The sequence below is a fragment of the Podarcis tiliguerta genome, assembly GCF_965153285.1.
Source record: "Podarcis tiliguerta genome assembly, chromosome: 1".
In the NCBI taxonomy this organism is placed as follows: domain Eukaryota; kingdom Metazoa; phylum Chordata; class Lepidosauria; order Squamata; family Lacertidae; genus Podarcis; species Podarcis tiliguerta.
In genome coordinates, this window is record NC_139534.1 from 80191524 (window position 1) to 80335702 (window position 144179).

Here is a 144179-nt window from a genome sequence, read left to right on the forward strand (position 1 = left end):
GCTTCTGGTGAACCAGAGCAGCGCATGGAAATGCCATTTACCTTCCCGCCGGAGCGGTACCTATTTATCTACTTGCACTTTGACGTGCTTTCAAACTGCTAGGTTGGCAGGAGCTGGGACCGAGCAACAGGAGCTCACCCCATCGCTGGGATTCGAACCGCCAACCTTCTGATCGGCAAGCCCTAGGTTCAGTGGTTTAGACCACAGCGCCACCCGCGTCCCAATATATACCATATATCATAAATAAACCACAGTCTCTGCTGTGCCTCATTTCCAAAAGGAAACACTAACCCTGATCAAGTGCCAGGAACACCTGGAATCTCATATCACTCAGAGATTAGAGTGGCATACACCTGTATTAATCTTTCTCTTAATACCAGATACTGGGAACAAATCACTGGAGAATACTATACTGAGAAACATTCTCTGAGAAATATTCAGCTCATCACTGTTCATAGCTGTCAACTTTTCCCTTTTCTTGCGAGGAATCCTATTCAGAATAAGGGAATTTCCCTTAAAAAAAGGGAAACGTTGGCAGCTATGTCACTGTTAGAAATGGAATGCTGGACAGGATGGGAAGAACTTGCTTACTTAAGACCAAAAGTACAGTATTGGGCAGAGGTGTGTGATGAGCCTCAGAACACCAAACCAATTCCTCAACCCATGTATTTGCTCTTGCAAATTACCCATTTCACCAAAAATCCTTTAAATCACAGAATTGGCCTTTAAAATGTATTCAGATCTTGACTCACCTGCCTCTCATTTAATATATTGTTCTACATCCATTACCCAGGTCTCATCAAATGATGTTTCTTCAATTAACCCCCCCCCCCGTGCTGATTTTCACCTGCCCAGTCCAGCCCCAAAAGAAAGCAAATAGATCTCTGTCTATGCCTTTGCTTTCCTGCCCAGCTACTGCAGGCCAACCCAAAGAAACAGCACCCAAGGAAAGCAGGTGCCACCAATCAGTTTCTGACAGAGCAGGTGCCTTCCTGCAACCTGCAAAGGCAGTGCAGAATCCTGGAACCTTAAATGTGCTCAATTCCATTTCACTGGAGCCATCTCTGTTGGAACCTTGTTGATGTGAAACAAAGTTTAAAAAACAACACATACACACAGCTGGAAGCACATGTGTTTGTTGCTTTTAAGTTTGCTTTTGAGTTTTTGCCCTCTTCAAGAATGGCAAGCATCAGCAGCAAGCATGTAAAAGGATGAGCAGCTGCTGTTAAATTGAGGCAGACACTGCAAAAGAAAATGAGAAAATAACATCTTGGTCATTTAATCTGCTACTGATATGCTTCTCTGTGAATGGACAACACAAAGGAGGCAGAAATTTTAATTTGCTAGGGCAGAAAAAAAAAGCTTGGTTCATCTCTAAAGGTTGCAATTTGACTTGGGAGTAACAGCCTGAATGTGAGGATTCCACTGGAGTATGCCTTTTCTGTGGCGGCTCCCTGCTTGTGGAATGCTCTCCCCAGGGAGGTTTGCCTGGCACCTTCACTGCATATATTTAAGTACCAGGCAAAACCATTCCTCTTCTCCTGGCCTTTGGCTGATTGAACAATCCATGGCCTCTTAAACTGTGTGTGTGTGTGTGTGTGTGTGTGTGTTACTGTTATGTTGGTTATGCTATGTTTTTATATTGCAAACCGCCCTGTGATGAAGGGTGGTGTGGAAATTTAAGAAATAATAAGCAATAGTTGGAAATGATCTATAGTTGCACCATCGGGATGCACTAGAATACCTGACTCTTTACCTGAGACTGCATTCCTCAACACCTGTGGGAAGGAGCCTAAGCGTGGGCGGAACTCAAGGAACGCATTATTCCTTCCAGGTAAACACGCACATCTTTGCTCTGACAGTCTCACTGAAATCGGCAGCAGGAATAACGCTGCTGGTCCACTTGCATCCACTGACCTGGGAGTATAAGGCACCCCCATCAAATTCACGGGGGCTTACTTCTGAGTAGACCGCTGCATAGGCTAGCACTGCTAACCTCTCACGAGCACCAACCGGGTTATGGCTGCTTTAAAGCTTTGGAAACAAGGGGAATCGTTCCCGGCCGATGAGTTAAAGCAAACACAGCGAGCAAGAAAAAAACACAACCCTTGCCCTGGCAAGAAAAATGAGTGGGGGAGAAGGAAGTTTTTTCCTTCCCCCATCCAGCTATTACAGCTCCATTAGTCATTTCTTATTTCCCAGTTCGCCAAAAGTGGCGCTCGAGTTCCATTTAAAGGGGGGCGAGTGGGAAGTTCCGCTCTCTCCCGCCGCGGGTTCCGAAATGTAAAGGGGATGGGACAGAAACGGGATGGCAGCAACTTCCCCTGAAGTTGAAAGGGAGTTGGGAGGAGTTTTTTTTGGGGGGGGGCGTTGAGAGAGCTCGGAGCCAGCGCGTCTCCACAGCAACGGCTGCAGATTGATTCTCCATCAAGTTGTCAGCGCGCGTCTTGTTGGCGAGGAGATAATTGCAAGGTAGCCGCTTTCCACGCGCGCTCTTTCGGCTGGGGTACACTGATCGCGGGCAGCCGAGTTATTTGCCCCCAAAATAAAAGGAGAGGAGATCGATGTGTTCCGCAGTGCCTGATCTGGTAGGAGAGAGAGCGAGCGACTCCCTTCCCCCACCCATCCCTTTGTAGGTAGAAGCTTCTTGTGGCGGGAGGCGGGAGCGACGCGCACGTTGGCTTCGCCGTCAAAACAAAACGCAGGGGCAGCTTCTCCTTTGTGCGCTCCGAGCCAAGGCAGGTTTCCTCGGAAGGAAGAGGGAATTACTCTGGAGTAAATGTGCGCAAGATCCCGATCCCACTGTCCCTTACACGGAAGTAATGCCCTCTTTGCTGGGAAGGAATCCCGCCTCCTCCCTTTCGAAGTGGGTTTAAGATTCCAGCCTTAAACGCGGCAACGAGGAATTTGTAGGTGGGTTTATTTATTCAAAGCGTCTTCGAGAAGTGTCCGCCTTCGCCTCCGACAAGCACGCCTCCGGTTCTCAGTCTCTATTTTTCTTCTTCCCTAGGGAGCTACTGAATCCCGAAACCCCAGAGTGGGTGGGGACCGCGGAGAGATGATTTTCTCCCCCCCCCCTTTTTTTTTTTTTTTGCTAAATGACTTTAATTAGAGAGCATAACCGGCTGCGCCCAGACTGCAGACTTTTCAGTGAGTAAAGGCGCCTGGCGGGCTCCCTCTCGCCTTCACTTTTATTTATTAAAAAAGAAAGAAATTCTTTTCTCAATCGCCTGAGAATTCGCTGGGCTGGCTGGTGATTTGGTGAATGAAAAGTGGAACGTTTTATTGTTAACTAATGAATCGCCTAGAGGGGGATCTCACTGCTCGGGAGAGGCTGATAATTGGAGGGTTTTATCCCCTAGCAGAACCATATACATCTATATTTATTTATTTATTTAATTAAAAAAACAAAAAACAAAACTCTTCTCCTTTTGCAGTAAGTACGATCAATGATAGATCTTCTCCTGGTCCTTTTCATCTCTCCCTTTGCTTGTTGAGAACTCCCCACTGTTTGCAAGAGTTGCATCTTTGCTTGAGGCTGAAAGACATGAAAATCTTTTTTATGCAGATTCTGTGGCTGTTACAGTTTCAACAGGCTTAGAAGGGGAAGAGTATCACAACACAGAGTGGTTACCCACCGCGCCCCGGCGCAACTCTCTAAATGACTAAACTTGTGCTGAAGTTTCAGCTTCTCTCCCATGGCTTTTTGTTTGTTAGCAACAAGTGTGGGTCGTATTTATAGACAGCTCTGCTATTTTGTGGTGTGGAAGGTTTCAATTTTGTTCAGCCGGTAGCGAGTCACATTCCCCGGCACGGCACCTCTCTAGGGCTTACATTGTGTGTACATGAATAGCAACAGGTTATGTAATGGGGAAGGCAGTGCAGAGTTGAGCTGTAGCATTTTGGCATAAATCCAAGTAGAAACCCTTTGTGCTCTTTGCTATAGGTTTCTGTGCAAAACTGAGACACATCTTGGCCTTCTGGGAAGTGTTTGTGTGTGCTGTTTTTGGGAGTCACCTTCTGTGCACCTTGATTGAAGCCAACTGTGCGGCCTGCAAACCCAGATTTCTTTATCGGTTATCACTTATAGCCATGTCAGTTGGGAGAAGGGGACACATGGGTTCAAAACTCCTGATATGCTTTTGCAAGTTGAAACAGGTGGAATGACTGTCAAAGATGGGTACACCAAATTTGGTGCAAGTGAAGAACCCCAAAGTGGCTGGAGTTGTCAGATGGCATCATTAGACAATAGGACTGCCAACCAAGTGGTGTGTATGTGTGTGTGTAGAAGTAGCCTGATCTGTCTTTTAACAGCAGCTTGATGTGTAGGAATGAGAAAACAGAGGTTTTTGCAGCATGGAGTTGTTGGTTGTTGTTGTTGTTGTTGTTGTTACCGGTATTTATTGAATCTATATACCACCCTATACCTGGAGATCTCAGGGCAGTTCACAGAATAAAATCAAAATATAAAACCACAAAATACATAATCAAAATAAAAACAACAACCTAATAACCCCCACGCCCCCCAAAAACACATTTTAAAAGGGCATAGGATCCTCACAACATTTAAAGTAAGACAATTAACAAATGTGGACAGGAGCCACTTGCTGGAAAAACCATGATGTCAGAAATGTCTGTGGCAATATTTGTTGGCAACCGAATTGGCTGGTTGCCTTTCTGATATAAAGACATAAATAAGAGTGGGAGGGAGGAAAATTAGCTTTGGTTGCTGAGCAGAGTTGGGCGTAATTGCCTTCTAAGGTGTTGCATGTCAAAGGCACAACAGTGGCCAGCTGAAAACTTGACACACCTTTTGGTTCTCTGGTATAACTGTTGCACTGCATTGTGGGTGGAAGGTGTGTAAACCACCCACCTCCACACCCAGTGGTTGTTTGTTGGTGGGTGTGTATTGTGAGAATCTGATGTACAGTGGTACCTCAGGTTAAGTACTTAATTCGTTTCGGAGGTCTGTTCTTAACCTGAAACTGTTCTTAACCTGAAGCACCACTTTAGCTAATGGGGCCTCCTGCTGCTGCTGCACCGCCAGAGCACAATTTCTGTTCTCATCCTGAAGCAAAGTTCTTAACCCGAGGTACTATATCTGGGTTAGCGGAGTCTGTAACCTGAAGCGTATGTAACCCGAGGTACCACTGTATTGGGAAAGTGCATAATCAGGCTGAGAAGGCCTGTTTTGACCCACAAACCCATTTTCCCCAAGCCATTTTCCTGTGCCCTATACCTGATGTTGTATAAGATGTCAGATGTGAGGGCAGATAAAGATACCATCTCTGCTGTTAACTGATAATCAGCACCTGCAACGCTTTGCCTTTGTGGTTTGCTTTCATACCACACTGGCAAAGGGAAATGCTTCAACTGATGTCATGGTCAACATGTGGCCCACTGGGTGGATCCAGTTTCTTATCCTTGTTCCACATCCACCAGCAGTGTGGTGATGAAGGACCTTGGCAATATATTTTGGGATGTTCTTGGTAGATTGAGCCCTCTTACTAATGTGCCCTTGATGGGTGTCAGAATGAGGACTGAAGAAACAGATGAGATATCTGTAATTTGGACAAACTGCTGTTGCTTTGATAAAATAGGCTATCAAATCAAAAAAAGTCAACCCACCACATAACTGTTGAATGAAATTGTCCTATGAATCAAGTAAATCATTCACCCCATATTGAAGATTTTTTTAAAAAAATGATTGAGTGACTAAATCAATTGATTATTATGTTGCAAATCAGCATATCACCAAACCATTAACTTTTTCAGTAATAGTTGTGTAGAATGAAGCACCATATCTGATTGAACTGCACATGAGCCGACCCATTTCTCTATTTTGTTACTTAGCTAGCACTTTGCAACAAATCTTTCCAGCATGCTAGTTGCTTAACGTTTCAGGGGCAACGAAGCGAGATCTGTGTTGCCTACATTTTGGCAGCTTCTTCAACATTCTGATGTCACAGGCTGACCTAGTCCTGCTTGGGAATGTAAAAATGTTGTCAATCAACAACTTAACACACAGTTTCTTAGTAATCAGAGTTTTAATCACATTGTTTAAAGATTGCCATCTTAAAGTTAATTCTGAGGAATGGCAGTGGGCATATCTACTTTCTACTAGGGCTGCCATAGTAGGGCGATTATTACTATTTTTTAATGCTTTAAAAATCCCCCCCAAAAGCTCAACAACTTTGCCTGTTTTTTTGTTGTTGTTGTTGTTTAGTCGTTTAGTCGTGTCCGACTCTTCGTGACCCCATGGACCAGAGCACGCCAGGCACTCCTGTCTTCCACTGCCTCCTGCAGTTTGGTCAAACTCATGCTGGTAGCTTCGAGAACACTGTCCAACCATTTCGTCCTCTGTCGTCCCCTTCTCCTTGTGTCCTCCATGTTTCCCAACATCAGGGTCTTTTCCAGGGAGTCTTCCCTTCTCATGAGGTGGCCAAAGTATTGGATTTTTACTTTTGGGAATATGGAAACCCTATTTCTACTTCCCCCAATTGTGTCACCAAAATTTGTTGAGGTTCCAGAACATGCATTGTTACTTGGAAATGTAGTATTTAATTATCAAATGTATTGTTAATTTGTGAACATTTGACTGCATTTTAAAGACTTGCCGTCACCTTTAAAAACTAGTTTAAAGAGATGTGTAAACAATGTGATTTGATGGTTTCAAATACTGAAGTTAGGCTGACCTAGTCTTGCTTGGGAATGGAAAAATGTAGGGATTGTGGCAAACTTTATAAAAAGCTGGTGTGGAAGTAAACTAACCCTAGGTTGGAAAAGCTGAGCCAATTATGAGCCGATCCAATTTTGTATGTGACTGGGTCTGGCTGTTCCAGCACTGCCATTATTTGTTTCCATATTCCTTTCTACCCAGGTAAAATTAGGATAAGTGGCGGGGGGGGGGAGGCCTAGGTGAAGACAGGGTGGTAGAACTGTAGAGTGGAAAGCAGCCTCAAGAGTTACAGTATTTGGCCCAACCACATGCATTGTAGGAATCACAGCTAAGTAATATTTGACAGATGACCATTCAATCTCTGTTTAAAAACCTCCAACGAAGGTGTGTCAGAAAGTTCTTCCTTACATTTAGTCCGAATCTCCTTTCCTGTGATCTTATTCCGTTGATACCATTCATCCTGGAGCAGCAGGAAACACACTTTCTCCATCTGACAACCCTTCAGATATTTGAAGATGGTAGAGGTTGACAGAACACGCCTTTTCTAGCTTCTGTTGAACTTGCCAGATCCTTTTGAGGATTCTCCAAAGAGTTTGGAAAGGCTGAGCCTATTCTACATCAAGACCGGATAGGCATTTTGTCCAAGAAGAAGTTAAAAGTTACCTCAGAATGGTTCTGACAGTGACAGAATTGTGACTAACAAGCTGGTCAGCTGAGCCTAGGATGCCGCTGTAGTGCAAGATGTTTTGTGCATAATTTTCTCATTAGCTCTGTGCAGTCTGCTGTACATAGCTTCTGCCATTTCAAGACAGAGGAAATGTGACCTAATTAAATTTAGTATTATGGGGCTGGGGAAAGTATTTATCCACTTTCCTATGCTGACTAATACGAAGGAGGGCTCTAGGGGACTGTTACTGGCATCAGTAGCCTGATCTCATGCAGACTTAGCCACTGAAAACAATGATCTTGGGCATGCCTAACAGTGTAGTCATATGCATGTATACTTGTGAGTAAACCACAGTGAGCTCAGTTGGACTTATTTGCAGGTAGCTGTGTGTAATATTGCAGCCAGTTTACAAAACTTCCAACTGACCAGTAAACCAGTCAAACAATCTTAGGTTTCGGGATACAGTACACTGAATACAGTTCAGATGCAAGATATGTGCTCTTGCTACACTGCAGTGAGTCTTTGAGCTTGTGCAAACTTTTTCCTAGTACCAACAGCTGCGGCTAAAAGTTCTGCATTCCCCCTGCTGTCACCTGCTAGAAAAGTGTTGAATTTACTAGCAAAGGGAAGATGTGCTCCCAACTATTTTGAGATTGGTCCTGAAGCAGGGATCATTGGATCAATCTTCTTTTAGTCTGACAGCTTCCTCATGTCTTCACAAGTCTGTTCTGTCTAGTCTCTGTATTAATCTGCATTTTTAAAACATCAGCATGAACATTTGTATTTGAATATGCATCTTTCATAAAATAGGCATTTGGAAACGTTTCTGCTTAAGACCTGCGTCACAACATTTTGGGAATTACCAGCGACTCTCTCTCTCTCTAGGCCACGAGACTCTTAACTTTAGGGTTGTGGGTTTGAGTCCCACGTTGGTCAAAAGATTCCTGCATTACAGGGTGTTGGACTAGTCTCCCTGGTGCTACAATTCCTTGATTCTAAGTGCATTCAGAGTTGTACATTAGATCAGGTGGTGAGGATGTCAGTTGGTATTGGCATTTGTAAAGAATGAGTTTTTCAACCACTCCTGTTCTGAAGAGGTTGGGAAGCTTGATGCCATGCCTGTGATACACAGCCCTTGCACCTCAGGAGGCAGATATGTCTGTTTTCTAGAATTTAATTAGAAGTTCTTGCCGTTGTTCTTTCATCTTAACAGTGCTCCAGCATCTGAGAACACGTCTTCTAATCTGTTTCCTGTATTGCTTTGATGAACGCCACCATATCATTTCAGATCATAATGAAATCTTATTTACCAGGTTTTTCTTTTTTTTTCTTTTTAAAAAATCAAACCCCAAAATGGCTGTAACAGCAGGAGAAATATTGCTGCACCCAACGCCTATCAAGATCTGTTTTCTCTGAAAATTTCTAGGTGGTAAGTGTAGCACTTAGTGATGAGAAGAGGGCTGTGACCTGTACAGCCCAGTGCTTTGCTTGTTTACTTGATGAACCCCAGTTAATGGAACAGGAACGGTAAGCTAGCAGCCTAATGAGCTCGTGTGCCGAGACTTCTGTATTCCTCAGCTCCATGCCAGGTTTTCATCCTATTCTTGTTCCCCTGCCTTTTAAATGAGGGTTTTGATCTGCAGACATTAGGGTGTGTTTGTGTGTGTGCCACTAGATTCCATGCAGTGAAAAGCGCTATCTGCCGATTTTGACAGATGGAAGTTCTGTTAAAGGCACAAGAACAGATTACGCTGTCTCCACCCCTCACCCCCATGCCCCGTTCATCATTGGCAGATCCGATGACTGGCCTGCTTGAAAATTGACAAGATATGTGTTTTGTGAGCCATTTGAAATTGGATGGTCAAACTTACTGCTCTGACCATGATGCCATGTGCAGTCCATAAAGATACCTTAACACTTAAAAGCTTATCATAGTATCCCACTGTCCCTCCAAATGGGGTATATTTGTTTGGAATGGCTTTGTGTGATAATGGAGCTGAGAGGAATAAATTCCTTATTGCTGTTGGTAGTGATATCATAGAAGTCATATTGTAGAGTTGGAAGGGACCACGAGGATCATTTGGTTCAACCCCCTGCAATGCAGGAATATGCAATTTGTCCCACACAGGGATCGAACCTGCAACCTTGACATTATCAGCATCACACTCTAACCAACTGAGCTGTTAATTTCACTATTTGTTTAAAAAACCCCTCCTAAGTAGATGTTGTGCTATTCACAATGTTATATGTTCTAATAGGAAAAACAGATGAACTGTTAAAAAACAACCACCTTCTACCAGAGGTGGTTGTTTTTGCAATAAATGGCTTCTGTTACTAAACCTTTCCAGGTGGTGATGAGTTGAGGAGCCACCCCATATCTTCTTAAAACTTTTTACTAGATTTCCCCTAAGTGGCCAGAAATGTATTTATCCATCACAATCCATTTTCAGTATCAAATCAGCTCATTTCATAATTCAGCTGCAATCCTAGGCAGACTTACTTGGGAGTAAGTCCAATTGAATTTAGTGGGGCTTGCTTTTAAGTAGACATGGATCAGATATGTTAACATGTAAATTTATGAACATTTTGGTTTTTCTACATGCCTCCTGAAACTAGTTTCAGTGCTGAAAGAGTCAAAGTGAAACCAGGATGATAAAACAGAAATTCATGTTAGGTTTCTGTATTTTTAGCTGTGGGGACAATTTTGCTGCTACTTTCTTGGACTATAATTTCTCTTGTTGACCCTATAGTGTGTGTTTTTCTCTCTCCAAATAGAAAATATGTTTTCTTATTTGCATTTCTTTTAGACTAGGTTTAAACTCCGTATCTAATATTAAATAATTTTGAGTGGACATTTTAGTGATAAGGCTATATCAGAGTTTCCTAGCTGTCAAGGCTTTGTTAAAACCATTCTTTAATACAGGCTTCTAAGTGCTTGGAATATTGCATTTCCCCCTAAATTCTAATGGCTATCTCTAATACCAACCATCCATATTGCAGGGACATCTCCAGGGGGTAACATCCATCCAAAACATTTCTTGCTATCTTCTCCCCCCCCCCCTCTCTCTCTCTCTCTCTCTCTCTCTCTTGTTCCTACTTCATTTGACAAAGTCCCATGGCTCCAAGAATTGCAGCAAATGAGTGACCAGAGATTTGCAGTTTGTTAATCTCGGCACTTGATAAGAATCTGCAGGTGACTTTAAATAAAAATGTTTTGCTTTTCCTCTAGCTCAATGAAGTTCGTTACATATCTTTAGACACCAGTTAAAAACATCTCCTTGGCTAATTAAACAACCCATGGCCTTTTCAACTGTGGGGGCAGTATTGTTGTTGTTTGTTACTATATTATGTATTTTTGTGTTTTTATATTGTAAACTGCTCTGTGATCCTCAGATGAAGGGCAGTATAGAAATTTTAAAAATAACATAAAAATAAAAAGTAGATATCTGACAGGAATTTCCAGATTGAGGTCAGATCAGCCACCTTCAGCAAAGAGGTGATAGCATCAAAGAAACACCCAACATCTTAGACTTCTAGTCTCCAAGATGAAGTATTCTAGAATCAGCATGGCCAGGCGTTAGGGGCTTGCTTCCCACAGAATCCCATAAAAGAGCATTTCTACACATCAAACCCACACTGATTCTGATGCAGTGCTCATGAAGATCTGCTTTCCATGTGTGCAAGTTGATACTGGAGGCTGCTGTGTATAGATAGGCTAACTAACAGATGCAGATCTGCAGGGATATAGATGCAGAGGAGTTCATATCTACATCCAACTGTGACAGCAGAATCCTTCTACCAGATGGCTCACTCCTCTTCCAGTGTGCTGTGCTCCTATGCTTCCGACAAATGCTATCCGCATGAGTGGTTTTATGGCATATAGTGCTACCCTCTCCCAGTGCCTTTTGAAGTTACATTTACTAAGTGGGATGAGCCAGCTGAGAGAAAGAAGAAAAGATCAAGTCACAACAGCTTGTTTGGGCTGAATCGCCCTCCCTCCCCAACCCCGACAGGGCCAGCTACCACCAAGTGTCTTGTGGAAAGGACCCTAGGACAGCAAGAAGGGCAGGTGAGTGAATAATATGACTTCTTCTTAGAGTAGTGTTTCTCAAACTTGGATTGAGACTACAACTCTTGTGACTACAACTCCCATTACCCCTCACCCCTGGACCTACTAGCTATGGATTTGTCGTCCAACAACAGCTGGAGACCCAAGTTTGAGGAACACTGTCTTAGAGGGTTATCTACTGCCATCTGCCCTGTGGGAAGGATCCTGAGGACTTCTTGTGCTTGATACTGCTTATTGTGGTGGTGCATCTAGATGGGGGGGATGCGGGTGGCGCTGTGGGTTAAACCACAAAGCCTAGGGCTTGCTGATCACAAGGTTGGCGGTTCGAATCCCCGCGACGGGGTGAGCTCCTGTTGTTCAGTCCCTGCTCCTGCCAACCTAGCAGTTCGAAAGCACATCAAAGTGTAAGTAGATAAATAGGTACCGCTCCGGTGGGAAGGTAAACGGCGTTTCCGTGTGCTGCTCTGGTTCGCCAGAAGCAGCTTGGTCCTGCTGGCCACATGACCCGGAAGCTGTCTGAGGACAAACGCTGGCTCCCTTGGCCTATAGAGCGAGATGAGCGCGCAACCCCAGAGTCAGTCACGACTGGACCTAATGGTCAGGGGTCCCTTTATCTTTACCTTATCTAGATGTGATCTAAATAACCATTAGAAAGGTGTTTCTGTTGTTGTTTTAGCATTTATCTTTTAAATGAACAGTTTAAAACCACTTTTATTTTGGGTTTTAAAGGCTAAATTCTGTATTCAATAAGTCACTTCGAGACATTTATTAAAAAGTGTTGGATTAAAAGAATACTACTACTACTACTACTAATATTAATAATAAAATTACAGCAACATCTGAAGGCTGAAGAACACAGAAACATAGGAAACTGCCTTACACGGAGTCAGGCTCATTTAGCCCAGGATTGCCCATACTGGCTGGTAGTGGCTGTCCCAAAATTTTGGGCAAGGATTGAACCTGGGACTTGCTGCATGCAAAGCAGATTCTCTGCCACTGAGCTGTGGCTCTTCCCCATTTTGGTTCTATGCTTTAATATTTTGTGAGATGTTTTGTAAAAAGCAATGGATAAATGTTAATGATCAAATGGCAAAACAGCTGAAGGTGTTACTATTACAAATGTGGCTTGTGATCAAGAATCCCGAATTTCGTCTAGTGAGGATGGGGAAGGAAAGGGAAGGTGTCAGGAAGCTGCTGCCACAAGGCTCTAGTCTTGCATCATGACTAACTCACATCATGGTCCATTTGATGCCTGTTACAGTGAGGCATTGGCCAAGAGTTCCTGCCTCCCCCAGGAATTTTCTGTGTGTCTCCCTATGGACACCTGCCTCTCACTTCGATGAATATTGTCTTTAGGGAATGTTTAAAATACACGGAAGAGTATGAACCCTAAGCATGTTTACTTGGAAGGGGATTCCACAGCAATAAATGGGACTGACTTTCCAGTAAATGTGCTCAGGACTGAAATCAGACTATCTGAAGGTGGCAGAATCTTTCCCTCTGGTTTCATTTTGTATCAACTTCCTATTTGTATCTTGGTTTAGTTTGGGCCGAGCTACTTAAAGTAAAACTTGGTGGATGCCAATGAAATGTGATGGGCCCTTTGTATGCTAGTGCCCAATTATGTGTATGGCTGACAGTGTGTTTTGCTGAGTTTATCATTCCGTTGAGATCAGTGAGAATTAGTTCAGTCTGATGGAGAAGGCTTTAAGATGGATAAGGCAATAGATTTAGCTATTGCCACGGACTGATGTACGCTTGCTTGATTCAGTGCTGTTGTTTTGTGTCATGCTGGTCCTCTTCCGTATCAAACGAAGCATTGTTGCATCATGTTTTAATCATTGCCTTTTGTATAACTGCTGATGACGCAGAGGTGTGGCTCCTATTGGTTTTATGAGGCTATTCATTTGCACTTTTGTGCTGCTTTTCTGATCTAAATGAGCAGCCAAGATGACATCCGTATAATTAAATAATGAAACAACAAATAAAATACTGTAGCCCATACTGCTATTAATAAAACACACTTGCCCATAGCACAATAAAACAAACATAAACCACCTGCAGCAAAACAAACCACTATATTAGCAGCAGTAATAATGAATGAAGCTGTATCAGAAGCCCAAGATCTCAGATAATACTTGCTCCCCAGTATTGGTCAGAAAGAAAGAAAGAAAGAAAGAAAGAAAGAAAGAAAGAGTGTCAAGGATTTTCTACACAGTTCCTCCCAAGTTGGGACATGATAGAGCAGCAGTAGTGAGCTTTGCCTATGACTAGCATGTCTTGTTTTAGTAATAGAACTCACACATCTTTTAACAGGTACCCAAGAGGACATTCAACAGGTGAAGCCATTTGTAGCATGGGAATGCTTCACCTGTTGAATTTTTCCAACTGTTAAGAAATCCTGTTGTTGTTTTTCCAACAATGACACTTTGGTCTGCAACCTTTCCTGGCCCTTGTCGCTTCCAACCTGAGCCTTTTCACATTCTTATTGTTGGTTGTTTGACTGTGTCTCATCCAGGTCACAGAATGCAGAGCTTATCTTGGCTGGCTGTGCCAGCATTCTTCTTGTCTTGAAGTCCAGCCAGTCTTAACCTTCTTCTCCTCTTGGCAGCCAGCTGGCACTCTGCCTATAGTGACAAGTGAGGGGAGGAGCTGTGGACAGGGGGTGTCCTACTTCTGTCCTGTCTTGCTTGCAGTTCTTGTGTGCTGCCACAGTTCTTGTTCTGATTCCTTGAGAGGCAGAGGTTTTGCTCTTTGGTAGGACCCAAAGGTAAGGGACCAGCATTAGCAGGTTTTATCAGAGTGTGTTAGGAACAAAAGGTGTTTTGGTTTATGGGATTTTTGTGTGTGCTTTTAATCTGAATCTCTTTTGAATGGCTCAACCCTTTAGCTAATATGCAGCATTATCAGGAATGATAAATTACCAAGAACTTTCTTGCACCTGACTTTTCTTTTCTTTTTAAGAATAAAATAAAAATGAAGCAGTAGTTTAGGCTGCCGTCATAACCACATTCTCAGAAATAAGTCTCATTTAATTAAATGAGGCTTACTCCCAGGTAAGTGGGGTTAGCAATTCAGCTGTAACCATTGTAAATGTGTTACATTTTAAGAAAAGAATTCAGTTTTTGCACATGACTTTTGGTACTAAACCAGTCTTTTGAAGTTTATGGAAGAGTACACACTTTTCAAAGAGAACCAATGCAGCTTTAGAGAAGACAGTGATAGTGTTCTAATAATACCGCAGAGTTTTTAATTATCATCTCATAATAATCGTAAATTTAATATCCAATAACTATTTTGGCTGTCTTAAGTGTGCTTTCTAGAGAGCAAACTCCACTGAAAAAAGGGGATTTACTTAAGGGTATGTATGCTTTAACTCTGGACTGTTAATTCTTGTAGTTTGTACTACTGCTGCTCCACTCAGCTCACTTGAGCTAACAAGTTTTGGAAGAGATAGGAAAAATAAAATGTAAAATTATAAAAGCAAATTCAGAACAAGCAGATCAGGACATCTTGGCAGAAAATTAGAATTTCTCTAGACTTGCATAGGCAGTTGCTTCTCCAAATGTATTTTCCAGTCATGTTTTTAATAAGGCTCATGTTTACATACCATGCACCTTATGAGATTCCATCATATTTTCATTAGGAAATACGTTAATGTGTTCAGACAGAAGCAATGTTTAAATTCACTGGCTGATGCATTCTTACTAATCAAATGGCAAATGTTTATTTGAATATCGTAGCTGTGGTAATACAACAACACTAGAAAATAGGATTCAATCAGATTGCGTGTGAGAATAGAATAGCATTTCTTTTTCTCCCTACAACCAGATTTTAAACATATCTGAAATGCTTTTCAGCCTTACCAAGACATGTCTGGAATATAAACTAAGCAAAGGATGTAACAAGGCAGCTTAAAATTTAAAATAACTTTTAGATTTCCAGTGTCCTTGGTACATATAGATCACCCTTCCTATTTATAGCGTGCATATATGAAGTAGAAAGAGCTGTGTATAGTCCTTCAAAAGTTGCAATTTGTGGACATGTTTGTGGATTGCCTAGAGCTGCTGCATGTTTCTTATTTTACATGCCATTTCAAAATATCATGCAGCAACAGATGTTGACTTATTTTGGGCTATGGCAACATGCTAGAACATCTAGTGAAACTTAGTGACAGGTTTGGGACAAAGCAAAATAAATTTCTTCATGTAGCAATTTCCTTAGGAGATTCGGTGCCACAGTTTCTGGTGCTGGTTACTAGTTCAGGGCTACTTTTCATCATGAACCTCCTTGCGGCAAGCTGTCCTTTGTGTCCCAGTTTGCCACTCAGATTGACCCACGTAGCACCGTTTGTTTGCATCCCAGTGCAATCTCTAACCAGGAATGTTTTGTAACTGGTCTGGATGAGGATAAGCACAGTCAATTCAGAGAAAGGGGAGGTGCTATTAGCTGCTGATTCAGGTGGAAGTGGCCAACTTACTTTGGTTTTATGCCGCTTGAAGAGCCAATTGCATAGTTTGAAAACCATTGTCTGTCCAGGTGATGCCTACGGTTAGGAGTACCCTTTTCCAGCTTAATCCAGTGCACCAGCAACTGCAAGCTTGTCTTGAAAAGTAGATCTGCTCTTAGTGACTTGTGCACTGGTAATATCCAGGCTGGATAGCCAAAATTCTCTATGGGTTGTACTTTTAAAGATCGTTTAGCAACAGTTTCAAAATGCAGTCACCAGAATAATAATAATAATAATAATAATAATAATAATATTTATTATTTATACCCCGCCCATCTGGCTGAGTTTCCCCAGCCACTCTGGGCGGCTCCTAATCGAGTGTTAAAAACAATACAGCGTTAAATATTAAAAACTTCCCTAAACAGGGCTGCCTTCGGATGTCTATTAAAAATAAGATAGCTGCTTATATCCTTGACATCTGATGGGAGGGCATTCCACAGGACGGGCGCCACTACCAAGAATGCCCTCTGTCTGGTTCCCTGTAACCTCTCTTCTTGGAGAGAGGGAACCGCCAGAAGGCCCTCGGCGCTGGATCTCAGTGTCTGGGCTGAACGATGGGGGTGGAGAGACTCCTTCAGGTATACAGGACCGAGGCCATTTAGGGCTTTAAAGGTCATCACCAACACTTTGAATTGTGCTCGGAAACATACTGGGAGCCAATGCAGATCTCTCAGGACCTATGTTATGTGGGCCCGGTGCCGCTCCCAGTCATCAGTCTAGCTGCCGCATTCTGGATTTATTGCAGTTTCTGGGTCACCTTCAAAGGTAGTCCCACACAGAGCGCATTGCAGTAGTCCAAGCAGGAGATAACCAGAGCATGCACCACTCTGGCCAGACAGTCGACAAGATTAACCTGTGCCTCCATGGACAGCTGTGAGTCCAAAATGACTCCCAGGCTGTGCACCTGGTCTGACAGTCCACAGGATTAACCTGTGCCTCCATGGACAGCTGTGAGTCCAAAATGGCTCCCAGGCTGTGCACCTGGTCTGTCAGGGGCATAGTTACCCCATTCAGGACCAGGGAGTCTCCCACACCCACCCACACCCTGTCCCCCTAAAACAGTACTTCCGTCTTGTCAGGATTCAACCTCAATCTGTTTGCCGCCATCCATCCTCCAACTGCCTCCAGGCACTCACACAGGACATTCACCGCCTTCACTGGTTCTGATTTAAAGGAAAGGTAGAGCTGGGTATCATCTGCATACTGATGAACACCCAGCCCAAACCCCCTGATGATCTCTCCCAGAGGCTTCATATAGATATTAAAAAGTATGGGGGAGAGGACGGAACCCTGAGGCACCCCACATGTGAGAGCCCAGGGGTCTGAACACTCATCCCCCAACACCACTTTCTGGACATGGCCCAGGAGAAAGGAGCGGAACCACCATATAACAGTGCCCCCAGCTCCCAGCCCCTCTAGATGGTCCAGAAGGATGTTATGGTTGATGGTGTCAAAGGCCGCTGAGAGATCCAGCAGAACTAGGAAACAGCTCTCACCTTTGTCCCTAGCCTGTTGGAGATCATCGACCAGCGTGACCAAGGCAGTTTCAGTCCCATGGTGAGGCCTGAATCCCAATTGGAAGGGATCCAAATGGTCAGCATCCTCCGGGCGTGCTTGGAGTCGTTCAGCAACCACCTGCTCAATCACCTTGCCCCAGAATGGAAGATTTGAAACTGGGCGATAGTTGGCTATATTGGCTGGGTCTAAAGATGTGAGGTGTCCAAATACTTAGAGAAAGTCAACCAAACAGCTTCCAAAATAGGTAGTAGGTCTTCAGTGTCTGAAAATCAGTGAGCATATATGTGCTTTATAAATATACAAGTTCCAAGTATACTTGGGTGCACATAAATGCTTTTGTATAGAACATGCTGATAATGAAAATATTAAAGTTGCTTCTTTCTGCTGGATACAATAAAGTCAAAACACACACTCATATATTTAGGAAATGAACATGTTGTCTTGAGTCGGGACCTTATCAGTGGAACCCATATCAAGGATTTCACTAATCACAAACCTAGTTAAAGATTTACTTTATTTGAAAGGGCAGGAAGGAGTAGCAGCATAGATTCCATGCCGATTCTTTCTCTGTTGCCTGTTATAAATGGGTGGGAAGGAACTTTATGATATTTTTAAAACCCAGAGAGTTTGATTGATCTTTCTTGGACTGATACTTTTGAAAACCTCCTCCAAAATATCTAAAATATTTCAGGCACTTGCCTTTTTGTGTGGAATGGCAATCCACAAATAGAAATCTAAACACTTTAATTTATACCAGGTTTGTAAACGGGCACTTGCCCAGGGCAAGTAAGAATCACCTGCAGGTGGCTAGGAAGCAGAATCTATTTAATGTTAAAAATAACAAAATTAATGAAGTTTCAATACATATCCAGCTGACAAAGTCCAGAAGCCACTAAAGCTAGGTATGGAGGAAAAATGCTTCTGGAACTGTTCCTTGGCCAGCCATATTTGAACCATTATTTGTAAGGCTGTTATAGATTTACCATTCCTACAGCATTATTCATCATCTGCGTTTCAGGATGGTTTGCTTGCTTCAGTGTCAGCAGTTTCAGGAAACCTGTGTGTGTTAGAGCTGAACGAGAATTGGATGCTTTGGAAGCTCAGGTATTTTATATCCTTGGGCAGCCATTAGAAGTATAACCCAGAGCCCATCTATGAGAATGCCCAAAGGGCTTCTGCATTCCTGATGGGACTTTTGACCTCTTCCTTGCTCCCTGCTTTTAATAGCATTGCCTGTTCCTACGTTTCAACAAGTTTTTTGAAACTTTTCCAATTTCGGAAAATGGTTTGCCATTTGAGGCTACACTTCAAAACATACTGCATGGGTGAAGCCAGTGACTCTTTAGAGGTGGCTTTAGAGCTACATATGTTCTCGCAATTGGCTGCCTCTGGGCTTCCAAGCAAACACAAAAGTTCAAACACAGTCAGTTTCTTTGCTATGAATGCAGGTGATATTGAATATTAGTTAGCACCGTCTGCCTGCATGCTGAAGCATAGGAACCAAAAAGAGTACAGTAAATTGTTAACGAGAGGAGGGAGAAAGAGGTTCAACATCAAGATTAAAAGTAATTGTTCATGTGATACAGAAAAATGTGTAGCATTTCTTATTTTCCTGCTGCAGCAGCCTCGGGGAAATTCCTAGTCTCTGTGGCAAAATTCGTGAGGCTCTGTGAAATTTGATTTGGTACCTCAACGGATCTTAAAGGTCTTTTTCATCTTATTAGCACCCCTGTGCATTCCTGCCTTCGAGCTAGCTGTATTAAACCTGATAGGATTTTCTTCTAAGTTAACATATATAGGAATGGGCAATGTTTATGTTCGTTTATTTGGACCTTATCAAGGATGGCAAGAAGTCTTCTATCTTTATAGTAAGCCTCAGTCCCTGCCTATACTGCTTTCTGAATAAACTGTTGTTACTTGTCCTAACATGGCAAAGGGAATAAGAAAGGACAGCTAAAATATGAAAAAGTTATCACCTCTGCTTTTTGCTGGGGAAGAGAAGGGGAAGCATAATTTGGAAAGATAATGCTAAAACTTGCCTTTCCCCAAAGCTCCTTGTTTGAAATAGCGCAGATAAAATTTTCTATTTTGCTTTATTCATAAATGTAACCTAAACAGAAGACTGTTTACCACTATCTGGGAGAAATGGCTATAAGGAGCTTGTGTGTGTGTGTGCGTGCGCGCTTGGTAGCTTGTTGCATTTGCTCATGAGTAGGTATTGTTTCACATTGCTCCAATCTCTGAGTGGTGTGAGATTCCAGGTGCTTTGACCAAGGTTCATGTTTGCTTTTGGAATTGAGGCACAGTGGGAGACTGTGGTGTCTTTAAGATATATAGTTTATTTCCACATATACAGTATACAACCTGAGCCTACGATGGAGGGGTTCACAGCATCAACAACCCCCAAAAAGTCTTGTTTCCCCCATAGTCTCAGCCTTGGATTCAAAGAGACACTATTGATCTGTCTCCCTGTCTTCTCACAGCTTGCTGTTTTACATCTGGCCCATATCACAGTAACTGTCTCCCTCAACTCTAGCTTTGTCTATTGAGGGAGGGGAGGCACCCATTTGTCATGTCATGCCAAGCACCGTAATCCCCCATCACCTCACCAGGAAGCTATCTTGGCTATTCCAGGAATTAGAAAGCTTGGGTAGCTCTTAACACTTGCTGGATCCAGGGATTAGAGGGGTCTGGCATACAGCTTAACATCCCAAACTCATAATAGTATTATAGTTTGTCAGCTCCTTAGGGACAGAGACCTATCAACCCGTTATTCTTTGGCGATCACTCGTAGCCAAGTAAGATTGTCTTCCATGAACACAGTCTTAACAGTGACTCTGTAAGAGACTGTGGAGGCCAATTCTGGATCCACATGTCCTTCCACAGTAGGGACTTAGGTTTCTGGGTGTGAGTTGATCATGGTGAGGGTTTGCCAAACATGCCTTCCTCTTAGCACATCTTTCATCCTGAGTTCAAGTGTCTTCAAAGTCCATGACACCTTTGGTAAAGGCTGTTCTCCAATTGTTGGTGTTTATACTACATTTTTAAAGATTTGCCTTGAGAGAGTTTTTGAACCTCTTTTGTTGACACTTTCCATTTTTAAGTTTTGAATACAGTAGTTGCTTTGGAAGACGATAATCAGGCATTTGAACAACCAGACCAGTCCGATGAAGTTGATGTTGAAGAATCATTGCTTCGACACCGGTGATCATTACTTCTTCCAGTACACTGGCATTTGTTTGCCTGTCTTCTCATGTGATATGTAATTTTTTTCAGAGACACCGTTGATGGAATCTTTTGAGGAGTTGGCATTTATAAGTAGTCCATGTTTCACAAGTGTACAGTAAGGTTGGTAGTACAACAGCTTTGTAAGCAAGCATTTTGGTTTCCCTGTGAATGTCCCAGTCCTCAGACAGTCTGCACTTCAATCAGGAGAAAGCTGCACTCGCTGAGCTCAGGCAATACAGTGGTACCTCAGGTTAAGTACTTAAATCATTCCGGAGGTCCATACTTAACCTGAAACTGTTCTTAACATGAAGCACCACTTTAGCTAATGGGGCCTTCTGCTGCTGCCACGCCGCCAGAGCACGATTTCTGTTCTCATCCTGAAGCAAAGTTCCTAACCTGAAGCACTATTTCTGGGTTAGCGGAGTCTGTAACCTGAAGTGTATGTAACCTGAAGCTTATATAACCCAAGGTACCACTGTACTGGATTTTGGCATCAATGTCTGCCCTTGTGGAAAGATAACCAGAAATAAACCAGTAACGTATAATATATGATGATTCTTTATGCATAATAATGAAAAAGGTAGTCAAACCACCAACAGGACCTGAAATTTTGTGCATGTTTTTCAAAACACCCAACCCAGGAAGTGGAGCTATTTATAGCTTGGGTGGTAGTGAGGAAGAACTTTCACTCTCTCACCTAGTTCCTCAGGACTTAGATGAATTCTCAAGAAATGGCTTCCCTTGCAGTCAGGATCATCCTTGCATTGTACGGTTGCAACAGGTCTGGAGGCTTTCTTACAGGCTTCTGTACTGCAGCAGGATCCTAATTTGCTCACAGGCCAGCCCCTTTTATCAGACTGGAGTCAGCACAAAATCGGGTGCTGGTGAAAGGAGAAGAAGGAATTCAAACAAAGAAAGCTAGGCAACACCTACCACAGATATTTATTCCTGCACAATACTGGTACCTTTTAAAGTTGCATAAGGCATAAGCAGTCCTGTGAGAAGCATCTTCTCTTTCTCCCCTTCTGCTCTGGGTACTCATGCAAAAGGGGTTGCATGGGTTCACATCCCCTCCATGCACTGGCTGCACAACCCACTGAATCCTTGTGGGCAGTGCAAAAGCTTGTGCGGTTTGAATGTACTGAATTGTACAGAGAATACTGTGCAAACCCTCATCCCATTTTGAATCATCTCTGGTGTCTGGTTGGACAACATGAGTGAATGGATTGGAAAGCTGGTCTGTTACAATTTAATTATGTCTGGTTCTTTTGCTTTAGCTGTGTCCTCCTCCTTTTCCTCCTCTTGCTGTGATGGGCTAGCTAGCTGGTCAAGGTTGCTGCTGTGGCTGCCTCTGTGACTAACAGCCTTTAGGCTCCACTGCTTTCATTAGTGCCGTTGTGGTTGCAAGAAGCCGAATGAGGGAACATTTGAAAAGAGCAGTGATGGAAATCCTAAAATGTGTGTGTATTTTAAAGAATGCTGATTTATTTTTCTTTTGTCCCCTCCCCCTTTTTTTGCAGCAAACAGTTACATGCATACTGCTCTGTGTTTTGTTCATATACTGTAAATTTCTGATAGCTGGAATCCCCAGCAGATTCCCGAAAACCTTATTCAGGATTTCCAACCCCTAGTATAATAATATATTGCAGGGCATGTGGAAATGGCATGGCCAGCAAATGACTAAGAGCTGCCATGGTAGACAGAGCAGCATTCAGAAGGAAACCTGGGAACTCGGGATGAGAGAAACCCCATACTGTGAAGGGGAAATGCTGGTGTCGTTTGCGTGTGGGAAACACAGCTTTGTGGGACTTGGTGTGTGGTAGGTGCTTCAGAGTGGATCTGAAGTATTCTGCAAATGTATCCAAGCTAAACATAAGCTAAACCTAGTGGATTTCAGTGGCTGGTGTGTCATCTCTGTGGTCTGAAAAAGGGTTTTTCTTTTTCCTTTATTGCCATCATTATTGAACTTCGTGAGTGCCCATAAGCAAGCACCTGTCAGCTAGCTTCTATCTGGTGCAAGCTTCAATCCAGTGGCATTTTTACGCATGCACCCACAAATGGTACAAGGGTGTGCATCTTTAGTAACACTGGCTGGAGTGAAGAAGGCAGCATTATGTTCCTAAAATTAGGAACGTAGGAAATTGCTGTATACTGAGTCAGAGCAGTGGTCCATCTCTGACTGGCAGCCTCTCCAGGGTTTCAAAGGGCATTCCAAGTCCTGCCTGGAGATGTCACTGGGAATGAAACCTGGGACCTTCTGCATGCAAACAGAATTGGAAGAGCCCGCAAGAGTCATCTAGTCCAGCCCCATGCAATGCAGGAATCTTTTGCCCAACATGGGTCTCGAACCCATGATCTTAAGATTAAGAGTCTTGTTGTAAATGTAACTTAAATGTGAAATGATGACCCATCTTCTTTCACATGTTCAGCCTAGAGAAGCTGATCAGAAGCAGACAATTTTTAGCATGCCTGGGTTGGAGCCAAAGGTTGCTCGTGCGCGAGAGAGGCTGTTCTTGCAGCCAATCTCTCTCAATTCCTTCTTGACTTCTTTACTCTCCCAAAGGTTCTTTGGGGGATCGTGTGACCCTCAAAACAGCTTTGGTTACATTGCAGGGACTGCAGCATCAGGAGGAGAGAGTTCTCTCCAAACTGGGCAGACATCTCTTGTGAAACTGAAATATAATGGGAGTTGAGAGTGGATTTCATGCTCTTTATTCAGCCCATAGTGGTGAGGAGGAATGGAAGTCCCCTCAAAGTATCTGCTTTATATACATTATTTACACAATGGGCTGCACGTGATTGGCTAATTCCGGGATTCACCTGTAGGCCAATCAGGTTGCGGATTCACTTCCACCTGGAGCTGGATTGGGTGGCTCCTGTGGACCAATCAGACTGCTGCATCCTGGATCCTATTGTTCTAGGACCAATCAGACTGCTGCGTTCTGAATCCTGTTGTTCTAGGACCAATCATTTTGCATTTTGGATCCTATTCAACTCAGTACATAACAGATAACAATGTACGAGGAATCCTTTTTTCTTTTTTTAAAGATGAAAACTGCCTTATGCTGAATCAGACCATTGTCCATCTCCTTTAGTATTGTCTACATGGACTGGCAGCTGTTCTCCAGGGTTTCAAACAGGCGTCTCTCCTAGCCCTGTGTGGAGATGCCTGGGATTGAACCTGGGACCTTCTGAATGCAAAGTAGATGCTCTGCAGCTCACCTACAGCCTTTCTCCAGAGATTATATAGTTCTGTGTCTGGAATTTCTCATCCTCCATCCCTTTTCTATTTGTTTTCTTTATATAATATTTTTTTGATGGCACATTACAAACTTTAGTTTCTGAGGGGGTTTCTGTTTTTCAGAGTACTCTGAATCCTTCAGTATTAGTGTCTAAAACCAAAACCTCTCAATAAAACTGAAATTTCCCCGTGGAAGGGGCTTTTATTATTTCTTTTAGCATGACCCTTCATGAACTCTGCAGCTAGCACAGCAGTGCTGATACAGATTCTCTGGTCCCCCCGCCCCCGTTGTGCTACCAAAAGATGCTTTGGGGGTGAGTGTCATTCTGTAACATTCCACCCATTCCTTTTTTCTTTCTTGCTACAGGTTGAATTTTGCTTTTGAAAGGTGGGGGGAAAGGCATTATCTCTGGCATTTTCTATTGCCCCCCTCCCCCACAAGCCGCTTCCTGGATCCTTTCCACCTGAACTTATGACCAAGGATTCCACCATAGCCCCAGCTCTTGCTTTCCAGTTCCAGAAGATGGGCTCATTCCGGAGGCCCCGGCCACGTTTCATGAGCTCCCCGGTACTGACCGATTTGCCACGGTTCCTGGCAGCTCGGCAGTCTCTGCAGCTTAGCTCCAACTCTGCCTGGAACAGGTGAGCAGCACTCTTTGCACTCAGAAAAGCTGCCTTTGCATAACTTAATTGAATTTAATTGAGTAAATGTGTGTACAGTATGTGGGAGAGGCTCCATTATATTCCATCATGCATCGGCAACTTGCCTACACAGGCATTTCCCCCCCCACCGCCACCTCAATGTAGCAAGTGCATTAAAACTAGATGAATGAATTTGTGTAATGCCTCTATTTTTGTGTGTTTGATGGCATCTAGTTCTGTTTCCCCAATCAACATTTTAAGCAATGGTAAGCAGTAGAAGCTATCCATACTAGAGAGTCTTCACCGGTAGGTATGGTACATATTTTCAGAGTGTATAATTTTATATTTGTTTTTTACAGAAATTGTAAAAAGCATTCAGGACCATATGTAGCTATCCTGTCTCTTGGTGCATGTGTAATCAAAACCATGGCTTTGCAGGGCTAGTGCAAACCATAGCTTGCTGATTTAAGTGTTAAGACGGTGGTATGTTTTAAACTTAGTGATGTATGGAAGTGAGAGCTGGACCATAAAGAAGGCTGATCGCCGAAGAATTGACGCTTTTGAATTATGGTGCTGGAGGAGACTCTTGAGAGTCCCTTGGACTGCAAGAAGATCAAACGCATCCATTCTGAAGGAAATCAGCCCTGAGTGCTCACTGGAAGAACAGATCCTGCAGCTGAGGCTCCAGTACTTTGGCCACCTCATGAGAAGAGAAGACTCACTGGAAAAGACCCTGATGCTGGGAAAGATGGAGGGCACAAGGAGAAGGGGACGACAGAGGACGAGATGGTTAGACAGTGTTCTTGAAGCTACAAACATGAATCTGACCAAACTGCGGGTGGCAGTGGAAGACAGGAGTGCCTGGCGTGCTCTGGTCCATGGGGTCACGAAGAGTCGGACATGACTGAACGACTAAACAACAACATGTTTTAAACTGGAAGTTAGGAAAAGAATCTGAGCGCTAGCCCTAGGCTCGATTGTATAATGTCAGACAAGGTTTGATGTTGCAGCTTCTGATATTAGATCAGGAGCCAAAAGCCCATCCCTAATCTGATGCTTGCTGTTTTCTGTAGAATACACCAACTGCAGTGACTGACTCCAGTCACATTTTACTCTCAAAACTGTGCTGTGGAATTTCTTTGCTAACAGCATTGTTCCGCATGATAGAGGGGTAACTTTGTATAAGCAGATGCCCACACAGCTGAATTGAGTCTATTTCCAAATTCAGTGACGACTCTTGTTCCCTTGACTATGGTGGTCTGTTTCCCCCTACCTTTCCTGGGTAATACCCTTGATGGAATAGGGGTCTTTGGTTCCTTGCTGTGATGGACCATGTAGTAACACAGGTAGGAAATCTGCAGTCTGGATCATACGCAGTACTTGATCCCTTTCCCCCCTTGTTATAGCTATACAAGCCTGTGAAACACAGTCAATTTTCTTAAATGTCTAGCCATCCATTATATTTCTACTCCCATATTTCCAGGAGTAAATTGGAATACAAGATGGCAATTTTTTTTTAGTGTGTTTTTTCTTGCTGAACAAGATGATGCAGCGGTCATGAAAAATGGCACTGAAAATGACCTGTGCCACTGGCTACTTGCCATGAAGGCTATGCTCTACCTCCACTGTCAGTGGCAGGGAAACACAAGTGGAAAGAGTGTTTTTGCACTCTGGTCCTGCTTGTGGGCTTCCAAAAGGCATCTTTTTGGTCACCATGAGGATGCTGGACTAGAAGGTTCTTTGGCCAGCAGAGCTCTTGTTAGGTGGCAGTAGTTTAATAGCAGTAGCTTAGTGTGGGTCTATTAACTTCTGCTTGTTGGTGAGTGAGTGGGTATTAGTCCCTTGGTGTGTATAAACTGTGTTTTCTGCTCTGTTACTTATTGGCAGCCATTGGCAAACAACTCTGATGATTCCAGGGAGAGTGGGGAAAAAGCAGAAGCAATTTAAGGACAATTAATCTACTTCTCTGCTTACTGATATATTTACATGGCTCCTGACTGCTGTTTCATTGCTCCGTGTAAATCATACTGATGCAAGTTATTTATGGCTGCCCTAACTGTCTTGCTTCTATTTGGCAGTGTTCAAACAGCAGTGATCAATGTGTTCAAAGGGGGAGGCTTGCAAAACAATGAACTCTACATCCTCAATGAAAATGTAAGGTATGTTGCTCTAACTCTGTTGTATAGAATTGCCTGCCTGATGCAGAACAGGTGGCGCAACTGAGACCTGTGTGTATATGACCATGGCAGTTGGTTGGTTTACGAGATTCACAGCCTGCCTTTTTTTATTTTTATTGGCAGTGATGCAGTAACTTTTGCTTGAAGCTTTTCTTATATATCAACACAGAAATGCACTAAGCAATAGCGGGTGGAGTGGTGGTGCTCTCTCCTGACAGCTGAGTTACTGTTTACCAGGAACGAGAGGGGCGAGGCACTGGGGAGGTTGACATGGTGCAAACATAGTGTTGGGAGCACAGGATTGGCTGTCTCCCTCTTCTTATTGATGACCACCAGTGACTCAGCTGTTGGGGGTTAGGTGAGCACTGCCCACCCCAACACGCCATCTTCTACTGGCACTAAGCATAAAGCTCATCATGTACAAAATGATTCTACATGGGGAAACTGAGTGCTGGATCAGACCCATATGCCAATAGATGACACCAGGCTCTTAATAGGCTGCTTTGATTTCCACTGTACCCCAATCACACACTCACCAAATTATTGAACTCTCTGTGGAGCTAGGAAGCTGATAGTATCGCAAATGTTCTAGTTTACTAATAGCAACTACTCTGTACATGGTAAGAGATGCTGTTATGCATAGTTATATTTGCAGGATCCAGAGCAGAGATCCCCAAAATTAGGGAATTTCCACATACCTATTATTTTTTAAGGTATGGTTGTTATTGAGTTCTTTTCTCCTCCTCTTGCTGCTTCAGGAATGAGCGAATGCGTGTTCTTTGTGGTTTGATTAAATAAGCTTGAACCTCGGGTTGCTGCCCATTCTTCAGTCACGGTGATTCGTGGAGGTATATTTTGAAAGGTGAAATAAGATTTCTGCTTTGATGACTGGCTTCTAGCGGAACTGGATGCTTGCTCTTTGGGTTCTAACTTAGGTGAAATTAATGCTTTGGCATTGAATGTGTGTGTGTGTGTGTGTGTGTGTGTGTGTGTGTGTGTATGTTATGGGCATGGCACCTGGGCAACAGCTGAATGGGGGCTCCAACCTCCAACATCTTGATATATATTTAAATGTTCATTACCGAATTTCTGAGTATCTCAGTCCACTGGTGAAAGCTGGGATACTCACAGTGTGAAAGACAGACTACTTACTTGCATGCTAAGTTCATTTAAACAAAAGCCGTCATCAGACAATTATGCTAAAAGATTAATTTCCTAGAGTAAGACCTACAAAGTGAGCACTGGCTAGAGTTCGTTTCATTTCCCAGACTTGGGTTTTTCTCTTTGCAGTGCCAGCGATCATGGCTTTTAAAATACTACTCTTAACCTTGAGTAACCATAAAGAATGACCTCCTTGTCTTTTATCGTCCTTCAATGTCCTCTCCCCACCCGCCTCTATGAACTTAGTTTGAACGTCGTCAACACAGAGGAAGCCAAGCTGTTTTGACAAAAGGTTATCAGTGTTTTGAGCGCCACTGTTTTGGGGATGAAACTGCTGAGGTTACGCAAAGTTATGTATTAAGTTAGGAACAGTTTTAACATTCTCCATGGCAGTATAAAAGCCTTTTTGTACTCGTTTTCTTTTTTTCAGTATTCTACTTGAAAACAAATCTATAAGGCATGAAATTCGTCCCACAAGGTTTGATTTAAAAATGAAGGCTCCTTAAAATTCTGTTCACTGATTTTTATATCATCGGAGTAAGACGATTGCTTCTGCATGCTTTGACAAATTACTTTATAAGTTGCCTCTGGAATCTGATTCCTCCCTCCCCTGCCTCCCATCAAACTGTTTTCTTAATGCATTCTCCAAATTTAACCTTAGAAAGATAGGTTGTCCTTTAAATTGTGGAAAAAAAGTAGTACAATTGATCTTGCTTTATGGATTGACAGTATTACTGTTATCCTCATCTTCATCATTTATTAGAATTATATAGCCACCCCTCAATAAATGTTCTCTGGGTGGCTTACAAAAAAATAAAATCACAGTAATATACAGAAATGACAATAACCGTAAGGCAAGAAATGGCATTAAATAATTTATAGCCAGGATTTAAAATGCACTTGAAAAACCTTGGTGAATAAAGATACATTTGCCTGGCACTGAAAAGGCCATCAGGATGATGCTGAGACACCCTTTCTGGGTAGGCTATTCAATAGCAGAGACACTATTTTGAAAAGGCTCCCCAATGTCATGGACTGGTTGGACGCAGAGGAATAACAAAGTAAATTGGTAGATACTGCAATTTCCCTTGGACAATGTGTGGTTGCTTTCTGCTTTCCCTCTTCTCATAACTCTCTGTGACCTTTTTATTTATTTGTGGTCTGCAAACTGTAAATTATATTCATATTTTGGAAGTTAGGAATGGTGGTCATGCATTTTATTGAGCAGACTGGCTTGTAGCAAGAATACAAATAGTAAGTGTATTGGAGTGGTGGGGGTGGAGAGAAGGTTGGAAGATGTCAGTCAGTAGCATGATGGAGAGAATGGCCTTTTTTCATCTTCATCTCACATGCCCAGATAAGAATTCTGTTGGCAAATTATGTTTGCCCAGTGATTAGGATGATTTAAAAAAAAAAGCAAGGACCAGTGACCAGTGAGAAAATTTGCTAAGCACTATTGTAAGAGAATTTAGCACCAAAACATGTCCCTTGCATCAAAAGAAAACGCTGTGAACCATAAAGAGAAAAGTGATTTAGGACAGCAGGTCTTCCCTCCCTCCCTCTGTGTGTGGGTGTGCACAAATGCATGTGTACACATGTGATGTCACAGTAGTTGACACAGAAATGGGTTCATTAACTGGGAAGTCTTAGATAAGGGTTATCTTTGTTGAATATCTATTTACAGGTTAAGTTTAGTTCAGGTGGTGTATGAATTTGGCATCGTTTGTGATCCTGTAGTGGTTTAGCACTCCTTATCACCATTCTGAGCTTCATTTGGTACTAAGCAAAAGTGAGGATTGAGATGTACCTAATTCTGTTCAGAGTATTCCTAAAAGCTGATTAGGTAGGGTTGCTATATTTCAAGAGGTAAAAATCCGGACATAAAAAGTTGTTGAGCTTTGTTAGGGCAGTTGCCCAGTAGCCCCTCTGCCACTGCTGAGCCAGAGCCCAGGACACCTGTGCCAGAACCAGAACCACAAACGCACACAAGCACAACCCCCCAAATCCAGGACATTTGCTTTTAAATGTAAAATTTCCCCCCTGATGGGCATGTAAGAGCTCCCAAAGAGGGCATGTCCAGGAATTCTCAGGCATATGGCAACTCTAGCTGCAGGGACCGAAACAGAATGGCAGTCCATTTATGCTGGATCACTCCCAGAAGCTTCTCTGCCAAGCTGCTTGCTTTACAAGATGCAGACCAGAAGTTTGAAATTGCCCTCTTGGGTCTAGCACTAATAGACATTAAAAAGCAAGGCAGCAATAGCCATCCATGTTACACTGCTCAGCATATGGGGAAAAATATCGGGTCACATGCTGCCACCCTGTGCAGTCAAACCAAACACAATGCATTGGAACATGGGATTGGCCTAGGTCTGAAAAGAAACCCTGTCTCCCATGGCAATTGCCCATGCTACCTTGGAAAGCAGCTTGGCAGAGAAGAAGGCTGCCTGATCAAATTCTCTGCCTAAATTCAGCCTGGTCGCAAATAGATCTGTTTTTCTAATCCAGATCCCCATATGCTCCAATGAAATGAACTTTGCAGCAAGGAATAAAGCAGGTATGGGGACCTGTAGCCTGCCTTATGCTCTTGAACTACAGTTCCCATGATCACTATTAACCATGCTCTTGGGCTGATACAAGTTGAATCCACAACATCTGGAGAGCCACAGGTTCACCATCCTTGGTATAAAGCAAATGGTTCCATGTGACTCTCAAAAGTCAGTCGAGCCAAGTTAAGAAAATTGCTTTAGCTTTGAGGACAATGTGTTCCTGTAAGAACTGTTCTGGGTTTAGGCAACAAACCCCCAAACCTAGTGCTGTTTCTCTGGTCAGTGGCCATATCAGAAGCATCATGGGAAAGAGGAAAGAATTTAAAACAAAAAGAATCCTTCAAAATTGTTTGCAGTCCTTATTGGTACACCTGTGTTTTATAGAGTTGATTTTTATTGAATGGGCTCTGGGAAATCTGCCTGTAAAACATTTTTTATGACATGTGATCCATTCCTTTTCAGGCGATTGTTGAAGAGTGAACTTGGATCCTTCATCACAGACTATTTCCAGGTAACATCTGTTCCTTAAGTGGACAGTTAAAGCTTTCCAAAGTAGTTTTTGTCTTATCTTTTGGCTTGTTCTTATGATGCTTGCTTTGGCTTTTCCTGTCCTATAAAGAAAACGGAATGGATTCATTTTCATGAGTAGGTTTTGCATACTGTTGCCTCTTCCAAGCAAAATCTTGGACCTTGGACAAAGGGTTGCATAGTTTGTATGAACAACATTGCTTACATGGTAATAATCACTGAAATAAGGGTGGACAACTCTATTTCAGTTTGCCAGGAGATACACAATGGCAGAGTCACAGTTTTTATTTAATTAGCTAACAGGGAGGCCTCACGAGGGGCTGCTTGTAGTATTTTAATATCCGCAAGCAATTTTCCCTCTTTTCTTTATGTATTTCAGGGTGAAGTCCTGGCACTAAAAATCAGTGTCTGGAGTAAAACTTTGTTTAGATTGACTGATGACCCATCCCAGTTGCTGCTAATCCACACTGGGTGTAGTACACTTAGAAAGACTAGTTGCATCAAAGCGACAATGGTAGCTCAAAGGAAATGTCCCATTCCACAAAAAGAAATTACTTTGGGGTGCTCCTAATTCCCCATTCCTGGTGCTTCTTGTCAAGTGGCTCTAGGTGCTGCTCTAAAACTAGAGGTGCTCGTTGTGGGTCTGTGCTATGATGACAACACATACCCCTATGCAAGAGCTATGCAGTGGTGAGATGGGATGCTATTCAAGTAGAAATTGGTAGCAATTATGTGTGGGATGGAAATGAAATAAGTGGTCAACCCACACATTCCTGGTATTCCGTTGTGTGAGCATACATTTTGTGTCTTGCTTTGAAATGGTGAATTGAAATGTTAACAAGGCTTTCCAGAAATTCTGAAACTTGCCCGGGAGCAATCATTCACATACTGGAGGGGAAATGATGCATTAGTCAAAGCGAGATACTATAGCAGGTGGATCACCTTTAATCACAAATTGGGGGCTTTTACCTGCAGTTCACATTGGTTCAGTCCAGGGATTCAGGGATGAACAGCTCCTAGCCACAGGCTTATGGGTCCTTCTTGTGTGTAGGAGAGGAGGAGATTAGAAGCTTCTGCTTCTGGCTACCAGCAAATCATAGTTAACTGTTAATGTCTCGATGCAACAAATTTCCCAAACTATGGTTTGATTCTGGTGGGTCATCCTGGTTTGTGGATAAGGAAAGAAGCGAGTGCATAGACCTTAGTCTCCCTGGTGCCCATTCCTGATTTTCCAAACCATGGGTTTATCATGTGAGTAACAAACCTTATGATACAGTCTTAAACACACTAGGGAATAAGCCACACTGAACACAGTAAGCATGCAAATAATTTCACTGAGTTCTGTTGCCCTTTATGCAAGTGTAAAGTAATTGAATCCAAAGAGATGCTTGTTGCTCCTGGTTTCACAGTCTCACATTGTGCTGCACATTATTACAATTGTTGAAGGAAATAAGGTTTCACCAATGCCATCTTCAGTAAAAATGTGATGCATGGGAGCAATATATGCATTTTTTAAACAGCCGTGTACATGCATCAGGAAGATCTGGGCCAAGTGGATTTCTCACAATATGGATGTCTAAAGATGCTTGAGCATGCCTATTTTATGATGAAATGTTTGCTGCATAGTGGTAGCACACATGCTTCCTGCAGCCATCATAATGTCACCAGTAGCTCCGTTGAGACAGGGCTTCTCATAGCAACATGATTTCATTGTGCCGTATTTCTCTCCCGGTCAAAAAGAGAGGAAAGAAAAGCTATAAAAAAAATCTGAACTTGCCAAAACTGCCTGTATGTGTGCCAGCACTATAAAAATAACTGGATGTGATCGTTTCCTGTAGATATTTTATTGCATGCCATTTTGTAGTACAAATTTGCAATGGCAATCCTCAAGGCAAGCGAGCTTCATCATGGTAGATTAATCAATGAAAGCTTTAGTGGATTAATTGAAAAGGATTTGAGTTAAAAGCACTTCTGTTGACTGTTTGGTTCTGGCATGCATCTGTGTTAGAAATGAAAATGGGAATTAAGGGAAGATACGTAAGTTTTTCTTCCAACGGCGACTAGTAGCTTTTGTTAAGTGAATAGTGATTTCAAAACTTCCCTCAGCATCTCAAAAAACACCTAAAAGCATGGATTTTGTCTTGGCCTCTTTTGAAAAGCTCCCCCCCCCCGTCAGTTCAGGATTGGAGATGGGGCATTGATCCAATGTAAAATTATAATAATAATCTCTAACTGTGTGGGATTTCAACCCATTTAGCTCTTGGAACAACCAAAGTTTAAAGTTGGGAACTATTTTCAACACAACGGCCTAATTTATATTTTTAGCAGCATTTGGGGGCTGCGTGGCCATGGTAGGTAGGACCAGAGTTAAAAAATGATGCAGTAATAGATGTGACCCTTACCTTTGTACAGTAGGCTACATCCTAGCCATGTAAAAGTCAATAGGTTTTCAATGGGCCACTCCTCTCCACTGTCCATTTATGGAGAGCCAGATGGACTGAAACATCCCTCTAGGCAAACAAAAGGCATCACAGTTCAAGGTCTAGTTTCAGTCAGGCAAAAGCACCTGAGGCAGAGCAAGGTCAGTGGAAGGCTTGGTTAGGGCCATATAGGTCTGAAGGGCCACATCAGGCACCTGGACCCTGACATTCCCTTTTCTGCCATAGTTTATCTCTGAACCCCAGGCAATATCTGGTTTGTGGTTACAAGTATAAACCAACACAAACCTTGTGCATTCGTCACTCTCTTCCTTCCATACTCCTGGGGATCAGAATGCAAGCTTTCTGTTTCATTAGCGTCAAACCACAGTTGGCTCACAAGTCAGGTTACTATAGTTGAAGGATCCTGGCTTGTGCTCATAACAGCAAGCCATGGACTGCTATTGTGTCTGAACTGAGTTGGTCTGAAAGTCTACAGGATGCAATGTTTGATGGCAGGAGGAAGCATTTGAGGCATGAGCTATGGAGAGCCAGACGGGTTGAAACACTATTCCTGTCTGCATTGTGTGAGTGCTCTATCATCCCTGCTCTTAGAAGGAGGGAGTGCTTAATAAAAATTGTCTATTCTTCTTCTAGATGTATTCTTCTAGTGATGAATCAGTGTCCAGGAGAATAGATTATTGCATGCTGTAGGAGGCTGCATATATGCACTGAACTCTTATTCAGACCAGACTTCCAGAGGTAGTGGAGAAGCTGGAGAATGGATTTCTGCTCAAATAAGACATGTATATTTGGGGGAATCAAGTCAGGGGGAAGCTGAAATAGGACTACCATCATCCCTGGCTATTGACCATGCCTGCTAGGGCTGATGGGAGGGTTCCTCACACCTGACCAAGACTGACACAAAGCATAAACACTGTTCTACAGGAACACGTGATCTTCAACAGATGTAACTCTTAAAAATAACAACAGAAAGAGCTATTGTACTATGGGAAATGTGTGTGTGTGTTTTAAATGTCTAAGCATTTAGGAATGAGGATTGAGGAACATGGACAGCAGAAGAGGGTAGAAAAAATGTGTCATCTCTGGTACTTTTGAAAGTTCGGTTAATTGCTCAAGAATAAAATTCCTTTGTAGAAAAGCTCCAGGAAGATACTCTTGAATTCTTTTGCAATGTCGTTTCTTGAGAATTAACAAAAAGGAGACCAATCAACAAATTTAAAACTTGACACTGGCAAAAGTGAGTGAAGCAATGAATGTGAATTTTACCTTTTGTACAGCACACTGGTTTTTCCATATGCTCCTTTTTAACCTCCATCCACTCACATAAAAAGGGACGCAGGTGGCGCTGTGGGTAAAAGCCTCAGCGCCTAGGGCTTGCCGATCAAAAGGTCGGCGGTTCGAATCCCCGCAGCGGGGTGCGCTCCCGTCGTTCGGTCCCAGCGCCTGCCAACCTAGCAGTTCGAAAGCACTCCTGGGTGCAAGTAGATAAATAGGGACTGCTTACTGGCAGGAAGGTAAACGGCGTTTCCGTGTGCAGCTCTGGCGTGCCAGAGCAGCGATGTCACGCTGGCCACGTGACCCGGAAGTGTCTTCGGACAGCGCTGGCCCCCGGCCTCTTGAGTGAGATGGGCGCACAACCCTAGAGTCTGTCAAGACTGGCCCATACGGGCAGGGGTACCTTTACCTTTACTCACATAAAAGCCATTATCAAAGTTAAAGACAGTGCTTACCCCCAAGGGTACTCAAGGGTACACGGTACCGGCACCTTTTGTTTTCTAGAACAAAAGAACTGGTTAAAAATGTGATGCTTACTTTAAGAGCTTCATGGTGAATATCAGCCCCATTTTTCTAGAAGAAAGGGCACATTCCAGTCAGCAGGAAAAGCACTCAGATGGTGTGAGCTAGGCTGCTGAGGGGTGTGGCCTAGGAAGACTGGGGGTGGTTGGGGCAGAGTGCCAGGGATTAACTAGAGAGGTGTGGAGGGTCGCATTCTGCCTTGAGTCTGACATTCTTCAACCCCAATCTAATAGATCACAGCACAAGCATGCATATTATTTGCCATTCTTATCACCAGTTAGACTTTTATTAATCTATGTATACAGTTAATCGCAAAGACAATGTACAATGTAAATATAACATACATTGAATAGAAAATCATGTAAATCCACTTCAGTTAGCGCATCTTTAGAGTCATCATACCAACAGTAAATTGTTCTCCTCCTAACAAGCAGGATGTGAATTTCCAAATAAATAAACATCTCTCTCCTGACCTTGTATTTAACTGCAAGCATAAACTGTGTCCACATGTGCACAACACAGCCACAGCTGCTTCCTCATTCACTTCAGTGGTGAAACGAGGTGCATAGAGAAGATGTACATGCGGGACAAATGTGAGACTTTGCCATTCACTTTAATGCCGGAGGTTTGTTCCATATGCACACCTCATTCCACTATCAAAGTTAAAATGCTTTTGAGTCTGGGTCAGTTAAAATTACAAATGTAGATTACAAAACTGCTGCATTAGTGCATCAGATTGAATGGGAACCGTTTCATGTGGGAGATATGTTTGAGTGCACCCGCTTGCCACATGGAGCCTCAGATATTTTCTGTGCTTTCACAAATCTGCAGGAGGGAAGTTTGCACAGCTGTGGGGAAGATCAGAAATTTCAAGTGGTGATTATGGCTATGTACACATTTGCGCATTTGTGGTGAGAAAAGGTAGTTTTTTTTATCAAGACACAATTGTTCATGCTTTTCCTCAGTGTGCTGCTTTTGATCAAGGTTTGGTTCCAGATCCTGCTCTCCACAAGGATGAGTGTGGTTTGTTGATATGTTTGAAAACCCATTCCTTAATTAGATTAGCCAATTTTCACACCTTTTCCTCCCCATACCTGCCCCGGATGAAGGAAGTGGTAACCACAATCTTGGTATATGTCCATCTGCAATGTCATTGGTCAGGTGAGGATATGCCACATTGCTGGAGCTGCCTTCATCAGTTTTCAAATGGGTGCACTGTTCGGTGGGCTAGGGGGTAATATAAAATCAATCTGTATTGAGCTTTTATTTTTGGAATGCAAAAGCAATTTCCAGGAGCATAGAGCTTGCAGTTGTTGCAGTGTGTGGACTAGGTAGAAAAACAACACCGACAAGATTCAGTAGGTATTGACAGTAGCATATAATGTTGCTTGTATGCAGCATTACAGGAGTAGACTATTTCAGAAGCAGGATAGCCCAAAACTCATGGGCTATTGTAGCTGAGATGACAGAAGATCAACCCCCTCATCATTTTCCTCCTAATGCAAGGCAAATGAGCTAGTTGACCCTTGTCAGCTGTAGGAGGCATATCTGTTTTTCCTTCCATCCTTTCTTCTAGGTCAGCAGGCTGAAACGTGCCACTTCTACACATCTTTACTTAATTGTTGAGGACTCTTATTGGCTGCAGGATTGACAGATTGTGCAATATGCCTTTCCTGTGCCTTAATTGGACCTGTGTTACTGACCTTCTATAACTGCATATGCATGCAGGTTAGATGTTCCTATATTGAGTTAAATCTGTCCTGGATTTTCCTTGGAGATGTAGGTGGTAGAATGAAAGTATATTTTCCACCATTCTGAGTTCAGAGCAGGACATGTTATTCAGCTAGACCACTGACTGTTGTGTATATATGGCCACTGTGTATGGAGAAAGAAGTCCCGAGGAAATGGAAAGCATAATAACTTAGCATTCCTGATGTGACCTGAGTGGTGGGCAAGGTTCCCTCAGAAACTTGATTTCTAAAGAAAAGATTTGGAGAGAGTTTGCCTAATTTTGCCATCATCCACCTTGGCCTAGTTTAAAGTGTCAGTGGGTCTCTGCCAGCTGAGCCTTTTCCTGATGCTTCACCTCAGCCTTGCATTTTCATTCAAGAAACTTTCCATTACATTGAGTACCTGAGACCTTTTGGGGGTGCCAAATCATTTTTCCACGGGACATGTGAAATGGCATGAATAATGGGTATTTGTCTTCCTATTCTGGAAAACACAACAATATCTTCTTTCTTGCTGCCCTGGGCTTCTTTGAGGGGAACGGCAGGTCAAAAAACTGAATATTTTTTTTTTTAAAAAATAACAAAACTATTACAGCATTGTTTGTTGCTGGCAATTTCTTAACTAATTCTAAGCACCTAGTTCTAAGGAATGCCCTGTCATTAAAAGGAGACAGAAACCTCCATGTAGCAAGGAAAACAAACAGACCCTGATTTATTTTAAGTGTATAGTGTCTCTGGGAATGTCTTACTTTAATCCTAAATCCTTTAATTAGGGTGGCATAATCTTTCTAGTTCCACAAAATAAATATAGCACTTTTGAAAATAAGGCATTGCAAGCAAATTTATGATTTGTCAAAATGAGAATATCTGCTTCCCCACCAATGCTAAACATTCAGAATGTCTGTGTGATTTTTTTCACTTTCCTGGCTCCATTCCTCTCCTTTGGCTTTTTGTAAAAATACAGGGAAGTGGTTGTTTACGTAGTCAGATGTGACTGTTCCTCCTTGATTTTAAAAAAGTACAACCCAACAACTTTGGAATATTAACTGAGAAATCTGTTTTGTTCACTGCCCCTCCCCCAATATGTTGGCTTGCATATAAAGGTAAAGGGACCCCTGACCATTAGGTCCAGTCGTGACCGACTCTGGGGTTTCATCACCCATCTCCCTTTATTGGCCGATGGAGCCGGCGTACAGCTTCGGGTTCATGTGGCCAGCATGACTAAGCCGCTTCTGGCGAACCAGAGCAGCACATGGAAATGCCGTTTACCTTCCCGCCGGAGCGGTACCTACTTATCTACTTCCACTTTGACGTGCTTTCGAACTGCTAGGTTGGCAGGAGCAGGGACCGGGCAACAGGAGCTCACCCTGTCGTGGGGATTCGAACCGCTGACCTTCTGATTGGCAAGACTTAGGCTCTGTAGTTTAACCCACAGTGCCACCCACGTCCCTGATTGCATATAGATTACCCATTAATAACTGGAATATATGAGTAGTCATGAAACCACAATGAATGGATGCATGTACACTCAGAGCAAAGGAGTGAGGCCATTCCTGTTTGAGGGATCATTGCACTACTGCAGAACCTACACGCCCAGGCGGTTTGAGTTTGACTTCATCCCCAAAGGTACAGTCCTCCATTGTCTTCTGAGACAGATGGATGTCAACAGACTATGTATGAACCTGAAAGTTAGAAAGAAAAGCCTGCCAGTAAATTTAGAAGCAGGGTGTCACATCCATTACTCACTGTGTCCTTGTTTATATGCAGTGCTAAGCAAAGTAATTGCTTAGGGTGAATGAGGAAATGGACAGGCTTCTAGAGAAGAGTATATGTCTGTTTTGCTCCTCCCCAGTCGTTCTGTATTGTGCTGTTGTTGTTGTTTAGTCATTTAGTCGTGTCCGACTCTTCGTGACTCCATGGACCAGAGCACACCAGGCACTTCCACTGCCTCCCGCAGTTTGGTCAGACTCATGTTTGTATCTTCGAGAACACTGTCCAACCATCTCGTCCTCTGTTGTCCCCTTCTCCTTGTGCCCTCCATCTTTCCCAACATCAGGGTCTTTTCCAGGGAGTCTTCTCTTCTCATGAGGTGGCCAAAGTATTGGAGCCTCAGCTTCATGATCTGTCCTTCCAGTGAGCACTCAGGGCTGATTTCCTTAAGAATGGATACGTTTGATCTTCTTGCAGTCCATGGGACTCTCAAGAGTCTCCTCCAGCACCATAATTCAAAAGCATCAATTGTTGTGCTGACCTAAGCCATGGTTTAGATTAGCATTATGTGCAAACCATGCCAGGTTTGCATGTGCTCTGCTCCTGTTTGAGTCTGTTTTATTTTTTTCCAAACTTGAGGAAACTTGAGGAAACCAGTCCATTGAAGCTTTAGTCTTCATTCCCAACTTTAACAAAGGGTTAAATATAGATAATTAAACAACTGGCTAACTTACTCAGTTAGAAAGTAGATAAAAGGAAGTTTTTATTACCAGCTCATAACAGTAGATGATGGGGGGCTACCAAGTTAAGCTGATTGTCGGATGATCAGGAAAGGCAAAAGGATAGGCAATGGATTTCTGCCACATTCATGAGATAAAAACATTTGTTCTCCTTTAATGTTTGCTTTTCTTTCCTCTCTTCACTACCCAGCTTGAGGTTGCTCATTTTATGCAGCAGCTTATTCCATAAAGTACTACATATACACTGAAGATGTCATATGCAGAGTAAAAATAGTATTGTACTCCCAATTCCTGACATAGTGGAAGACTAGCTGGGTAGTCATAACAATGTGCTTTATTTTTATTTTTAAACAAACAGTTAATTTCCTGAGACTGTCTCTTGCCGCTCCAAAGAGATTGGCCTATTGTATTAGTTTTCTAATTGCAGAATTTGGTGGAGGCTGTTGACTTTAGCAAGAGATGCTGTTATAGTATGGGACCTTCAAGGTATGCAAGGTGTGCTACTGATGTAAGGGATATTCTCTACTCCATATTTCTGGTGGTGGTGTGTTGATTAAATTGCAAGTAAGCTAACATCGAAGGCAGAGCATGCCCCTTCATTCATTATTCTCAGGAACTTGATAAATGCACAGAATGGATTTCTCAGTTGCGGAGTTGTGGCTATTAACATTGCATGCACATTCTAACCCAGTTTAACTGAATTTAACTATCATGGTACTACTTATGGGTTTGTTGGCAAGTTGAAAAATAAAGCATGACTGAATTGAACTGTAATTCAGATCCTGCTTCTGAATAATCGTATGAAAGAATAGGCTAAGGGCAGATTTCCTGGCTGTAGTTTTTGAGTGATAATTACTACACCATTTGGCAGCTTAGTTATATGAAATAGGTATTACTGCAAGTGTGTGCTTTGCCATTAATACAGAACTGGATGACCAAGAGCATACTGGGTTGAAAGCATATTGCCGCCTGGTTGGGTGAATCCACTATGAATAGCTTTCTTAAAAATTGAAATCATCACATGTATGTTCAATCTGTTTCTCTTCTCTTTTTGGTAGAACCAGCTCCTTTCGAAGGGCTTGCTGTTCATGGAGGAGAAGGTTAAACTTTGTGAAGGCAAGTATAGAGGGGCTGCTGCACTTCAGGAAAGGGCTCTGGGTTCCCTAAAAGCTCTGTGAGTTATCTTCTCAGGCTTGGGTCACTTAGGTGGTTTTGTGGAAAAACCAACACCCGTGAGTCACATGACTAAATATTATAAGGTCGTGTTCTGTACAAGCAAGAAACTGAGCCCTGATGATAGCACAGAGTAGAAATTTAACTGGAGCACAAAGGAAGTAACTTTTTCTTTTCCTAAAAGAAAAAAAGCTAATACAAAGCGTGTTCTCCTTCAGGGAGAGCACGTGTTGCGGTGGGGTCTACTGAGCCACCCCTCTGTTACCAGACAGGGTCTCTAAAGATGGCCTGGGGCAGTGATTGGTTCACTGGGTTGCTGGGGTAAAAGTTATGTTGCAATTTTGGTGGGAGGGGTAAAAGGTTTAAATACTTTGCACGCAGCCTTGTACTTTCTCTTTTGCTGCGTGCAACGGATCACCCGTCTTAGAGTAAGGGGTTGTTGCGTTGCCTGTCATGGGGTCGTCTGCCTTTGAGCAGGGGCCTGGTAGGAATTTTTCCACCTGGCAAATTGGCTGGGTGGGTGGTTTTTGCCTACTGCGTAGCAAATCGTCACAACTTGTAAGGTTGTGGTTAGGCATTGGTTATAAATTGGTGGAGGAGGGGTTAGGATAGGCTGTGCCTGCCCCTCCATGGTTGCTGCGGAAAGGGAATTCCATTAAAGGAATCCTGGGGCTTGCCATCTTTTCGTCCAATCCCTGGAATGGGACTAGGGCCGGCAAGCCTTCGGGGAGCAGGCGGGTGAGAGTTGAGGGTCTGTGTCTCAGCTCCAATTCCTCCCCGACTTGCTTTCCCCCGCACTGTCTTTCGGTGGTGCCCGGAAGTCAGTTCTGTCCCCAGGCGGGGGGACAGATAGTCTTAACCAATGCCTAAACAACCACTCACGGTTTGTATTTGAATAAAGTTGTGGCCAAAATCATGCCAAAAATCTTAAACAAAAATTACGTGTCTGTTGTGAGTTATTTGGGGGGTGGATTGGGGACCTCAACACGCAAATAATCACTTATAAAGTGGGAATTATTACGTATAGCACTTGTTCATGGACCCACTTCTCTTTGTCCTTATTGTCTTGCTAACATCTAGGTTAGATCACTGCAATGTGGTGTACATGGGGCTGCCTCTGAAAGTGGCTTAGGAACTCTAGCTGCTACAGAAAAGGACCTTTTCAACTTTGTGTGTTACTGTTTTTGTTCGTTACTATGTTGAGTAATTTTCTGTTTTTATATGGTAAACCACCCTGTGATCCTCGGATGAAGGGCAGTACAGAAATTCTATAAAATAGATAAGTAGTGGTAAGGTGAATCTTGTGACTTCTGGATTTCTAGCTGGCAGTACCGTGGCAAGATATTTCTCACATCATAGCAGAACAATTAACAGAACAATCCCTTGTGCTAGGCTGTCAGGGAGCATTTGGGTTAAGCGGAGGCTTTCTGGCTGAGCTGACTTCCCTCTGAGACAGTAAAGCAAGCATCTCTCCATTGGCACCAGCCTCCTCCTTCCATCCACTGAATGTGCAGGCAGCTGAGCAAGCTGAGGAAGAGATCCTTAAAAAGGGCATCCTGAGGGTGGGGAGGGGCTGAGCCTGCCCAACATCTGCTCACATGATGTTATTGGTGCCTGGTCATTGGGCCAGTGATCATTCCAGATCATTCTGCTCTCTCCCCCTTTGCACTGTGACTACTGTGAGTTTCTGGACTGTGGAAGTGATGGCGGTCCTGCTGCTCTGCAAAGGGCTGCTAGCAGGAGGCTGTGGATTCTGGATTTCTCTGTTCATATCCTATGATTCAGATGGGCAGTGTGTGACTGTCAAAACCAGGAAGATCTGGGAAGGCTTCCAGTGGTCATGGTATATGGCTTTTTCACAGACATGCAATAAGCTCATAATTTTTTACTAGCCCACAAAAAGGTTTATTAGCTTGCCTGTACACATGTATGTCATTCCCTGATGTCCCAAAAAGAGAAAAATAAGAAACCATTCCCTTCTAGTTTTGGTTACCAGGAGGCAATTGTGACTTGTCATAGGTAAACAAGGGAGATTCAATTATGGGCCTGCTTTATCATGTATGGCTCTCTCGTCTAGTTTCTTATCACTTGGATCTGACTGTTCCCAAACTTGCAAAAGTAAAGGAAGAAAGGAGCTCCTCAAATAACCTTTTGCAGCTCTTATGCTGCGGTTCCTTCTGTTGATTTTTATTTTTTAGTGGACTGAACCTGCTCCTAGCAAGTAATCAGCAGGCAGATTGGGTGTGATACAGCAGCTCCAGAGTTTGATATGCTGTTTGCTGCTAAAATTCAACTTGTAAACTTAATTCCAGCTGGTCTAGTCCTGGAGAATGCTGGCTTCCTCCATGGGAAATATTTCACAACCTGAAGTTTAATTTTGAAAGTAGTAAAACTTTATGTTGAAAAACAGTGGGCCATAGGTTGCTCAGGCTGCAACTCTAAACGCTCTTATTGGGAAGCAAGCCTGAGCTATATTAGGTGGGAATTTGGCTGTAACATTGCAATATTCAGATCTACAGTACTCAATTTGAGGTCTGCAGTGTAAGTCACACAGTCCCTTTGGAAACCATGTCCATATGTGGGTTAAGCCAGGACATACATCTATCTGCTTGTACTGCCCTCTGGCCTCTGAGAACATCCAGCAGCTTAAAACTAATAGTTCCAGATTGGAAAGAAAAGCTCATTTTGGCAGCTTCTGGGTGGTGAGTTTCTGAATCACTCACATTTATGTGGAATGCAAACAGTGCCAGTTTGTGGCTGCTGAAACTTATTTTTTGGCAGGGGGAAATGAACGATGCTTATTTTCCATGGTTATACCAAAGATCACGTAGATGCTCCTTTGCTTTGGCTTGGGCATGTGAACTGAAAAATGTTTGAAAACCTGGTGACCACAGGAGTTATGACATCGGTGGTGAAGATGAGAGCTACTTAGTTAATCAGATAGTGGGGCATTTGATCTTGCTTGCTCTGTGTGACATGAAGATGCCTTCCTTGCCCCTTTGAAATACACCATGCTGATAGGATAACAATAGTGGGAAGGACACATTTCTGCAGGGGAATCTCCATACATATGCATCTGTGCTGTGCGCCAACTTCAGTTGTGGCTGAAAGTAGTATTTTTGTGAAAGCTGTTGCGCCAACATCAGAAAATAGTTGGAGATGCACATTCATGTTTACATCCCACGAAAAACAAAATCAGGTCCAGATGGGTACCAGTATCAACGTTCAATCCAAATTTGGATTTACACCAATGGTTTTTACCCTGAGTAGATACAGCCCACTATAATGACGATATAGCTTACTATATTCCATGGGTACTGAGTGGTTCTGCAGTTACAGAATGTAGGACTTGGTAGGATTTAGGGGAGCACCCGAATATTCATGCCCTGAAATCAATAACAAGGAGGTCAGTTCCTTAAATTAAACATTTGGCTGTTACATTTGCCCCCTCTTTCCCATAATGTGTTCATGGTTTTAGTTGAAGGCTAACTAGATTTTGCATGACTTTGGGCATTAAGGTCCTGCTCCTAAAGAGATTTGCAAGGTTTTTCTTTCATTCTTTGCTTTTTACAAAAAGGATAAACCTTGTTTTAAAAGCTTCATATCACCTTTGCCAAAGGCAGTGTGGTACACTGGTTATTTCTGGACTGAGGCTAGCATTTCCCCCCTTTTTGCGTGTGAAGACCCCCAAAACCACCCCCCAAATAAAGACACTATAGACACAAAATTTAGTTTAAGGTTTTTGTCATTAATTTTGGTCATAACTTTATTGATTACAGCATGTGAGTGATTGCTTAGGCATTGGTTCCTGACTACCTGAACCTGCACAGTAGCTGGAACAGGACTGACACTGGGCATCACCATATGTCAGTAAGGGAAAGCATCCTGGGGGAGTGAGAAGCTGGCTTTGATCTCTCAGCTCACCCCAGATGCTCCCAGGGGCTCTGGCGTGGCCCTAGCCCCTTGCCAGGGTTAGGACAAAAACAAGGTGAGCGCCTGCAACAGAATTCTCTAGCAGCAGCGATGGAGGGGCAGGCATAGCCAACCACTTCCCCTCCACAAAACATTGAACCAATGCCTAACCACCAGCCTTACATAGTTGTGACAATTTGCTACACGGTAGGCAAAAACCAAATGGCAACAGCCAATCAGCCTGTGGCAAAATTCCTACTGGGCCCCTGCTCCAAAACAGACAACTCCTAGACAGGCATAGCAAGGCCAAAGAACAGCCCTAAGTATAGGGAGGGTAGGAGGGTGATTCGATGCACATTGTAGGAAAGAGAAAGCTCCCAGCAACGTGCAGCAGCTTAAATAGCCCCCCAGTATCCAATAGATGACAGGCCAAATTTCTACCCCAGCAACCAAGGGGCAATCAATGGGGTGTTGTGGCTATCCAAACGGTCCCGCCCCACAACAGGGAGGCAGTTTAGGTGATCTCACCACAACACGTGCCCTCCATGATGGAGGACACAATATCTTGGAAGAGGTGGAAACATAAGCTGAGCTACAGTTACCAACACTTGTCTGCCTTTACAGAGAATTAGTCAATAGTTGGATGGCTTGCTTTGGGTAGAGTGTAGCTGAATATCAGAGACCAAGTTCTAAAACAAGGTTCTTTTTCTCCACCCCACCCTCTGTTTGCTTAGAAGAGAATCGCATTGACATACTATCTGAACTCTGGGATCACTTCTTCACAGAGACTCTTCCCACACTCCAGGCTATATTTTACCCTGTTCAGGTAAGTCTAGTTAAAATATAAGCTTGTCAGGGAGGAGAATACAGTTCAAACTTACCCCAAACTACCTCTCTGAAAGCTATTGAGACACCCAACACTTAAACTGTAAAGAAATAGATTTCAGGTATAAACGACAGATTTCTTTAGATGTACTGCCGAACTTAAAGATATATAGAGGAGGTCTTAATATTCTAATAGGATACAAAATCTGTGTGACTTCAAATGTGCCTTAAAACAGACTTCTTCAACCCATGTTTTGAACTGGTTTCCACCAGTTCTAGTCAGTTCAGCTGTGTGTTGCTGAGTATTTTGACCACACTTACATGGACATACTTGCTAAAACATAGGCAGAAGAAACTTCCAAAAAGTAAAGGAGGGCAGATGAGTTGTGAAGATCCTTTGACATCTTTATATACCTTGATATGCTAATGGAGTGGAGCTGTCATGTGGGGCAAATGGTCCATTGACATCTAAACACCCAAGAGGTCAAAAAGAATGAACCTCTCTGGAGCTTCCTTAAAGGACAAGATTTCTGCACTTTGTAAATTTCCTTTCTGGCTTCCCTTTCAATCCCTTTATAGCAGATGCGAAGAAAGTAGATTTGAATCTACTGGTAGATCTCTCGGTGAGTTTTATTCTATTCACAAGTGTTTCTGACTCCCAATTGGTTAACAGATAGAAAGGCCTCTCACCTTCCCCCATAAAAAACAGATTGCTGAAAAGGAAAAGAGGGTGTGTGTGTTTATAACCAGGAATGGATTTTTGTGGGAAGGTTCTGGTACTGAAAACAAATTCTGAGGGTGAGCACGTACTTACACATTCTTTCTTCTTGAATTTTGAGGGTACCCCCCTGGTCACACTTTCCCACCTGGCTCCTGTTGGTGGATCAAGTGGCTCCATTACAAAAACATAGTAGACCCCCCCCCCCCAATTTATAGTATACATTGTATATCATTTCCTGTCATTGTAGTTCCTATCAAGACATTGCAAATTGCACACACAAAATATATTTTGTAAGAAGGGTAGCTGTGGAGAGAAGGGAGTGCCCACTTCCAAGGCTGGCTCTTCATTTTGAAACCATGGGTTGATTTGCCAAAAGGCACATCCAGACAGTTAAAAGGGTGTGCATTTTGCAACAGTTGCGTGTCGAGGTCCCCAAGCCACCCCCCCAAATAACTCACAACACACACTTAATTTTTGTTTAAGGTTTTTGGCATAATTTTGGCCACAACTTTATTTAAATACAAAACCGTGAGTGGTTGTTTAGGCATTGGTTAAGACTATCTGTCCCCCTGCCTGGGGACAGAACTGACTTCCGGGCACCACTGAAAGACAGTGCGGGGGAAAGCATGTCAGGGAGAAATGGAGCTGAGTCACAGACCCTCAATTCTCATCCGCCTCCTCCCTGAAGGCTTGCCAGCCCTAGTCCCATTCCAGGGATTGGATGAAAAGATGGCAAGCCCCAGGATTCCTTTAACGGAATTCCCTTTCCGCAGCAACCATGGAGGGGCAGGCCCAGCCTATCCTAACCCCTCCTCCACCAATTTATAACCAATGCCTAACCGCAACCTTACAAGTTGTGACGATTTGCTACGCAGTAGGCAAAAACCAAATGGTCCAGCCAATCAGCCAGATGGACAAAATTCCTACCAGGCCCCTGCCCCAACGGCAGACGACCCCATGACAGGCATACAACCCCTTACTCAAGGGCGGGTGGGCGGGTGATCTGTTGCACGCAGCAAAGAGAAAGCTCCAGGCTGCGTGCAGAGTATTTAAACATTTTACCCCTCCCACCAAAATTGCAACATAACTTTTACCCCACCAACCCAGTGAACCAATCACCGCCCCAGGCCATCTTTAGAGACCCTGCCTGGTAACAGAGGGGTGGCTCAGCAGACCCCACCGCAACACATGCTCTCCATGAAGGAGAACACGCTTTAGCAGTTTAATTTTTCTGCTGTTTGTGGGCTGGATTCTCCCCCCCCTTGAGCAGGGGAACAACATAATTTTTGTTGGCCTCTTACTCAGTTGGCTTCAGCAAAAGACCAACCATTCTATGTATTTTTTGTTTGACAGACCCTAACAATCCTAACTGCTGAGTAACTTTTAAATGGGTATTTTAAAATAGCTACTTTGAGATAAGAGGGCAGAGAATACCCAGTCATTCCCTGCTATATTCATTATTCTTGAACTTGAGGGACCTAACAGATAATATCCACACACACACACCCTATGGTACCCCCAAGGAGTTGAGTCACCTAAATGAGAGACAGCTACCTTGTGAACCAAAGAAGAAATCTTGTCTGGGCATGAGAAGCTTCTGGCAGCATAAATTTCCCACAGAATGAAATTCTTATGAAGGTCACATGCTTCTATGTCTGCCCTTGGCATTCTGGTATTGGCTGGCTTATCCCCCCCCCCCCACTTCCAGCTCCAAAATATCTACTAGAGGCATGATACAAGCCTCCTACTCAGCCCCCAACGTGGCAATTTCCAAAAGGTCTAGAAGAGTGGAAATACTTGCTTTTTGCTATGTATATACTAACTTCCCATGATGTCTGTATTTATTCTCTCTCTTCCTCCTTTCCTATCCCTCTTTATTTCCCATACTTGCAGCAGATGATAGACGGTATGTGTGAGAATGCCCGTTTTAGAAGGCTATGGTCTCTCTCTTGGTGCTTTTAAAGTGATTTATGCCCCAATCCTTTAATATATTAAATGGAAATAAGACTTTTTTTTTAAAAAAAAAAGTGAAATGTCTTTCCTTGTAGTATATTCAGAACTGGAGTGTAAATCAGCTGAGAAGTCAATTTTACCCAGTGGTATACTGCTTTTAAGGTAGACGTCACAATGTGGTTTTAAACAATAAGCATCAATTTAAAAATTATACGACAGTTTTTTTTTCAAAGTTGGATCCCTGAATGTCATAGAATCATAGTATCAGAGAACTGTAGAGTTGGAAGCGACCCCAAGGGTCATTTAGTCCAACCCCCTGTAATGCAGGAATCTCAACTAAAGCATCCATGACACATGGCCATCCAGCCTCTGCTTAAAAACCTCCTAGGAGGGGGAGTCCATCACCTTCCAAGGGAGTCTGTTCCACTGTTGAACAGCTCTTATTGTCAGAAAGTTCTTCCTGATGTTTAGTTGGAATCCCCTTTCTTGTAATGTTCAAGTCTTACTCTCCAGAGCAGGAGGATGCAAGCTTGCTCCATCTTCCATGGGATGGCCCTTTAGATATTTGAAGGTGGCTATCACATCTCCTCTCCGTCTTCTCTTTAGCAGGCTAAACATATCCAACTCCCTCAACCATTCCTTATAAGGCTTGGTTTCCAGACCCTTGATCAGCTCCCACCATCAGCTCCCACCATTGGCTACACTGGCTGGTGATGCTGGCAGTTGTACTCCAGCACCATCTGGGGACCCCAAGGTTGAAGAACACTGTTCTACGATAAAAATGTTTTATTACAGAGTCTGCCAAGCCAAACTTTTTGAAAGTCTGAGAGCTGAATGGTGTCACCTAACAAGGCAGTTCTTACTTCCTATTCATGGCAATATGGTTCTTCAGAAACCCCAGTGTTGGGGGGGGGGGAGGTACCACCTTAAGTGGGAGCTAGATACTATCAGCCCCCTTGAAACATCCCTCCAGTCTGAAGAGGATTCATTTATGAGAACACGTCTGAAAATAGTTTTCCAACCGGCTCTGAATCCACCTGACAATATTACCACTTAGGTAAAGGGACGGCGAGTGGCGCTGTGGTCTAAAACCACTGAGCCTTTTGAGCTTGCCAATCAGAAGGTCAGCGGTTTGAATCCCTTGACGGTGTGAGCTCCCATTGCTCTGTCCCAGCTCCTGCCAACCTAGCAGTTCGAAAGCACGCCAGTACAAGTAGATAAATAGGCACGGCTGCGGCGGGAAGGTAAATGCCGTTTCCGTGCTCTCTGGCTTCCATCATGGTGTTCTGTTGTGCCAGAATCTGTTTAGTAATGCTGGCCACTTGACCCAGAAAGCTGTCTGTGGACAAATGCCGGCTCCCTCGGCCTGAAAGCAAGATGAGTGCTGCAACCCCAGAGTCGCCTTTGACTGGGCATAACTGTCCAGGGGTCCTTTACCTTTTTTACCTTTTTGTTATCGCTTAGTAATACCATTTACCTATGTAGTTATGGGGCAACTTGTCAATTACTTGACTTATATAAAGTTTAAATATGTGAAAGCTTCATAGTGATTTTTCTCAAGTTATGTCATACCACTTCCCCTCTCTCCCATCTTTCCTTCGTAAAGGAATGATAGTGTACAATCCTGTAAAACCTTTGCACCAACACTTTGCTATAAATGAGATCTTTCATCAGAATCTCCTTTCCCACAAATCATTCAATAAAGGTTTTGATTTCCTTAAAACAACATGGCCAGCCAAACATTAAATTTGGTTCAAGATTGGAATATTTATGTAATCTATAAAATAGAATTCATTATTAATTTTAAACTTGGTTGCTGTAAATTCATGTAAAGTCCAGAGTTAAGCTTTTTGAACTCTGAACTTTTTTGGGGGGTGGAAGGAATACAATTGAAGTCTCTGGACTTTCCCCCCATTATTGTGTATGTGTGTTAAAGGCCATTCTGAGTTATATGTGCTTTTAAAGCAAACATAGTTCATGGCACAACTTGAAAGCCTTACAAAGCTCTTCACAAGTCTAACTTCACAATGTTTACTTGGAAATAATTGTTTCGCCAAGTTGGTTCCTGAAAATGGACTAGAGAGAATGCCAAGTGTTTGTAACACTGAATGATATGAGGAAATAGACTCTATGAGGGAAAGAGGCTCTAGGGAGATGCTTAATCCTTTTCCAAACACTGATCCTTCCTAGAAAGTTCCCCTTTGTTCAGACACATTATCCCCCAGGTCCCACTTCCAGCTAGACTTCCAACACAGAAGCAGTAGAAATGGTCTTGGACAATTGGTGCATTGCAGGTAATAATTGATGTGTGTGCATGTTTGTGCGAACCACTTATGACTTCCCCATTCTGTTCTGCAAATGGTCACATATCCCTGCATTCCTGTTATCTCAGCAATGGATTGAAGACACTCATTTGCAGAGGTAACACTTAAACTTCCATCCTTGGTAAGCCCTGTCATTGATTTAATATGTGAATAAGTACATTTTCACAGCAGGTTAAATTTGCAGGATAAAATGTGCTTGATTTAGCTGGTTTACACTTACAAAGCTAATGCTGCGACCCTGCAGAAATCTCATACTTTCTACAGCTTTATCTTGTATGCCCATAAATACCTGCTCTGATACCCAAAGGGGGCAAAGCATTTCTTTGGAGCCATTGGCTTTTGTTCCTATTTTGCATTTTGATGAAGATGTTAGCTGCATCATTAACCACGTTATGAATTGATGATTAACAAACGTGGATTCCCTCCAGCCAGAGATTTGCTTCAGTGGTTGCGGAGCAGTTACCTATATAACTATTCCCATGGAGAATATAGGGCACAGTTTAACTGGGTTGTGGTGGGGGTGGGGGGGGAGATAGATTCATCGCTGCAATGAAGCATTGGGAGTTGCTTTGAACCTCCTTATTTTCTATTTTATTGTTTTTATGCTGTTTTATTGCACTACTAAACATTGTTTTAATGTTATTGTTTGTTTTTATACTGCACAAAAATTAGATATTTTTAAAATGTTCAGCAATTCATAAATGCCAGTAAACAATCAAACACTAAGAAAGCTACCACTTGTAGAATAATTTAGCTGCTTGTGTAGGAAGTTTTCCTTTCCTCAGATTCTTTAACCAGCCACTGTAAATACCTCTCCATCCACATGCCTGTAGTGGCTAGGTTTATAACTTCATGTGACCAGTCATGTGGTGCATTATGTTCTCTGTCCCCCTTCATTCCCCAGTTCTTACGTGAAAGCATAAAATTAACCCCCAGCATTATTTACAGCTGCTCTAAAATTGGTGTCGGATGGAGTTAAATGTACCCCAGCACCAACAGCCACTAATTCCCCCACTGTTTTCTGAATGTGTGTACAGGGCCAAGAATTGACTATTCGCCAGATTGCATTGCTCGGATTCCGAGATTTGGTCTTACTAAGAGTGAATTTGGATGAGATTCTTCCTCGGGTCCAAACCAAGCTTCCACCTTCCATTGTCCAGATGCTGCTGATTTTACAGGTGGGGAGCAATGTGTTTCTTCTTATTATATGTGCCTTGACTACTGAGTAGCTGGCCTGGAGAGGTTTCTGTATACTATGAAGAAAGAGGAGAACCTGTGCAGAGCAGAAAAGTGCAATTGAGCAATTGCTATGAATGCCATAGACTAAGGCTGCTGTCCTAACCCGCTTACCTGATAGTAAGCCCCATTCAGTTAAATAGGACCTATCTTTAGGTAAAGGTAAAGGGACCCCTGACCATTAGGTCCAGTCATGGCCGACTCTGGGGTTGCAGCACTCATCTCGCTTTACTGGCCAAGGGAGCCGGCATACAGCTTCCGGGTCATGTGGCCAGCATGACTAAGCCGCTTCTGGCGAACCAGAGCAGCGCATGGAAACGCCATTTACCTTCCTGCCAAAGTGGTACCTATTTATCTACTTGCACTTTGATGTGCTTTCGAACTGCTAGGTTGGCAGGAGCAGGAACCGAGCAACGGGAGCTCACCCCGTCGCAGGGATTCGAACCACTGACCTTCTGATCAGCAAGTCCTAGGCTCTGTGGTTTAACCCACATCGCCACCCACATCCCTAGGACCTACCTTTAAGCAGACACAATTAAGATTGTGCTGTAAGTTACTAGCTACAAAACCATTTGGTAAAGGGATACCAATAAGCAGATTTTGTCTTTCATCTGAACCAAGTAAGACTATACCATCTGTTTTATCTATCTATCTTCCTCCTCATTTCCCTGTCTCATGGGGGGGGGGGGGAATCAATCTCTGGTACTTTTTATGCATCTGATGATGAAGGATTTTACTCTCAAACCTTACAGTTGTTTTCATTAAGTACCATAGGGTTTTTGTTTGTTTGCTTTTTGCATTTTCTCACTTTCTTTACTCTGGATAGCTTAATCATGTTCCCTGTTCTAACTTCATAGGAGGATTGTTCAACATTTATTCACTCTCTTATTTCCCAGGCTTACACCATCCATTTTGTTGCCTCTGTAGCAAGCACTTAAATCCATTTTGGTGCAGCTGCTTGAAAAGCTTGCACCATTCTACTTGTTCAGCTTTAGAGGGCTTTTATTTATTTATTTTAGCAGAACAGGTCTTCCCTTGGGGCAAGTCCTATTCAACCCCACTGACCCATTGGATCCTATCCATCTTCTAGGGTGTTCTGTTAAGTTACATTTGCATACCAAGTTCGGCTGACCTGGGCATTCTCAGCAGGGGGTCCTTTTTTAGCTCGGATAGCTTACCATAGCCTGAATCTGCAGAGTTCTAGAAAGAGGTGTACATCTGCAAAGCATTAAGTATTTTTGAACTGCTCCAAATGGTTGTCGTAAGTTTTTCAAATCCTCAACAGTACTGCATTGTAACATATATCAGGTGGCCAGACATCACCAACAGTGAACTGAGCGCTGACAGTATGGGAGCCAAAATGGGGTCACTGAGAAACAAGTGGGGTGTGACTGCAATGTTGGAGGAACCCTGAGGTTTGCAAAATTACAAATATTTCTAACCCTAACCCTCCTTCACAATGATACCCAAGCCGAATGATGGCTGAGCATATTCAGGAGCTGCAGAAAGCTGACTGTCCATTGGAATAGAGAAACAGAAAACCAGGATATGAGGGGAATCGAATGGCTTCTTTGAGCCACTTATGGAAACTTTATCCCGAAGAGGGTTGGCTGGAATGCTGAAAGCAACCTGCATTTTGTTGCAAGCTCCATGTAGGAGAAATAATTATGTAACAGGCTCTTTTTTCTTCATTTCCACAACTTCTTCCTGTGCGCACAATTATATTTCTTCTGAAAGTATTGTGAAAGAAATAAATATGTTCATATGCATATCTGTTGGATGCTTTTTTGTTACAGGGAGTACATGAACCTACAGGTCCCAGTAAGGCCTTCATGCAGTTGGAGGAGCTTGTTAAACTCGTGGTCTCCCCATACCTCGGTTTGTGCGAAGAACACTGCTTCCCTGGTAGTACGTGTGCTCTGGGTAAGATGCATTGTATTGCAACGCCATTCGAGTTTCTTTGCCCTCAAGATCCCTTCTTAAACCAATGTAACCTGCATCTGTGTTGGTCAATAGTTTGCTTGAGGGCTGTGCAAAAAGAAAACTGGTACCCAAAATGTGTGTTCTCGTGTTAGTACTGCCTCTGCATTGTTGCAAAACACGTTTGACCAGAGACAACACAGTGCGACAAAAGAACTGTACATCAAGAGTGCTGCCTCTCACATACCACTTGCAACTCTCTTTAAGAAAACAACAACTATTGTCTGTCAGCAGCCAGCATGGTCTAATTAATATGCAGCTTTGTGCAAGACAGAGATGGGAGAATAAAAGCTTAAATCATCCCTGAGTAGATACCAATCAATGAAGCCTTAAACATAATTAGTTTGTATGGAAACAGCCTTCATTTTTTCCCTTCCTGAGTCTTACCAAGTGATAATGAGAGTTCAGTATTCACAACCTGGTTCTGCAGGTGCTTAAAATCTGATTTTTTATAAATGGTAGCTGAAAAGCTTCTCGCCTCATAATACAGGTTTCTAGTTTAGTTTCTTTCCCTTCCTCTATCCTGCAAGGGAACTTGCCAAACACCCATTGTTGTAGTTCTTTGCGGATCCACGTGCCCTTTGTTCCACAGCATCATCAGACACCTGTTGCCAATGTTCTGCCTGATCACCAGGTTGTTAGTGTGACAACGTCAACTCTATTGGAATTGTGTTATTCAGTCACAACTACTTTGTGCTGCTCTTCCCAGCTCCCGGGACTATGTTGTAGGCAAGGAAATGGCAATCAAGTCAGATCAGCACTCCCCCTAGTACAATACTGTCTAATACCACCGCTAGCCAGTGTGTCCCCACCCCCAATAGTTGCCATCATCCCTGACCATTGGCCATGCTGGCTGGGGCTGAGTTGCAGTCCATAGCATCTGGAGGGCTGCCCCTGATCTCTATAATTTCTGGCTTTCCTAGTTCTGGCCACCACTGGACAAGGAATGCTTGAAACTGGCATCTTGTCAAAAAACATGTGTTCCCTTTATGTTGTGATTCCTGCAGCTGTGGGGCCACATCCTTGTCTTTGGATGTAATCTAGTGTGTGTTGTGTAGTTCAGTGGACACGACCCTTTGCCTCTCAACTCCTCCAGTTCTAATCCATATTTCCCCTTCCTTCTGGCAATCATTGTTTCCTCGCCTCTCTTTTCAGCCTTACATTTGAACTAGGGGTTGGGAACTTGCAACTCTTCATATCTGGGTAGTCCTTCAGATTTTTCTGGCCTACAGATCCTGTCATCCCTGGCCATTGACCATGCTGACTGGGACTGATGGGAGTTGTAGTCCAGCAACATCTTGGAAAGCCACAGGTTTCCCATCTCTGTTGCAAATCAGGATTGCTATGTAAAAGAATCATAGATTTGGAGAGTTCTTAGGCAACTTAAGCACACTGTATATAAATAGCTGGCATTTTATTTGTTTGTTTAAATAAATGCTGCCCTTTTAAAAGTCAAAACCCTCTAAAGGTGGCTTCTATATATACATAATGCAATGCAGTTGCCTATCCAAAAATAGCCACCAACTTCGATTGGTAGTGGTGGGCATGTAGTCAGAGCCTCTGTTGGTCTCAAAGTGTGAGCAGCTTGGAAAGGGTGATTGTATATAACCCACATGGCAAAGCTTCTTTGACATCCTATGCATGCTGGGAACAAGAACTTGTAGACTGGACCAAATGCCTATCTAGTCGAGCATCTTGGCCAACCTGATGACACCAGGAAGCCCACAAGGGCAACATAAACACAACAGCACTCTCCTGCTGTTGTTTCCCAGCAACCTGGCATATAGAGGCATGCTGCATCTGATCCTGAAGGTAATGATATAGTCCATCATGACCAGTAGACATTGGTAACCTTATTGTCTATGAATTCATCTAATCACCGTTTAAAGTTGTCCACTCTTGGGGTTCTCCTTCATGGAACACTGCCTTGTCATGGCAAAGGGGCTTGAATAACTCAGAGAAGCTATGAGCTATGCCATGCGGGGCCACCCAAGACAGACAGGTCATAGTGGAGAGTTTTGACTAAACTTTCTTGGGTTCCATGATCACTGCAGATGGGGACAGCAGTCACAAAATTAAAAGATGCCTGCTTCTTAGGAGAAAAGCAATAACAAACTTAGACAGCATCTTAAAAAGCAGAGACATCACCTTGCCGACAAAGGTCCGTATAGTTAAAGCTATGGTTTTCCCAGCAGTGATGTGTGGAAGTGAGAGCTGGTCCATAAAGAAGGCTAATCGCCAAAGAATTGATGCTTTTGAATTATGGTGCTGGAGAAGACTCTTGAGAGTCCCCTGGACTGCAAGAAACCTATCAATTCTTAAGGAAATCAGCCCATAGTGCTCACTGGAAGGACAGATCCTGAAGCTGAGGCTCTTTTTTGAACATAGCATTCCCCTGAGTATTCAGTCATTAGTCTAATGCATCCAACTTTTGTATAGGACTCATGAGTGTGATTCCTATGTTGATTCCTATTAGTTCAAATTAGAGCTATGTTGCATCCTCCTTTGCCCATGCCAACTGATATTCCTTCCTTGAGCCACCCTCTCCCACTTCTGGGTTTTGCCAAAATCGGTTAGGGTGGAAGTTCCACTCTGGATATAGCTGCATGGTCCAGTCTTTTATCTGAAAGGAAAGCCCACTTAGTTTAAAGCCAACATGGTGCTCTCCAGAACTTGCTGAACTACAATTCCCATCATTCTTTATCATTGATTATACTGTTTGGGAACTGATCAGAGCTATAGTCCAACAATATCAGGAAGGCATCACGTTGGCTGCCTTTGGTTTAAATTGACTTACTTCTGAATAAACAGTCTTTGATTCATCATTGTTACCATTTGGTTCTTCCTTAATAAATATTTGTTAAGAACAACAGGCCTGAGAGACATAGGCTGATCCCTCTAGAGGAGAGCTTTCCAAACTGTGTGTCGTGACACGTTGGTGTGTGAGCTGCAATGTCTTGGTGTCTTGTGCAAATGCTCTTATAAGGGGCTAGTTTAATCTCTGGTTTGCTAGCAAAACTGAATTACTGTGCCACAAAATGATTGTGTCTAAAAAGTGTGTAACCAACATGAAAAGTTCAGAAAGCTGTGGTCTAGAGTGTCTCTTTGTAGGAAACGCACACCTTCTGGAGTTTGCTGCCTGACTCTATAAAAAAGAGAGAGGGCGGTAAGACCATATCTGATTACAGCTGCTTAGGTTTTACACAACAAATACATGCCTTGAGGAAACGAGATGTGCTTCTCCCAGTGCAAACATAATCACAGCACAGTTTGCTATTCACAAGTAATAAAATCATGACCCTTCTCCAGAAGGAAAATGATACAAAGTGCATGCAGACTTGCACGGTGCTGAAATTGTTTTGCCTGAAAGTTAGCCATGTGACTCTTGGGAAACTTCTCTGCTATCTTTTTGTCTGCCAATAAAACAAGGGATTGGTGTCATAAAGCAGTTTTATGAACTCAGTGGCCTTGAAAGGACTGTAGATTCAAACCCATCACATTTGCTTTCTGTTTAGAAGTTACGTGTGTGCTATTCACTGTGCATGTGGGTAAATATGCATAGCACCTGTTTCCCATGTCAGGTTTGTGGGATTGGGATCAGGTTTCAACCAGGATTGAGGAATACTATAATAAATGGATATAAGACTTACTAATTTTTATTTTAATGGGCTGTAAAACAAACACTATTGGCCACAGTATTTATTTATAAGAATATGTATAAACCACCAATTCATATAAACATGGCGGTGTACAATAAAACTTTTAAAACATCTTAAAATTTTAACATATAAAATGCAGGCCAACTGTCTAATATGGAATCAAATTAATTCAACAACACTTGGTGAAATGAACAATTTCAGCAGGCAATGGCATTTCAGAATCATAAGCACCTGTCAGATTTCAACAGGAACAGCGTTTCAAATCCATGATGCTAAAAGCCTTCGTTCACTAAGAAACTAATCAAACATTAGATCACAGTGAATGCATTATACTTCCTTCCCCTCCCCCACAGCGATCAATCTGTCCGTTGCTTTGAGATACTTCTTGCGAAAAAAAGTGACTAAAAATTAATAATAATAATGATAAAGTTAAATGAGCCAGCATGAGTTCTGTACTTTTCTATTGCAATTAAAGTATGTGGGTGGGAAAGATCTGATGGGTTGAGGACTGCTTTCCTTATGTTGCCATGCTGCAATAAAAAGGACCGCAAGAGCTTAATCTAGAGACAAAGTGACAACAGAGCTAGACAAAGGCCTCAACTCCCAATTTCACTGGCATTTTAAGAGACTAATTAGACACTTAAATGATTTCCGCTGACCAGCATCTTCCTTCCTCCCCCATCTCCCTGGTAACAGTTTCCTCAAAGCAATGTGTGATGTAACTTCATTGTTTCCAGTATTTCCTTAACTCCCTGCAAGCAGCTAACAATTGAGTATGAGGATGACACCTCCCCGTGTTTCTTTTCCCAGGGGATGCTGGAGGGACTCCTGAGAGACATCATTAGGCCCTCAAAGCCATTGACTTCAGCATCCCAGACAGCAGAGTTAAGCAATATCTCCACCTATTGGCAGTTATGAAGGGGGGGGGAATTCCACTCCACTTTTTCGTGAGCGCAGAATAACTCATTGCATTTTGAATGAAAGGCTCAGAAAACTGGTGGTGTTGTATAAATTTCTGAACACTTCAATCCCCGACGCTCAGGCTGTTCTGACTGAGACAGCGGCTGTCAGATAAACTGTATTTGCATGAGCCTAAATGCTTGGAGGAACAAAGGAAACTGGTGCTGAAGACCAAGGTTTTTTCACTAAATTTTTGCCAGCCCCTCTTAAAGGGTCACGTTGTGGAAATCTTGGGTAGTGTTCTATGTCTGGACTCTGGAAATCTCTTCTTGTTCCTCTTTGGTTGAGCATATTCAGAGCTGACTTTTTGTTAAGCTTTTGGCAAGAGAGGATGGTATTCAACTAAGTCCTATCCAGAAGAGACCCAGTGAAATTTATGAACCCATGTTAGCCAGGCCCATTAACTTCAGTGGGTCGACTCTGAGTAGGAGTAGCATTTCTTAGTCTGTTCCCCAGCTCCAACACCAAGTTCATTTTGCTCCCCACCCCCTTTCCTTTCCCTGCATTATTGCTGGCTTCCATCTTTTACGATGAGTGGATATTTTCTTAATTTCCCCTTCCTTCCACTCAAAAGCTTTTCTGTCTCCCATTCCCTTTTATGGTTTTTCAACTGTTTTATGACTGAGTTATTCATGATCTCTTCTTTGCACAAAGCATTTTCATTTTCTCACTTTTACAGCCTCTTTTTGCTTTTTTATCTTGGTTATATAATGTTTGATACTTCCACCGCTCTTCCTGTGATCTTGCCTGGGTTCGTGGGCTTGTGTGTGAGATGATTACTTCAGTGAGAAGTGATTTGTGGAAATGAGGTGGCGGCTGAAAGTGGAAACAAAAAAGCTGAATCAGCTTCCTCCCCTCATATTGTTTTCCACCTCTGCTTCATTCTTCTAGTTTGTAGGCCTTTTGCTTGCAGCACCATCTTACTAACCTCGGCTTTAACTTAATTCTCTCAGAAACTCATTTGCATCTTAGCCTACTGTGCAGAAGCACCACTGCATTGTACTACGTACTGGTTGTCTGCTGTCTGTTTCTCATGGTGCCTGATGTGGACGTGTAGTTTCCTTCATACTTGTATCTAAGTGGCCTAAGAAGAAACCTGTGGCCCTCCAAATGTTGTTGGCCATGGGAGTTGGAGTCCTAACACCATCTGAGGGACCAGGGGTCTCTCAGCCTGGCATTAGGCAAAATGAGGCAACCACCTCAAGAGGCAGATGGCTAGGGTGCAGCAACAGTTCCTGCCTGTTCCTTCTGAGTTCCTCATCTAAGAGGGGCCTGTCCTGTCCCCCCTATCAAATCTGACCCACTGCTTGAGGTACAGGGAAGAATGCTATTCCACCATTGGTGTTGCAAGGAAGGTGCGACTGGCATTCCAGTTGGTTTCTGGTTGTGAAAACTGTGTGAAGACACCATCTTACCATTTGCCTCAGGCTGCAAAATATCCTGAGCTGGCCCTGGGAACTGGATGTTCCTCAGGTGACATTAGTCCTATGCAATAGCATAAGCAACTAACTCAGATAAAGTTAGTGTACTAATTCTGGCACTAGCCAAACAGGAAGTTACTGGTCTTAGCATGATTCCATGCTAATTCTCCCATCTGCCAAAACTGTGGTTCCAAGTTCCACCCTGCTTTCTATTTTTAGTCGCATCCCTTATCTGCTTAGCTGAACCTGTTGATCTCTCTCTCCTTGTTGCTTTAGTCAGCCTGCAGCAATTTGCTGAGTTGTCTGGCCATAGCAGAAGAAGATTATGAGTGGCTTGTCGTACTAGTACAGGGCTGTGGAACAAAGCCTGCAGTGTTTTGCTTTTTGCTCGCTCAGTTGCTTCCATTTCGCCATTATTGGATTTTGGAATGCATCACCTTCAAGATACACTTTCAGCTGCTTTTTATCACTGTTGCTCTAAGTTGGAAGGCACTGTTGGAGGCAATGAGTTGAGACCGCCAAAAAATGAGATACAGGAGGAAACCATTGCAAAATCTAATTTTGAAAAGTGGAATCATATGCTGGCTAGCAGAAAGCATCTATTCGGATGCTCCATCATCTCATTTGATTTGAAAAAGACTAATCCAGAAATTTAAATGAGCTTTGGCCTAGAAAACTTGAACAGCATGGAGAGACCTGAGTTTTGTAAGCTGGAAGCTTCTCTATCAAAGTCCATAGAGTTTCTCCAACCATGTTTTTCATAAGCTTCCTGTATTTTGGCTTTACCACAGTGGTCCATGCATGGGTAACTTTAAGGATGTATTACTGCAACACATTCTATGTGATGCTAACCTTGAGGCTTGTCTGGAGGCTGCAACTTGTGCATAATGTGAAGGCTAGGATGTTTGTGAGGCCAAACTGCCACCAGCATATAGTACCTTGCTAGGCCAAGTTCGACGTTTTAGTATTAACATATAAGGCCTTATATAGATCAGGACCAGCGTACTAGAGAGATTATGTGTGGATCTAGACGCAGGAGGGGAAGAACGCTGTAAATAAGTCAGAAATTAGATCATTATAACAAAAGAAAAAAAAATCTGTATGGAAAATCGTGTTTTAAAATTTCCTGCTCTCTGGTGCAGGAAGCGTGTGTTTATAGCATGTTCAAATCACTGTTTCTTAATGTAGCTGAGTCCTAGGTCACTGTGGTCTGCAAGAAAGCTTCTCCTGCAAGTTTCCAAAGATATTGGAAGTCTGGCTCATAGTAACTGAGCTGGGCTATCAGTGTGGCCGCCATTTGAAGCAGCCATTCCTGTCAAGAAACTATCTGCAATTTCTAGAAGCAACTGAATACATTTTTGTTCAGACAAGCTTCGCCAGCTGGATAAATAGGTTTCTGCCATGGGTGTACATACTGGTTTTTTGTTTCTTAAAATTCAAAGTCATAGAATTCCTGCAGTGCAGGAATCTCAGCTAAATCACCCACGACAAATTTTGTTGGTATTTTGTGTGTTTAACTGTTTTTAATTCATTTCATTTTGTTTTCGTTTTTCTTTTTACATTACCTTGAGGTATCTATGTGGAAGGCAATTAATAAATAGCAACTGCAACACGTTCCACAGCAACAAATTGCTTGATTCCATGAGCTAGTCTGCAGAGTGTCCAAATGCTCTGTAGTGCTAAGAGTCAAACTGTGCATTAGATTATTCACCATTTTAGAAAAGTGTGCTCAGGACGACTTCTATTTTGAAGGAGAAACTGCTGTGCAGGGATGCGATCTAGGCCCAGGTCTGCATCTGTTGAAAATCACTCCTCCTTCCCTTCATAGTTGCTATTTGTTCCTGAAGGTGATTATAACAAACTGTACCTTTGAAGAGAAAGTGCAATGGGGAGAGGATTTCTAAGAAAAACCAGCATAGGCTCCCAGTCTGGATCAGAAGTACATACCAACAGTGGCGTAGCGTGGGTTGTCAGCACCCGGGGCAAGGCAAGTAATTTGCGCCCCCTAACCCGGGGCAAGGCAAGTAATTTGCACACACCACACCCCCCGCTGCACTGTCCCTCCCCCAGATAGTCCCTCTCTCTCTCTCTGCACCGCACGCCTGGCACCCTCCCCTCCACAGTGGGCGGCGACGCGGCGGCTTGGATCGGATTCACACAGCCAGCACTGCAGTGAGAGAGAGTGAGTGAGCCAGGTAGGGGCAGAGAGCTGCGAGTGCGAGCGCCCCCCCCAGATGTTGTGCCCGGTGCGGCCGGCCCCCCCTGCACCCCCCACGCTACGCCACTGCATACCAAACATACCCACATGGCTGCTTTGGAATAAAAAAATCTCCTTTGCTTTCGCCTGCTTTCATGAGACATAACATGCTTCTACTGTCATTAACAGTCGTCAGCGGGTTTACCACAGCTATCAGCCAATCACCCATTCCCACCACCCTTCTGAGTAAGTAATACCCCTCCCCAGTCTGGTGACTTTTGTTTCAGTGTATCTGGAGAAGTGTGCATGCACACGAAAGCTCATACCAATAACAAACTTAGTTGGTCTCTAAGGTGCGACTGGAAGGAATTTTTTTATTATGCTTCTACTGTATTGCAGAGGGGGGGGGGACCTGTCTTTCCCAGTTGTTCAACACTCCATAGCAATGGTGGGGAACCTCTGGTGCCCTCCAGATGTTGTTGCCCTCCAGTATCCAGCAGCCCCAGCCAGCATGGCCAATGGTCAGACACGATGGGAGTTGAAGCTCAGTGGTGGAGCACCTGCTGTTCCAGGTTCAATCAATGGTATCTCCAGCTAAAGCTGGGAGAGATACAGATCTGAAATCTTGGAGGGGCACTGCCAGTCTGTGTAGACAGTACTGCGTTGGATGGTCCCAATGGTCTGATTCAGTACCAGGCAGCTTCCTTTGTTCCTGTACAGGAATATCTGGAAGGCTACAGGTTCCCCATCTGTGCCTCACTGACTTTTGAATTTTTTAACCATGAGTAGGGCATTCCCTGGACTAGTTATGTCCCTGTGTATGTGTGTGTGTTGAATTCTGGCAGCTCTCTTGGCTCCAATCCACTTGCTAGGAATACATTCATGCTTTGGCATCAGCAGGGCAGGTTGCTAGTTTAGCATGGCAGAGGTACTTTGCTCATATCTCCAGGCAGTTGCTTTTTGCCGTCATGTTTCCACCCCTGCCCTCTGCCCCATTATTTCAGCCGGTGATAAGTAATTGCTGAAATGCGGCCTTTGCCATGATGCAATGCAGAAATCTGCTGCTCCAGCGGCACCCTAGAACGATTTCTTAGTGCGGACAATGAAGCAGATATTCATTTCCAGCTGAAAGGCCGGGAGGGGAAAGAGATGCACGACACAGTGACAACTGGAGGAATATCTTCCCTTTGCTGCTCAGAAAGATAGACTGCATTCCAGACAATGGGGCTATCAGCCTCGCTGTGCGCAGCTTTTACTGTACCAGTGGGAGAGCCTCTGTGTGGGAGTGAATGCTCTAACCTTTTTGTGTGTGTGTGCAAAGCCAAAGTGCAGTAGACTTCTTAAGCTTCCACAGCATCAGTTATTGATGCTGGAAAGCAAAGTATTGCTAGTGTTTCACTTTATAACCCTTCATGGAGAAAAGGCCAAGTTCTCCCAGGTTCAGTTTGAATTGGGACCAGCAATTACAAATGACAGCAGGGAAAAACTCAAAGTACCGTATTTTTCAGTGTATAAGACTAGGTCTTTTCCCTTAAAAATAATGTCAAAAATTAGGGGGTGTCTTATACATGGATACATCTCCCCACATTTTCTTAAATCTGAGTCCCCCCAAATAGGGGGCATCTTATACATGGGGGCATCTTATAGACAGAAAAATACAGTAGTTGCTACCACCCCCATGCTCTGCCATGAGCTCCCGAATCCCCTTATCCGGTAGTCACAGCTCTGGCCAGTACTTAACACCTGCCTTTTCTCCTGCTGCCAGCCCAGAATAGGGAGGGAGGCTGGAGTCTCCCTCCTTTCTGTCCTCCACCCAGTGGGAAATACAGTTGGAAGCACCGAGAAAATGAAGGCTATGTACACAGTAGCAGCTTAAAACTCAGCAAGTTCACATCCCCTTGCTGCATTTCAAGTCGCATGGATGGGACATTCACCACAGTGGAATGTTGAATTCTGCACTAAGGCTGTGATCCTAGTCTCTCACTTATCAGGGAGTAAGCCCCATTGAATTTAGTAGGACTTACTTCTGAATAGTTTTAGTTAGGATTGTGCTGTAAAACGGTAAAAAGGACTGAACAGTAACTTCATAGCCTTGTTAAAAGCTTGATTCCAGCTGCTAAATATCATTTCATAAAACCATAGAATTGTAGAGTTGGAAGGGGTCCAGAGGGTCATCAAGTTGCACCCCCTGCAATGCAGGAATCTCAACTAAAACATCCGTGGGAGATGGCCACCCAACCTCTGCTTAAAAACCGCCAAGGAAGGAGAGTCCATTTAATGAAGAGACTTCATCAGTGTGTAGGTAGAGAATTTCAAAGATGAGGTACTGCCTTTCAAATGACCCTCCCATGAGACACTCAGGAGCTGTGTTAGAGCTTTTAAGGGTTAACAACAACTTTATTATTTATACCCTGCCCATCTGGCTGTGTTTCCCTAGCCACTCTGGGCTGCTAACAGCATATATAAAACATAGGAAAACATAAAACATTAAAAACTTCCCAATACAGGGCTGCCTTCAGATGTATTCTAAAAGATAGGTAGTTCTTGAGCTCCTTGGCATCTGAAGAGAGGGCGTTCCACAAGGAAGGAGCCAGGGAGGGTTAAAAGTAACAAGCTGGGCTGCCTGTATGGATGTATATTAATAGTTCTCTGTTGTATGTAATAAAAGTAAGAGATGAAAGGGGGAACAACTTGTTCATGATTTCCCTGAATGACTTAGGCTTCAATCCAATGGTGTCCATGCATGAGTGGAAAGGACTTCTGCTTGCACAGCAGGACTTCCCCTTCCTCTCCTCCCATGTAACTCCAGTATCTACTTTTGGTGGTTGGGGGACCATCCTCAGCAGATTTAGGGGTGCTGCAGTTGAGAGGAAGGAGAATGAGGCCTAAGACATGGGTGAAAGTCTGAGCAAGGCATGCTGGGTTTTGCCCTACCTAAACATGTGAGTAGTCAAAAGCTATGTATTCTTCTGCCACATTACTGTTAGATACCGTGCCATGTAATCTGTGTTGATCTTCGTGCAGCTTATTACTTCATCAAACTGTGTATGTGAAACACATTACGTTAACAATGAAAAGAATCAATAAGGATTTTGCTGGAAAGAACTGTGGCCGGGAGTCTATTTTAGTGCAAAACCCAGCTGATGTAATGTTTTGCACAGGTAGTCATTGGTTACAGGGAAAGAAAACATTGCACAACCATGAGAGCACTTACTTAAGATAATTTAGACAAATTCATGGGGAATAAAAGGTAATGACTGCATGAAGAATACACCCTTCATGGCTATATTACCTCCAATACGGGAGACAATATTTTATTTAAATATTTTTAATTCATCATCATCATTTTTAATTTGTATACTGTCTTTCTATCTTACAGTACTCAATGTGGTTTACAAGCTGAAGAAACAAAAAATGTACATCTTATAACAATCTAATGCAATACAACAATGTGATAATAAAACAAAACTTTAAAATAAGCAACCTACGTCAAGAAAGTAATATTCAACAATCATTAGACTAGTATAAAATAATAATATTTACATATAAAAGTTAAACAGAAATCCACTCGACAGTTACACTAAATACTTTCTAAACTATAATCAATAAAACAACAGCAGGCCACAGTACATAAAATAATACAATATAAATTGAGAAGCAGAGACTAGAGGGCGGAGCAAGGCAGGTGGAAGGAGGCCTTGCCTGACAAAGTCTCTCCCCTCTTCAGCCAACAAAGTCTTAGATCGCTCGAAAGGCCAGCCCCTATTCTCAGGCTTATAATCTATGAAAAAGACACAACACAAAAGGAAAACGGATTGGGAGGTAGGTAGGTGAAGATCTTAGTTACAAATTTCCCTAATGACCAGCTGCAGTGGAAGGGCTCCAACAGAGCAGGTGTCAAAACTTGCTGCTCTCTCAGCTGTGTTGACTGAGTGGCCCTGCACACCTTTCTTTCCCCCCTGTCCTGCAGCCTGGTGTAAAAACTGCTACCAGGTGAGTAGTATGCCTCTGAATACCAGTTCTTCGGGATACTAGTGGGAGAGTGCTATTATGCTCATACCCTGCTTGTGGTCTTCCCATAGGCATCTGAGCAACTAGGTTGGCAGAAAGGATGCTGGACTAGAAAGGTGTTTTGGTTGGATGCAGCAAGACTCTTCTTATTTGTGTTCTTAGCGCTACAAGTTGAAATGGTATGTTTAGGAAATCGGATCTCTCTTTAAATCGTACAATTCAGACTTCAGTCCTAATTTGACACATTTTCATGTTCAAATTTCAGAAACTAAACTTTGATTTCAATTTTTCAAATAACCACCAGGAAATGGATTGAAGGAAATGTTTCCCGGGTGCGTTAAGTTAGTATGGATATTACTGAATGCTTAGGTGCACTTTGCCATGCCAATACTGGTCTGGCTGGGACAAACTTCCCCATTTTTTTCAGCTATGGTTTATGAACCTAGGAAGTAACACCAAGGCATATATTGTGGTTCAGTTGCTGCTGATAAAAGAGAATAAGTCAGGCTCTGATCCTGGCTTATTGGTTTAACTGACATTAAGGTAGAGTTTCCCAGTTTGGATGCAACAGACAAGTGAAGGCAGCATGCAGGGGGACAGATGAGGGAGAAGTACTTGGTCCCAATCCTTGTTTTTAGCTTCATAAACCATGTTTATTGTTGTCAATCAAATACTTGCTAGCAAAATTTAGAGATGGTAATTTGGAAGATTTTTGGGGGGTGGGGTGGGGGTGAAAGGGGAATGCAGGCTAGTTTATTCAATACTCTTTAACAACCTTTTATATTTGAAATTAGGGTGATAGTTGAGAGAATAATGGCATATTAGCTTGAAATTGAACTGACCTTCAGAAAGCTTAATTTTGGTACAAATAACATTGAACAAAAATATTAAAGATCCAGGATAATTTTATCATTTAAGGATACTATCTGAAGTCCCCAAACTCCAGGTCTGCCTGTCCTTAAAATCTGGTGTCTTGTACAAATCAAGTTCACTTTTGTTTTTCTCCAGGGAACAATTTCTGAAGTGTCTGTGGCACAGCATGAAGTATAGTTGGCTGTGATTTTCTCTCTGTGTGCTGATTGCCTCCCATTCATGCTTGCTGGGAATGTGCCAGAAGACTTTAATATAAAGAGCTTTATATTCTTCAACTATTTATTGCAACTTATTGCAGTAATAAAATTTTGCAATAATTATTTTGGCTTGGAGCCAGAGTTCCTGTCAGTGTTACTCTGCTTACAGAACACTGAAGGAAGAAAGGAAGAGGTGACTTTTTTTTCTTTGCTGATTCCCGTCTTTTCCCTGTACCCACTGAAGATCTGCTCTGGAACAGTTGTGGGGAGATGAAGGGAAAATCAGCAAAAAGAAAAGGCTCCTCTCTTTGTAGTATGGCAGCTCCGGATTCAACCTTTTGCCATTATAATCAGCAATAATAATAATAATAATAATGTTGTTCTTTTATAAGCATTGCAAATTCCAGCATTAAAAATACTGGCAGCCAAAAAACCAGTGTTTTCCATCTTAGCTTTATGGCAACTTTTGCCATCTTCTGCAGATTGAATCTGGCAAGGGAGCGGAGGAGAGAGCAAATGCTTGACCTGGTCCCGAGAGGACTCAGTCCCTCGAGGCTTCATTAGATAACTTAGCCATACGCATGAAGTTGATGCAATGAAGATTAATGAATTGAGTAAATTTATACTAGCTTTATGTAAATCCCTAGGGCTACTAATGCTGGTCGTTTTAAGCTTAGAGGCTGTTTGCTTATTTTGCAGTGTTAACATTCAAAGCGAAGGTGGATTATGTGGCTTTAAAAACATTGTGCAATATATCACTCTAATACACCCAAGGGTTGGCGTAACATTTCAAGAGATATACAAACAAAGCCTTAGCCAGAGACCTCTTCTCCTCTAAGTGTGTGTGTGTGTGTGTGTGTGTGTGTGTGTGTTGTAATAGATTTCCTCTACTTGTGTGCCCCCTAATCTGTTATGAGGGTTTCCCTAACTTTATGGAACAGTTTTGGGGAGTAAAGAGAGGAGTGTTGGCTGTAGCCCTCAGTTTCTCCCTAGCTGACACCTTTCCGTTGTGATTGTTGGCAGTGCTCAACTGTGTAGTATAACCAGCCAACTACCGGTCATCCCCTAGTAGGCCAGTGGATAAACAAAAAAGACATCATGCACATAAGGTCTCAGACTGGATTCCTTCCAAGAGGACACTTTCATCCTTCTAGCCCATCTCACAAGCATCTTACCATGCTTTCATGAATCATTTGGCTGATCACCGTTATCTGTACCTTGTTATTAATCTCCCTTCCCCTCCATTTCATGGCAGCATTTCATGGCAGTTGGCTAAAGAAGCAGTCCTTATAGGGTTACAGTCAACTAATGTTAATCCATTGAAATTAGTGGTCACAGCTAACTTAGATCTATTAATTTCAGTATGTCTACTTTGACTAAAAGTTGAATACAACACTGGGGCACTTGGAACAGCAGTTTTGTTGTTGACAGGGAAGGCAGGCCTACAACTAGAAGAGAATTGGAGTCCAACGAAATAAGCTACTTTTGCTGCTGTGCTCCTTATTCACAGATCATGGTCCTTATTCTCCACATGTAGGGGGAACTGGGACCATTCTTTCTATCTCCACTCCTGACATTTGCACATTTGGTATGAATGTCTGAAAACAGGGATTCTGCATATGGATGGGTGGGTGGGTGTGATCCTGAACCCAAGGCACAAACAGCAGTGCAGATGAAGGCTGTCATTTTTCAGATTCTTGTAAACTCAAAGATAGGATTGCATTGTTAGAAAATAGAGGAATAAAAAAACCCCTGCTTCCCTGTTGCGAAATTCAACCCAATTAATTTGGTGAAAGATTAGAAACTAATGTTATGCAAATAAGTACAACCTCTGGAGTCACTTGATGCAAATGTTTGTAAACAAATTACTAGTGCTGGAGAAATAATTATATATGTACATAAAACAACAACAATCATAATCTCTTCCCCATTCCTCCGCTGGATAACAATATTGAAGGAAGGATTAAATAGTTTTTTTATTCTCTCTCTAGGTATATATATATATATATATATATATATATATATATATATATATACACATTCACATGTACATACATGACTATTCCTGCCTAGGCAGAATGATGAACTTTCTTCCATTCCTTTGTCAAAGATATGTCAAAGCCCACATTGGAAGAAAACAGCTGGGTAGGGATGGTGCCCAGCCTAGGGAAGTTTTCTGAAAAATTGAACTGTCGGTTGCTCTTGGATTTGTATGCAGTCCACAATTAATCTGCATGCCTTCCTTCTTATTTTCCAGAGAGAAGGTATCATAGACCTCGTGCCAAACCCAATGGGCTGAGCTTCTCTTCTCACGCTGTGGCAGACCGACAAGTCAGCGAGACTGCCTTGACGCCTCTGACTGAGCAGGAGGGCGAGGCATATCTGGAGAAGTGTGGGAACATCCGCCGCCACACTGTTGCCAACGCTCACTCTGATATCCAGCTGTTGGCCATGGCTTCCATTATGCACTCTGGGATGGTGGTGGAGGAACCAGACAGTGGTGACACATGCCTCCTCCTGCAGCCCAGCTTAAACCACAGGCAATGTTCCAGTGAGCCCACGATAGTAGATGGACCGGAAGGGCTGGGGACAGCATCCATGCAGGAACCCACGGAACTGAACTGCACATCTGTCTGCTGAAATGCCGTGTGGAGGGACGAAGGACCAAGTGTGTTAGGCAAACCATTGTTTTGTCATTTGCTGAGAACAGTGGAGGAGTCAAACTCCAGAAATGAGATCAACATGCCATGTTCTAACTTAATATTGGAAGACTTTTTGGAAATAATAGTTTCCAGGCCAGGTTCTAATTTTATGTGGCTTATATATATTATTTTCAAGGTACAAAGCTGCTACGTTCAAGCATTCCAACATCCCTTCCCTTTCAGTTTCTTTGGATTTTTCAGACCTTTTCTCCTCCTGAATTGGTCTTTCACTCTTTTGTCGCATCTTATGTGTGGTGTCCTATGAAATCAGGGGAGAATGATCAATACTATTAGGCACACACTTTCCCCTAGCGACACTTTATGGCACATGCAGGAGGCCAGCTATGAAGCATGCTGGTTCAAGTCTGAACCATCAGGATGGGTGAAACTGCACCCAATTTCCAGAGTTAGAACTCTATAATATACTGAATGAACATTGCCTCATTCCACAGCAAAAGCTGGTGACCAGGTTGCACAAGCCATTTCTGAATGTTGGGGATTTTGAGGTTTTCTTTTCAGCATTGCTCTTCTCAGGGATCCCTTAAGTATATTCCAAAGAAAAATCTAAGCTCAACTTCCACAGTCTAGTTCCTTCCAGTTGTTCCAATTCCCATCAGCCCCAGCCAGCATAGTCAATGGTCTGGTGATGGGAGTTGGAGTCCAGTGACATCTGAAAGGAACTAGGCTGGGAAAGACTCTCTAAATTTTTAGATTCCAGGAGACACAATTGGAAAAGAGGCTGTTTTTAAGGATCTCACGCTAAGGAACTTATGGGTGGTATTTAACTGAGTTTTACTCAGAGGAGACCTGCTGAAATGAATGAACCTAATTTAGTCATGTTGGTTAATTTAAGTGGGACCACTATGGAGTGGCAATGGTGCTATGCATGTATTAACATGTAGAACTGAGAACTGTCCACCCTACCCATTGTTTCCATGAACACCAAGAATGAAAGAAACCCAGCTTTCTTACTAAACAATGGGATTCCATTACATATGGGAAACTTTAGGGTGATGGGGATCTAACCTCGTTTGGGGGCAACTCTCCTCCTCTTGTAAAACAGGGCCATTTGTTGACTGGTATGGAGAATGTGTAATGCCTTCTATACTTATGTTCATACCTCTGACAAAAAGCTCAGCACCAGGACAGACTTGCTTTCTGGAAGCTGTGTAGTGGTGTCTTTCTGGAGTCCAGGGTTCCAGTTTCTAGAAACCTGAAGCTTCAGTCACAACACAGTTCTGTTACCAAATACTTTTGGTAATCCAAGTTATCATGGGGGTGGGTAGGGCTGATGTTCCTCAGGTTCTCCTTCTCCCAATGAGGGTGATTCCAAGAACCTGTTAGCAACTGAAATAGCCAGAGTTTTACTTAAAAAAAAAAAATCAAGCATCATAATAGTGTGTGAAAGTTGTTCTGCAACAGTTACCTCTTTATGGAAGTAGACTGCAACCCAAGGAATTAAATTGACTTGATAAGATTAAGGAGCAGGGGTGGTCACATTAGACCAATAGGTGCACAGACAAGAGACAACGCCTCTTTGATGATTTGGCTTCAGAGGCCCACAATGATGAACAAACTTTTAAGCTGTGAAAGGGCCAGCTTAATAAAATGAATGGGGTTGTGGGTGGCCAGGCCCTAAAAGGGCTCCCAATGAGATATAAACAAAGGCTAGGTAAATACTAGTCTTAAAGCCTGATTCTCAACCGCAAGTGTATAGGCTTACAGCCTTCACTCTATAAAATGTTCCAAGTAACTAACTTGGAATGAAGGATAACATTTCCCCTTTATTCTTCCACTACGTGTCCATTTCTGGTTTTGATTTGAATGTATATGTTAAAAGGCATGTATAATTTCCCAAGTATGCTTGCCCCTGTGGAATTGAGCCAAGCCACAGTGATGGTTACCACTCAAGTCCATGGCAAGGATTAACTTGGTAAGAGAGCTTTACTCTGAATATCTAATGGAAGCTCACAAAGAAGGAAAAAGTTAATGTTTGGAAATGTGGTAGGAACTGGTGTTGAGTCCTCAATTAGAAATCCTTTTATTTAAATCTTTGTTGCCTGCCTTCATTTTACATATTCACAAGAAACAGCTTTGATGAAGCCTACTGCAGAGATGTCTGTGTTTTCTCATGCCTATCCACTGCATTGTCTTCTGCTTGCCTTAATTTGCTGAAATCCCCATTATATTACATCCACTTGGCCTTCTCCTCCCCATGTGTGCGCACAACAGTACATTCTTTCTCTGTTGCTCATAGGTATAGTTCCCACAGACATTCATTTCTTTCTTCTTCCATCCAACCACCAATTCTCCCAATCAAGGGTGTGTGCTTGTGGGTCCATTAAACCTTAAAGTACAGTAAACATGGCAGTGAAGGAAGTCAGCTAAAAGGCTGACTAAGCAATAGTCTAGCAGAGCCAAACTTCATGCACTATCTTCTCAGCAAATTTTGTTTTACCAAGAGCAGGCTTAATGTATAATTACAAACATATTAGTGGATCTGTTGTGGGGCCACACATAGCCACAGTTTCTCCTCTGCATCTACCTTCTTCCAGAACAAAAACCTTTGCTGCCTTCCAGGAAAACGTGGCACAGATCAGTAGTAGGGCACATGTTTTGCATGCTGAAAGCACTGAGCTTCAATCCCTAGCATCTCTAGTTAAAAGATCAGGTAGGTAGTTGACGATGGAAAAGACTCCCTCTGGAGAGCTGCAACCAGTAGACAATATTGGGCTGACCAGACAAACAGACTGACCTGCTATAGAGCATCACATCTGCGAGGCCAAGAGGGGGTCTTGTCATCTGGGCAGCCCAGGACCTCCATATGCACTGCTCAGGCTTGAACCCCCGGGGAGGTCACTTTGGTGCTGCTAACACAGCAGTTTGACTTCACCCCTAGAGACATGCCCCATTGTCTCTTGAGACGGATGCCCAGCAACAACACAGCAAGCAGAAGGTGCATTGGAATCACACCTGGAATACTGTCAACCGTATTTGCAACTGTCCTTTAGACCCATGTAGCAATAACCCGGGCACCCACTTTCCTGTCAGCCCCTCTGGCTTCAGCTTTCTCAAGTGCTTTCTCAAGATACTGCCATGGAGCTCCAAGAGATTTCTTTAAAGGGGGCCTCCCACTGCATGCCATTCTTTTTAGTGAAAATTCCCCTCTCCCCCTCCTAAGCACTATGAATTATTTCATTGAAAACAAATGCCGCCTCCCAAAATTGAATGAGGCCAGTTTCTATATTAATTTTTAATCTGGGCACAGCTCATAAATCCCTCCCTAATAATGCTCTGTCATTGCTAGCAGCAGGTGCCTCGCAGCAGGGGGAAGCATGTGGAGTCATCATTTGAAAAGGAGCTGCTGCCTCCCTCCTTTGGGTTTTTATTCACCCTGCTCTGAATAAAGAAAGAGAAATCAGATTTGGACACCCCTAATAAACGAATCACCTTGATCTTACAGACAGAGGGCTTGTGAAAATTTTATGGAGTTTTCTTTGGGGACAAAAAAAGAAAAAGAAAAGAATCACATTGTTTTATACTCGTTGCTTGCATCCAAATTCTAAATTTATATAAGATACTGTTAGTCTGTGTTTTTGTAACACAGAGACATCTGGTACATTGTTATAGAAGATTTCATTAGCTTGCTCATCTCAGTTCAGCATTAAAATATCTTACGCCTGTTCATGCCAGACCCTCTCAGTGTCCCTATTTTCCAGGGACAGTCCTGGATTTATAGAAGCTGTCCCAGTTTCTGATTTGATCCTAGAATGTCTCATTTATCCTTAGGATGTCCCTATTTTCATTGGAGAAATGTTGGGTGGTATGCCATGCCAATCACCCCCAACCTGCTTTTTTGCACTTTGGGATGGTGGTGTTGAAATTTCCAGAACAGCAAACCACTTGCATAATTGGCTAACAATAGAGAGAGACTACCAATGGGATATCTTCACTGTGTGCTGGGCCAGAACATCCCTAGATTTGCTTCAAGGCATCTCTAAAACTGGGCCAACGCAAGCTTCTTAGCAGATGATCACACTGTTTGATCCTCTGAACAGAGACTCAGAAGACCAAGCCCATTGCAAGGAACCAAAAGTTATATGTCAAATGAGCTGTGATCACCCAAATAGTTGACATAGCTCCAGGCAAACTCCTGCTGAAGCTCCTGTGCCTGTGTGGAAGCTTTCTCCGTGCATCCCTTTTCAATTCCCTCCTGGTTCTGGGAGACAGTGGTGGAGGAGAGGGACACAGTCCTTCACTTGCTGACCTGCCTCTTTCTCCTCTTCTCCTTACCCATCCTGTGCTCCACTCTGAAGTTTCCCCTGCCTCTCATTCTTGCCTCCTGGCTGGTACAGCTTCCCACAAACCACTGCTACCCTCTCCACAGTCAGACTCCAGCCCCCTTGTTCCCCATGCACACTCTTCAGCTGCCTGGCAGTCCCCAGTATGGCTTGATCTGCATCTTCACAACACTTCTCAAGGGGAAAGGATAGAATTCAGCAAAGGGGTCAAGGGCCTGGACTGCACCTAGCGCCCAGGCTGTAAGTTTCCGACCCTTGCTTTAAAGCCAGCTGGGGGAGTGGTGGTGCTAAAAGGGAACAAAATACTTGAGAACCAGAGGACTTCGCCACACTAGATTTTCTCCAGTAGCAAAGTTCAGAACCTGCTTTGCATCTCAAATTGAGATACATACATTGGAAGACGAGAGGGGCTTGCTTACGCTGAAGGGGACTAAAGCTTGCTGCCAAGTCCTTGCCTCAGATGTGCCAGGAGCAGAATCTGGGTTGCATCAGGCAGCTGCTGCATTCACAACTTCTGTGCCATTTCTGTTCCCTGCTAGGTTTTAACCACTTCTTTTCATATATATATGTAGATGTACAAACAAACCACCATCTGCTCTAGTTTAAGTGCCCGTTAACAAGGTGAAGAGGTGGTGTTACTGAAGGGTTTTTTGCAGCATTCACAGAGTGTGTTTAAAGATCTTGTGCTGTAATGCTTACATATCTCCTCACTAGCTAGCTTTCTATTTACTATCTACCATTAAGTTAAAACATACAGTCTTAATGCGAAAGGAAAACATTAAAATTCTAACTACTTACCACCTCTTTGCCAAGTGCTGCAGGGGGGAATTTCATGGTTTTCAGCATGTATAGAGCACATGTTTAGTTAAACAGGGTTGCAGTTAACTCACTGAATATATATATATTCAGTGAGTTAACTGCAACCCTGTTTAACTAAACATGTGCTCTATACATGTGCTCTATACCCTTTCTTTTAAGCTGCCAGATCAGCATCACCCAAAACTCTGCTGCAAATTTCCAGGCACAGCTCCTCCAGATTTAATAGAATAACACTGCCCCCTAGCGTTACAGCAAGGACCCAACTTCATGTATATTGATAAACTCAGTTTAAACAAAGTGTCTAGTAATATGCTGACTACTACTAAAATATTGTCATGCCCAGGGCTTTAATCCTCAGCTGGAACTCACTGGAAGTCAGTTCTGGCACCTCTCAGGTGGGTGCCATTGCCATTCTAAGAGAACGACTGAGGCTTTACATGGTGAGTTCCGGCACCTCTTTTTCTAGAAAAATAGCACTAGATGCCTGCTCTTAAAACAGGTCATCACCCTTTATCAGAGCAAATAAGAGTGAAGTCTGACTTGAGGCACTGATGAAGACTTGCTCTACTCTCACAACAACAAGAGATCAGATGTGTTCTTCAAGCTGTTTGCCTTGGAATATTTAACATAGGTGTGCTGATCATTTGGTCCTCCAGATGTTACTGAACTACAACTCCCATTGAACCAACAAGCCTGAGCAATGGCCAAGGGTAATGTGAGTGGTGGCTCAGAAACATCTGGAGGACCAACAGTTCCCCACAGCTGATTTAACAGAAGGTCTAATAATACGCCGTCTCCATTGTTTCCCTAGCATTTTAACTTTTAGCTCTGTTTATATGTTCATCCCTGTAGAATTGAACAAATGGAAGCTGAGGGGTGAAAGCTCTCTCTCTTTCTCTCTCTCTGTCTCTCTCTCTCTCTCTCACACACACACACCACTTCTATGTAGTATGCATATAGGTTCAATTTTTGGAGACTGGGGCGTGGGCAGTGGTTGCAATCTTAAGCCACATTCACACCATATGTTGAAAGCACTAGGATACCATTTTAAACAGCCATTAATCCCTCTGAAGAATTCTGGGAGATGTAGTTAAGGGCACTGAGAGTTGCGCGTCAAGACCCTGGTGCACCCTCAAGGATGAATAAATACACACTGACACAGAATTTTAGTTTAAGGTTAATGGGCAAAAGTTTGGGCCACAACTTTATTGATTACAGCAGTGTGAGTGGTATTGGCTTAGGCATTGGCAATAACTATATCTGACTCCTACCCACCTTGCAGGAAGTCTGGAAGGCTAAACAACCAAATGAGGGCGCTCCTTCAATGGCAACCAACTGAAGCTCACCCCAGGGTTCCCGCTGAGTCCTGGCATGGCCCTAGCCCCTCAAGTGGACTTTGGACAAGATCCAGACCCACAGATTCCTCTAATGGAATACCCTTGTACCTGGAGGGGCAGGTGATGGCTGCACCTCCCCTCCCCCACATCACAATAAGCCAATGCCTAACTGCCAAACCTTACAAAAGTTGTGACGATTGCTAAGGGGGTAGGAGAAAACCAAATGGCCAGTGCCAATTTGCCAAATTGAAAAAATTTCTACCCAGCCCCTGTTCCAAAACAGGCGGCCAACCGAAGTCCAGAGCAAGGCCAAAGCAGACACCTAAAATACAGGGCGGGTGGGTCTTCGGCGTCACAAAGCCAGGTGAATTCCCAGAAATGTGTTGCCGCCTTTTATATGCCTCCACAATCATACCACCAATCTCTGATTGGCCAATAGGCCATGGTGTGATCATGGGGCCATCGCGTGGGCTGGGCTCAATCCCACCCCCCAGGATAGTGGGGGGGGCACATTGGGCCCGTGCGCAACGTGGACCCTTAATTAGGAGGATCCGATTTGTTAGGCAATCCCTGTTTCTCTCTGAGAGGTAAAATTCTCTACTTGTGAAGAGAGAGAGACAGTTAAACCACTGTGGGAAAGACCTTATTCTGCAGGCGGTGGATCCAACCCACTGAGGGCATGTCATTTGCAAACTGTTTCCCTTTGTATGTGGGAAACTCTGTGTTTGGCATATGAGTCAGGGGAAGTACCAAATATTTTATGAACAAAGTTCCTCTTTAACATCAAATAACTTTTCTTCCTCCTCTTCTACAACTGAAGTGAAAGGAGTCAACAACATTTAAGGGCAGCTTTGGCAAGAGAAGCCTGCCAACCTAGCAGTTCGAAAGCAGCCCCGGGTGCAAGTAGATAAATAGGGACCGCTTACCAGCGGGAAGGTAAACGGCATTCCGTGTGCTGCGCTGGCTCGCCAGATGGAGCTTCTCACGCTGGCTACGTGACCCGGAAGTGTCTGCGGACAGCGCTGGCTCCCGGCCTATAGAGTGAGATGAGCGCACAACCCTAGAGTCTGGCAAGACTGGTCCGTATGGGCAGGGGTACCTTTACCTTTACCTTTTGGCAAGAGAAACAGTAATTTGGGGCTGTATAGCAGGCTATGTTCCTTGATCTGATCTTATACCCACAGATTTGAGCTATTCGAATAATTCTTCTGCACATGCTATCTTTTAGTGCAATTGGATGGATGGATTGGAGTGGACAAAACCTCATGCACCACTCTGTATTTGGTAAGCTAAAGGTAAACTTGGTACACAATATAGACAGTATATATTGCCAAACAATGACTTTGAATTGGAAAGTAACCGGTTATTACCAAATAACCAAAAAGAGCCTCTACTTTTAGGCTTTAGTCTGCTAAATTCACAGCAGCAGTCAGGCAGGATGAAATATTGGAGTATTGCTTTTCAGTTAAGGGAAAATAGGAAGCTTACATTTGAGATTAAATTAGTCAGCACAAGTCCACAGCACTGCATCTAGAAGGAAGCAGACTTCATTTTGAACCTCAAGAGGAACTTGCTGAATGTGTTTACTTTTTTTTCAATGGAATAGGGACTATGACTCAGGTGCTTGCTATTGAAGAAGCAGAAAAACAAAGCAGTTGAGAACTATTTCTGACCTTACAAATTCTGTTACAAATATCTGGCTTATAATGCAGCTCAAGTAGCTGTTGGACCACATTTGCTCTAACAGAAACCCAAGTTCCAGTTGCAAAAGCCACACTGTAACTTATGCTTCATTCATAATGTATATGGAGACAATCAAGTGCCAAGTATAATTAGCAGAGATTGGGTTATTATTCTTTAACTTAGCCTTTCTCAACCGCCGGTCTCGGTTGTTGTTGGACTACAACTCCCATCATTCCTAGCTAGCAGGGATGATGGGAATTGTAGTCCAATGAGAGCTAGGGACCCAAAGTTGAGTAAGGCTGCTTTAACTGGTATAGGCAAGCTTTATTGCATTTATTATTATTTTAAGAGTACTAGTAAACTATACTGGTTTATAATGCGACAACCTATACTACAACGAAGGTTAGGTATAGGAAGCACCTGATTCTTTGTACAGCCCTGACTTCCAGGGTTTAGGACTAGGGTATCTGAAGGTATCACTTAGTCCTGTACAAACCTGTCCTATTATGATTATTGTCCTTCTGCATGCTCCAACATCCCCCAATATATGCTTAGATGGACCAAAGGGAGGGTCCTTTCAGTGGCAGCAGTACAGGTACCATTTTGGGCAAAGCAAACATATCGCAATTTGAAGGAAGAGAAAACTTCTCATGCCTCCAGGATCTCATATCCATTATTTAAAAACCGATCAATTAATCTTTTGCACGGATAGTTTCTAATGGAAACCAGGAGCTAGCATACTGTCAGCATGTAAGAATCAATTTTAAGAGAGAAAACAACAGCAGCCCACATGGAGAGAACGGTGTGATGTTAGACACCCAAGGAAATTAACTGGAAGAAGCCAACTTTAACTTCTCTTATGATCCGCTGACTATAAATTCTTGCAAAGTAGCTAGGGAAACAAGGCTTTCCAAACAGGCAGCTTGGAGTTTTCCTGCCTAAGATTTACAGTTACTATTCCCCTGATACTTGTTGCTTTATTTAAAAGACAGGAACTTCAGCTTTAACTTTTATATGTTTACGCAGGAAATATGTGGCAGAGACACTGGTGAAATGAATGTTCCCATCCTAACAGCTGCACAACCTTGATCTGTATGTGCCCAGACCTTACATTACATGGTAAAAGTTTCCCTCCTCAAATCCTAGGGGTATTAGAAGCTGCAACTGAAGTCAATGTGCAAAGTCGTATCTGTAGTGGCTACGAGGAAAAAGAGAGAGATCAGCTTACACTTGGGAGATGGGATTCAAACACAGTTACTTTGCTCAGTGCCAGCATGCTGGTCTGTGTTTGTAGCTGCTGTTTGCCCTTTACTCTGAGCTTCTGTTTTGGATCTGGATGCTTGGCTCATGAATAATTTTGAATAGATGCAGGCTTTATAGGGTTTTATTTCCCCCCCAAAAATTAATTTAATTTTGATATTATCTTCTGCTTATTTGTTTGAGAGGCTCAAACTTCACCATTCCAATTTTTAGAAGCATGTGATTCAAGACTTAGTAATCCACTCTCTCATATTTTATTCATATATTCTTTTGACTTTTATATTTCAGTTATTGCAGAGTTTGTATATTTTCATCATTTCTGTGTTTTGATTTAAATGTATTATATTCTTGGTTTGATTCTTATCCCTTTTGGATTACAACCAGTAGCTCACCAAAGCAAAATTTTATTTTCATCTCCCACTCTTGGTGTCCTGCCGTTTATTAATAAAACCCAGTGGTTGGGAACTTTAGGTTAGATTACTGCAATGCGTTATACATAGGGCTGCCTCTGAAAACGGTTCAGAAACTTCAGCTGGTGCAGAATTCAGCGGCCAGGTTGCTCACCGGAGCAAGACGCTTTGAGCATACTACACTGATCCTGGTCCAACTGCACTGGCTACCAATTACCATATTTTTCAGTGTATAAGACGCCCCCATGTATATGACACCCCCTATTTTTGGGGACTCCAAATTAAGAAAACACTCCTCAGTACTACCTGTGTATAAGACAAGCCCCAATTTTAAACCTATTTTTTGGTAAGAAAACCTAGTCTTATACACGGAAAAATATGGCAGTTTCCAGGCCCAATTCAAAGTTCTAGTTTTGACCTATAAAGCCTTAGGACCGCAATACCCCAAGGACTGCCTCTTTCCATATGAACCCACCTGGACCCTGAGTTCATATTCTGAGGCCCTTCCTTACGTGCCGCCTCCTCGAAACGTGGCAACAAGAGAACGGGCCTTCTCTGTAGTGGCTCCTTATCTGTGGAATGCTCTCCCCAGGAAAGTTTGCCTGGCACCTTCATTATACACCTTTAGGCGCCAAGCAAAAACATTGCTTTTCAACCAGGCCTTTGGTTGAGCTGATTTACATACTATGCCCCTTTAAAATGTTTTTTTTAGGGGGGGGGACTATTGGGTTGTTGGTGTTATTTTTATTAGGCATTTTGTGATTTTATATCTTGATTTTATTCTGTAAACCACCTTCAGACCACTGGGTATAGGGTAGTATATAAATTCAATTAATAATAATAATAATAATAATAATAACTTCTCCTTGCTGATGTAATGCATTATTCCACCATGACAGCTAATGTTGCTCTTGAGGAGGATCAACGAATGAGCATTTTAAAAGCTGAAGTTGGAGGAGTCATAAACCTGTTCAAGCCCTTCTAAAAGTATGTTGCTATATCCATGTTAGTCATTGTTCCTTTTATTAGTTGCTGTTGCTCTTTCCTTGTTAGTGTCACCTCAGTGGATAGCAATGTGACCCTCCCCACCTTGCCCTGTTCCAAGAACTCCCCCTTCGTAACACCACTAATTAATCACCCCATCAGGTGCAATGTCTACCAGCCATCACTTGTGTTTTGGGACAGTCTAGGAAACCACAGAATTTTTTCTGCATGCTCTGTGTAGTAATATTGTAGAATCAGCCCCCTATATTGCTTCATGTCCACAGCACTGTTCCTGTGCTGCTTTTACTGGAGATTGTCTGCAATAAAACCCGTGAGAATGAGAGAGTGCGATGTTCTCAACCGAAGGCAATAAATCAGGAACAAACATTAGGAGTGAACTGGAGGACATAAAGTACAGAAAAGATGGAAAACTCAGGTGTTAAGAAAAAAGCAAAGAGGAAGAGTTATTCTTTCCAAGCACTTCCTTGAGACAACAGTATTGATATTTCTGAACCAAGTAACACCAGTCAATAGCAGCAATTACTTGCTAGCATGAGATTCCAAAGGGGGAAGAGAAGGTTAATGTTCAAACAGAAAAATGTTCAGACAGCAATAGTCACTTTGTAAAACCATAATTGTAGCTTCAGTTACAGTGCTACATAGGAGTTTCCTGAACAAGCAGTTCCTGTTTTATTTTAAATGGTGGCAATTTTGTCTCCATGATTAATTCTATTCAGTATTTTGAAGAAGTTGGAAAGTCCCATGGCTGCACAGACACAGTTTTCCCATTGATAATGCCCTGATTATCTCAGAGCCGCACCTTTCATTTTATCAGATAAATCAAGTTCTGTGATCTGAAACTTAGCACAAGAACTGCAAAGACTTTCTACTGCTTTTGTATTTATTTTCGTTTATTAAGTTTGTATGTCGCCCTTCATCCACAGATCTCAGGATGGTTCACAACATAAAAATACAAGATAAAAAACACTAAATATATAAAAGCAAGAACAAAAACAAACCAATAACCACCCCTCCCACAAACAGATTTAAAAGGGTTATTTTTAAGATACTGTCTTCAGTTCAGAAAAATTATATGAGGCCCTCTATGTTTACTATATGTGGTAGTCAACTATGTTTTACTCAAGAGTAGGTGCATTGAAATTAATGGACCTAACTTGGTCATATGCACAATTAGTTGAATACAAGTAAGAGTGCATTTATCGTTTTCACAAACAATTGTCACCTATGCCTTCATAACCTTGAGGCTTAGCCTGAAATACATTATAGTGCTTCTGATAACCACTCGGATATTGACCTTGGAGTTTGCTTAGAAGCTGTAGCCTGTACTTTTGTGAGTAATGTAGTATACTATTACTTTCTGACATTTCAGGAACAAGTTATACTGGGCTCCAGCATCCAAACTGCTTTCTTGAAAGCCCTAGGGGCAACCTGAGAATGCTGATGACAAACTAAATTCTAGACACAAATCAAAGGTACCATCTATGCCTTTTTCAGATCTGAAAGACTTAGCAGGTATGTTCTCCATTAAGTCATTTTTGAAAAGCAGTTGCAGTCTGCTCTGTACCTTCTTGGTCTCCCAGAAACAGATCCTTGACATCTTTCAAGAACAACAGTTTAGTCCTAATACTGTTGATTTTAATTATTATATATTATTTTACATAATATTTTGTTTGTAAGCCATCCAGGGGATATTTATTGAAGACACCTCTCTCTCTCTCTCTCTCTCTCTCTCTCTCTCTCTCTCTCTCTCTCTCATTGTTATTTAAGGTGCCTCAAGAATGGAGTAGACAGAGAAACAGCAATTCTATAAGCCGATAATGCCATCTTGTGGCACTTCCCTTGAAAAACACTGTAAATATTTGGCAAAGTTTCACATAAGAATAAATTGTAAAGGTAAGGGGGGAAAGCATTACTAATCAATAGAAATTTCTCTCTGGTAGAACTTGGATATGGAAGATAAATAAGAGAGGAAGATAAGGGACATTGCACATTTGTAATATGATTAATAGGGCTGCACTCCTGCTTGCTTCTCATGCCAACTCCCTACACATTAACCCCCTCAAGCTTCTCCTTCCTATCCCAAGCAACAACTAAGTTCACTTTTCACCTTCCCAACCCCATTTCTGAAGCCCCTTCCCTGTTGTATTTTGCACCACTGCTTTGCACTCATTTTCACTTTCACGCCCATGCCTCCTCCTCCTTTTGTAAAACTACCATTGCGCACAAACTACCCCCATGGTAAACTTCTGCATCTTCCTCCTCCCATGCATTGCAACTACTAAGCACCTTTGCCACCTTCCATCCAATTATGAAGCCAGTTTCCCCTCCTATTCTGATTTTATCATCATCATCAATTAAATTTGCATACCACCCTATGCCTGCAGGTTTCAGGCACTTCACGACATAAAATCACAGTATAAAAAATAAAAACAAGAACAACCCAATAATCCCTCCATTCTCCCCAACACATTTTAAAAGGGCATCGGATGTCAATCAGCCATAGGCTTGGGTCAAGAGGAATGTCTTTGTCTGGGGCCTAAAAGTGTATAATGAAGATGGCAGGTGAACCTCCCTGGGGAGAGCATTCCACAAATAGGGAGCCACTACAGAAAAGTCCCGTCCGCATGTTGCTACCCTCTAGACCTCTCGTGGAGGAGGCATACAAAGAAGGGCCTCATTTGATGACCCCAGGGTCTGAGTAGCTTCATATGGAGAGAGGTAGTCCTTGAGGTATTGAGCCGTTTAAGGTTTTATATTTCAAAACCATCACTCTGAATTGGGCCCAGAAACTAATTGGTAGCCAGTGCAGTCAGACCACTATTGATGTAATATGCTCAAACCATTTTGCCCTGGTGAACAACCTGGCCACTGAATTCTGCACTAGCTGAAACTTCTGAACAGTCTTCAGAGGTAGGTAACGCATTGCTGTAATCTAACCCTGAGGTTAGCAGAGCATAGGCAACAGTAATTATTAATCTATCCCTGTTCAGATAAGGGTGCAGCTGGGCCACCAGCTGAAGCTAATGGAAGGCACTCTGTGCCACTGAGACCATCTGAGCCTCAAGTGACAGCAAAGGATCCAGGAGTATCCCCAAGCTGCGGACCTACTCCTTCAGAGAAAGTGTAACCCCATCAACAGCAGGCAACCACCCAGCCATTTGGTCTAGGGACCAGCCACTCAGTCTTATCTGGATTGAGAGTCAGTTTATTTGCTCTCATCCAGTCTATTATCGAGGCAAAACACCAGTTCAGACCTTCCATTGCCTTACCTGCAGATGTAAATGAGAAGTTGAGCTGAGTGTCACCAGCATATTGCTGACAACGTACTCCAAACCTCCAGATAAACTCTCTCAGTGGTTCCATGTAGATGTTGAACAGCACAGAGGATAGGACTGGGCCCTGTGGAACCCCACACTGGGGCTGAAAGACATCCCCCAAGCAACACCTTCCGGAACCAACCATATAAGTAGGACTGGAACCACCACAAAACGGTGCCACCCATCCCTAACTTGGACAGTCACTCCTGAAGGATACCATGGTCCATCAAAGGCCACTGAGAGGTAGAGGAGAATTAGCAGGGACACATATCCCCTCTCTCCCAACAAAGGTCAAAGCAGTTTCAGTGCCAAAACTGGGCTTAAACTTTTTAACATCTACATGAAGCCGCTGGGAGAGATCATCAGGGGGTTTGGACTGGGTGTCCATCAATATGTAGATGATACCCAGCTCTACCTCTCTTTCAAATCAGAACCAGTGAATGCGGTGAAGGTCCTGTGTGAGTGCCTGGAGGCGGTTGGAGGATGGATGGCGGCTAACAGATTGAGTTTAAATCCTGACAAGACAGAAGTACTGTTCTTGGGGGATGGGGGTGGGCAGGTGTGGAGGACTCCTGGGTCCTGAATGGGGTAACTGTGCCCCTGAAGGACCAAGTGCGCAGCCTGGGAGTCATTTTGGCCTCACAGCTGTCCATGGAGGCGCAGGTCAGTTCTGTCTACCAGCTCCATCTGGTACGCAGGCTGAGACCCTACCTGCCCGTGGACTGTCTCAACAGAGTGGTGCATGCTCTAGCTATCTCCTGCTTGGACTACTACAATGTGCTCTACGTGGGGCTACCTTTGAAGGTGACCCAGAAACTACAACTAATCCAGAATGAGGCAGCTAGACTGGTGATTGGGGGCGGTCGCCAAGACCACATAACACTGGTCTTGAAAGACCTACAGTGGCTCCCAGTATGTTTTCGAGCACAATTCAAAGTGTTGGTGTTGACCTTTAAAACCCTAAATGGCCTCGGCCCAGTGTACCTGAAGGAGCGTCTCCACCCCCATCGTTCTGCCCAGGCGCTGAGGTCCAGCGCTAAGGGTTTTCTGGCAGTATCCTCCCTGTGAGAAGCAACACTACAGGGGACCAGGCAGAGGGCCTTCTCGGTAGTGGCGCCCGCCCTGTGGAATGCCTTCCCACCAGATGTAAAAGAGAACACCTACCAGACTTTTAGAAGACATCTGAAGGCAGCCCTGTTTAGGAAAGTTTTTAATGTGTGACATTTTAATGTATTTTTAATCTTTGTTGGAAGCCGCCCAGAGGGGCTGGGGAAACCCAGCCAGATGGGCAGGGTACAAATAAATAATAATAATAACAATAATTAAACCCCAATTGAAATAGATCTAGAAAATCACTTTCCTCCAAGCACGCCTGGATCTGGTCTGCAACCACTGTTCCAATATGCTTGGCAGCAGCTTGGCTGCAGGAGTTGTGGAAGGAAGCATACAAGGTGTCTTCCAACCATCTTAAGGGCTCCACTCAGGATATATATAGGGTTTATTCCTTAGCCTTTTTTGGTTTTGTCTGCTCAATTCACTGGAGCCTGCTTATGCATGCAGGGAAAGTTCCTATCTCACTAAGGGTTTGAGACACATTGGCTACCCTCACCTGGTTTAGCTGGTCAGTCAAAGCTGTTGCTGGGGTGTGGTTGCTGTCATATGCTGATAGCTTCTACGAGCCACAGATGAGAGCTGAGTGTAGGGTGGGAACCAAAGGTGGACAAACTACCCTAGAAGGAGCACAACACATCCCCTACCAAAGGTACCCCTCCTCCCCTAACACCTCACACATCCCAAAGAAATAGGTAGCCCATATATTAAGAGAAGAGTTGTATACCCCGGTTGATGAGCCCTAGAAAGGTCTCTGGCAGCTTCATTTTGGATCAGTACTTTGAAAGGCAGGCCCACATAGAATGCACTGCAGTAGACCAGCTTACAGGTATGAGTGACTGGTATCAGGTCCAACTCCTCTTAGAAAGGTTGCAACTAGCAGACCAGACAACCAGAACAAGCAAACTTTATTCTCTGACTTGCAAAATGGAATGCAATTTCATTCAGCTATCTATATATCCAGACTACAATTCTGAGATTTTCACACTGAGCAGCAATTTACAAGCGCACTACTACATACCGAGAGCTCCACACTAAGCAGATGGTTGGCATGATCACCTTTAGAAACACTGATTACCAACTGGTGTGAAGCTGGTGTGGGGTTGCTTGGAATCATTCCTACAAGAAGTGATTGGTGAGTTGTCAGAGCTGGCAGGACAAACCATCTGTTTGGTGCTGAACTCAGCCCAATCTAGCAAAATAAGCTACGTGTACAGGCCTAGAGACGGAACTCTTTCCCTGTATAACATGCCTTGCAGAAGATCTGATCAGGAAGTGGGATCAGTGTTTCCTGTATAAAGATAATTTTTGGGTTTGGGTCACCTCCTATTAAGTCTAATCTACAGGGACAGGAAAGTGGATTTTAAAAAAAATTATCTTGCTGGAAAGCAACAGATCTTGTACAGTGGTACATCGGGTTACATATGCTTCAGGTTACAGACTCTGCTAACCCAGAAATAGTACCTCGGGTTAAGAACTTTGCTTCAGGATGAGAACAGAAATCGTGCAGTGGTAGCGCAGCGGCAGCAGGAGGCCCCATTAGCTAAAGTGGTGCTTCAGGTTAAGAACAGTTTCAGGTTAAGAACAGACCTCTGGAACAAATTAAGTACTTAACCCGAAGTACCACTATAGTTCTTCTGGGTTTTCTTGGACTTTGTCAATGCCCTTGTTCCACAGTCAAGCCACCAAGAATGCCTTTGAGCATATTCAAGATATTTTTACTTGGTGTATGGAGAGATAAGTACTGACATAACTTTTAGGTGTGCTTAAAGCTTGTCTAAACCACAGAGCCTAGGGCTTGCTGACCAGAAGGTCAGCGGTTTGAATCCCTGTGACGGGATGAGCTTCTGTGGTTCGGTCCCAGCTCCTGCCAACCTAGCCATTTGAAAGCATTTCAAATTGCAAGTAGATAAATAGATAAATAGCTACCACTCCAGCGGGAAGGTAAATGGCATTTCTGTGCACTGCTCTGGTTTTGCCAGAAGCGGATTAGTCATGCTGGCCACATGACCCAGAAAAACTGTCTGTGGACAAACGTCAGCTCCCTTGGCCAGTAAAGCAAGATGAGCGCCACAACCCCAGAGTCGTTCACAACTGGACCTAACAGTCAGGGGTCCCTTTACCTTTACCTTTAAAGCATGTAAAGGAACATGATAAAGGGATACAACTTTTCATTAAAAACAATTTAAAATTAAAATTAACAACAGCAATAATATTTCATCATCAACATATTGCTCAGGCCCAGTGTCACCCCCCCCCCCCGGTATAGATGGGAGCCACTGGTGATGACACCAAGATTTCATTTTATATTTAATGGCCCAATGCTGAAAGGTTTTAGAAAACTGGGTTAAAAATAACTACAAACAAATAAACAGAATGTTATGTTACCCTGTAGGACAATTCTTAGTAAATAGAGTAACAATCTCCCACCATCAGCACTGCAAGCTGCCTGCTAGGTTGAAATGGATCACTGTAATATGATACCCCTCACCTCCCAGCCCAGCCGTACAGTCCTAAATGATACCATGGCTAATAACACTGAAGGCTACCAAAAGGGTCTGGTTAATCAACAAAGTCACAGTCACTGAAGGCTGCCTATTGGGGCAAAGGGGGCACTGCCCCACCAACCTCAGTCTGCCCTCAGCTGCTGTCAGGTGTGGAGAGTCCCCCTCTCCCATTGGTAACTTCACAGATAAGAATTAATGAGCAGCTGATAGATTTATAGTCCTTTTATTACAGATGAATGTTGCAAGCACAAATATACAGTTCTCCGCAAGGAGGGCAGTTGGCTACTCTAAATTCTGCTTCTGACGTCCGCAGCAGTTAAGGTGCCAATGGGAAGTTCCTGCCCCCTTCTGCCTCCTTTGCTCTCTGATATGTTCAGACCTCTGAGTCCATGGTGGCAGGGGTCCCCCACATTCTCAAGTGACATCTTGACTAGCTGCCCCCTCCCTTCTGGCTGCCTTGTCATTATCTTGTAACTGGGTAACTCCTCCTTCAGCTGTTCAGCTTCTCTCTCTCTCTACTTCTGGACATGCTGTGGACAGGGGTGGGGCGCTTCATCCTCCATCTCTCCATCAGAGAGAAGCTGGTCTGCCATAGAATGCCTTCCCCAGTCCTCATCTTCAGACCATTCCCTGACAGCCGCCCTCCTCTTGGCTACCTTCTCACTCCAAGGCAGGCATCCCCAAACTCAGCCCTCTAGCTGTTTTGGGACTATAACTCCCATCATCCCTAGCTAACAGGACCAGTGGTCAGGGATGATGGGAACTGTAGTCCCCAAACAGCTGGAGGGCTGAGTTTGGGGATTCCTGCTCCAAGGGATAGTGTTGCCTATCAGCTTCCTCCTACATCTCGTTTTTGCTCTTAGAGAAGGAGATGGATGGAGACATATCTAGAATTGGCTGACGTCCTCTATCGTTGGTTTCGGCTCCACCTGCTGTTGACCTCTCTGTTTTCTGCCCTACAACTCCCAGCGGGCACCAACCTCCACTGATCACTCTCCTTGTCTGTCTGACCAGTGAAAGTCATGAAACAGGTCGATGCCATTTCAGTCCTGAAACTTGGCTATGAGCTCCTGGAAAAGGCACTCCTGATAAGAGCAGCTATTGAAGGTATAGGCATGGCAACCTCCTTTCATGCTGTCTCCAGGAGAACAATATGTCTGTAGCCTTTCTACAAAGATACGGTCCGTTATGAGATATATCGAGTGGACCAGCTGTGCTTCCAGGCCTAGAATGTTGGTTTGGAGTCAGCTCAGTTTGGCAACAGGATTGTTATGACCTGAGAGCTGTTCAAGGGATTTTTACGAATTGGCAGTTTCATCTAGCAGCTTTGTATCACACAGTTGCAACTGGCCCTTTCTGAATTGCGTGGACTCAACTCAAAAGGTCCCCAGTGGTGTCCCTTTAACAGCAGATCTGAAGTACATAGACAAAAGCAGCTTATCCGGAAAGCATGAACCACTACTTCTGGTTTCAAAGATAAGTGCCCATTCCAGAGAGGCACTCTGATGATACAGGGAAGAAAACAAGCAAGTGCCACTTAGAGACACCATTTCTCTTTACAAAACAATGGCTTATGGAGCATTCCTCTGGGTTCGAAGCCTGGCTAGTGAAATGGAGACTCAAACTTGCTCAGCATCTGAGACTGTCATCCTCACACTTTGAATTCAGAAGAAGAACCACAATCAATTTATAAAGCAGAACAAAAACCCGGCATCCTAAAATGTGTGTGTGTGTGTATGCCGCACTTTTCTAATTACAGCAAGGCAGTATACACCGTACAAAATTACAGTAAGATTAATAAAAAAAGCTAGTTGGGAAAAAGAAAGGTGTTTCAAAGGCCTGTCAGAATAACCAAGTTTTGAGGAGAAGTCTAAAGATTCTTCTTTTGTCCTGCCACTAAACCTGCTGTTTACTGCTGCATCAGAATGAACACCAATGGGTTTTTTGGTGGATTGTTCCAGTTAAGCAGTAAACATCAGGTTTTCCCAGGGAAAGCGTTGAGATGAAACTAAAACCTCTTGGACCCATAACAAGAAACCATGGGACAAACAGAAGTGTCGATGAGCTCTAAAAGTAGGCAGGGATGATTTCTGATGAGCTTCTAGTGGCAGGGAGTTCCACAGGGCCTTCCACACTAAAGGCTCAGTCCCAAGTAAAGGATGCTTGAATATCAGGGGCATGAGGAACCACCAGAGGATCTCAGTGATTGAGGGGGTGCGAAAGAAATCAGACAGTCCTTAAGGCATACATTATTTAGGGCTGTACATTATTTGCTGGCAGGGAAATTGCAGGCACCATTTTGCCATATATTCCTGGAGGAATCGAAGTTCTCCAACAGTTTTTTTTGGGGGGGGGCACTGAATTTGCCCACACCTCTTTTTTGTGTTGGTTGTAGTGCAGTTCTGACTGCATAAGCACACGCACAAGATGACTGGAAGCAGAGGGAAATTGGTATTAGTGATACAGCTAGAAAACCTAGCTGCAAAATGTCTTCTAGTAATTATTTGTTATGGAAGATCTATGGATAACGAACCACAAAAGATGGTAGGAAGGGGCGACCATGGAAAGACCATAACTACCAGAACTACCTATTCCTTTGGAATGTGATGTACTTGATATGCCGTGGTAACAAAATTGGTTCATTTAACAAATGTCAATAGCAAGATAATAATAAGAATTATTAAAAAAACTAGCTGAAATTACCAATTTAAAAAACCTAGTTGAAATTGCTATATCAAATTAATGTATATTGTGCTGTAATTACCTGCTAAACACCATAAATATATGATGTGACATTTCATGATGCAGAGATGCTATCCACCACATGATGGTGCTAACAGAACACAGAAAGCAAAGAGACACTGTGTATCATCAAGTCTGTGGTAACCGCATGGTTTTTGTGGTTTAACCCAATTGTGATCAAAGTGATAAAAGATAGACTTTCATAATCATGTAAAGCAGACACACAAACTGGGATTTATTGCAGAATATTCCTGTATATACACATACACTGTAAGGGCAGAATTACTGCGCTTAAAGGAAATATTTGGCAGTTAGGTTGTTTCCTTACATCTGAAGCAATGTGGCATAACAAAGCATTTCTGCAAAGTCTCTCTCTTTTCCTTAAAAAAAAAAAAAAAGCGGGGAGGATTGAAGATTGTGGATCTGACCACCCTATGCATGGAGCCTAATTTCCTCCCACCAAACCTGGTTAGAATCCTGGATAAATTAAAACCATGGCTGGTTTCCCAACAGCAGAGCTGAGAAATCCTGGTGACAGATGATATAATAAAACAAATGGTGTATCAGACCATGCGCAGAGAGCATTTCCCTCAACATGGAAGTGGCCACAATCAGACCCCAAACATCTGGAATTAAGAATTAGTTCCCTTATTGCTTCCTGTAGACTGAACATTGTAATTTCCCCCCCTTGCATAAATCTGGCTTATAAATGCTACCGCCATTGGGTATTTATCAGTCACTCGTGTATTTTTTTCCCTTTTTCACAGGCTTCCTCTTTCTTCTCTGTTTTCAGCTTATGGAACCTGCTTTTAGCTTTGTTCCTGCCTATTCTTCTGTATATCCTCTTCTCTGTACCCTTTACCTTATTGGTAGAGATGACCACTCTATTCCCTGTCTGCAAGCCTCTCTCCCTTTGAAGTTCTCTGCCACTGGCAGGGCTGGCACAATACATTTTGGAACCTGAGGCGAACCACAAAATGGCATTTCACACCAGGGGAGAATGGGTGAGAACAAGGAGGGGTGGAAATCAAATCAGCCATACTCAATGGAATTCAAAGGCTGTCACAAGGTGGGGGGGGGGGAGCAGTGGCTTAGCAAGGTCAGGTGGTACCTGGTGTGGAAAATTTCTTGCCACCCCCCCCCCGACACTGAAATTATTAAAGGAAGGAAAAATAAGATACTTACAGTTGCAAGTGTTATTTTCTGGTTTATTTACTTCACATTGTGAGCATAAGCACTTAAAACCTTTCTTCCGTGATGGGAATTTCTTATTTTAAAAACACATGTTTTTGCCCCCTCAATGATGACACCCAGGGCGGTCCGCACCCACAGCGACTCCCTTCCTACACCACTGGGATAAAGGGGTCCACTCTGAATCATGCCAGTCAGGTACAGTGATACCTCGGGTTAAGTACTTAATTCATTCTGGAGGTCCGTACTTAACCTGAAACTGTTCTTAACCTGAAGCGCCACTTTAGCTAATGGGGCCTCCTGCTGCCGCCACGCCGCCGGAGCACAATTTATGTTCTCATCCTGAAGCAAAGTTCTTAACCTGAAGCACTATTTCTGGGTTAGCGGAGTATGTAACCTGAAGCGTATGTAACCCAAGGTACCACTGTACAGACCCCAGGAGATCTCAGAGAGCAGCTTCCACCACTTCCTCCCTAGGGGTGAGAGGAGACCAGCAGTGCCTCCTATTTGCCAAGAGGCCACTGTAGTGGCAGCAATGGGGAGGGCTGCTGTGGTGGCAGCGGATCTGGCCTCCAAGGATCATGCCACACCCATTACTGCCACTGTAGCGGCAGCAGCAGCAGCAGCAGCAGACAATGCATTTTGTAGAGGACTGAGCTGCTGTTACTGTGGATCCTGCCACCTGAAGTAGTTAACTCACCCTGGCCAGTGGAATGCCCTTTTCACATCTGCCTTATCCTTTCTCTTCCGCTACTGCAGTCCAGCAAGTCATGCAGGCCTGCTGGCACAATATACTAAACTCCCCTTTCCAGTAAGCAAATGCAGTTCCATGTTCTCCAATTTGTTCCCCCTTGGAAGTTAACACCAAACCTGTGATAGCCGGGGTGGTCTGGAGTAGAGAAACAGTGGGGAGGGATACAGTTAAGAAGCCCATCACCCCATCTCTAAATAGTCTCCATTTGATAATTGTTTATGAAAATAGCTGTAAGCTAAAGGACCCCAGATGGTTAAGTCCAGTCAAACTTGACTATGGGGTGCGGCACTCATCTCTGCTTTCAGGCCGAGGGAGCTTGCGTTTGTCCACAGGCAGCTTTCCGGCTCATCTGGCCAGCATGACTAAACTGCTTCTGGTGCAACAGAACACCATGATGGAAGCCAGAGCACACGGAAACGCCATTTACCTTCCTGCCGCAGTGATACCTGTTTATCTACTTACACTGGAGTGCTTTCAAACTGCTAGGTTGGCAGGAGATGGGACAGAGCAGCGGGAGCTCACTCCATCATGCAGATTTGAACTGCCGACCTTCCGATTGGCAAGCTCAAGAGGCTCATTGGTTTAGATCACAGCACCACCTGCCACAGCACTAAAAAGCAGCTGTAGGGTTTACATGCACACATGGGTAAGGAAACATGTCGAGAGAGAGAGCAGCAGCCACCTCATCGCCAACCCTACCCGATCGCCAGCCCACCTGTACTGAGCCCTTTGAGGGATGCTGTAGAGTCGAGAGAGGAGTCAGTAACCACAGCAGTCAGCAGCTGAAAAAGCAAGCTCATGAGCCCACGTCCAGATGACAGTGGCTAAGTGTGACACAAAAAGGACCAGAGAGGAGCTAAGCAACCACAACCTTCTCTTGGGAATGTATACATTCATGTGGTCCTGGTAAGCCATAGTTTGGCTTACTGCATCGTCTGAACCAGACCTTGGGATCTCAGAGTGGCTTCAGTGACACTCAGCAAAAAAGCAATAACAAAATGCAATAAGAATGTAAGTAGCGCCCTTCTGGATCAGCCTAGTAAAGCATCCTATTCTCCCAGTGGTCTACCCAATGCATATGGGAAAGCTGAAAGGAGGACCTGGGTGCAACAGCACCTATGATTCCCAGAAACTGCTGCTCAGAGATATGTTGCCTCTGACAATAGAGGCAGGACATGACTAGTAGCCACTGATGATGGAAGTTGTTGTCCAACTACATAGGGAGGACAACAGGTCCCTCTTCCTTGTGCTACCTTCACTGTCCCATCTGTCCATCTTTTGTACTGTCCTCTGACTCCAGATTCAAATTGGGAGGCAAGGATAACTGCAGTCCCATTATTCCAGCAGGCCTCTCTTTTCTCTAGCAAGCCCTTCTCAGACTTAAATATCTGGGAAGCAAATTGTGAGGGTTGGCTAGGTGGTGCAGGAGGCAACTCTATTTTCAGCTGGACCTGAATTCGGAGGTTTCTGGACCTGGTTTTGATTGGAGGAGTTGATAATCTGAACTCTCCCAGCTCCACATTTTCCCCCTCGCTAACCAACATGGTGTAATGGCATGGCTCCATACTTTCAGACTTGTCCTTGAAACCTATTTAAAACATAGATGTACCATTGTGCATTGCCTTTAATAGTATAAGAATGACAGCGTTTACAAAGGTTTTCTCGAAGTACATCACATAAGCCTTCAACTTGAGATAGCTTTGTAAGGTTGGCCCATAAAATTATCCCCATTTCAGGAGGGGAGAATTCTGAAAAAATACTAGTTAGGCAGGGTCAGGTGGACTACAACTCCCATCATCCTTGACCACTGGCCATCCTAGTCTAGCTGAAGTCCATCAACATCTGAAGGACAGCAGGTTATCAATCCATACTCTAGTATCACCTACTGAGTGAGATTTTTCAGGGGCAGCAAATTCTTGCCTGACAGAATGTCTGTTTTTAATCATCGTTTTAGCTGTGTAATGTATTTTATTCTGTTTGGTGTATTTTATCTCTTGTAATGGCTTCAGCTGGACAAAATAAATAAATAATAAAAAGAGAGAGATATGAAGCAGGCGCACATGCTCTTAACTATTGCCCTAATTCAGGAGTCCAGTTTTTGACCTCCTACAAAGGTCTCAATGCCAGCACACAGAAGAAAATTGAAAAATAATGGCAAAATTCAATTGTGTCTATGAACTGTGGTTGTCCCATGGGAAGGTGTTGTTTTGCTAAGCTGTAACAGCATCGACACATTAAAAAAACCAAAACAAAACAAAGCAGGTGTCAGCTGGAGCTGGGCCTCCTCAACTGTGGATGACAGTAAGCAACTTGTGGTTAGTAACCAAACGGTACAGGGAGTTGGGAGGGACAAGGCGAGGGCAGAATAACATGACAAGGAGCTTTAAAAGTGCAGTGGGAAGCATGTCTGTGTTTGTATGAGAGAGCCTGGTATCAACAGAGCAGACGTACATACGAACAACGAACGTTAGAAACTGGGAGCGGAAACAAGGTAGGCTTCACTACATTATTCCAGTGTGTTATGGGCACTCTAAGGCTGGATTAAATTATTTTATTTTCCCAGAGCTTCTGTTGATTTTGTTTCTCCTCTCCAGATCCACACAGTAGCATCTCCTCTACAGTATAGAGCTCATTTTATGGAGAAAACTGACAGAACATGGCAGCCTCTCCCAACCTGGTGCCCTCCAAATGTTTTGGACCAGGTACCATCAGGCTCAGGCAGTATGGCCAATAATCAGGGATGATGGGATTTGTAGTCCAACAGCATCTGAGGGGCATCACATCAGGAGAGATGGAAGAAGGAAGAGTTCATGATGAGTGTGACAGATGAGTGTGTCATTCCACAGCAGAAGTAACAAAAAAAACCAACAGCAGCTTTCTATGACCAGTTTGAGTTATTGCAATTGAAATGAACTTTGTGTCAGAATACAAGTCTGATTGTGCCTTTCTAAGCAAATGCCAGGGATGAAAATAAATAAATAAACCACCCTAGCCATTTTGCATATTAAGAGGGAAATAGCTTGATAATTATTTTCATTCCCCTGCACCCCAAGTTAAAAACCCCCTATCTGATCTATCCAAATACAGAGAGGTAATTGTGGCAACTGCATGTCAAGGGCACTGGGAAGTCTTCTTGCTGCAGCTCCTATTCCTTCAGAAGGAGTTTACACAGGAGATCTTCCCTGTGGCTTGTGCCCTTGGGTAGGATTACCTCACAGAGCTTAATTAGAGCCAACAGAGCACAGATAAATGCAGATGTAGTGAGAGGAAATCCCTCACGGTGAGACCTTTTGAATAATCTCCTGAGCAAGTAGATGGAAGTTACATTACCTGAGGCCTTGAGACTAGAGAAAGTATTTGACGACGAGGCCAGAGGGATTAGGAAATCTTCTCCTGGCATTTTAGTTTTGAACTTTTCTTAGGCAGGAGATGAAATCAATCTCATGTAACACCTGAGCTGCATAACCGTAGCAAGCATTAGGCCTAGGTGTGTGATATGGGATGAGTCATTGTGGAAGGTTGAGACAAGGTGAGATGACGTGATGAACTGCTTTGATTTAATGTCATCCACTGCAATCCGATTCTTTACTATGAGCCCCCCCCCTCCTATGCCCGTTTCTTAAGTGTAAGGAATAACTTTGTATTAGCAGGACTATTAACAGCTGCAAGGCAATTCTAAACAATCTTATTAATTCATTAAATCCCATGTAATTCAGTGGGACTGACCTTTGAGTAAACATGTTTAGGACTGAGCTCTAAGCCCACCCTTGGATACACTTAACAGCACTGTCCTTTGAGGTACATTCCTGCCTTATCTGTTACTTGTGAGATCTAAATCCTAGGGATCTTCCAGTACTGAAAGAGGATGGATGAATATTTGTTCCAATGATATTGTGAAAGGGAAGAGGTTATATGGCACTTTATTTTGCAATATAGATGTGTCACTGATTTGAAGCTGAAAGGATACAGATGATGGGCCAGATGCTGGTAACATCTGAATCAGGGGAGACAGTGAAAACTTTGGATAGGTGTCTGGATGCTGGTTGGTGGTGGACGAGGGCCAATAAACTGTGTTTGAATCCTGGGAAGATGGAGGATCTTTGGGTGGGTTCCTCCCATATTCAGGAGATTGACAAGTTACCTGTTCTTGATGGGGATGCATTCCCTCTGAAGGAACAAGTGCACAATTTGGAGGTACTCCTGAATACATCATTATCACTAGAGGCCCCAGTGTCCTCTTTGGCTAAGAATGCCTATTAATGATTTTACTGTCTGGTTTTATGTTTGTATAGTGTGGACCATTGTGATATATTTTTACGATGTAGTGGTATATAAATATTTTCATAAATAAACGAATAGTAGCCCTAGTGGGAGCCAGTGTAATGATTCCTGGTGGCACAATGGGGTTTTCCTGCATGCCCCCCCCAAAAAAATCTTGGCTTTGGGGGGGGGTCAGGAGAACCCCATAGCAGTGTGGAGGGGAAGGACAGAGACATCATTCCATCAGGCAAGCAGAAACAGTTGTGCTGATGGAGCGATCTCCTTAGTGTTACGTTGAATTCCACCCACCATTTCTTGTTATGTTCAAGCAACACAGTTAGAAGCAGACTATAAAATAGCTTCATTGTGAATCCATGGTGCTGGGGGTGGGCAGCAGAAAGGGCAGGTCTCCTGCACCTTTGATAGTTCTCTAGAAGCAGGGCTTTCAGCAGGTGTGGGTTGCATGACAAGCTACACCTGTTGTGGTTCCTGCTTCTGCACAGCTGTTGAATGTGTAAGAGCCCTGTCCTCTTTTTTTTGCAGCTGCCCCCCTGTGTGGATCACACAGCACATCTGGTAAAGTGGATCAGGGAACCTGTAGCCCTTCCCCACAATGTTGTTGAACTTCAACTCCCATTAACTTCAACTAGTAGGCCAATGGTTAGGACCCCCCATTCCTTGAAAGCAATGAGACTAAGAAGTCCTAAGTGTCAGATAAACTAGCTTGAATAATTTGCAGAATGCAGCTAGAGTTGGATTATTATTACAGAGGTACCTCAGGTTACATACGCTTCAGGTTACACACACTTCAGGTTACAGACTCCACTAACCCAGAAATAGTACCTCAGGTTAAGAACTTTGCTTCAGGATGAGAACAGAACTCATGCTCCGGTGGTGCAGCAGCAATAGCAGGAGGCCCCATTAAGCTAAAGTGGTGCTTCAGGTTAAGAACAGTTTCAGGTTAAGAACAGACCTCCAGAACTAATTAAGTTATTAACCCGGGGTACCACTGTATTATTATTATTACATTTATATGCCACCTTCATCTTCCAAGGATCTCAAAGTGGTGTACCTGGTTCTCCTTCTCTTCATTTCATCCTTACAACAACCCTGTGAGGTAGGTTAGGCTGAGAGATGGTGAGTGGCCCAAGGTCACCCAGTGAGCTTCATGACTGAGTGGAAATTCAAACCCTGCTCTCCAAGGTCCCAGTCCAGCACTCTAGCCATTATGCCACACTGGTTTTGGATTAAGTGGTATGAGGATTGTGACTCAAGGGTGCAGTCAACATATACACAAGCACTGGGGAAGGCTTCTCTGCACTCTGTTGCTGTACCTCTATGCATGCTTATCCCACTCAACTCAGTGAGGCTTGATATGAGTAAGCAGTATGCACAGGATTGGACTGTACAGTCTTAATAGCAGTGAGATTATTCAGAGAAAAAAGAGGCTTAAGTTTCTACGTTGCAACTAACAAACTCATTATGCTTAGAATGTTTTGTCTTGGAAAGACGTGGACACTCCAGTGCCTAATATATTGTGCTTGTTTGTCTTCTGTAACAAAAGGCATAGACTGCAGGGTTTTATTACTTGTTTTTTCTAAGACATTGTGCTTAAGATCACCAGCCGATTTGCACGTGTGCATTTAATAGCAATGTTTTATGCAGAAACCAGCAGGTAAATGTTAGGCCTCTGCTAAGGTGCTGAGACTAAGTACAATATCTCAGGGACAGGGGTTAGGATAACGCCCACTGGCCCTGCCCTCCAACTATGATTATATGTTGATATCTCCTTGGGCATGCAGGCCTGCAGGAACAAATCTGTGGAGAGAGGCAAAATATGCCCACATTGAGCACACAGAGTAGTCCATGCATGTAGTTTGTGTTTGGCTAATACATGTAATTCTGGTTGCCACACCACATGCTGTTTTCAGGCCGACAGAGTCGATGTCACCTGCTAATAGCTATGAATCAAAAAGTAATTTTAGAGGGGCCAGTTCGAAAGCTGGCAACTCTACACACCTCTAGGACAGCACTCTGTGGGACACAACATAATCTGGGTTATATGGGTCTATATATTAGACTATTCGGCCCAACAGCAAAGAACCTGCCCCCGTTCCTTTAATAGTTGTGCAGAAGTGTGAATTGCAGCAGATTCAGCTTCCCTCGTATGTACATGACAAACTTGTACTTGGCAAAATTTTCTCCTTCTGCACAGCTGTCTCCTTTGCATTCTGTCACTCTGGTTTTTTGTTTTTTGTTTTTAACAAAGAAGCTGGTCTTCTAACGTACATCCTGCTAAATTGGGATATTCTCTGGTGTATCCATATGCAGACTACATACCTTGATGAAGTAGTCTGGCAGCTATAAAAGTTCAAGTTAGTCTCTAAGGTGCCACAACATTTCCCCTTCAATCTGGCAACTCTCTGTAGACACAGGATCGGCAGCACAAAGTCCTCAGAGCTGCTGGTGGCTTTCTTTTTGTTGAATATAGACAGAATGCACAACGCTAATCAAAGGTTGTAACTTCTCTACATGGAAAACAGATGTACTGTCTGAAGGAGCCTTTTCTCAAATCCAATAGGTTTAAAGTAAAGCATGTTCTCATAAGAGAATTACTAGTGTAGAGTTGTAAGTATAAATTCCATTTTTAAGTTGAGCATGTGGGCAGGGGACCGAATCCAGAGAAATCCTTTCCTTTCAAATAACGATGGAAACTTTTAATATTTCTGATCTGTTTACTGGATGCACCCTGGGTGCAGGCTACTGATGTATGTGAGAACCTCTGAAGTAGGACCAAATTCTGAAGCATTCAGGCTGCAGCCCTGGGCAGAGTTGCATGAGGATGCACACGTTAAACACAGCAGGACTTAACTCCTGAGAAAATGTGCATAGGAGTGTGCTGAGTGGCTTCAATTCTATGCACAGGCTCATAATAACACATTGGACTATACTTCTGAATAGACATATTCAAGACTTGGCTACTAGTCCATGTACATGGTCACAACTGAATCGGCATGGCATTAATAACTGTGAGGGTATGCAATTGCTTTTAAATGTTGTTGGATGCTCCAAATGTTTTTAAGTTTTAAGTTGTTTTTATTTGTTTTTTAGATTGAATTGTTGTGTACAAACATTTTTCTGTTTGCTTCCCTGGGCTTCTTTATAAGTAAATTAAATATTTCATTGGCATTTTGTTAGCAATCAAATAATGTGCACTGGCCTTTTTAGGAACGTGGAATATATTAGCATTTCCCCCCTTCAATTGTTTTTCATCATAGCATTCACTTTGGTGCATTGGAATTCCTAACCCTCTTCTTTTTCTCTTTCTCTTTCCCTCATCATAGGAAGTCAACATCCGCCAGCATGGAAATGCTGCCACCACCAAGCATGAACTTGTGCTTTGTGTCGGAGCAGCTCCAGCCGCCCTCTATGAAGTTTTCTGAATGGAAATTCAAGCTGTTCAAAGTGAGATCACTTAGCAAACCGCTTCCGGAAGACAGTCACCTGGTTCACAGTGATAAAGGAAAAGAGGCAGCCTCTCTGGACAATGTCACCGAGGAGCAGGCTGATGTGATTACTTCAGTGTCACAAGAACCTTCTGAAACAGTCACGGAAGTCAACAGCACTGTGCAGCCAAGAGATAAAAATGCCTTTCCTGTGAACCAAAGGGAGATTGAAACTCACCAAACCAAACTGCAGCACCTCTGTCGCATCTGTGGAGGCTCATTTAAGACTGACCCTTACAAGCGAAGCCACCCAGTTCATGGGCCAGTGGATGATGAGATACAAGCCCTTCTAAGAAAGAAGGAGAAAAGGGCCACATCCTGGCCAGATCTCCTTGCTAAGGTTTTCAAGATAGACGTGAGAGGTGACATTGACACAATCCATCCTACTAATTTTTGCCACAACTGCTGGAATGTTGTTCAAAGGAAATTCAGCAATTCTCCATGTGAAGAGTATTTCCCAAGGAATGGCACCATGGAATGGCATCCCCATTCCCCAAGCTGCGAGGTGTGTGGCACTGCCTTCCGTGGGGTCAAAAGAAAGAAGCAAGCCCTGAATCCACAGATGAGCAAAAAGCTCAGGATCGCAGCTGGGCGTGCTAGAAAAATAAGGCGTGTAAGGAATACGAAACGAGTGAACCACAAGGCTTTAATGAAAAAGATTGCCAACTGCAACAAGATACACCTCAGTACCAAGATCCTTGCTGTAGATTATCCTGCGGACTTTGTCAAATCAATCTCTTGCCAGATCTGTGAGCATATCTTGGCTGATCCAGTAGAAACGACATGTCGGCACTTATTCTGCAGAGTCTGCATCCTTAAATGCCTCAAAGTGATGGGAAGTTATTGCCCAGCCTGTCGCTATCCTTGCTTTCCGACAGATCTGGTGAGTCCTGTTAAATCCTTCTTGAGTATCCTCAACAGTTTGGCTGTGAGATGTCCAGTGAAAGGGTGTCATGAGGAGGTCCTCCTGGGAAAATACTGCCACCATCTTTCCATCCACAAAGAGGTAGAAGACAAAGAGGGCTATGTGTATGTAAACAAAGGTGGCCGGCCAAGACAACACTTACTTTCATTGACCCGGAGGGCACAAAAGCACCGCCTAAGAGAACTCAAGCTTCAAGTGAAAGCTTTTGCAGAGAAAGAAGAAGGGGGCGATGTAAAGTCTGTGTGTCTAACTTTGTTCCTACTGGCTCTGAGAGCGAGAAATGAACATAGACAAGCTGATGAGTTGGAAGCTATGATGCAAGGAAAGGGATCAGGCCTTCACCCAGCTGTTTGCTTGGCAATTCGGGTCAACACTTTTCTCAGCTGTAGCCAATACCATAAAATGTACAGAACTGTAAAAGCAATAACAGGAAGGCAGATATTTCAGCCATTGCATGCCCTCCGAACTGCTGAAAAGTCTCTCCTCCCAGGTTACCATCCATTTGAGTGGAAGCCACCCTTAAAAAACGTCTCCAGTAACACAGAAGTAGGCATTATTGATGGGCTGTCAGGCATACAGCGTTTGGTTGATGACTACCCAGTGGACACAATTGCCAAGAGATTTCGATATGATGCAGCTTTGGTTTCTGCCCTGATGGATATGGAAGAAGACATCATGGAAGGACTGAAAACTAAGGACTTGGATGACTATTTGAAAGGCCCTTTCACAGTGGTGATTAAAGAGTCCTGTGATGGAATGGGAGATGTCAGTGAAAAGCATGGCTGTGGCCCACCAGTCCCCGAGAAAGCAGTTCGGTTCTCTTTCACACTCATGAGCATCACGGTAGCTCATGATAAGGGAAGCTCCAATATCTTTGAAGAAAGCAAGCCCAATTCAGAACTGTGTTGCAAACCTTTGTGCCTCATGCTGGCTGATGAATCAGATCATGAAACACTCACAGCCATACTGAGCCCTCTTGTGGCAGAAAGAGAGGCCATGAAAAATAGTGTATTGATACTTGATATGGCTGGGATCCCCAGAATGTTCAAATTTGTCTTTCGGGGCACTGGATATGATGAAAAGCTTGTCCGTGAAGTAGAGGGCCTTGAAGCCTCTGGCTCGACTTACATTTGCACACTTTGTGATACAACACGCCAGGAAGCATCTCAGAACTTGATCCTCCATTCCATAACGAGAAGTCATACTGAAAACCTAGAGCGCTATGAGGTGTGGAGGTCAAACCCTTTCCATGAGACTGTTGAAGAACTACGTGACAGAGTGAAGGGTGTTTCTGCCAAGCCTTTTATTGAGACTGTTCCTTCGATAGATGCATTGCACTGTGACATTGGCAACGCAGCCGAGTTTTACAAAATATTCCAGTTTGAGATTGGCGAAGTATACAAAAACCCTGACGCATCCAAAGAAGAGAGAAAGAGGTGGCAATCAACTCTTGATAAGCTCCTTAGAAAGAAAATGAACTTAAAGCCTATGACAAGGATGAATGGAAATTTTGCAAGAAAGCTCATGACCAAAGAGACTGTGGAAGCAGTTTGTGAATTAATAAAGTGTGAGGAGAGACAGGAAGCCCTTAGAGAACTCATGGACCTTTACCTTAAGATGAAGCCAGTATGGCGGTCCTCATGTCCCACCAAGGAATGCCCAGAACTTGTTTGCCAATACAGCTTCCATTCTCAACGTTTCGCAGAGTTGCTGTCCACAAAATTCAGTTACAGATATGAGGGAAGGATCACAAATTACTTTCATAAAACGCTTGCTCATGTTCCTGAAATTATTGAAAGAGATGGCTCCATTGGTGCTTGGGCAAGTGAGGGCAATGAATCTGGGAACAAGCTATTCAGGCGCTTTCGGAAAATGAACGCCAGGCAATCAAAATGCTATGAAATGGAGGATGTCTTGAAGCACCATTGGCTGTACACCTCAAAACATTTGCAGAAGTTCATGAATGCTCATAATATGTTGAAAAGCCAGGGGTTCACATTAAATCCAGAGCAGAGTATGGGAGATTTCATGACACTGGAAGACTCATTAGAATTTCCTGATTCCATGGAATTCTAAGCAGAGGGTAAAATTGCATTGGTCCTGGAGCTGAACTGCCTTTAGTGCAGGCAGTCTTGGAAATAGCATTGCTGTTTACAATGAGTGGTAGAGAGTCCTGCCTTTGATGGCATTTTATGGTGGGCTGTCCTGGGTAACACATTCCAGAATATGATAAGGTGTGTTAGTAGACTGGTGTGAATTACTGACCAGTTTGTAAGAGGAAAGTTGAAAGGTTTTAGGAATCTTATTCTGATTTCTTTCTATCATGTAGTAACTTTTACCAAAGTTTTGGAAGTTTAGAAAAGTTTGTGGAGACATCAAATGAAGATGATAATGCAGAGAGAGAATAGAATGCTTGTTTTCGTAGCTATATTTTATCCTCCCTGGGAACCCATTTTATAGCTATATTTTATCCACCATGGGAATCCATCTTAAGGGTAGAATACACATTCATTTAATAGATAAAATATAAATAGTTCATTTAAAAGTTTTAGTTTTCTTTATTAGTGGTCAGTGGCCTCTAGTTTCTAATAGCAGCATGAAGGGATTTGACCCTTATTGTCCATTAAATGTTGCTAATATTTAGATCTGAGGCTGTGCCAACATAGGATAAAGTAAAAACTCATAGGCTTCAATCCAGAGAAAACCAGTCATGTTTATGTCCTTGTAAGAACAACACCAGTAATTGAAAACTTGAAATCATCACATTTCAAGTTTCCTTGACTCTACAAGCAAAGACCAATTAACTGGAGCAGGATGGAAAAACTTGAATTGTGATGATGTCACAGCATGCACACAGACTCACATGAGATAGTGGGAAGAGGGCAAGAAGGAGACAATAGGTTGCAGGTTGTTGGTAGACACATCCATCTTTCTGTTCTTAACACCACTCACTAAATAAACGATAATCTTCTATAGGTTTGCAAGAAGTCCCAGTGAATTTATTGTTAATGATTTCAGCATGCTTCAATGTAAGCTTTTGTTTTAAATACCTTATTGGATTGTGATTAGTTTAATTTACACATCTGCAATGCTGCTCATCTATTAACATCAGTACAGTATTTATAAAATTGTTTGCACACTGGGATAATGCCTATCCAGGCTGTTCAGATAACTACAGCATATGCTTTTTATGACAGTCTCTTTTATATGACAGTCTCTTTTTATGACAGTCTCTTTTTTTTTTGCCAGCAAGTTTTGTGACAAGTAATTTTATTGATACAATAGCAGTGATTTTATCTTTTACTGTTTTCTGAACTAATCTTATGTTTCTTTTAAAAATGTTTGCTTAAGCGTTAGTTTTTTTTTAAAAAAAACCCTGAAATGTTTTCCTTTGTATTTTTACTTAACATATTTTAGCTTTTTAACAGATTGCAAATTGTTTTTGGTAATAAGCAAATGTTATTCTTATATATGTAATTTCTCTTGCAGTATGTATTTGTTTGAAAATATGCATCTTTCTATGTTTTGGGTACAGTTTTGGAGCTGAGAGCTATATTGCAAAATTCGAGATGTGCAAACTTCAGAAAAAACCAACTGCATTTGGGTCCAACAGTAGTCTGGAAGGTGAGGTTCGAGAGTTTTGCAAAAAATAAAATTCCCCAAGCATCCCATTGCTGAGACTCTCACAATGCACTAAGAGCCTGCTTTTAGGACCATCTGTAGATGGCTCTTAATAAATTTGATTGATTATAAATAAACTCAATTGATGCTTAAAGGGATCTTACTGCCCACTGTGAAAATTTTATTTACAGACAAGTCCAGAAAGCTCAATAAAATCCGCACCTTTCCTTTGGCACAACTCTGAAGTTCTGAACTATTCATGCTGCTGCTTGTTTGATTCCTACTTTATCTGGAACCTGACATTGCAGGGTTTGTAATCTGCTACTGTATGCCAAATCTGCTTCGGCAATATATTTCTGTCATCTTTTGCAATGCGTTGGCAATACCTGGTGCATGTAAACTTCAGCAGGAGGGGGCTCTGGGGCTTTTTTGTTTTGTTTTTGCCTACATGCCAGTGTTGCTTGTGGCAAAAAGCTACCCCATATTGTCTCACACATTCTCTCTCCTACACATACACACATAGGGGCAGGCACACAGCTGATCCATGCAGCTCCAAAGAGCAGAGGGACTATTACCTTCTTTGTGCTCATCAGATGACCAGGGACTTGAAGGGGGCAAATTAGGGTGCTGGGCTCTGCCCACCTCATACTTAATATTTTCTCTACTGATTCTCAACAGTCTGAGTTAGGATTTCTTCTTTTGAACAAGGTTGTACATGACTCATCTCAGTCTATATATGCCTTAGAGATATTCAACTATTCTGAACTTAGCTCCTGTTGCTCTGTCCCAGCTTCTGCCAATCTAGCATAGTAGTGCAAGTAGATAAATATGTACCGCTGCGGTGGGAACGTAAATGGCATTTCAGTGCACTCTAGCACTCATCACACTGTGCACTCTGTGCACCAGTAGCAATTTAGTCATGCTAGCCACATGACCTGGAAAACTGTCTGTAGACAAACACCGGCTCCCTTGGCCTGAAGTGAGATGAGCTGCGCACACCATAGTCGCCTTTGGCTGGGCTTAACCATCTAGGGGTCCTTTACTCTTAAAAACACGCACACACACACACAAAATTCTATCCTTATTTTACCCTGCTTTTTTGTATGATTCCTTAGTCGTGTGGGTTGTTGCAAAGAGTCTCATTTGAGATATTAGTCTGGAAGTTACACTATTAAATCCCCCAGACACTTAGGGGAGGGGGTTGACATCTGATTTCCTCGGTGCACCGCAAGCTATCGGGGAAAGTTGAGGCTGGTTTTGTTTTGTTGTCTTTCTCCTGTACAAACTTGAAATTAGTCTTGTGTTCTCTTTGTCTCTGTTCCTGCATTATTTAAATAAAGGTGTCTGTTTGGTTCAGAGGCTTTGAACTCATTTAGACAAAAGGAAGTCTCCAGCAACTGATTCCTTTAGTGAAGTGTAGAGAGAAAAACAATAGGACAAACTGCACAGCCTTGCATCTGAATGAGAGTGATTTTTGTTATTTGCCAAGAGATGCGCAGTGTTGGCCCACGGCTAGGCAAATGGTTTATTGTGAAGCTTTTGGGGGCTTTGAAGCAGCTTTAAATAAGTGGAAGCACTTACATTCTTTCTCTTCTTCAAAATTACATTTCCTTTCTACTCTAAATTGATATAAATACCTCAGATGCTCGTTCTGTTGGTTGGGAAGCTATCTCTCCCCCCCCCCTTAAATCGTTCTTGCTAAATTGTATTGAAACTCAGCTCTTGGCAATTATTTTCTGTAGTTTTATTGTCGAAAGACTTGAGCAAGGTGTTTTAACAGGCAGTCTGAACCCCAGCCAAGAAACTTGGAGTTCAGCTAACAATTAATTCATTGTGTTAATTTAGCTGTCTGGATCCTACCAATGCCACTTTGATTTAACTGGGGTTTGGTTCAGGAGGCCAGTGGCTGGGACCTGACATGCTGGGCAGTTTACCAACAGACATTGCTTTCTCTTGTTTCACCGTATTCTATGCTTACCTTATTGCTTCAGACGAAAAGGATTTGTGCTTGATTTTGAGGTAGCCAGTTACAAATGCTCTAAACTCAGGACTCGGCCATGTGTCCTAAACTGTGACATTAATGATCATTCCAAAATTAAAGCAAATGTGGATGCCCAATTTATTTAAATGTCATTTTCTAAGGATTTAGAGAGCATACTGCAATTCTGCAGTCAAACACTGGCTGTAAAATCCAAAAATCTAGGAACAGGGAACCACTTTCTGTTACTTCAGTAAATGAAAACAACAACACATGCCAAAGTGGGATGGGTGTCCTTGTAATCATATGCCCTGCAACTTTAAGGTATTTCTTTATTGGAGCACTATTTTATTTTTTTAAGAAACCATTACATGGGCGTAGCTAAGGTGGAGGGCATGGAGGGGCAGCTGCCAATCCCTAAATCAATAAAAATCAACAAAAATACATAGCAAACAGAGGTCCTGCCCCCACCCAACAAAAATCCTGGCTACACACGTGATCCATTAGCTTATTCTGTGATTCTCATTGTCTCAGTTTTTAAAAGCAATGATTTGTATCCTAATCTTGGAGTTATAAGAGTTAAGAAACATCCTGAGATGATAACATCATGAGACTTAGCAGAAGCTCTTTGCTTTGCAGTGGAACCAGAGAACTGAGGAGGCCACCAGTGCCATATTTTCAAATAAAATGCTTTCAAAGGTTATATCAAGCAATATTATTTCTTGTTCTGTTCATTTTATGTTATTGTTAAAATTGTTCTTAAAAATAAACTCTTTGAGAAATATTTAACGTTTCCCTTTCTTATGGTTTACTGCGAAGTTGTATTTGAGATGCTCTGCCCTGGTTCTCAAAGGCAGAATGCTGTTGAACAAATGTGCCATTGGCCTGATCCAGCAGACTCTTCTTATGCTCTTATTGGGAGAGGGGGCAAAAAGGAGAGTTAGGGTTTCAGTCAATGCTGCACAAGCAGAGTTCCACTCACACAGCTGGACTTCCACTTCCTCTCCTCCTTCCCAAAATCTGCTCAGTGTGTCTGTCTGTCTGTCTCTGAACCCCTTGGAAGACTTGTTGGGGTACATAGGGGACTGAGAGGAGATATGGGGGAAGTTCTGTTGCACAAGCATAAGTTGGCTGTGTGAACAGAACAGGAAACCCATCACCCCCAGTTCTCCTATAGTCCTCCTGACACCGTAGTCAGCAGGGTGCGAGAGACAAGGAATACAGTCAAACCTTGGCTCCCGAACACTGAAAACCCGGAAGTAAATGCTCTGGTTTTTGAACATTTTTCAGAAGCTGAACATCCGATGTTCCGCTTGAGTGCAGGAAGCTCTTGCAACCAATTGGAAGCCATGCCTTGGTTGTCAAATGTTTAAGATGAATAGGTTTCTGGGACGGATTACGTTTGACAACATTAACAGAATGGAAAGGAAGCGATGGCACTACTAGCGCCTGCTTCAGAGCAATAACATCCATCCTGCTCCCACACGAACCCCCACACAATTCAAACCACAGCAAGCCACAGTCAAAGAGGTGCTGCCCAATTACATAATTCCCAGAGTAGGTCCATTGAACTCAGTGGACAAAGTTAGGCCTGCTGATTACAATTGTTGGGTCTATTCTGATAATGACTTAGTTGGATATCACTCAGTGTTTTCAGTAGTGGGGAGGAAAATTGAATCTTAATTTGTTGATCCGAAATTGGCCTGGTTTGGCTTGGAGTGTTTTGGAGGCCACCAGCTTTGTGACAGGTTTGAATCAGAACCTTTCTTAGGAAAACTGAAGCTTTGTCTTCAATATTCTAAGATTATTATTTTTTTTAAAAAGGTTGTGACTCCTTTTCCTTGCTTCTATGCTGTGTGCCTTTAATATTGTAGTATTGTTGTGCATCAAAAAGAATAGTGCCATTTTGTTCTCTCAACAATCCTGTGAAGTACATGAAATGGAGATGAGCTTCATACCTGACAAATGAGCTTCATACCTGAGTGGGGAGATAAGCAAAGGCATCCCTGCTAAATTCTATCAGCTCTAGCAAACTAACTCTTTTGCCATTCCTGTAGAAAGCTGCATGCACTCTATTATTTAGTCATTCATTCATTAACTAACTATTTATCCAGCCCTTCCTCCAAAAAGAGCCCAGGGCCAAGTGCTAAAACCATTCAATTTTTAAAAAATTAAAAATGTATTTGAAATATCTGAAAACATTAAAAACACATAAAAAAGAAACTACTTGCAAGTTCTATGTAAACTCCTACATAGAAGTGAGTTCCCTGAGGGAGTTTTGGGTCAGCTCAGGCAGCCTTGAGTAATCAGCAGTGCTTTTGATATCAAGCCATGCACATGTATCAGTGACTACAATCCTAAACACATTAAGCAGCTAGTAAGCCCCCACTAAAGGGACGCGGGTGGTGCTGGGGGTTAAATCACAGAAGCTAGGACTTGCCGATCAGAAGGTCGGTGGTTCGAATCCCCATGATGGGGTGAGCTCCCGTTGCTCGGTCCCTGCTCCTGCCAATCTAGCAGTTTGAAAGCACGTCAAAGTGCAAGTAGATAAATAGGTACCACTCTGGTGGGTAGGTAAATGGTGTTTCCATGCGCTGCTCTGGTTTGTCAGAAGTGGCTTGGTCATGCTGGCCACATGACCCTGAAGCTGTACGCCAGCTCCCTCGGCCAATAAAGAGAGATGAGCACCGCAACCCCAGAGTCGGTCACGACTGGACCTAATGGTCAGGGGTCCCTTTACCTTTACCTAAGCCCCCACTAAATGCAATGGGATTTCAGAGTTAACATGTATAGGGTCTAGCATCTTTTAAAGCATTCCTTTTGGATGCCTTAATAGCATGTTCAGTCCTATCCATGTTGGTGTCGGTTGTCAAACCTGTTAAATCCCAAGCATGATTGTATTGGTTCTCAAGCACATTATTCTTGTTTTAATTTGATGCATTTATTGTTCTTACAAAAACCATAGGATATTCTTGCAAAAAAAAATACAAATTCAATAAAAATGAAGTGCCAACTTCCAAAATACATGTCACCACAAGACATTGAATAATCTCCACATTTCTCATTTACAAAGATTGTAAGTAATCACAGCATTTCCTCATACAAAATTAGATACAAAATTAAATCAATTTTGCATTTTTGGAAATAAAGCATTCTGCGCACAAATTTGTATGTATGGTTCCACTTAATTACAAATAAATCTAATGTGCAGCATCTTTCACTCAAACTTATTATTCTGTGATGAAAAAAATAAAAGGAAGATTTCTGCACCATTATGTCTTGTTTAATGCCATGTAAATTCACTGCTGATTGAATCAGGTTTACTGATTGTTTTATATGAAAGCTGAATAGATAACATTTTTGGTTAGGCTTTAAAACTCTTCTACATAGTAATATATATGCATACAGAACAAGACCTCATGCAAATCACCTCTAGCTCTGGGCAGTGCTTTTTTGGGTAAGAAAGCAAGATGCTGGTATTCACATATTGATAAAAATGCCATGGGTGTCAGCACAGAATGGCTGCCAAGAATCCAGCTGAAAACCAGAAGAGCCACCGCCAGTCAATGAGACAATCCTATACTAGATGGCAGATAGGCCAATGGTCTGACTCAGTGGAGATATTCTCATTTTATGCTGTATCTGGACCCAGGTCATCTGTACCTTTGCTCAGCTACATGTGAGAAAAAGTCAAGATATGGTGATTCTAAATGTAACCACAGGCTTTTGTCCCCTGAATAAACTGGAGTTCTTCTCATGAGTTCGTCTATCCTCTCGTTTTCTCCACGTGGTTTGGTTTTGTGTGTGTGTAGCCATTACTGTTTAAAGTGGTATCATAGTGCTTTAACTGTATAGTGTCAATGTGGCCAGAATCTCAGAAGAGATAGCATTATTGGTCATACCACACATTATATTAATACAATCATTGCTTTGCTGAATTTAAGCAAAACCATTTCGATCCAGTAAAATGCATTTCTAATGATGCAATAAAATGGAGCAGCATTTGTCTTTACTTTTTATTTTATTTAAAAATCTTAGAACGTAAAAAATACAGAAGCTATAATTACAACAATGGTATAGAGCTGATGTCAGGAGCTGGGCAGAGGAGGTCACAGCTCAGAAGCAGATGAGGGGAAAAGGTGGGAAATAATGGGAGAGGATGAGCAGGAAGAGCCAGAGCAGCAGCTGGCTGACACATTGTCACTAGAAAGCATTCCAGACCCACCATCTCCCAGAACCTGGCGAGCCTTAAAAGTAGGAGAGCAAAGAGCTCAAAGACAAAGGGCATTTAGCGGCATCCGTAGAGGAGATGATGGTGATGAATGAGGAAGTGGGGGAGAAGGGGGATGGAGATTTACTCGGGACAATGCCACTATCCAAGAGGCTGGGTTCTATCGCCTCTCTTTGTAAAGTTTGAAATAAAAAAGGATTGTTAGAAACTTTTCCTCGTACTGATACTTTCCTGGGTAACCAGCTGGGAGCCCCCTGACAGCTAAAAACAATCACAACCTTCACCCTTGGTAAAAGCCAAGACAAACACTTAGCCCACCATCTCTAAAACATTTTATCCACAGAATAAGAAGCCAAGAAGCCAAGCCAAGAAGAATATTCGTCTCAAATATTTAACTATACAGGGAATTGTGGATTCTTTTATAAGTCTCAAGTACTGTGACCATCATATTAAACTGAAATAAATTCAAATAATTACAAAAAAAAAAACAACAAAAATTGAAACCAAAGCATCACTATGAAATCTTAAAACTATTTTGATTTGTTACTGGTCACTGAATTGGGAATATCAGAGTTTTTCATACCAAAATGCCATTCATTAATGTTAGACTATTGAAATAGCTTCCGGATAAATGACTTTTTTGCAGGAGTGAATATTGTCATGGGTTTTTTCCTGTGCAATGCTTTCATGGGTGGCTTTTCGATTGGAGGAGTCTCCTTGGGAGTCTGCAGTCCCCTGGCCAAACTGGTATGCTCAGGGCAGAAGTACTTGGTGTTTACCTGTGAAAGGTGAATAAGCATGTCTTCAGATAAGTCCATGCACTGAGCGTGGACCCAGTGACCATCTCCATTTGAACAGAAGATCATTGCTGGCTTGTTGAGCTCTGTTGAGTACAAGGGCACCCAAGTGTTGATATCAATATCACAGCCTGAAGAGCAGGTGATCCAATAGCCTGTTTCTGACTCATCTTCTTCATCATCTTCATTATAGGTGTCAATGTCAAAGCTGAAAGTGAACTCCTCTGAATCTTCAAAAGGCGTAGACTCTCCTGCATCTTCTGTAGAACTCTGACTGCACACTTGTGCCATCTGTTCTGGGTCCTGATCACTTTCTTCTCTGCATCTCAACAAGTAAAAGTAGTTCGCATCTGAAATTAGCTGCCTGTTGTCTCCGGGTATACCAAACAGTATGGCTCCATTTCCCATATCACTCCCAAACCATATCTTGCAGTGTTTGATATCTGGGGTCCATTCTGGTGCCTCTCTTTCCACTATCTCTATCTTGTTATCTTCTAGGTTGATTGTATTACAAACCATTCTCTTCTGGTTATCAGAGTGGTAGCCTCCAACAATGACAAATTCCTGGTCTCCAGTCTGGGTCATGATGGCACTTGATACTGAGATCCCACCAGACAAAACACTACAGTTCACAGCTGGGCTTCCTAAGGGAAGGTCAACTTTTATTCTATAGAGATTTGGGGGTCTCGTATTACTTTCAATGGAATGGCCTCCTATGATATAGATGGTGTCATTTCTAGCAAGGGAGAGATGAAAGGAGAATCCCCCCATAAGCTCTTGGAAGGCATGTGAGGTGCAACATCCAAATTCAGGGTCAACCAGAAATATGTATGGCATACAGTCAACCACACTGTTCCAGTTTTCAGTTGTCCTCTCTCCGAGGGCCTTGTATGATCTCCCCCCAACTATAACAATTATACTTTTACCTTGACTATGAACCACATTAATGGTATGGCCATATCTGGCTTCTGGGACCTCCCCAGCTAATTCTTTCTCAGTACACCTAAATGTGAATTTCTTGCTATTCTTGCTGATTAGGCTCATGATGTACAGCTTATCAGAAAGTTCATTGTTGGGTGTTTTCCCCCCATGGATGAAGTATGGACACTTCTCAGACTGGGCCATACTGCCTTTGGGAGTGCAGATGGCAGGGTACCGCAGAGGGGGAAGGTAGCAAGAATCCTTAGAGAAGTATGCCGGCTTCAGTTTGAGCTCTTCCTTTTTGAAATCAAGAAGGAAAACTCCAGTCGGACAGGACCTCTTTGGCCAGCCTTTCTGTCCAAACAAGAAAACACGGCCATCAAAGTTCAGCAGTGAAAATCCTGGCTGGATCAGTGAAGAATTGTTAATGGTCGATATCATCTGAAGAGGCATCTTCTCAGGCAAACAAGTCATGGTATTGTCAATATCTGGAAGAAAAGAGAATGAGAAGGTGAGCTGCAGGGTGATTAAATAAGTTACTGCTTGGCTGTGTGACCTTGAACATATCAGGTCACTGCTCTTCACCCTGTGTCACTGCCTGTCAATGGAAGTAATTCTCTGAGATAAATGCTGTGAAAACCACAACATGAAAAAGAATGGTAGAAAAGGCAATCAAAAGGCTAAATAAGATGTGACATTTGTTTTATATCTTCTCCTGGAGGGAGCAAGGCCATATAGCTCAGCACTCATCTAGAGTAGTAAACTTTCAGAGGTCTGGCTGCAAGTGCACGTAAGCCTGTAAGGATTCATTTCAAGCCAGCCCTTGCTCAGTGTTAACAACAGAGCAACAAGGAGGAAGAGGTTGGAAAGAGGGACCAGTTTCAGGATTAATTCATCAAGCGGTATCAGTCCTTCTGGGAAGCCTTTTGAGAAATGAAGAATTTAGGTGGTCTACAAAGAATAAATATCAAGTCAAAGCCTTGGCTAACTTAGGACACAGTTCACCTGGGATCTATTCTTGCACCAGCTCTGTTGAAAGGTGCTAAGAAGGAATTCTCATGCTAGCCACACCTCTTTTTCATTTCAACTCAATGTTCCCCTGAGGTTTTGGCTCCAAAGGAAGATGGCATGTGATCTAGGCAGCAGCAAGAGCAGCACATGCATATCACAGGCCAGAAACCCCAAGCCTTCCTTCTCTGTTATCTAGCTGACCAACACTACTATCTTAACTAGAGCTAGGGGAGGAAATTAGACTTTAAATGCAGTCTGGGGGACCTCTGACCTGCAGGCCAGATGCACCTCATGAGAGGTCCCTATTCGGGCTTCCAACTCGCTCCAATGAGATGCTGTTTTCAAGTCTAACAGTCTTGCAGGGGACATATTTGGGAGGAAAGTATAGCTGAGTGGGGACTAGTTGCTTCTCCTCATGTGCAGCAGCAGTTAGGCTTGACAAAGGCCTCCCATTGGCTTTGCTAAATGTTCAGACCAGCTGCATTACACAGAAACAAAAACAGCACATTGCTAGCATACTTCAACAACATTTTTCAGTTTAGAGATGTATGGCCATAATAGAGGTGCCATAGTTTACAGTGGTACCTCGGGTTAAGTACTTAATTCGTTCTGGAGGTCCGTTCTTAACCTGAAACAGTTCTTAACCTGAAGCACCTCTTTAGCTAATGGGGCCTCCTGCTGCTGCCACGCTGCCTGAGCACGATTTCTGTTCTCATCCTGAAGCAAAGTTCTTAACCCGAGGTACTATTTCTGGGTTAGCGGGGTTTGTAACCTGAAGCGTCTGTAACCTGAAGTGTCTGTAACCCAAGGTACCACTGTATTATGAGAGGCATCATGATCCTTGACAGGATGCTATCATTTGTCTGTTATCATTTATCTCTTGGGATGCTGACAAGAAGAAATTGTGATGTGGCAAATGGCATAGATTTGCCAGTCGCTTTATTGTTTGCTTAAAGGCTTCCCAGGTTTGCACTAGCCAAATACTTTAGTTTTTATTTCAAAAAACATGAGTCTAGGGCATCTATCTCCCATCTATCTGAAAGAAATTTTGTTTCTGCATTTGCTTTGTGGGTTATCAAATCTTGAAATTTATATGAAAGGTTGCAAATATGCTGGGAAAATGTGCATGGACTGTGCATTTCTTCTTGTCTCGCAGACCCTATGAAAATCAGAAATGTAGGTTACAATTGTATACACAATTACCTGGGAGTAAGCGGCATTACAGGGCCAGTGAAATTTGTTTTCACGTAAAGCGTGTTCTCCTTCATGGAGAGCACGTGTTGCGGTGGGGGCCTTCAGGACACTCCAAAGTTGGAAGGCGGGCTAATTGATTGTTGACCACTGATGCGATTGGGGCTTCCCTTGTTGTTGGGAAGAAGTTAATGTTGCCATTTATTGATTGACAGCCAGAAATACTAAAACTCCTTGCATGAGGCTAGGGCTTCCTCTTTTCGCCAGTGCATCGGATTGCCCGTCCCTCCCTCCCTAGAATTAGGGTTGTTCGCTTTGACCTTGCTATTGCCTGTCATGGGGTCGTCTGCTTTGAAGCAGGGGCCTGGTAGGAATTTGTCCATCTGGCTGATTGGCTGGGGCCATTTGGTTTTGCCTACTACGTAGCAAATCGTCACAACTTGTAAGGTTCGCGGTTAGGCATTGGTTTATGGTTTGGTTGGTTGAGGGGCATGGATTGGCTGTGCCTGCCCCTCTAATGCTGCTGCTGCAAGGGATTCCGTTAAAGGAATTGGGAGCTAACTATTGCTTGTCCACTCTGTCAAGGGGGCTCGGGCCATAGCAATGAGCTCCTGGTTGCATTTGGGGTGAGGGCAGGTTCCCTGCTCCGCGTAACCCCCAAGTGTATTCCCCCATTCTGACTTTCGCATCGTGCGGAATGTCAGTCTGTCCCCCATGGTGGGGGCAGATAGTCGCAACCAATGCCTACGCAACCACTCACAAATTTGTATTTTAATAAAGTTGTGGCCAAAATTATGCCAAAAATCTTAAACAAAAATTTCTGTGTGATGTGTGAGTTATTTGGGGTGGACCTGGGGACCTCGACACGCAATGATTCACGACTGGGAGGTTAATGCTTTTACACTGGGGGATTGGAATTGGTTGACTTCGCAGACTAAATTGGCATTGCCCTCTAGCATACACTACAATTGTCACTCTTGGTGGATAGTCAATATAAACACTGTGGGATCGCAGACAGAAGTCCTTCACGGTCTTTTTTCTTGAGATCTCCTCATAGGGAAAGTAAATAATTAAACGTGGAACATGGTATGTGCACAACAAGCCATCATACTAGAAGTACAGAGGACACATCCACACTGCTCATTTAAAGCACATGACTTTCCACAAAGAATCCTGCAAACTGTAATTTGTTAAGGGTGCTAAGAATTATAATTCTGTAGTTCCCAGGATTTTTTGGTGGAAGCCGTGTGCTTTAAAAGTGCCTTCTTTGGCTCCCAGTACGTTTCCAAGCACAATTCAAAGTGTTGGTGCTGACCTTTAAAGCCCTAAACGGCCTTGGCCCAGTATACCTGAAGGAACGTCTCCACCCCCATCGTTCAGCCTGAGGTCCTCCTCTGAGGGTCTTCTGCTAGTTCCCTCACTGTGAGAAGTGAGGTTACAGGGAACCCACCCTGAAAATGCCCTCCCATCAGATGTCAAGGAAATAAACAACAATCTGACTTTTAGAAGACATCTGAAGGCAACCCTGTTTAGGGAAGTTTTTAATGTTTGATGTTTTATCATGTTTTTAATATTCTGTTGGAAGCCATCCATAACTGGGGTATAACAAACAAACAAACAAACAAACAAACAAACAAGCAATAAAATTGTTGTTGTTGTTGTTGTTGTTACTGGAGTACATTTTTAGAGTCCATTCACATGTTAAAAGTCCCATGAGGAAGTCACTTTAAATTGCACTCCATGGAAGCAATCAACAGTTCCTGGAGTTGTTTCACAATCAACTCTGGGAATTGTAGCTCTGTGAGGGGAAGGGGTATGTGTCTCTTAATAACTCTCAGCACCCTTAATGAACTATAGTGCCCAGGATTCTTTGGGTATAGACCTGACTATTAAAGTGGTATAAGAGTGGTTTAAATGTAAGGTGAGGATGTGACCAGAGTGGTAAGCTGCTGATGTGCAGCTGATCACTACAAACATCCAGAAACAAATAATTACATTGGTGTGGTGCTATGTGCTCGCAACAATGCAGTTAATTTTATTTATTTATCATATATTCAGCACCGTCTATCAAAGGAGAGCTCCATATTTCTTTGCACCTGTGTGTGTACATATGTGTGTGTATGTTCATGCTAAGTATTGACAAGAACAAGAAAACCTCTGGAGGGATGCAGTAAGCCAAACCTGGTGGCTTCCAGATGTTTTGCACTACAACTCTCATCAGCTGCAGGCAGCATGGCCAATGGTCAGAGGAAAAGGGAGTTGTAGCAGAAAACATCTAAAGAGCATCATGCTGAGGGAGGCTGCATTACACATATAAAGCTTGACAATTTTTATATTAAAAAAGAATCTCATAAATGACAATAGATTAAGGCTTCAATCCTATACCGAGTTACCTGGGAGTAAGCTCCTCAGCAGTCATATAAGAATGCACTCTTTATCTTTAGAGACACATCTTATTATTTATTTATTTAAAATAGTGACTGTCCACTCTTCATCCAGACAGACACCAGGGTGGGGCACATCACATCACAACATAAAGATTGATGTATGACCAACAATAAAGCGTATCAGATACAAATAAAAGGATGTTTAAAAAGACCAACAGAACAAGGAATGTATTATTTTAGTTAAAAACAGCAAATGTAATGCCCTCCAGATGTCATTGGACTAACTCTTTTTGACTTAGCTAGCATGGCCAATGGTTATAGATGATAGCACCCCCATTGACTACTGCTGAATCAAAACATCCTATTTGTAATATAATTGTTTTTCTCTGTAAACATGGCAAATTGGAGACAGATACAGGGTGGGGAACCTGTGGCTCACATTAACATTAATGTGTTCAGTTCCCATCATCTCTGACCATTGACCATGCTGGCTGGGGTAACTCCCTTGAAGTCCAACAATATATGGAAGGCCACAGGTAACCTGTTAATCATCCCTCAACATCAATTCCCAGTTTTAGTTCTTAGGATAAGCCTCCTCCACAAATGTGTGTATATACTTGTGTCCCATGTATACTGGGTATTTGATAAGACTCAATAGATAAAGAGCAGAAACATATCAGTTCTGAGTCTCTATTGGTCTGCTAGTGTCGTCATTTGACACTCAAGATTCTTTGCTATGAACCAGCAAAGACGGGATACTTGCAGCACCTAATAAGTTGAGCGAGAGCCTGCAATGTGCCTGTGAAAAAATAGAAAACCGCACGAGTAATGAAAAATGTGAAACCTTTACGGAGTGAAGTGGGTGCTGTACAAAATTACTCCTTGCTTATCAAGAACAGGGAAGTAGGACAGAGAAGTGATTTACAATGAGCAGCCCTCCCAGTCTCCTGCAAACAAACAATCACCTGCAAACAATGACCTTTCAAAGTACTTAATTTGAAGCATGTACTAAAAGTTGTGTGTTTTTTCCTTCAGCTTTAGGGCCCTAGTTCTGTGGATATCTGCTCAGAAGTAAGTCCAGCTGAGTTCATTGGGAGTTACTCCCAGGTACATCTGTTTAAGACAATAGTCTGTTAGAATATGACTAACATAACAGAAGGGTCTCCTAACTCTGTTTTAGCAGATTATTTGTGTCCTGCAGTGGTTTTACAGAGCTGGATGTATGTAGATGCCACATGCCACAGAACCTTCCTGCACTGAACCACTACATGGCTGGCATGCTTATGTGTGTCATCTTCTGCTATGTGCAACCATGAATAAGCAACATAGTCCTACTAATAATACAGATAATCAGAGTTACCTTTAGAAAGCCCCCCCCCCCCGATTAATTCAGTATTTGTTTTGTAAAACTTGAAAGATCCACTGTAGGCAATTCAGTATCCAAACACTTTACAACCTGGTTTCTGTTCTACTCTAGTCTGCCTTGCCTATCCTAGTGCAGAAATGTGAAGATATGATTGCTCAAGAAAGAAAAATTAAAGAAAGTCAAATAAGCAAACCCCTTCAGATTGGGGTATATATGATAGCATTGGGACCTACCTGGGCGATGGAGACTTTACGTTTGTATCAAAATAGGGATTCAAATGTCAACACTTTTGGATGCTTCTTTGACTGCTTTGTGTCACAGAAAAGAGGCAGGCAGGGGAAACTGTTGGCTTAGCTTACAGATGTGCTCCTGTGTTCATTGATGTGACTAACTGACTGTGACCATTTCCCCCACTTCAGATGATACAAAAGGAAACCCAACACTAGCTTGCAGTTTTAACCCTTTCAGGCTCTAGCAGCCCTGAATAATAACAGAAACTTTTTTTGCTTTAGGCTACAGTGTGTGTGCGTATATAGAAATGTAGCTTTCCTTTAATGTCAATGCGGAGGCCCAATGATTTGAAAAATTGTAGTGTCTTAGAGAAGGATTCCTATACAGAGGTGCCCCGCAAGACGAATGTCTCGCAAGACGGAAAACCCGCTAGACGAAATGTCTTGCGAGTTCCTGCGATTTTTTTTCGCTCCCCACCCCCTTTTTCTAAGGCACTAAGCGGCTAATAGCCTTTTAGCAGCTAATCTGCTAATCCCTTAAGCCTTTAATAGCCGCTAATAGCCGCTAAACCGCTAATACCGCTAATCCGCTAATCCGCTAATAGGGTTGCTTTGCAAGACGAAAAAACCGCTAAACGAAGAGACTCGCGGAACGGATTCTTTTCGTCTTGCGAGGCACCACTGTAATTCCTATTTTATGCTATATAAGTATATATGTAATTTGCATGCTGCCTTGCCTCAATCTCATATAACGGTGGCAGGTGAGGGAAATAAGAAGGGATAGAAATTCTGACATCTCTGTTAATTATTTTCTAAGATAGTTAAGAAATGTTTGACCAGCCACCAAATTCTACCCATATCATGAAAGGCGAAATATAATATTTTGCCTACTGTCTTTCCACAGTACTGTTTTATATATCCCCCGGACACGAGGGACTAGCTACATTATACTGCTAAAACAAAACTGATGCAGCTATGCAAAATATGGTTGTGTCCCATTTGACTACAGGCCACTGACAAGGACTACCATATTTTATAAAGAAGACTGCAGCTCAACACCATGAATCATCTTATCCAAGGGCTGTTTCACATATTGCACACAGGAAATTTGGTACCTTCATTAGAAAGTTGAAGCCGACGACAATACAGTAGTGATGTTTATACATACAACAGACACATTAGCAAACATGTGTCTGCTGCATCCACACTTTTCCAACTTTGATGTACACTTAAAACATCTTAACTTTCACACCTAAAAAGTATATTAAAAAAAGTAATGTGTGAATTGTCCCTGAACTAACTGTCCATTGCTGATAAGAAGGAACTGCCTGTACTCAAAAGACAGGATCCTCCTGTTTTGAAGCAAATGGTGCTCTTCAGCGCTAGGAGAGCAGCAACAAATATCCCTACATCAAATGCAAGAAGATTGCAATGCAGCATCCTATTTTGTTGTTTGTCAAAGATGCCACACTGACAGGGGGAGAGTTCACCTAGGTGTAAGCCTAATCATCTTCTTTCTCTTGGTAATTTGTCAAGCTGAAAAGCAACCTAAGAAGCCATTTGGAATTCAAAACGGCGGAATTAAATTGGATATCGTAGCTGCGCAATCAAGAGCGATCTGTGTGGCTGATTGCAAGGTGGGTTTTAGTACCACAAACATGTACTACTACCACAATGCCCACAAAACACCTGCGCTGCTGCATCTGGCCACCTGTGCCCACTCCCCCCCCCCCCGCCTTTAATGGGCTTTTATTTTGAAATAACATTAGACATAAAGATACAATATCACTAATCAAGTGGGGAAAGGAAACTCCCTGATTACAGTCCAAAGAACATAATGGGGAAGCTGGTGGGGCAATGAGAGTGAAAAAGTCTAGGGCTGTATTCTCACACATGTCTACTTGGAAGTCCCAATGAATAACTGACTCTGAGTAGAACTTAGGAGGAAACAGGGCCGCCCTCTCGCCCTCAGGATTGTGGGTGTCCGCTGCCGCACACAGACGTGTGATGTCACACACGCACATGCTTGCACATAGTGCATGTGATGTCACACAGGCAGCAGGCAGCGAGGAACCCTTTTCTGGGGTGAGGGACTCGGAGGCAGAGAGAATCTGCCTCCATGCCTGAGCCCTGCTTCGGAAAAGGATTCCTCGTTGGTTGGCTGTGGAGGACAGAGCTGAACTGCTTCTCTCCGTATGGGCCTTTCCTATTGACTTTGTGGGTGCCGCCCCACAATTATATTATTGTGGGTGCCCAAGCACCCACAGCCCCCTGGAGTTGGCTCCTATGGGAGGAAAACAACACAATGCATAGGATTGCAGCTGAATGTCCCCCCCCCCACTTTTTTGGTAATGAGTGAAAAGTCCCTGCTTCTTGATGCGATGTTGATGAATTTCATCTATTTCAATGAAACGTCAAATGAACCTGACTTTCTCTGGATTAAACAACTAGTTGGAATCCCTGCTTACTCTTTATTATGGAAAGGGACTGTGCTGGTTGGACCACCATGCTTACAAGCCTATGTGGAACTACGGTACTTTGTGCAAACAGTGGCTTACGTATGGGAGGAATGTATGCATGGAACAACAATCCTCTGCCCCATGGGTGTGTAAACTGGTCCTTTGCTCAAAAAACACATAGATAACAATGGCATGTGTGCTTTCGCTGCATAGCTGTGTGGTGCTGCTGCTTTAGCCTGTAAATCCAAGTGCTTATTTTGCTCTTCGCAGGTTGAGGGGGAAAACAACATGGGATATAAGAATCGCAGTGTAATGTTCAAGTTCACTGTGCCTAATGGGAAGCCTGTTGGCAGGGCCACACTACATTTTTCATTGTTTAATGGAATTAATAACTGTGTAATTGAAAGCATGCTAATCCTCAGCTGACCTGCCTCCATGATTCAGCGGTGGCATTCCTCATTTGACTTAAACAGTGGGGAGGAAGATTCCCATTTGGGGAAGCATAAATTGATTCTGCACAATGTGCTGATGATCAGCAAAGCTTAATGAATGATAGCCTCAAGTAACCTCATTACAAGGAACTTGGATGGATGAGCAAGAAAAATGCATATTTTTCAAAGGAAAAGAAAGTGGTTTCTGCTTCAATGAATCATTTTCAGAAACTTTCTTTAGATCATCCAGTATGAGAAGCAGTCCAATCTTTGGCATTCTCTACACCTAAGAGAATCTTCAGGATAGGTTTTGTTATTAATGGTTGCTGGAATTATTTTTTTTTAAATTTGATTAATGTGACTCTATGCAGAAACCAGTGGTGCAATCCAGAGAAAGTCAAGTTCATTTGACATTTCATTGAAATAGATGAAATTTAAATATACAAAAAAACAAAAACAAAAAACAAAACCCCAATCCCTAGGGCAACATCCAGAACTTCGTAGCTGTGATCTTAAATGCACTTACCATAGAGTAAGTTCCCTTAGGAACAATGGTGCTTACATGTACATGTGCACAGGCCTGGTGGATGTAGACAAGCCACAGAAATGCTCCTGATCTTTATCTCTGCAGTCCATGAAGTTAAGTAGAAAAAGAGGATTTATTTGGGGTTTTGGTTTGGGCCCAAAGTTTTGCTGTTTAGGCCCACAGTTGCCAGAAAAGCAGGGTACGAGTCTATTCTCCCTCTCCCAACTCCATTGGGAGCTCCATTGAATGGGCTCTGTACCCAGACCCATCCTGACTTGCTGGCTCCTACTTTTGGTCCAGAAGGCTCTGTCAGGGTACCATTTTATTTTATTTTTTATTTTCAGGGTCGGCAACACAACAGGCCAGGGATAGGCAATGAGGTGTCCTGCATTTCTCCTCAGTCAGCTGGTGGCCTGGCTTAAATTGGCAGAGACCATGCAGTGGTTGTGATGCCCCAAGATACAAGCTTTCCCTCTAAACACAGGTCACCCATCATAAAAATGGGCATTTTTTGCTAACGAGAATCATAAATGTTGGCATCCAAGAAACAGTTCAAGATATCATTTTTCAACAGCACAGTGCTCTTTCACATTCTCTAATGGGAGGTGATGTAGAAGGGCAAGACGTGGCAATTATTGCTTTGATTATTTATTATTGCCTGGATGCACATATGTTGTTTCTTTTTAAAAATGAGACTCTTTCATAAAGGTCTTATAGTGTACTCCAGCCTACCATGCAACGAATGGTGCTTAGAGTAATGACTGCAATAACGGAACAGTAATGAAAAATAAAACAACGTTTCTTCCTCTTGAAAAACCACTAGAATTTGCATAAACCACTCCGATGGTCTGGTAAATGATTATCTGCACAGTCAGTCCCTAGAGAGATTTAAATTAGCTGTGTTTTTGTGAAAGCTAAAAAAGGAAAGATTTTAGTGTCTTTTAAAAAGAAAAGTTCAAAACAAAACAATGCTCTGCTTTTGCTATCAACGTCACCACAGAGTAACAATGGCATTGAAGAAAATAGACCATTTTCTATTTTGGGGCTGCAAGCAAAGCTCTTCTTCCTTCTATTTTCAAAGCAAATTCAGCCACTGTGCTTCAGTAGATAGGTGACTAAATTAAGATTAGGGCAGCTTTCCTCAACCGTATGTTCTCCAGATGTTCTTCCATTAGCCACAGACAGTGTGGGCATGCTGCATGTGGAATGGGGCTGATGGGAGCTGCGGAACAAAACATCTGGAGAGCATCAGGTTGAGGAAGGATAGACGAGGGGCACTCAGCGATCAGGCACACAGGATGTCTGAGGGCCAATCTCCTAGCCCAGTATACCTCAAACTAATCCAAATGGGAGAAGCTTTAGAAAAAAGATAGCGCATGAGTCTAATAAACATATAAATGAATATTTCAGGAGGATAGCCATTTCCTATGTGTTTAATAGATTCCAATGGAATCAAGTTACAAGAAAGGAGATTCCGACTATCCACCAGGAATAACTTTCTGATGGTAAGAGCTGTTTGACGGTGGGAAAGACTCCCTTAGAAGCTGGTGGACTTTCCTTCCTTGGAGGTTCTTAAGCAGGGGTTTGGACTTGGTGACCATAGGAGTCCCTTCCAACACTACAATTCTATGATTCAATGAATTCATTGATCCTTTATTGTTTCCACAGTTTAGGGTGTTCAGCATTATCTATCTGTCCTAAGATCAGGAGCAGGGAGTAGCAGGGAGATGGACCCAAGTTTTTACTGGGTGAGATCTTACACTGGTACGTGGGAAGTTGCCTTATTTCAAGTCAGACCACTGGTCCATCTCATTCAGTCTACAGTGATTTTCAGCTGCTCTCTAGCATACCCAACATGGGGCATTCCTAGCCCTACCTGGAGATGCTGGAGATTCAAACGGTGACTATCCATGTACAAAGCAGATGTTTGGCCACTGTGCTATGGTCCTTCCTCCAAAGACAAGAAACTTGACTGGCTAGATAATTATTCATATCCATTATGATAGACTCTATTTTTAACAGCTTACAATAATGTCCATGTACGTCCATAAATTGTGGCAATTGTGGGTCAAACAAAGTTTTGTGCTTTGTCCATCCAGGGACTAATGCCTCTTCTTGCGTTACCCAATTATCAAGCTCTAGGAGTAGAATTCCATATTATACAACTCATTGTGGAAGGATTGTTTCTTATATGGCAAAGTGTGATCTCAGACCAACATTGCACTGACAAAAAGCTGCATGTTGTCTGTGGGGAGGCAGTTAGAAGATTGTTTCACTAAACTGAGGATATTAGCCAATGAGTGAATAGAAGGATGCAAACAACACACAAAGATGCAGAAATATCTCAGCAGGTTTGTAATCATCCAGCTGATTAAGGTACAATAACCAAAGTGATTGTGCTGGAGTAGTCACCCACGGAAGTATGCGGCATTGCAAATAACTGTCTTGTGGGCTGCTCTGAAACATGACAATCTGATTTTTGAATATACTGGGGGCATTAAGGAGCACTCACACCCCAGGGCACATTTGATATGTCTTTTTTTATTGATCAGCAGTGGTGAACTTTTCATCATAAAAGTACCAGAGTTCAAGCATGCCTGGAAACCAAGATTTTTGGAAATACAGTGGTACCTCGGGTTAAGAACATAATTCGTTTTGGTGGTCTGTTCTTAACCTGAAACTGTTCTTAACCTGAAGCAGCACTTTAACTAATGGGGTCTCCGCAGGAGCATGATTTCTGTTCTCATCCTGAAGCAAAGTTCTTAACCCAAGGTACTATTTCTGGGTTAGCGGAGTCTGTAACCTGAAGTGTATGCAACCTGAAGCATATGTAACCCGAGGTACCACTGTACTCTATTACCCTAGAAATTCATATCTTGAAGATTTGTACATACAATGCCATTAAGTGGTTGGAAGACACAGCTGTGGTGGCCTTTGACCCCAAAGCTAGATTACTGGTTGCAGGAGTGGTGAATAATGCTGCCCCATCACTGGCCCTAAACTGACTCTACTGTTGACTTTGTGTTGAATTTTAGATTGCAGGGACTTGTCTTCTTGTGCAACTCTGTACATGTCTACTCAAAAGTAATCTCCACTAAGTTTAGTGAGGGAAGTGTGAATTAGGTAGATTTGCCTTTAAATGCAAAGTGAATTGAATTTCCCCCATCCCTCCTTGACAGACACATACTCTACATTGTAGGTTCGCACTTAAAACATATTAGGTGTATATCTGAAGAACAGGCATCCTTCTTAAGCCTCCTGAACCCTGCTAGATTGTGTGAATGTGTGAAAAGGCTCTCAGTGTCATACAGATCACCCACCTCTGATCTAAAGCAATATCATAAATCAGAATACCTTCACTTGTGAGCCAAGTTCTGGTCTGGATTCAAGCGCTGTAGTCCAGCCTATCTCACTGGCAAGTGCTAAATAGATAGGTACTTTACATCATTCTTTGGAAATGACCATGTCAGGTTCATATTGCCCAACTGCATTCTATTAAGAGTAATGACCTCATCTTATTGCAGAAGCAATGTGTTTTCCAATTACACCACGTGGCATGCTCCACTGAGTGGTGCTTAGCATCTCTCTTGTCCTTGTCCTTCAGGCAGAATGAAGTGTCCGTCAGCCACAGGCACCGGAGCTAAGAAAGGTAGTGGGAAGGGAGGGAGGGAAGGGAATCGGTGGAGAGAGAAAGAGAGCACATCAACACTATCAGCTCTGCACCCATTTCCAGTGTCAGAAACAGGAAAAGGTAAAAATTTAGACTAGAATGACAAGTAAACAACTGGACCCTGTATAACGCCTGACCAAATCCCTTTCCAAACGCATCAGCTAATGCAGGATGTAGCCCAGATGATTTGCTTTTCTACAGTGATGTCCAAATACAAGTGTATGCATATATGTACAAATACCGTATTGGCCCGACTATAAGCCGCATCTGCAAATAAGCCGCACCTTTAAAATTCAAGGCTTATTTGCGGATGCAGTCAGCCTCCTGGCACTACCACACTGAATGGGGGACCAGGTGTGGCCAGATGCTTGGTGCCCCACTCCTCAAGCCAGTGCTGGTGCTCGGCTCTGAATATAAGCTGCACTTTAATTTTTCACAGTCGGAATTTGAAAAAAAAGTGTGGCATATTTGGGTCAATACGGTATATTTGCTGCCAAGTGAAAAGAAATGGCTGCAACAGCTTGGGGGGAGGACTATAGCTCATTGGTGAACACATATTTTCTTGTAGAAGGTCTCAGGTTCAATTCCAACACCTCAAGGCAGGGCCAGGAAAGATTCCTGCCTGGAATCCCTGGAGGGCCATGGCTAGTCAGTGGAGACAATAATACGCCAGATGGACCAGTAGTTTGACTCGGTATTAGGCAGCTCCTATGTCCCTAGGAAACGTTGTTCCTAAACAAATTACTCACTTTGTGCATATGATTTCTGCATCTGAAATACCCAAAGGCTTCGGTTCACATTATGAGCTAATGGCCTGCAAAAATTCCACTTTGGGTGCAGAGATTTTCAGAGCAAAAAAAATGGCTTTTTAGCGTATCGCATTACAGTTGCCTTCATTTTGCCTACACAAACTAGCCGTTCGGAGTTTAATGAAATATAGGATTAAAAAGGGAAATGGGTGAGATTGTGGGTTTATTGGTAAGCAGGGGAAGAAGAGCTTTTCATTTCCACAAGCACGACAAATGTAACATGATTATCTTCTCGCTACGCATGTCTCCCCCAGGTGTGCTATGTATGCTTACTGTGTTGAACCACTCATTTGAACAAAGTATGTGTACATTTTAGATATCATTTGATACATATTGATGCACACTAAATCATGCTGGCTGGGCTAATGGGAGTTGGAATCCAACAACATCTGAAGGGTACCACTTTTTGTTGTTGTCTACCTCAAATAAAGTGGTACTGTGCTGGCAAACCTATATGTTAACTCATGGCTGGCTCATGTCCTCATCTCCCTCTCTATCTAGCACCAGGACTCTGAATCCTGAGTGTTATTCTGAATTATTCTGAATCCTGAATTATTCCTTATTGGATGTCCTTTCTCCATCCTTTCTGTGACCTATATCCATCTACCCTCCATCAAAGGCCCCTCTAGTCCAGCATCTTGTTCTCACAGTGGCCAACCAGATACTTAGAGAACCCCCAAGGAGAACATGAGTATAATTCCCAGCAACTGCCATTCAGAAGCATACTGCCTCTGATACTGGATGCAGTACACAAGGCTTATATCCCAGAGGCTATTGAAGACACACAAGCCCTTTAGCATGTCCAAAACAGCCCATGAGTTTCCACTCCCTTCCCTTATAGACTGGTTTGGTGACCAGAAGTCTGCCTCCCAGTTCTGAGATGGGTTGCTTGCAGTCAACTAGGCTATTCCTCTATACCAATTCCAGCAAAGTCAACCTGTGTGTGCAATAACTCCTGCTTGCACAACAGACCACCCCCTCCCTCTCCTCTTCCTGTTCCCCACACCAAATTTGCTCCAGGGGGCTGGAGGGAAGCCCAGAATAGGTTTGGAGGGGGAGGAGAGTGGGGTGCATTTCCGCTGCTCCAAGCGTATGTCATGGAGTGAATGCAAGTCATTGCCTACAACCCTATGGTTTTAGTCTGAGTAAAAGTTGGAAACAACCCCAATGACACTACTTTAGTGTGTTTATGTGCAACTGCTCACTGACCCTATGGCCCTTGGTTGGGGTTATCTCCTCTATGCCAGGAGAAAGAAATTGGGTGGTACAGAGAAAATCACTCCAACCCATGTTGAGCAGCTGGACCAAAACGCATTGGGATGGACTATGCAAAAATGGCACAACTAACATGAATAATTAGGAATCAGGAAGACAAAAATTTCAATAAGGAATGGGGGGAAATGTATAATTTACCTAAAAAATCGTTGTGAACAATTATTAGTAGGATTGGAATAACACTTGTAGTTAAAAGTTGGACTGTGGTTTGATCAGAGATTTAATAGAATTGGATTAACAGAGAAGATGCAAGAGAAAAAGTTAACATAAGGACCCACAAAAGGGGAGAGGGAAGTCCAAGGGAACTTATAGAAATTGTTTTATTTGTTTGCTTGATGATTGCTTGTAAATCTGAAAATTTAAATAAAGATATGTGTGTGCGTGTGCGTGCGTGCGTGGGGATGGACTAGCCACTGCTTATTTGTCACAATTTCCACCTTGCACCCATAACATGTATGTAGGCAGATACTATGCTTTAGGGTGGTTTAGGGGTATCACCGGGACTACCATAACTTGAGTGGTTGCTGTCTAACTGTCAGGCAGCTTGTCTTTTGCTTCAGTGGGGGAAGCCTGTATTCTTTGATTTGAAGTGATAGGAGTGTAACTCTGTGCCACCATATCTAAGAAACCAAAGTTTTTGTATGCCAGTTCAGCCCTCTGATGCTGTTGTTTTGCACAGGCTGTTTTAGTTAAAAACAAAACAGGAAGCTGGAAACTGACTGACTAGTCTTGTGCTTCCAGGTGGCATTCAGCTGGCATCTGCTGTGCTGTTTAGGTCAGCGTCATTTAATTCCCCAGTGAACGCTGAGCGGTGTTTTTAGTTCACAGTCCATTTGGCAATATCTATTTGCTTCCTATTATTCGTTAATCATGCTGGGGACTGGGAGGTGGCAGAGAGCAGCGAATCAAACCTTAAACTTCTCAGTATAAGTGGCCATGAAGGCACTGTACAAATGTGAGTTTAATGGCACAGAGTACAGCTGAAAATAACGCAAGGCATGGCAATAAATTTACTTTAATTTAAAAAATGGGCCAATAGGATGGCACTATCCTCCAGAGAAATTTGTAGAAGGCCTCGTATGAGTGGATTTGCCAATAAAAGCAACTAGGCAGTTCAATAAAACTAATTAAATTAATCTGTCATCCCCAGGGAATTTAAGCAGGGCATGAAATAAGGAAACAGCTTCAGTTCACACACACACACACACACACACACATTCACACACATTTCATTGGATCATTGGAAAGAATCTGTCAGGAGAAAACGAAGGTTTGCATTTTCTATTGATCATAAATTTAGTAACCATCTTGATGCAATCTCCTTTCCTCATTATATAAAAATCAAGTAAAAGTTTGAGATGTGAAATGAAAATCAGTGTTACAGTACCAAACCAGCTTCAGGATTTGGAAGGCCTCTGGACAAAAGACCATAAATGGGCATTCATAACCAGCAGAACAGGAAGGGCCAGCAAACTGCATTTGCACCCAAGAGTCCTCTGCTTTTGACTTGTGTAAGAAAACAAAGCCACATACCAAACTTATCTTTTATTTCAAGCCAGCATCTCTCAACCTAGCATCAACATTCTCCATTCTACTGCTAGTCTTTAGTGCTGGTTAAGACTAATGTGAAAGGAAATTTAGTTTGCTTATGATGCCTATTTATGAAAGTTTTGTTTAGGTTCTATGGAAGAGGAACAGGACAGGTGACTGTGTTAATACTGGAACCACTGGGTAGATTTTCTGCCTTTTGCATACTGAAGTTAGGAGGAAGCTGGGCTCATACCATAGCAGAAAATAATTGTGATGACTGCAGTTGCAATATAATTTTTATGAACTCAAAATGTTCACCCAGATCTTATATGGAAGCAGGAACATACATGGAAGAACCATATTGTATATGGAATAAAGTCCCACTGGATTCAATGGGTCTTGTTCCAAAACAGTGCATATTGGATTGCAGCCTCAGTAAAAGTAACTGAGAGAAGAGAAGACTCCCTGGAAAAGACCCTGATGTTGGGAAAGATGAAGGGCACAAGGACAAGGGGACGACAGAGGACGAGATGGTTGGATAGTGTTCTCGAAGCTACCAACATGAGTTTGACCAAACTGCGGGAGGCAGTGGAAGACAGGAGTGCCTGGCGTGCTCTGGTCCATGGGGTCACGAAGAGTCAGACATGACTAAACGACTAAACAACAACAACAAAAGTAACTGATGCTCATCTAGTCTTTTCCCATACACGGATCTCACACCTACCATACACCGAACTGCTTCCAATGATTAACCCACATTGCAGAATGTGCTACAGAGAGACAGAGGAACCCTGCTCATCTGTGAATCTGAATGCATGGAGACGAACAGTGTGCACATGGTCACTGCCTCTATCCTGATCTCTGTGTGTTCATCAGAACAGAGATTCTTCATGTACAAATGTATGCACATAGGTTTTGTATGGGTGAACAGGAGACCTGCAAAATGCATGATCCTTGCTTGAGTAACAAAATCCCAGAAAGAGATGACCATTGCCATGTGAATAGGATTAATGCGCAAACAAGATATTCTATGTTAGAGGTGCTGGTGTAATTTATTGTGTGGCTTACTGGTGTCTACAATAAAATTAGTGATCAGGTCTTGGGGAGAAGAAGGATGAGTTCTGACATGAGTCTTCAGTGTGATGCAGCAACAAAAAAAACTAATGCTATTCTAGGCTGCATCACCAGAAGTATAGTGTCTAGATCAAGAGAAATAATAGTCCTATTCTATTCTGCCTTTGTCAAACCACATCTGGAATACTGTGTCCAGTTCTGGAAATCACAATTTAAGAAGGGTGTTGTCAAGCTGGAACATATCCAGAGGAGGGCAACCAAGATGACCAAGTCTGGATATATGAGGAACGGTTGAGGGAGCTGGGTACGTTTAGCCTGGAAAAGAGGAGACTGAGAGGAGATATCATAACCATCTTCAAATATCTAAAGGACTAGCACACTTGTTTTCTCCTGCTCCAAAGGGTAGGACCCAAACCAATGGATTCAAGTCACAATTCTGATTAAACATCACAAAGAATTTTATGACGCAATGGAATGGACTCTTCTTCATTGGATGTTTTTAATCAGAGGCTGGATGACCATCTGTCATGGATGCTTTAGTCAAGATTCCTGCACAGCAGGCGGTTGGCCTAGATGACGTCCATGGTCCCTTCCAATTCTACAGTTCTGTGATTCTATGATTAATAGAACCAGATGCAGTGGAGCATTATATCTTTATCAAATAAGTGTTTTGTTGCCATTTTTGTCACCTAATCCTTTGTGTATGTTATTTATCTGGAAAATGTAAGATTTTGCCCCTCCCATGCAGAAATAGCAATTGTCAGATGAGCAGAAGCTCGTGATGCAACTGAGGGGGTGCATGGATCCAAATATAGAAGGTAAGCAACAAATACTATTGCTGAACCATGGAAGAACCATATTTTTCTCTTATACGGCCAGATGAGCAAGGAGTGGCACAAACAGGAAACATTGCGTTTGATCCAGACTTAGTTATGCTTAGGGTAGCTGCATTGAAATCATTGGCTCTTATGTTAACCACTCTTACTTAGGTCAGATTTATTTCAGTGGGTCTACTCTAAGCATGACCAGCTCATTACCTTGCTGTTTTCTAGCTGGGGAATATAGGTGAACAACAAAAAAAGGCTTTTAATGTATTGGATTTATTCTAAGATAAAATACAAGGACAAATTCGGAGATATTTAATACCCTTTCTTACACCCTAAGGAAAGAGTGCTTTGAACTGAGAACAACCATGACGGTGTAATACTCTGTCTTGTGGCATTGTAAACACACACTTATTGACAGAAGGAAATAGTACACCCCAACCCCCTAGTAATTGGGGTAGAATGCCTTCCAAATACTGGGCTCAGATAGTAATCTATGGTTAGTTCAGATGTGAGATGCAACCCTGTACATAGTTAGGCTCCTTAAATTTCATGGACAGCAGTGGGTTTCAACAGTTTGTGTGCAGGATTAGAGCCTTACATTTTAACGTAGAGAAGGGAATATTGTCAAATGCTTCTTCTCAGTCACATCCTAGATTTTTAATTTTACAAAACTCCGAGTGAGTATACAAGAATCAGAATACAGGCTGTCTTCTTTTATGTGGTTTGCATTATTTAATGGGCAAATGTAATAAGGGAGTAAGGAGCTCAGTCTGTGGCAACATTTGCAATATCCGAGGCTCCAAAATGAATCCTTGACGTTGCTCAAATCCACTTCAAATGTGCAAACCTAAAGTTCTATTATGCAGGTCTATTCTCCCTGCAAAACACTGGCAGACTGGAGGCACCCAAAATATTCTGGAGCTGGGGGACTTTATGGGCTAGTTCATTATGTTATATGCCTCCTTGGATAAACGTGTTCTCCCTAATAGAGAGCAAGTGTTGCAGTGGGGTCTAGCAGGCCACCCCACTGTTGCTGGGTGGATTGTTTGGATGGCCACAGGCAGTCACTGGGCAGCTGAGTTTCAGGGGAGATTTTCATGTTGCCAATTTGGGGGTGGGACACAAAAGTTTTAATTACAGGTCACGCAGCTTTGGACTTTCTCTTTTGCTGCGTGCACCAGATCACCCGCCCACCCTCCCTAAAATGAGGGTTATTTCGCTTAACCTTGCTATGCCTGTCATGGGGTCGCCTGCTTTTGGGGCAGGGGCCTGGTAGGAATTTTGTCCATTTGGCTGATTGGCTGGTGCCATTTGTTTTTTGCCTAAAGGTAAAGGTAAAGTGACCCCTGACCATTAGGTCCAGTCATGGCCAACTCTGGGGTTGTGGCGCTCATCTTGCTTTATTGGCTGAGGGAGCCGGCGTACAGCTTCCGGGTCATGTGGCCAGCATGACTAAGCCGCATCTGGCAAACCAGAGCAGCACATGGAAATGCGGTTTACTTTCCCGCCAGAGCGATACCAATTTATCTACTTGCACTTTGATGTCCTTTTGAACTGCTAGGTTGGCAGGAGCTGGGGCCGAGCAATGGGAGCTCACCCCGTGGTGGGGATTCGAAACGCCAACCTTCTGATTGGCAAGCCCTAAGCTCTGTGGTTTAACCCACAGTGCCACCCGCGTCCCTTCGGTTTCTGCCTACTGCGTCCCACAGCGCCACCCGCGTCCCTTTGGTTTTTGCCTACTGCATAGCAAATCGTCACAACTTGTAAGGTTTGCGGTTAGGCATTGGTTAAAAAATTGGTTGGTGGAGGGGTAAGTGCCTACCCCTCCAATGCTGGTGCTGCAAGGGAATTCCATTAAAGGAATCCGGGGGCTTGCCATGCCTTCGTCCAAATCCCTGGCATCGGGTTTGGGCCATGTAAGCCCCTGGGAGCATGCGGGGAGAGGTGAGGGTCCCAGCTTCATTGATCCCCAATATTGTTTTCCCTGACTGGCTTCTGCTGGAATCTGGAAGTCAGTTCTGTCCCTTGGGCATGGACAGATAGTCGTAACCAATGCCTAAGCAACCACTCACGTTTGTGTATTTAAATAAAGTTGCGGCCAAAATTCTTCCAAAAACCTTAAACAAAAATTTCTGTGTGAAGTGTGAGTTAATTGGGGGTGGCTTGGGGACCTCTACACGCAAAAGGAGATTTGTTAATACTATCTTTTAAAATGGATATTTTAAGCAATCTTTTCACAGCACTCACTACTCTGCCATACACAGATTTGAAGATGAAGGCTTAGAGAAACCTCACACAAGCAGGAATTCTGATACTGCCTTGTACTGGGTTGTTGATGAATGACCCACATTCACTTTTGAAATCAGGGATGGAACAGGTGAAGATGGAAGACCGGAAAGGAATTTCAGCCAAAAAGATGGACAGGTAAAGGGGCAGACTGGGTATGTCAGATTGGATGTGTTTTTGGAAGAAAGGCATCTTGCTGGCTGAAACACAGTTCTGAGTGACACTTGATTATGAGGCATGGTACATACATTCCTCCGAGACACAAATCTACTTTGTACAATCCCTTCCATCCTGTTATCACTTTGTTAGCTGCCTTGAGATACTGGCAGCAGAAATTCAGAGCTGTAAAACTGAATGCATGGGGGGGGGGAGTGTTTTCCAGCTGAATGATCTCACATCACTGAAACCTTTCTCCTTGGCTACTTTTCTTTTCTTTTCTTGATCTTGTGTCCTCTGTTTGGGGCCTGCTTTGTCCCATGTTCTAAAGGCTAGTACTGTGCATTTGGCACTTGGCAAGTTGAGTGCTACAGCTGCGAATAATGAGTCAATTATCACCTAGCCAGGGGGAAGGTAGGACAATTCCCTTTGCTGGCTGCACCGAGGTGATTTTCTCCCCCTCGCCATCTCCTTCAGTATGAAGGACAAAAATACACAAATTGGCATTCAAAATACAGATAGAATACTTCAGCCAAAAAAGAAAAAAAGTGCTCCAGAAGTATTTTTAAAAATACTTTGTTCAATTATTGAGGATGTGTTTTAAAATTATTTAGGATATATTTTGTTGAAGTCAACCTAGGAGGCCATTTTACCATTATCTCCAGTGTGGAAGCCATTTTGAGCAGGTGGCGGTGATTAGGACAGCGGCCCAGGAATTGTACACTGGTCCAAAGGAATTCTATGCTATTATTATTTATTATATATTTATTTATAGACCATCTTTCTTCTTGACAGGGACTTAGGGTGGCTTGCAGATAAACATAGAGTCCTGCTGAATCAACAAAAGGGCCCATCTAGTTCATCATTCTGTTCTCACAATGGCCAACTAAATACCCATGAGAAACCCACAAGCACAATCTGAATGCAACTGTGCTCTCCCAATCTGTGATTTCCAGAAACTAGTATTCAGAGGCCTCTGACAGTGGAGGTCATATAGACCATAAGAATTGTGGTTAAACTCTGAAAATTCAATGCCTGAAGGAAAATTGTTGACATCCTCTTGATTTTGATATTTCTTCCATTTCGCCCTATCAGTTTTGTCTAGCTTTTTATACATGCTAAGTATAATAGGAATAGTTATCTAAAGAGTGAAAGGCAGCTCTTTAATATTTTAAAGGCTTATTTCATTTTATTTTTCAGTAAAAACCTTCATATTCTGGCAAGCTTAAAGCTACAGTGCTGAATGAGAATTGACAAACATGGTTCCCCTCCCTGAGAAACCATTAAGCAGGCAAAGGAAATATTACTTTAATAATAAGGGTTTAAATGAGATACATTGTGCTACACACCTTATTTTGCTTGGAAGAGATTTCTCTCTCTCTAATATGATGTGATTTCTTTTTGTGTGTTGTAGACGAGATAATGAAAAGTCAAGTACCCCAAAATGGATTCCTTTGGAAGGGAGGGGGAGGGGGAGAGCATTTTCTATGCTTGAGTTATCAAACAGAAATAAACAGAATGTTTCCCTATGAGATACCAAGAACTATCAGTGTGTTTCCCATCACAGCCTCTGGATGAAAAACAGGAAGCAAGACAAACATTAGATTATAGGGGGAGAACCATGAAGCTGTGCTATGTATGTACAGAAAAGGAGGGATTCATGGTTTTAGACTATGGCTTGAGGGTGATGTTCCCTTCAGGGGAATGCCAGAGGGTGGTGGAAATCAGCATCCCATAGGCAGAAGTGGACAGAGAAACATTCAAATGTTTACCTTTGTACCATTAGCTAGTTTCTATATGCATTTACACACTGCATCCAAGAAGGCAAGAAGCATTATCGGCATTTGCAGATGCATTCTGGGCAGCCAAAAGCATTTAAGGAAGGCAGAAAGCAGGGTTGTTGAGGGGTGCGGCCTGGCAAGAGTCTTGAGGGCCAGATAGAGAAGTCTTGAGGGCCTCATGCCCCACCCAGGCTTAAGGTTCTCCTAGACTAGGGAAAGTAGACGATGTCACCATGAAATGTGGAGGAAGACTGAAGAGGAGAAATGAATTGTGTGAAGGAAGACTGGAGGAAGTTTAAAGACTATCTACAGAAACACTATAAGATAACGAATGCTTGATGACACCAGATTGAATCTAAAGGACTATTAGTATAAAAATTAAAAGATTAAGAAAGATCAATAAGTTCTAAGACACATGGAAATGTAACTATATTAAGACACTAAGATTACGATGTTTTTAAAATATGACAGAGGGAAGGAATTTGCTGACAGAATATAAGATCTGGAATACAGAGAGGGAAGGTCTGGGGAAGTCGCAGAAACAAGTTAATGTAAAGAATATAAAGAGACAATGAGTGTTTTTAACATTTTTATTTCTTTTTCTTTTTAAATTTTTTTTGTTGTTGTATGGAGTTTATAAGTTGTTGTATTGTTGGTTTATTTGTATTGTGTTCTTTTTGTTGTTCACTTATTGTAAAACCTAATAAAATATTATATAAAAAAGAAAGAAAGAAATGAATTGTGTTTGGACATGTGTAAAGGCCAAAGGCCTTTCCCTCAGAAAAAATGCATAGCTGCTACGCTGGCCAGTTATGCATTCCCCAAAAAGGGACACAGATTTGTATGTGCTAATGCATATGTATACATCCATATTTAGAAATAATTACTATAGTCTAAAAAGAATTGAAATAGTAATGCAATGCATCTCAGCATACAATCATAGAATTGTAGAGTTGGAAGGGATCCCAGGGTCATCTAGTCTAACCCCTGCAATGCAGGAATCTCAGCTGAAGCATCCAAGATGGATGGCCACCCAACCTCCAGCTTAAAAACCTCCAAGGAAGCAGAGCCCACCACCTCCTGAGGGAGAATGTTGCACTGTCCCCTTGGGAGGAACATAGTGAGGAATAATATTATGACCAGCTGGCCTGCTAACTGTGGATGTGCAGCTTCAAAGGTCTTCTATCTTGTGCTTCTTTGTCTTCAAATCAGGCTTGGGGAGCTCTTCAAATAGAGGGCCCCTTCAAACAGAGCAATGTGTTTTGACAACCCTTCAGATAGAAGGCTCTCCTCTCTACCGTTGCTGTGATGGACAGAATGGCATGTGCTGACATTGTCTGAGTGGCGTCCAACACTGAGAAAATGAGCTTTGCCTGTCCCTCAGAGCTGCCCTTCATTTTCAATACATTAGGCTAGTAACAGTTGTACCAATCTCACATCCAGCACGGAATGAGACAACCCATGAACCAGGGTTCAAATCCCCATGTGGCTATGGTGACCACTGGGTGACTTTGGGTCAGTTACAGCCTCTCAGCCTAACCTACCTCACAGTTTTGTTGAGGGACGTAAAAGAGGAGGTGGAGAATCCTGCACACCACCTTGAGCTCCTTGAAATACAAATACAAATGCGATAAACAAATGAACAAAGTTCTCCACAGCCCTGTGTGATGTAACAATGCTAGATGTTACATCCTGCTTTTTATGCGCTGGAGCATAATCTGTACAGTGAGTTTACCCTGCCTGTTTTCTACTCTAAAACAACCTTTCTCTGCTTGGCACCCTCAGGGTGTTTTGGACTATAACTCCCAGGCAGCATGGTTGTAGTCCAGAATTTCTGGAGGGCACCATGTTGAGGAAGGCTGCTCTAGAGGGCAATGGTGGCCCTTGACTTTTGGAGGCGGTGTGGATCATGGAGTATGGCTCAGAGGGCAGATCTCCATGTTTTGGGCAAGATGACAAAGAGTGTGGTTGAAGGGAACCAATATTCTATTTCCACATCTTTCTGGTTTCAAGCCTGGGTTCATAAGGGGAGCTGCATCAGTAAACCTGGTGAATGACTGTCCCCTAGTGGTTGACAAGAGATCTGTGCATTCAGAACTTCCCCTCCACACACAAGCAAGCATCTGAAAGAGGGAGAGGCATCAGGATGACAGCCTCACCCTGATGGGCCTGCTAGACACATTACTATCAGCTGTGCATTTGGCAGGAGTGTTGAAGGGGGGGGAGTGTCCATTCAACAGACGGGTCAGTTTTCCCACTCATGTGGAAAAGCCCTGTGCAAGTGCATCTGTGCCTATGGAGGGCCCCATCACATTAACACACTGAACATGTGGTCAGTGGGTGACATGGCTTGTGGGGCAGGACAACAAGGACATAAGAACTGTCCCTGGAAAGAGTGACAACTGAACAGCATGAGATGGGCTCTTTTATAAACAGACCAGGGCCACCCTGTCGCCTACTTTGCCACTTTGCAGAAAAAGAACAAGGCTTGAAGCTAGCAATGGACTCTCCTTGGTTCTCTCTCAAGCTTTCCTTCCCACACTCTGCAACAAACTCCTCAAGGCTTCTTATGGTTTTGTGAGGAGAGTCAGGAAGAAAACAAAACCAAATTGGTGAAGCTATCTTCTCCGCTTCAATTCTGAATTAACTAATTGTAGTTCGGTGGATAGGGGTTTCCTAAAAACTCTCAACTGCCCCAGAAAACTGCAGCTCCCAGAATTCTTTGGGGAAAGCCATGCCTGTTTAAAGTGGTCAGATAGCACTTTGAATGTGGTCTATGTATAAATGGTGTGTGCTGCAAAAGTTAGGTGCAAGACGAAAGAAAGTGTAGAGCTAAGGGTGGTCCTGTTTCAAAACTTCACTCTCCTAAATCACCAACATGGCTTTTCATTTCTTGGTGGAAAAATGGGCAGGCCTACACCATGCATCATGCAGCTTATCTGGAGTGTCATGAAACAGCAGCAAATTATTAAAGTAGTTGTATAATTTATTATTATTGTGTTTTTACTACCAGGAAGGGAGAGAGGCACTTCTGAGATTTTCAGCCAAAATAACTTGATCAACCTTGGGTGCTAGGCATCTCTGCTTGAAATTGTGTAGCGGGCAATGCAGTTTGCTGTCCCAATAGCAACATGTCAACTTGTCATAGGATATACCAACACTGTTCCACAGCAGGTGATGCATGCTTCAGATATATGAAAATAGTATGCAGATGGCACAAATATATGGCACTGTTTAACAACCCCACCCTGTTATGACCTATTTCCATCAAGCCTCACAAAGCTGAGCTAAAGAAAATAGACTTATGTGATTTGAAATCTGTTTAACGGGGCTTAATCCAGAGGAGATCCAGCTATTAGCTTCCTCACCCAAATATGCCTCTGGGGCCGAATGCACTTTTTAAAAGGAAATTACTCTTTACAATACCTTGAATGCTACTGGTGACAACAGAAGGTTTGTGCTGTTTTTCTCATTAAAAATATGGCCCACTCACTGGAATAAACTGCCTTTTGGACTTATTTTAGCAACATAGGATTTAGATTTCTGCCTCATAAAGCACCACAAGGCTTCCATTATCCCTTAGCTAATAGAACATCCTAATATTTGTCTTTGTTACTACAGTACAAAAAGTTTCAGGCATGACCGCACATTTTTGTCACATTAGTAGCTGGCGAGACAACGGCAGCAATAATTGGATGCGCTGGAGAAATGGCTGAAGTTATAGCAGGAAGAATGTGCTATGCATTGATCCCTACAGCCTTTATTCCTTTCCCTGAAGGGAAAGGGTGTAAAAAAAGAGTCCAACAAGGACATTAGTCAGTTCTTCTCTAAACATTTCTTGGGCTCTTATCTTCACTAAAACCTTTGCTACTCTCACTGGGGGTCTCTCCAGACATCCTTTTTATTGTCCATTCATGATGATTTCAGATCATGATGGTATCAGGCTGGTTATACGTGCTCCCGCTTTCAATACTGTTTGTACCTCCAAATTTTCTGGGGTGGACATTCTGCATCATTTCCAAAGACTGTATGTCCTGTAGCTTCTTGAGGAAATCCATAACTTTTTATATGACAAATGTTCTGGTTTACTTTTTGCCCTGTAGTGGTAAGATTGTCCCTCCAGATGGCAAAAATGCAACAACACTGGAGGAGGCATAGCAGAACAACGAATAAAGCAGACTGCTGTGTGGACAGTCCAGTATAAATCCAGCACTAATGCACTGGCCCCCAAACACCAGTTGGGAGGGGTTCTCAGCCTCTTCAGGTGCTCAAAGATTCCCACCTTTTTTCAAGGACTTCTTCCACTCTTCCTTGTGGTCCCTTGTGTCTGGATTTCCTCCATAACCACCAAACACATTCATGGTGCCAACTCACTGCCTTGCTTCATATTTCCCCTCAAAACTAGAATTTTATTATTTATACCCCGCCCATCTGTCTGGGTTTCCCCAGCCACTCTGGGTGGCTTACAGAATATATAAAACATAATAAAGCATCAAACATTAAAAACTCCCCGATACAGGCTTGGTCTCCTCAGCAAAGGAAATTTGCTCAAATTCGTTGATTGTTACTCTCGTTCCACCTTTGCCTTTCTTTCTCCCTTTCTGTCATTTGGATTGCAAGCTGTTCAGTGTATCCTTCTGCTCTGTCTTTCTTATGAAACTCTGAAGAACTCCATGCACAATGATTTTTATTTTATGTTTATTTTATTTTTAAAATTTTTATACAGTACTGTCGTTCAACCAAAGATCACAGGGCAGTTTACAACATAAACATACAAAATGAGAACATAATGAATGAGAAAACAATAATATATAATAAAGCAAAAACAAACCAATAACCCCCCCCCCACCAACAAATTTAAAAGTGCATGAAATGCTAATCACCTCAAGGCCTGGTTACAGAGAAATGTTTGTGCCTGCCACGTAAAGATATGTAATGAAGACGCCCGGTGAGCCTCCCTGGAGACAGCAGTCCATAAATGGAGCCACCATAGAAAAGGCCCGTTCTCATGTTACTGCCCAAAGAAGGTGGCATGCCCCCCAAAAGGCCCACTCTGATCACTAGCCATATTGGCTGGAGTTAATGGAAGTAATAGTCCAAAACATCTGGAAAGCACCATGTTGTCTACCTCTTCTATACATCATAAGAAAGGCAACACACATTGCCAGAGTCAAATTCTGCCCCAGCGGCAATGCCTCACTATTTTGTGAACTTCACTTTTTACTCTTATGTTGCTGCAGGCTTTCCAGAACCAAAGCATACATCAGCTAGTTAATTTTATCATTTGCTAATCAATTTCACCTCCTACACACTGGGGGCTGGTTAATTTCTCATGTGTCTGTCTGTCTGTCTCCTCTGGAAGAGCATTACCACTTGTGCATGAACACATTATTAAGCAAAATTGTTCACACCCACCTTCCCCTGAGACATTGCAGATGGTTTAAAAATTTTGCTGGTTCAGAAGCAATGCTAATTTGTCTGAATTTAGCATTTCCCTGCAAAAATAAAACAGACTCGAAACTCAACTTTTGAAATTTCAGTAATAGCACAGATGTCAATTGTTTTAGAACTTAGATGATTTGCTTTCATCACTGAAGAAGAAAGTCTTTCTGCTTTTCCTCTTAGATAGATGTCTGAAGTTGTTTTACATTATGAAATTAACGTTGTTTGTAATAGGTTTTCTGAAACCTTGTGTTTGCATTTCTGTAGTTCCCCTTACTTTAATTACTTTATAATATTGTCTGAAGGTCTTTGCTTTGAGCTACAGGAGAACAATTAAGCACACTGTAGCTTATTTCCTTATGATTTTTACTGGGCATTTATCCAGGTAACCAATTACTTCACATTAGAAGATTTTTTGGCACAGCTGAAGACTCTAACCAAGGAATACGTAAAGGTATGTTTGTCTTCAGTTGTGACAGTTCACTGTCTCTTTGAGGCAGCATATGCAATTCTCTCTCCCCTCCCCCCCTGCAAATTTTGAAGGAGACTTTAGTTTGATTTTTATAGATAGCCATTACTACTCAGAGACACAGTCCCACAGTAGTTGGTATTCATATGAGTAACTGTGTGAGAATGACTTCTTCTTGCACAACAAGACTCCTACCTCCCCCATGTGCCCCTTAAATTTGTTTTGGGGTTTCCCTTCAACCATGCTGCTGGGCAAATGGAAGTCTTTCTCCATGGGCAGTTAATTAGTTGAATACTGCACAGTATTGCTGTTGCTTCCTATGAACCATAGAGTTGGAAGAAACCACAAAGTCCAACTCTTTCCGGATGCCAGAAACTCATTATTACAGCTTTCCTGAGAGGTTATCCAGCTTCTGCTAAAAGAATGGCGAGCCCTACCTGCTTTTAAGGCAGTCTGCTCTACTGTTGAGTAGCTTGTGAGGGTTTCTCCTAACCCTCTTGAGCAGATTGGGGCAGGACATCGAGGCAATGGGGGTGGGAAGTCCTTTTGCACTGGCAAAGATTCATTGCACTGTCTTCTGCTGCAACAACTTAGTTGAATCTGGCCCCTAATGTTAAGTCTAAATCCTTTTTCTTGGAATAAGAACTTGTTGGCTTTGGGTTCTGCATTTTGAAACAAACAGGTTTGCTCCAACATCTCCATGAAATCCCTTCAATATGGAGTTTCTGTCATATGCTAAAGAGACTCCTCTTTATTCTGGCCATTGGCACCTCAGATGTGTATATTTTTGGACTTGTCCTGTTTCTTGTGACTGCAATTGTCTTAAACTGCTTTTAATTACCTAGGGCAGGTAATAACATGAATTAATAACAATGATGATAATACTGGCTATTGCATCAGCTCTTAATCAGCTTCTCAACAGAAGAAACATACCTGATTCATCCAACTCTTCTTCATGGGCCTTGCTATCCATGTGCCTCATCTTTGTTTCTGTGCTCTGGTTGTGCTACATTCCTCTCAAATTGTAGGGTCTGAAACTGGACACAGTTGTCTAGGTGCAATCTGACCAAAACATGGCAGAGCAGTACTACTATCATGTCCTAAATAAGATAGGTTTCAATAATGCAAAGCAATATGCAAATGTCTGCTAATCTACCTGCTCCATCTTCTCACTCTGCATCAGACCTGCTCCAAATATTCCTTTGCCTTGTCAAATTACAACAAAGGCAGCTAGCTAATTCTATTTTTGACAAAAGTTAAGGAGTGGCCTTCTGCTGCATTGGACCAGCTCAGTATTGGCTACCCCAGGTTTCCCAGCCTGGATCTGATGGGAGTTATAGTCCAAACTATCTGGAAAGCACCAGGTTGGGGAAGGCTGATCTACATTGAACAGCAGAAGCATTCTAGGGTTTCAGACATTGAACAGCAGAAGCATTCTAGGGTTTCATTCTAGGGTCTTTTGCCAGCCCTGTCCAGAAATGCTGGGAATTAAATGCTGGCAAAGCAGTTGTTTTACTACTGGGTTATGTTTCCCATTCTATTTGGTTCATCAGAGCATTTTTTTTTAATATAAAAAAAAGTTCATCATTAATTCTGTCATCTTGTCTGAACTTTGTGTAAAACTTCCTTGGAAGAATATTGCAAATGCTCATCTTTAATTGTATTTCTAAGCTTAAAAAGAAGCAAAAAAATAAGCAGAGGTCTCTTAAGAGGGTGGTGGAGAAGCAAAACCTTCTCCCATATATGCTCACAGAGAGCATGAGATGAGAAAAAATCATCTCAAAGACTTGTCTTTTGAGTAACCTGCACAGCTGCATCTGTCAACAATTTCAGTTCGAGGGGCCCCTTGTAACTTTCATGGCATGAGTGCAGCTGCTTCTACAGCTGCCAGGACAAGCTCGTGTAAAGGCTGCAGTCCATGCAGTTTGTTATGATGTCTTGTTTATGTACCATGCAAGTAATGCATGCCCCCCCATGTCTCCTGACACACTCAAGACGTGGATTACTAATAGCTAGATTGGGAGCAGCTAAAGGTACATGTACAGTGAGCTTTATTTGGCAGTAATTCAACAAATTGACATTACACCTTTGACCTGCAATTAGCCACAATGTGGACAAGCTCTTCCCTGCTTTAGTTAGGTATTTTGGGGATTGTCTCATTTGATGTTCATATAGCTATCTCTCACTGAAGCTCAATTCCTTCCTGATGGTTGCTATTTTCAAGTGGCATTCAGTTACATCCTAGGAAATTCAGGTTGTGCAATTCAGGTTTAATTTGGAGATCCTGCACAACAAACCTGCTTCCCCACCCCCCAAAATCAGACTTTTCTCAATAAAGATCGTGATGGGGAAATGCATCGAGAAGTGTAGGATAACATTCACTTAAGGCAATGTTGTCTAACTTCTCCACAAACAGATCAGGGTGAATGCTCAATAAACAGGTCATCTGGAAGCAACCTCACTCTCCATCCTGCCGCTGTTAGGCAACAAAGAAGTTAGACTTTAGTTGTAAGCATGCCATTATACATCTCCTTTCCTTGAAGGTCTAGATTTAGATGGAGATGAGGCATAACGATGCTATGTCTTGTTTACAGAGAGCACTGACTTCTTGAACTCTCTACATTTTATGCTCAAGCTGCATAATTTTTCTGTAATTTTAAATGTCTCTCAATTGTAACACATCAACGACAAGGTCTTGACATGGGAAAGACCACTGCTTCAAGACGATGGTCTACAAGCTTGACACCTCTGTGACAAGTACATGGCAATTAACAATTGGTTGAATGCACATTTTTTAATGAATAAGAGACAAACAAAATATTATCATATTTTGCATCCATATAGAAATGTGCATCCATCGTGTTTCCAATTAAACAGCCGCATACCATGGAAACCATAAACTGGAGCATCCATCAGAGGTTTGGAGCACAGTATCATCAGCATCTTGAGGCAGTACACAAGCTGAACTGATATAGCAGTGGGCTAGATGAGAGCCAATAAACTGAAACTGATCCTGTGGGTGAATGGTTCCCAGGTCCAGGAATTGGGCATCT

General features: G+C 42.9%; 3 protein-coding genes across 9 annotated transcripts; 2 read left to right on the forward strand and 1 right to left on the reverse strand.

The window, feature by feature from the left end:
• Nucleotides 1-1785: 1785 nt before the first annotated feature.
• PRR5L (proline rich 5 like) lies at nucleotides 1786-71582 on the forward strand. Of its 7 annotated transcripts, none has more exons than XM_083438874.1 (9): nucleotides 1786-1834; nucleotides 24280-24554; nucleotides 26633-26713; nucleotides 30904-30952; nucleotides 40446-40503; nucleotides 45207-45298; nucleotides 51333-51473; nucleotides 53328-53454; nucleotides 69087-71582. In XM_083438874.1, the coding sequence occupies exons 2-9, from the start codon at nucleotides 24385-24387 to the stop codon at nucleotides 69467-69469; spliced, it is 1101 nt and encodes a 366-aa protein (XP_083295000.1). In that variant the 5' UTR covers nucleotides 1786-1834; nucleotides 24280-24384; the 3' UTR covers nucleotides 69470-71582. The 7 variants fall into 7 exon arrangements, with proteins under 7 accessions (XP_083295000.1, XP_083294996.1, XP_083294994.1 ...); XM_083438870.1 differs by lacking the exon at nucleotides 1786-1834 and adding an exon at nucleotides 2203-2588; XM_083438868.1 differs by lacking the exon at nucleotides 1786-1834 and adding an exon at nucleotides 2203-2472.
• A 28008-nt stretch (nucleotides 71583-99590) lies between these two features.
• Nucleotides 99591-102734, forward strand: RAG1 (recombination activating 1; the record flags this gene model as incomplete). The annotated part of the gene is made up of 1 exon (XM_083399420.1): nucleotides 99591-102734. One exon carries the CDS (start codon nucleotides 99591-99593, stop codon nucleotides 102732-102734), a length of 3144 nt encoding a protein of 1047 aa, XP_083255546.1.
• An 8362-nt stretch (nucleotides 102735-111096) lies between these two features.
• RAG2 (recombination activating 2) lies at nucleotides 111097-112680 on the reverse strand (the record flags this gene model as incomplete). The annotated part of the gene is made up of 1 exon (XM_083426866.1): nucleotides 111097-112680. One exon carries the CDS (start codon nucleotides 112678-112680, stop codon nucleotides 111097-111099), a length of 1584 nt encoding a protein of 527 aa, XP_083282992.1.
• Nucleotides 112681-144179: the final 31499 nt, after the last annotated feature.

Bases quoted from the DNA above. Each gene is read 5' to 3' on its own strand.
- PRR5L (XM_083438874.1), top strand. From the start codon at position 24,385: ATGACCAAGGATTCCACCATAGCCCCAGCTCTTGCTTTCCAGTTCCAG. The intron at 26,714-30,903 runs GTATGTTGCTCT...ATTCCTTTTCAG, and splicing joins ATCCTCAATGAAAATGTAAG to GCGATTGTTGAAGAGTGAAC. The intron at 30,953-40,445 runs GTAACATCTGTT...TCTTTTTGGTAG, and splicing joins TCATCACAGACTATTTCCAG to AACCAGCTCCTTTCGAAGGG.